At 52.4% G+C, this 123,746-nt stretch overlaps 6 protein-coding genes and 2 long non-coding RNA genes across 27 annotated transcripts in view; 7 read left to right on the top strand and 1 right to left on the bottom strand.

Moving 5' to 3' along the window:
* The first annotated feature begins 12,141 nt into the window (after window positions 1-12,141).
* LOC139361965 (uncharacterized) lies at window positions 12,142-15,875 on the top strand. The gene is made up of 3 exons (XR_011620049.1): window positions 12,142-12,399; window positions 13,859-13,951; window positions 15,463-15,875. It is a non-coding gene; the product is annotated as an uncharacterized lncRNA (long non-coding RNA).
* Window positions 15,876-20,262: 4,387 nt separating this feature from the next.
* Window positions 20,263-42,277, top strand: LOC105480418 (inositol hexakisphosphate kinase 2). Of its 7 annotated transcripts, none has more exons than XM_011739256.3 (7): window positions 20,318-20,418; window positions 22,035-22,244; window positions 34,477-34,798; window positions 36,721-36,946; window positions 38,429-38,604; window positions 40,557-40,732; window positions 41,512-42,277. In XM_011739256.3, the coding sequence occupies exons 3-7, from the start codon at window positions 34,597-34,599 to the stop codon at window positions 42,010-42,012; spliced, it is 1,281 nt and encodes a 426-aa protein (XP_011737558.1). In that variant the 5' UTR covers window positions 20,318-20,418; window positions 22,035-22,244; window positions 34,477-34,596; the 3' UTR covers window positions 42,013-42,277. The 7 variants fall into 7 exon arrangements, with proteins under 7 accessions (XP_011737561.1, XP_011737556.1, XP_011737562.1 ...); XM_011739257.3 differs by having other exon boundaries at window positions 34,474-34,798; XM_011739254.3 differs by lacking the exon at window positions 22,035-22,244 and having other exon boundaries at window positions 20,264-20,418; window positions 34,474-34,798.
* Window positions 42,278-44,377: 2,100 nt separating this feature from the next.
* LOC105480414 (NCK interacting protein with SH3 domain) lies at window positions 44,378-56,740 on the top strand. 4 transcript variants are annotated; one of them, XM_011739242.3, is made up of 13 exons: window positions 44,378-44,660; window positions 47,264-47,373; window positions 47,717-47,921; window positions 48,134-48,224; window positions 48,485-48,978; window positions 50,038-50,208; window positions 50,380-50,466; window positions 50,554-50,692; window positions 50,809-50,889; window positions 51,083-51,211; window positions 51,297-51,389; window positions 51,530-51,702; window positions 55,832-56,740. In XM_011739242.3, exons 1-13 carry the CDS (start codon window positions 44,490-44,492, stop codon window positions 56,033-56,035), a joined length of 2,148 nt encoding a protein of 715 aa, XP_011737544.1. In that variant the 5' UTR covers window positions 44,378-44,489; the 3' UTR covers window positions 56,036-56,740. The 4 variants fall into 4 exon arrangements, with proteins under 4 accessions (XP_011737544.1, XP_011737543.1, XP_011737545.1 ...); XM_011739241.2 differs by having other exon boundaries at window positions 48,113-48,224; XM_011739243.3 differs by having other exon boundaries at window positions 44,524-44,660; window positions 47,237-47,373; window positions 48,113-48,224.
* A 4,675-nt stretch (window positions 56,741-61,415) lies between these two features.
* On the bottom strand, window positions 61,416-66,266 carry LOC139361963 (uncharacterized). Of its 3 annotated transcripts, none has more exons than XR_011620047.1 (3): window positions 66,016-66,266; window positions 65,233-65,397; window positions 61,416-64,591 (listed from the first exon to the last, which is right to left on the bottom strand). It is a non-coding gene; the product is annotated as an uncharacterized lncRNA (long non-coding RNA). The 3 variants fall into 3 exon arrangements; XR_011620048.1 differs by having other exon boundaries at window positions 61,416-64,116; window positions 65,770-66,260; XR_011620046.1 differs by having other exon boundaries at window positions 61,416-64,116; window positions 66,016-66,255.
* A 250-nt stretch (window positions 66,267-66,516) lies between these two features.
* Window positions 66,517-93,097, top strand: LOC105480415 (cadherin EGF LAG seven-pass G-type receptor 3). 4 transcript variants are annotated; one of them, XM_011739246.3, is made up of 36 exons: window positions 67,386-71,148; window positions 72,713-73,363; window positions 73,687-73,912; window positions 74,200-74,315; window positions 74,657-74,745; window positions 74,850-75,007; window positions 75,594-75,757; window positions 76,038-76,163; window positions 76,253-76,422; window positions 76,856-77,041; window positions 77,489-77,605; window positions 77,988-78,159; window positions 78,318-78,459; window positions 78,557-78,677; window positions 78,961-79,144; window positions 79,455-79,556; window positions 79,774-79,788; window positions 80,839-80,933; window positions 81,126-81,335; window positions 81,593-81,788; window positions 82,057-82,212; window positions 82,664-82,829; window positions 83,338-83,505; window positions 83,729-83,855; window positions 83,948-84,154; window positions 84,389-84,563; window positions 84,770-84,882; window positions 85,292-85,371; window positions 85,903-86,026; window positions 86,499-86,615; window positions 86,698-86,846; window positions 87,114-87,223; window positions 87,577-87,735; window positions 88,059-88,259; window positions 89,010-89,895; window positions 91,343-93,097. In XM_011739246.3, the coding sequence occupies exons 1-36, from the start codon at window positions 67,401-67,403 to the stop codon at window positions 91,368-91,370; spliced, it is 9,954 nt and encodes a 3,317-aa protein (XP_011737548.2). In that variant the 5' UTR covers window positions 67,386-67,400; the 3' UTR covers window positions 91,371-93,097. The 4 variants fall into 4 exon arrangements, with proteins under 4 accessions (XP_011737550.2, XP_011737548.2, XP_011737547.2 ...); XM_011739245.3 differs by having other exon boundaries at window positions 85,900-86,026; XM_011739248.2 differs by lacking the exon at window positions 79,774-79,788 and having other exon boundaries at window positions 66,517-71,148.
* A 126-nt stretch (window positions 93,098-93,223) lies between these two features.
* Window positions 93,224-103,763, top strand: LOC105480416 (solute carrier family 26 member 6). 6 transcript variants are annotated; one of them, XM_024792463.2, is made up of 21 exons: window positions 93,224-94,189; window positions 95,898-96,056; window positions 96,147-96,286; window positions 96,453-96,563; window positions 97,139-97,290; window positions 97,489-97,653; window positions 97,732-97,770; window positions 98,227-98,309; window positions 98,393-98,540; window positions 98,813-98,926; window positions 99,011-99,088; window positions 99,363-99,458; window positions 99,542-99,648; window positions 99,810-99,879; window positions 100,803-100,895; window positions 100,976-101,083; window positions 101,483-101,575; window positions 102,449-102,628; window positions 102,819-102,873; window positions 103,136-103,272; window positions 103,487-103,763. In XM_024792463.2, the coding sequence occupies exons 1-21, from the start codon at window positions 94,167-94,169 to the stop codon at window positions 103,499-103,501; spliced, it is 2,166 nt and encodes a 721-aa protein (XP_024648231.2). In that variant the 5' UTR covers window positions 93,224-94,166; the 3' UTR covers window positions 103,502-103,763. The 6 variants fall into 6 exon arrangements, with proteins under 6 accessions (XP_024648231.2, XP_011737552.2, XP_011737551.2 ...); XM_011739250.3 differs by having other exon boundaries at window positions 97,732-97,884; window positions 102,452-102,628; XM_011739249.3 differs by having other exon boundaries at window positions 97,732-97,884.
* Window positions 103,764-109,258: 5,495 nt separating this feature from the next.
* LOC105480417 (transmembrane protein 89) lies at window positions 109,259-110,205 on the top strand. The gene is made up of 2 exons (XM_011739253.3): window positions 109,259-109,594; window positions 110,015-110,205. The coding sequence occupies exons 1-2, from the start codon at window positions 109,301-109,303 to the stop codon at window positions 110,198-110,200; spliced, it is 480 nt and encodes a 159-aa protein (XP_011737555.2). The 5' UTR covers window positions 109,259-109,300; the 3' UTR covers window positions 110,201-110,205.
* Window positions 110,206-121,384: 11,179 nt separating this feature from the next.
* Window positions 121,385-123,746, top strand: part of LOC105480413 (ubiquinol-cytochrome c reductase core protein 1) — a 10,844-nt gene continuing 8,482 nt past the window's right edge. Inside the window, exons 1-2 of the mRNA XM_011739240.2 lie at window positions 121,385-121,529; window positions 121,792-121,932. Coding sequence (XP_011737542.1) covers window positions 121,461-121,529; window positions 121,792-121,932 — 210 coding nt within the window. The 5' untranslated portion in view covers window positions 121,385-121,460. The remainder of the gene's footprint in view (window positions 121,530-121,791; window positions 121,933-123,746) is intronic.

Below are 123,746 nucleotides of genomic sequence, written 5' to 3'. Positions count from 1 at the left end.
CCAAAAGTGCTGGGTTTACAAGCGTGAGCCACCGCGCCCGGCCATCTTAGTGCTTTTATTTCTATAAGTGAGAGTCCCAAGATTGGAATTATAGGACCCTGAAGTATATGCATTTTTATTTTACTGGAGTTTGCCAAATTGCTTTCCAAAAAGGCTGTAGCCAATCTTACCTCTATCAACAGTGTTTGGAAGCATCCTTTTTCTCACATTCCTGAAAGCAAGAGTTGGTGCAGCTTTTTATTTTTTATTTTATTTTATTTTATTTTTTCGAGACAGAGTCTTGCTCTGTCACCCAGGCTGGAGGGCAGTGGTGCGATCTCGGCTCATTATAACCTCCACCTCCCGGGTTCAAGCAATTCTCCTGCCTCAGCCTCCCAAGTAGCTGGGACTACAGGCATACACCACCACACTCGGCTAATTTTCGTAGTTTTAGTAGAGACGGGGTTTCACCATGTTGGCCAGGCTTGTCATGAACTCCTGACCTCAGGCAATCCACCTGCCTCAGCCTCCCAAAGTGCTGGGATTACAGGCGTAAGCCACTGCGCCCAGCCTGGTGCAGCTGTTTTTGATTTTTGCTAGTCTGTTGGTAATAAAACGACTTATATATTATGTCATATATATGTGTGTGTACATATATGTATATATGTACATATGTACATACGTATGTACATATATAGAGAGAGAGAGAGAAAGAGAGAGAGAAAGACAGTCTTGCTCTGTCACCCAGGCTGGAGTGGAGTGGTGTGATCTTGGCTCACTGCAACCTCTGCCTCCTGGGTTCAAGCAATTCTTGTGCCTCAGTCCAGTAGCCGAGATTTCAGGCATGTGCCACCACACCACCTGTTTTTGTTTTTGTTTTTTCTTTTGAGGTGGAGTCATGCACTGTCACCCAGGCTGGAGTGCAGTGGTGCGATCTCCACTCAGTGAAACCTCCATCTCCTGGATTCAAGCAATTCTCCTGCTGCGGCCTCCCAAGTAGCTGGTATTACAGGTGCCTGCCACCACGCCTGGCTAATTTTTTGTATTTTTAGTAGAGACAGTGTTTCACTATGTTGACCAGGCTGGTCTTGAACTCCTGACCTTATGATCCACCCAAAGTACTGGCATAAGCCACTGTGCCTGGCCAATTTTTGTATTTTTTACACTGTTCCCCCGCCCCCCTTTATGTGAAGAATGGGGTCTCGCTATATTGCCCAGGCAAGTCTTGAACTCCTGGGCTCAAGCTATCCCCCTGCCTCTGCCTCCCTAAGAGTTGGGATTACAGGTGTGAGCCACCATGCCCGGCTGTAATTTTTAGTAAAGCCAGGGTTTTGCCATGTTGGCCAGGCTGCAGTCAAACTCCAGGCCTAGTGATCCACCCACCTTGGCCTCCCAAAATGCTGAGATTATAGGCATTAGCCACCATGCCTGGCAACTGTTATTCTTTTGTTTTTTGAGATAGAGTCTTGCTCTGTCACCCAGGCTAGAGTGCAGTGGTGTGATCTTGGCTCATTGCAACCTCCTCTCCCAAGTTTAAGCAATTCTCCTGCCTCAGCCTCCTGAGTAGCTGGGATTAAAGGAGTGTGCTACCACACCTGGCTAATTTTTGTATTTTTAGTAGAGACAGGGTTTCACCACATCGGCCAGGCTGGTCTCAAACCCCTGACCTCAAGTGATCTGCCCACCTCAGCCTCTTAAAGTGCTGGGATTACAGACGTGAGCCACTGTGCCTGGCCTATTACTCTTTTTTTTTTTTTTTTGAGATGGAATCTTGCTCTGTTGCCCAGACTGGAATGCAGTGGCACAATCTGGGCTCACTGTAGCTGAGACTTACAGGTGCCTACCACCACACCTGGCTAATTTTTTTTTCTTTTTTCTTTTTTCTTTTTTTTTTTTTTTTTTGTAGTTTTAGTAGAGACAGGGTTTCACCATGTTATCCAGGATGGTCTTGATCTCCTGACCTTGTGATACACTTGCCTCGGCCTCCCAAAGTGCTGGGATTACAGGCGTGAGCCACCGTGCCCGGCCTTTTTTTTTTTTTTTTTTTTTTTTTTGGAGATGGAGTTTCGCTCTTGTTGTTCAGGCTGAAGTGCAATGGCACGATCTTGGGTCACCACAACTGGGTTCAAGCAATTCTCCTGCCTCAGCCTCCTGCGTAGCTGGGATTACAGGCATGCACCACCGTGCCCGGCTAATTTTGTATTTTTAGTAGAAACGGGGTTTCTCCATTTTGGTCAGGCTGGTCTCAAAGTCCCGACCTCAGGTGATCTGGCCGCCTCAGCCTCCCGAAGTGCTGGGATTACAGGCGTGAGCACCACACCCGGCCCTGTTACTCATTTTTTTTTTTTTTTTTTTTTTTTTTTAGACGGTCTCACTCTGTCGCCCAGGCAGGAGTGCAGTGGTGCAATCTCGGCTCACTGCAACATCCACCTCCTGGGTGTCAGTCCTCTGAGCCCCAACCTGCACATATACATCCAGATGGCCTGAGGCAACCAAAAAAAGTACAAAATAATTGAAACAGCCAGCTCCTGTCTTTTTTTTTTTTTGAGACAGAGTCTCGCTCTGTCACCCAGGCTGGAGTGCCGTGGCAGGACCTCAGCTCACTGCAAGCTCAGCCTCCTGGGTTCATGCCATTCTCCTGCCTCAGCCTCCCGAGTATCTGGGACTACAGGCGCCCGCCACCACACCCAGCTAATTTTTTGCATTTTTAGTAGAGACAGGGTTTCACCATGTTAGCAAGGATGGTCTCGATCTCCTGACCTCGTGATCCGTCCACCTTGGCCTCCCAAAGTGCTGGGATTACAGGTGTGAGCCACTGCGCCTGGCCTCCAGCTCCTGTCTTAACTGATTAACCAACCTTAAGATATTCCATTATGACTTGTTCCTGCCCTGCCCCAACTGATTGATCAACCTCGTGACATTCTTCTTCTGGACAATGAGTCTTATGATCTCCCCACCATGCACCTTGTGACCCCTGCCCCTGCCTGCAAGAGAAAAACCCCCTTTAACTGTAACTTTCCACTGCTTACCCCAGTCCTATAAAACTGCCCCATCCCTAACTCCTTTTGCTGACTCCTTTCTCAGACTCAGCCCACTTGCACCCAAGTGAATAAATAGCCTTGTTGCTCACACAAAGCCTGTTGGTGGTCTCTTCACATGGACACGTGTGACATTTTGGTGCCATGACTCAGATCAGGGGACCTTCCTTGGGAGATCAATCCCCTGTCCTTCTGCTCTTTGCTCCATGAGAAGGATCCACCTATGACCTCCAGTCCTCAGACCAACCAGCCCAAGGAACATCTCACCAATTTTAAATCGGGTAAGTGGCCTCTTTTTACCCTCTTCTCCAACCTCTCTCACTATTCCTCAACTTCTTTCTCCTTTCAATTTCTGCACCACCCTTCAATCTCTCCCTTCCCTCAATTTCAGTTCCTTTTCTTTTCTGGTAGAGACAGAGGAGATGTGTTTTATCTGTGAACCCAAAACTCCGGCGCTGGTCAAGGATTTGGGAAGACAGTCTTCCCTGGGTGTCTAATCACCATGGGGATGCCTGCCTGATTATTCAGCCACATTTCAGAGGTGTCTGATCACCGTGGGGATGCCAGCCTTGATCCTTCACCATAGTGGCAAGTACCACCTCCTCTGGGTGGCAAGTACCACCCGTCACCCCCCACCCCAAGTGTCTCTACCCTCTCTTTTCTCTAGGCTTGCCTCCTTAACTATGGTCAACCTTCCACCCTCCATTCCTCCTTCTTCCCCCTTAGCCTGTGTTCTCAAGAACTTAAAACCTCTTCAACTCTCGCCTGACCTAAAACCTAAGTGTCTTATTTTCTTCTGCAACACGACTTGGCCCCAATACAAACTTGATAATGGCTCTAAATGGCCAAAAAAATGGCACTTTTGATTTCTCCATCCTACAAGATCTAGATACTTTTTGTCAAAAAATGGGCAAATGCTCTGAGGTACCTTACATTCAGGCATTTTTTTTTTTTTTTTTTTTTTTGGAGACGGAGTCTCGCTCTGTCGCCCAGGCTGGAGTGCAGTGGCCGGATCTCAGCTCACTGCAAGCTCTGCCTCCCGGGTTTACGCCATTCTCCTGCCTCAGCCTCCCGAGTAGCTGGGACTACAGGCGCCCGCCACCTCGCCCGGCTAGTTTTTTTGTATTTTTTAGTAGAGACGGGGTTTCACCGTGTTAGCCAGGATGGTCTCGATCTCCTGACCTCGTGACCCGCCCATCTCGGCCTCCCAAAGTGCTGGGATTACAGGCTTGAGCCACCGCGCCCGGCTAGGCATTTTTCACACTTCGTTCCCTCCCTAGTTTCTGCTCCCAATGTGACTTGTCCCAAATCTTCCTTCTTTCTCTCCTGTCTGTTCCTTCAGTCTCCACCCCAAGCTCTTGAGTCCTTTCAATCTTCCTTTTCTACCAACCCATCTGACCTCTCCCCTCCTCCCCAAACTGCTCCTCTTCAGGTCTCTCTTCGCCAGGCTGAATCAGGCTCCAACTCTTCCTAAGCCTCCACTCCTCCACCCTACAACCTTTCTATCACCTCCCCTCCTCATACTTGGTCTGGCTTACAGTTTCGTTCTGTGACTAGCTCTTCCACACCTGCCCAACAATTTCCTCTTAGAGAGGAGGCTGGAGCTGAAGGTATAGTCAGGTTACATGTGCCTTTTTCTCTATGAGACCTTTCCCAAATCAGCCAGCATCTAGGCTCTTTCTCATCAGATCCCACTAAATATATACAGGAATTCTGATATCTAACTCTGTCCTACAATTTAACCTGGAGTGACTTAAATGTCATCCTAACTTCTATCCTCTCCCCAGATGGACGGGAAAGAGTTTTTTCTCTAGCCCAGTCTCATGCTGACAACTACCGGCTTCATGAGCCAGACCTCCAAGAAGGCATTAGAGCAGTTCCCCGAGAGAATCTCCAATGAAGCTATCAGGCAGATTCCCCAGGTATAGCTAGGCAAGATTCCATGGTTTCCTGCCTAGTTGAAGGGCTTAAAAAGGCAGCATACAAAGCTGTTAATATGATAAACTTAAAAAAAACTACCCAAGGTAAAGACAAAAACCCAGCCCAGTTCATGGCTCATTTGGCAGCAACCCTGAGATGCTTTACAGCCCTAGATCCTGAAGGGTCAGAAGGCTGTCTCATTCTCAATATTTTATCACACAGTCAGCTCCTGACATTAAAAAAAAAAAAAGCTTCAAAAATTGGAATCCAACCCTCAAACCCCACAACAGGAATTAACCAACCTTGCCTTCAAGGTGTACAGTAATAGAGAGGAGGCAGCCAGACAGCAACACATTTCTGAGGTACAATTACTTGCCTCTGCTGTGAGACAAAATCCAGCTGCACCTCCAGCACATAAGAACTTCGAAACACCTAAGCTACAGTGGTCAGGCATTCCTACAGGACCTCCTCCATCAGGATCTTGCTTCAAATGCCAGAAATCTGGCCACTGGGCCAAGGAGTGCCCACAGCCTGGGATTACTCCCAAGCTGTGTCCCATCTGTGCAGGGACCCACTGGAAATCAGACTGCCCAGCTTGCCTGGCAGCCACTCCTAGAGCCACTAAAGCTCTGGCCCAAGGCTCTCTGACTGACTCCTTCCCAGATCTGCTTGACTTCGTGGCTGAAAACTGACACTGCCCAATCGCTTCAGAAACCCCCTGGACAATCACGGATGCTGAGCTTTGGGTAATTCTCACAGTGGAGGGTAAGTCCATCCCCTGTTTAATTGATATGGGGGCTACCCACTCCACATTACCTTCTTTTCAAGGGCCTGTTTCCCTTGCCCCCATAACTGTTGTGGGTATTGACGGCCAAGCTTCAAAACCCCTTAAAACTCCACCACTGTGGTGCCAACTTGAACAACATTCTTTTATGCACTCCTTTTTAGTTATTCCCACCTAGCCAGTACCCTTATTATGTCAAGACATTCTAACTAAATTATCTACTTCTCTGACTATTCCTGGGCTATAGCCACACCTCATTGCTGCCCTTTTCCCCAGTTCAAAGCCTCCTTCACATTCTCCCGTTGTGTCTCCCTACCTTAATCCACAAGTATAAGATACCTCTACTCCTACCTTGATGACCAATCACACACTCCTTATCATCCCATTAAAACCTAATCACTTGGCCTGGTGCAGTGGCTCACACCTGTAATCCCAGCACTTTGGGAGGCTGAGGCAGGCGGATCATGAGGTCAGGAGATCGAGAGCATCCTGGCTAACACGGTGAAACCCCATCTCTACTAAAAATACAAAAACTTAGCTGGGCGTGGTGGCAGGCACTTGTAGTCCCAGCTACTCAGGAGGCTGAGGCAGGAGAATGGCATGAACCCAGGAGGCGGAGCTTGCAGTGAGCCAAGATCCTGCCACTGTACTCCAGCCTGGGTGACAGAGTGAGACTCCATCTCAAAAAAAAAAAAAGGAAAAAAAAAAAAAAAACAACCTAATCGCTCTTACCCCACTCAACACCAATATCCCATCTCACAGCAGGCTTTAAAAAGGTTAAAGCGGCCGGGTGCGGTGGCTCACGCCTGTAATCCCAGCACTTTGGGAGGCCGAGGTGGGCGGATCACGAGGTCAGGAGATCGAGACCATCCTGGCTAACACAGTGAAACGCCGTCTCTACTAAAAAAAAAAAAAAAAAAAAAATTAGCCGGGCGTGGTGGCGGGCGCCTGTAGTCCCAGCTACTCGGGAGGCTGAGGCAGGAGAATGGCGGGAACCCGAGAGGCAGAGCTTACAGTGAGCTGAGATCCGGCCACTGCACTCCAGCCTGGGCGACAGAGCCAGACTCCGTCTCAAAAAAAAAAAGGTTAAAGCCTGTTATCACTTGCCTGCTACAGCATAGGCTTCCAAAGCCTATACACTCTCCTTACAATTTCCCCATTTTACCTGTCCAAAAACCAGACAAGTCTTACAGGTTAGTTCAGGATCTGCACCTTATCACCCAAATTGTTTTGCCTATCCACCCTGTGGTGCCCAACCCATACACTCTTTTGTCCTCGATACTTTACTCCACAACCCACCATTCCATTCTTGATCTTAAAAATGCTTTTTCAGTATTCCCCTGCACCCCTCATCCCAGGCCCTCTTTGCTTTTACCTGGACTGACCCTGACACCCATCAGCCTCAGCAACTTACCTGGGCTGTACTGCCGCAAGGCTTCAGGGACAGCCCCCATTACTTCAGTCAAGCCTAAATTTCTTCCTCACTCATTACCTATCTCGGCATAATTCTTCATAAAAACACATGTGTGGCTGGGCACGGTGGCTCAAGCCTGTAATCCCAGCACTTTGGGAGGCCGAGACGGGCAGATCACGAGGTCAGGAGATCGAAACCATCCTGGCTAACATGGTGAAACCCCGTCTCTACTAAAAAATACAAAAAACTAGCCGGGCGAGGTGGTGGGCGCCTGTAGTCCCAGCTACTCGGGAGGCTGAGGCAGGAGAATGGCGTAAACCCGGGAGGCGGAGCTTGCAGTGAGCTGAGATCCGGCCACTGCACTCCAGCCTGGGCGGCAGAGCGGGACTCCGTCTCAAAAAAAAAAAAAACAACCAAAAAAAAAACCACACATGCTCTCCCTGCTGATTGTGTCTGGCTAATCTCCCAAACCCCAACCCCTTCTAGAAAACAACAACTCCTTTCCTTTCTGGGCATGGTTGGATAGTTTCACCTTTGGACACCTGGTTTTGCTGTTCTAGCCAAACCATTATATAAACTCACAAAGAAAAACCTAGCTGACCCCATAGATCCTAAATCCTTTCCCCACTCCCCTTCCCATTACTTAAAGACAGTGCTAGAGACTGCTCCCACACTAGCTCTCCCTGACTCATCCCAACCCTTTTCATTACACACAGCCAAAGTGCAGGGCTGTACAGTCAAAATTCTTACACAAGGACTGGGACCATGCCCTGCAGCCTTTTTGTCCAAACAACTTGACCTTACTGTTTTAGGCTGGCCATCATGCCTCTGTGCAGTGGCTGCTGCCACCCTAATAGTTCTACAGGCCCTCAAAATCACAAACTATGCTCAACTCACTCTCTACAGTTCTCATAACTTCCAGAATCTATTTTATTCCTCACACCTGATGCATATACTTTCTGCTCCTCAGCTCCTTCAGCTATACTCACTCTTTGTTGAGTCTCCCACAATTACCATTGTTCCTGGCCCAGACTTCAATCTGGCCTCCTACATTATTCCAGATACCACCCCTGATCCCCGTGACTGTATCTCTCTGATCCACCTGACATTCACTCCATTTCCCCATATTTCCTTCTTTCCTGTTCCTCACCCTGATCATACTTGGTTTATTGATGGCAGTTCCACCAGGCCTAATCACCACTCACCAGCAAAGGCAGGCTATGCTATAGTATCTTCCACATCTATCATTGAGGCTACTGCTCTGCCCCCCTCCACTACCTCTCAGCAAGCCAAACTCATTGCCTTAATTCGGGCACTCATTCTTACAAAAGGACTACGTGTCAATATTTTTTTTTTTTTTTTTTTTTTGAGACGGAGTCTCGCTCTGTCGCCCAGGCTGGAGTGCAGTGGCGCGATCTCGGCTCACTGCAAGCTCCGCCTCCTGGGTTCACGCCATTCTCCTGCCTCAGCCTCCCGAGTAGCTGGGACTACAGGCGCCCACGACCGCGCCCGGCTAATTTTTTGTATTTTTAGTAGAGACGGGGTTTCACCGTGGTCTCGATCTCCTGACCTTGTGATCCGCCCGCCTCGGCCTCCCAAAGTGCTGGGATTACAGGCGTGAGCCACCGCGCCCAGCCACGTGTCAATATTTTTACTGACTCTAAATATGCCCTCCATAGTCTGCACTAACATGCTGTTATATGAGCTGAAAGAGGTTTCCTTACTATGCAAGGGTCCTCCATCATTAATGCCTCTTTAATAAAAACTCTTCTCAAGGCCGCTTTACTTCCACAGAGTCATTCACTGCAAGGGCCATCAAAAGGCATCAGATCCCATCGCTCAAGGCAACAATTATGCTGATAAGACAGCTAAACAAGCAGCTAGCATTCTAACTTCTGTCCTTCATAGTCAGTTTTTCTCCTTCTCATTGGTCACTCCCGCCTACTCTCCCACTAAAACTTTCACCTAACAATCTCTTCCCACACAAGGCAAATGGTTCTTAGACCAAGAAAAATATCTCCTTCCAGCCTCACAGGCCGATTCTCTTCTCTCGTCATTTCATAACCTCTTCCATGTAGGTTACAAGCCGCTAGCCCACCTCTAGAGTCTCGCTCTGTCGCCCAGGCTGGAGTGCAGTGGGGTGATCTCGGCTCACTGCAAGCTCTGCCTCCTGGGTTCATGCCATTCTCCTGCCTCAGCCTCCCCAGTAGCTGGGACCACAGGTGCCCGCCACCATGCCCAACTAATTTTTTGTGTGTTTTTAGTAGAGACAGGGTTTCACCATGTTAGCCAGGATGTTCCCTGACCTTGTGATCCACCCACCTCAGCCTCCCAAAGTGCGGGATTACAGGCATGAGCCACTGCACCTGGCTGTAGCCCGCCTCTTAAAACCTCTCATTTCATTTCTATTGTGGAAATCTATCCTCAAAAAAAAATCACTTCTCAGTGTTCCATCTTCTGTTCTACTACTCCTCAGGGATTGTTCAGGCCTCTCCCTTCCCTACACATCAAGCTCGGGAATTTGCCCCTGCATTTCCCTGCCCAGGACTGGCAAATTGACTTTACTCACATGCCCCAAGTCGAAAAACTAAAATACCTCTTGGTCTGGGTAGACACTTCCACTGGATGGGTAGAGGCCTTTCCCACAGGGTCTGAAAAGGCCACCGCGGTCATTTCTTCCCTTCTGTCAGACATGATTCCTCAGTTTGGCCTTTCCATCTCTATACAGTCCGATAATGGACTGGCCTTTATTAGTCAAATCACCCAAGCAGTTTCTCAGACTCTTGATATTCAGCAAAACCTTCATACCCCTTAGCATCCTCAATGTTCGGGAAAGGTAGAATGGACTAATTATATATATATAATTATATACATATATATATATGGGTTTTTTTTTTTTTTTTTTTTTTTTGAGACAGAGTCTTGCTCTGTCACCCAGGCTGGAGTGCAGTGGCCCGATCTCGGTGCAACTGCAAGCTCTGCCTCCTGGGTTCATGCCATTCTCCTGCCTCAGCCTCCCTAGTAGCTGTGACTACAAGCACTTGCCACCATGCCTGGTTAATTTTTTCTATTTTTTTTTTAGTACAGATGGGGTTTCACCATGTTAGCCAGGATGCTCTCGATCTCCTGACCTTGTGATCTGCCCACCTCAGCCTCCCAAAGTGGCGTGAGCCACTGCGCCTGGCCAAACTAATGGTATTTTAAAGACACATCTCACTAAGCTTATCCTCCAACTTAAAAAGGACTGGGCTGTACTTTTACCTCTTGCCCTTCTCAGAATTAGAGCCTGTTCTCGAGATGCTACTGGGTACAGTCCATTTAAACTGTTATATGGATGTATGGATGTACTTTCTTGCTCAGCCCCAGCCTCGTCCCACACACCAGCCCTCTAGACGACTATCTTCCAGTCCTCAAGCAGTCTAGACAGGAAATTCACCAGGCTGCTTCTCTTGCCTACTCCAGATTCCCCGCCATATAAAGACACCCTAGCTAGACGATCAGTTCTTTTTTTTTTTTTTTTTGAGACGGAGTCTCGCTCTGTCGCCCAGGCTGGAGTGCAGTGGCGCGATCTCGGCTCACTGCAAGCTCCGCCTCCTGGGTTTATGCCATTCTCCTACCTCAGCCTCCCGAGTAGCTGGGACTACAGGCGCCCACAACCGCGCCCGGCTAATTTTTTGTATTTTTAGTAGAGACGGGGTTTCACCGTGGTCTCGATCTCCTGACCTTGTGATCCGCCCGCCTCGGCCTCCCAAAGTGCTGGGATTACAGGCGTGAGCCACCGCGCCCGGCACGATCAGTTCTTATTAAAATTCTGACCCCTCAAACTCTACAACCTTGATGGACTGGACCCTACTTAGCCATCTGTAGTACCCCAACTGCCGTCCGCCTGCAGGACCCTCCTCATTGGGTTCACCATTCCAGAATAAAGCTGTGTCCATCGGACAGCCAGCCTGATCGCTCTTCTTCCTCCTGGAAGTCGCAAGTACTCTCCCCTACTTCCCTTAAACTCATTCACATTTCTGAAAAACAGTAATAACTTTTATGAGCCTAATACATCCCTTCATTCTATCAAGTCTATTCATCCTTACCCTACTTTTTGCAACAGGGCTCTACGTAGTCACCCCCACTACTTGGACTGTGCCCCAAAAACCTGTCATCCCTACTATATTCTGTCTAGTCATACTCCTATTCTCCATTCTCAACTACTCACAAATGCCCTGCCCTTGTTTACACTGCCGGTTTACTCTTTTCCTCCAAACCATCATAACTGATATCTCCTGGTTTTATCTCAAACCACCTTAAGTCTCTCTTGAAGTAAATAAAAGATCTTCGGTGGCGGCCGGCCGCGGTGGCTCAAGCCTGTAATCCCAGCACTTTGGGAGGCCGAGACGGGCGGATCACGAGGTCAGGAGATCGAGACCATCCTGGCTAACACAGTGAAACCCCGTCTCTACTAAAAATACAAAAACTTAGCCGGGCGAGGTGGCAGGCGCCTGTAGTCCCAGCTACTCGGGAGGCTGAGGCAGGAGAATGGCAGAAACCCGGGAGGCGGAGCTTGCAGTGAGCTGAGATCCGGCCACTGCACTCCAGCCTGGGTGACAGAGCGAGACTCCGTCTCAAAAAAAAAAAAAAAAAAAAAAATCTTCGGTGGCAAGGTACACTCCACTACTTTCACCCTGATGAAGTCCTATTCTCTCCATAGTTTTGTCATTGCTACACTGCTTACTTTGATGTCCATTCCTTGCCTTCTGATGAGTTTCAACATCTTTTCATGTTGTGAGGTTCTGTCCATTGCCTCTTAATACCCTTTTCTCCTTCTTTGCTAACAAATCTTGATTTTGTCCAGGAGGGTAAGTGTCCAGTCCCAAGTAATGGACAAATCCTGACCTGTTCTCTGACTTCTCAGCCTCCTTGTGAGCCTGAGAAGTCTGAGTCATTGGTCAGTGAACAATAAATGGAAGTCTGCTGGGGCTTCTGGGAAAGCATTTGCTTACCTCATAAAGGGGATAGATGTGGCTGGGGCCAGCCTACCTCCTACTTTGAATACTGATATGATGTTTGGAAAGGATGCAGCTATCTTTCAAAGCAAGGGCCATAAGCCTGAGGACAGAATCCAACACGTCAAGGATGATGGTGGAAGGATCCAAATAGCCTGAGTTATATGCAACAGAAACAAATGGTGTGTCCACCAAAAGACATGTAAAAGAACATTCGGCCAGGCACTGTGGCTCACGCCTGTAATCCCACCACTTTGGGAGACTGAGGTGGGTGTATCACCTGAGGTCGGAGTTCAAGACCAGCCTAACCAACATGGTGAAACCCTGTCTTTACATAAAATACAAAAGTTAGCCCAGTGTGGTGGTGCACACCTGTAGTCCCAGCTACTCAAGAAGCTGAGGCAGGAGAATCAGTTGAACTTGGGAGGAGGAGGTTGTAGTGAGCTGAGATCATGCCACTGCACTCCAGTCTGGGTGACAGAGCGAGACTCTGTCTCAAAAACAAAAACAAAAACAATATTTTATATTTTTGTTCTTAGTTAAATATTTGTAAATTAAATATTTTTCTCATTTTTATTCATTTCTAGGGGCCAATTTGTAGCAAATCCTATTATTTTTCATGTGTTTTTCTTGTATTTATCACCTTAACATTTTATCTTATTAATTGCAATAATTTTCAAGAAAGTCCTTTGGATTTTCTAGATTTGCAATCATGGCATTAACTAAAGAGATAGTTTGGCCGGGCGAGGTGGCTCAAGCCTGTAATCCCAGCACTTTGGGAGGCCGAGACGTGCGGATCACGAGGTCAGGAGATCGAGACCATCCTGGCTAACACGGTGAAACCCCGTCTCTACTAAAAAATACAAAAAAAACTAGCCGGGCGTGGTGGCGGGTGCCTGTAGTCCCAGCTACTCGGGAGGCTGAGGCCGGAGAATGGCGTAAACCTGGGAGGCGGAGCTTGCAGTGAGCTGAGATCTGGCCACTGCACTCCAGCCTGGGTGGCAGAGCGAGACTCCGTCTCAAAAAAAAAAAAAAAAAAAATGTTTTGCATATCTGGTGTACCTGAACTTATTATTATATCGTTTATGTATAGTTTATGTCTGTTTCTTTTTTCTTTTTTCTTTTTTTTGGAGACAGAGTCTTGCTCTGTCACCTAGGAGTGCAGTGGCATGATCTCAGCTCACTGCAACCTCCGCCTCCTGGGTTCAAGCGATTCTCGTGCCTCAGCCTCCCAAGTAGCTAGGACTATAGGCATGCACCACCACGCTCGGCTAATTTTTTTATTTTTGGTAGAGATGGGGTTTCGCCATGTTGGCCAGGCTGGTCTTTAACTCTTTGTCTCAAGTGATCTGCCCGCCTTGGCCTCTCAAAGTGCTGAGATTACAGATGTGAGCCACAGTGCCCGGCCATGTCTGTTTCATAAATTGTCTCTTTCTGTGTTAGATAGTGGCCCTGTTTATTTTGCTCAATGCCTGTCACCTTAACTCCTACCTTTTCTCATGTGTACTCCTGTTCTCCTCTAGTTTGTGCTGGCCTGATCTCTCTGCCCACTCCTTTATTTTTCAGCCTTTTCTATTCATGTGGTCTCAAATATCCTACAAATAGCATGTGGCTGGGTTTTGTTTCTCTAGTCCAGTCTCTGTGTCTTTAAAGGGAGTTCAGGATTTATTTACTGTGATAAAGATGTTTAGTTTTGCTCATTCCATAAATTCTTTTTTTTTTTAAGATATAGGATCTCACTATGTTGCCCAGGCTGGACTTCAAGTCCTGGGCTCAAGCAGTTCTCCTGCCTCAGCCTCCAGAGTAGCTGGGATTAAAGGTGAGAGCCATAGTGCCCAGTCCCATAATTTAGATTTATTATTATTATTACTATTATTATTATTATGTTTTTGAGATGGAGTCTCACTCTGTCGCCCAGGATGGAGTGCAGTGGCGCTATCTCGGCTCACTGCAAGCTCCGCCTCCCGGGTTCAAGCTATTCTCCTGCCTCAACCTCCTGAGTACCTGGGATTACAGGTGCCCGCCACCACGCCCAGCAAATTTTTTTGTATTTTTTTAGTAGAGAAGGGGTTTCACCATGTTAGCCAGGATGGTCTCGATCTCCTGACCTCATAATCTGCCCACCTCAGCCTCCCAAAGTGTTGGGCTTACAGGCGTGAGCCACTGTACCCGGCCTAGGTTATTTTTTACATTGCAGTTTTATATTTTTATTCAGTTGACCTATATGAAACTACTGTTTTTGTAGGTTAAAACAGTTGAGTATTAGCAGTTTCATAGGGTCAACCTAATATTTTCCTCTTTCTCTTGCTCTCTTTGATTAAACTGTCATTCATTTAATGTTTCCCCCTGGTAATTTGGACATTCTACTATTTTTTCCTCATTCCATTTATGGTTATTGTTTCTCTCCAGGCATGACAACTGTCCTTTAGCTGGGCCTAGGTGGGCCGATAGTGCACCTGTGTTATGGGGAAGAGTTTGAGGCCAGCTGGCCCTTCTTCCTTGATATGTAATTTGTTTTATCTATCTAGAACCTTGTATAATGGTCTCTTTCTCCTTGGAGTTTAAGAATTTTACTGTAGTCTTTCTCTTTCATCCTTCTTGGGAATGTGATCAGTTCCTCCCGTCTACACACAGCGTTTTTTTTTTGAAAGGGAGTCTCGCTCTGTCACCCAGGCTGTAGTGCAGTGGTGTGATCTTTGCTCACTGCAACCTCTGCCTCCCAGGTTCAAGCGATTCTCCTGTCTCAGCTTCCAGAATAGCTGGGACTACAGGTGCGCACCACCACGCCAGGCTAATTTTTGTATTTTTTTTTTTTTTTTTTTTTTTTTGAGACAGAGTCTGGCTCTGTCGCCCAGGCTGGAGTGCAGTGGCCGGATCTCAGCTCACTGCAAGCTCCGCCTCCCGGGTTTACGCCATTCTCCTGCCTCAGCCTCCGGAGTAGCTGGGACCACAGGCGCCCGCCACCTCGCCCGGCTAGTTTTTTGTATTTTTTAGTAGAGACAGGGTTTCACCGTGTTAGCCAGGATGGTCTCGATCTCCTGACCTTGTGATCTGCCCGTCTCAGCCTCCCAAAGTGCTGGGATTACAGGCTTGAGCCACCGTGCCCGGCTTAATTTTTTAGTGGAGACAGGGTTTCACCATGTTGGCCGGGCTGGTCTCAAACTCCTAACCTCAAGCAATCTACCCGTCTCAGGGTCCCAAAGTGCTGGGATGACAAGTGTGAGCCACCGCGCCTGGCTAACACTGCGTTTTCTTCATGTCATGAAAGTTTTCTTCTGTAATTTGACTAGCCGATGCCTCCATTTCAGCTGTCCCTTTTTCTCCTTTTAGGACTCCTGCTGTCTGCACATCAGAATTCCTGGACTTGCCCCCAAGATCTGTGGTCTATTCCTTCATCCTTTTCTGCTCTGTGCATCTTTCCCTTAAGTTCTGAGCTACTTCTTCCATTAGACCCAAGTGGCTTTTTCATATTCCTTCAGAACGTCAAACTTCTTCTTTCCTTGGGGTCTTTGTACTTTCTGTGCTTTTCTGCCAGAAATGGCTTCCTCTAGATCTTTCCATGCTCAGTCAGTGCCTTTGGGCTGATCTTAGCTCAGATGTCCCCTTCTCTACCTCTCCTGCTGCTTTAGATGTAAACACCATACTCTGCACTTTTGCTTGGTTCCTTTTCTCCATTGTAGTCACTCTGCCTAAAATTATGTTATTTGTTCTTTTACTGTCTGTTGCCTCTCATCCACCTCTGGACAAATAAATCATTTTAATTCTTACTGTGTTTATTCATGCTGCATCCCTGGTGTCTAATCTAAGTCAGACCTTGATAAGCACTTGCAAAAGGAATGGAAGAGTGAATAAATGCTCAGGCTGCTCCAAAGAGACTCTGCCTTGCCCAGCCTTATACCCCACACAGAGGAGCACTGGAATGGGAGATGGGGTGGGGAGAGGGTAGAGCACTGGTCTATATGTTAAGGACCTGAATGTGTAACTGCCCAACGGGTTCACCTTGCCCACTGACTTGACAGAGCCAATTTATCAAGACAGGGGACTTGCAATGGAGAAAGAGTAATTCACGCACAGCGGGCTGTATGGGAGATCAGAGTTTTATTATTACTCAAATCAGTCTCTGGAGCATTCAGGGATCAGAGTTTTTCAAGATAATTTGGCCGGTAGGGGCTCAGGAAGTGAGGAGTGCTGATTGGTCAGGTTGGAGATAGAATCACAGGGGTGTCAAAGTGAGGTTTTCTTGCTGTCTTCTGTACCTGGCTGGGATGGCAGATTACTGGTCTGGGAGGTGTCAGCTGCATCGAGTGCAGGGTCTGAAAACATCTCAGACATTGATCTTAGGTTTTACAATAGTGTTGTTATCCCCAGGAGCAGTCTGGGGAGGTTGAGACTCTTGCAGCCAAAAGCTGCATGACCCCACTAAACTGTAGTTTCTAATCTTGTAGCTAATTTGTTAGTCCTACAAAGGCAGACTGGTCCCCAGGCAAGAAGGGGGTCTTTTGGGAAAGGGCTATTATCAATTTTGTTTCAGAGTCAAATCATAAACTAAATTCCTTCCCAAGGTTAGTTCATCCTATGCCCAGGAATGAACAAGGACAATTTAAAGGTTAGAAGCAAGATGGAGTCAGTTAGGTTTGATCTCTTTCAGTGTCATAATTTCCTCAGTTGTAATTTTTGCAAAGTCAGTTTCAAATGATTGGTGCCTTTTGAGCCTTTATTCAGCAGCCACTGTAGGTCCTGAAGTCACAGGCAGGGAACAGGAACAGGAACTGGGCCAGGCTTCCCAGCGATTCTGCTGGTGTGAGGGGCCTTCTGGGCCTGACCTTAACCTGCGGGATTCTCACCTTGCCCCAACCTCTAGCTGCCCCATTTTATTTTTCTCCACAGTACTCACCACTTAACACCGTGTGGTACTCAATTTATTCAGTCAGTCAACTGGTATATCTAGAGCTTAATTGGTATTTGAATTTCTCAGGATACATCCATGAATGTCCCCATCAGCATCATCTACCCAAAATGAAATCACTTCCTGCGTCTGTGTCTCACTTCACAGACCTCTCTTTCTTGTGGGAGAAGCGAGGCAATGCCATATAAGGATAATAAGCATTTACTTTTAAAGTGCGTGAAGCTGAGTGCAGTGGCTCACACTTGTAATCCCAGCACTTTAGGAGGCTGAAGCAGAGGGATTGCTTGAGCTCAGTAGGTGGAGACCAGCCTGGGCAATATAGCAAGGCCTTGTCTCTACTAAAAATTTAAAAAATAGAGGACCAGTCTCGCTGGCTCCTGCCTGTAGTCCCAGCACTTTGGGAAGCTGAGGCAGGCGGATCACTGGAGGTCAGGATTTTGAAACCAGCCTGGCCAACATGGCAAAGAAGCCTCATCTCTACTAAAAATACAACAATAGGCCAGGTGCGGTGGCTCATGCCTGTAATCCCAGCACTTTGGGAGGCCAAAGCGGGTGGATCACCTGAGGTCAGGAGTTTGAGACCAGCCTGACCAACATGGAGAAATCCCGTCTCTACTAAAAATACAAACTTAGCTGGGCGTGGTGGCGCATGCCTGTAATCCCACCTTCTCGGAAGGTTGAGGCAAGAGAATCACTTGAACCCAGGAGGCGGAGGTTGCAGTGAGCCAAGATTGCGCCACTGTACTCCAGCCTAGGCGACAGAGAGACTCCATCTCAGAAAAAAAAAAAAAAAATTCCCCAGTTGTAGTGGTGCATGCCTATAAACCCAGCTACTCGGGAGGCTGAGGCAGGAGAATCACTTGATCCCAGGAGGTGGAGGTTGCAGTGAGTTGAGACACACCACTGCACTCCAGCCTGGGTGACAAAGTGAAACTGTGTCTCAAAAAAAATAAAAAAATAGCCAGGCATGGTGTCATAGTCCTAGCTACTTGGGATTCTGGGAGTTTGAGGTTGCAGTGAGCCGTGATAGAACCACTGCGCTCCAGCCTGGGTGACAGGGCTAGACCCTGTCTCCAAAAAATAAAAAAAGTGTATGAGAAGGTGGTAACTGCTAATAAGCGGCCAGGCACAGTGCCTCACGCCTGTTATCCCAGTACTTTGGGAGGTCAAGGAGTATGGATCACTTGAGGCCAGGAGTTTGAAACCAGCCTGGCCTGGATAACATGGTGAAACCCTGTCTCTATTGAAAAATAGAAAAATTAGCCGGGTGTGGAGGTGCACGCCTGTAATCCCAGCTACTTGGGAGGCTGAGGCATGAGAATCGCTTGAACCCTAGAAGCAGAGGTTGCAATGCCATAGCACTGCAGCCTGGGTGACAGCAAGATTCTGTCTCAAAAAATAAAAAATTCTGAGAAGGTGGTAACTGCTATGGAAACATATAGAGCCAGGATAAGGGGATAAAGGTGATCATGAGTGCTGGGGGCAGAGTGGGGCAGGTTACAGTCTGAAATGAGGGGCTCTGAGAGCTGGGGTGCAGCCCTTTGGAAATCTGTGCAATCCAGGCATGGAAACAACCATAGCTCATACACTGTGGAGGAGAGTGCATGGGGTGTGATGTGTGAGGAACACTGGGAGATTTAGCAGCAAGGCTGAAAGCTGGCCGGGAAGATACAGTCAGAGGGGTAATAGGGAATCAGGAGGGTCCTGCTGTCTCTCTTTTTCCTTGGAGAGGAGGTACTCCACGGTTCTGAGCAGGGATTGGGAGGGTCTGACTCATGTATTCACAGGCTGATGTGTGCAGAACAGACTGAAGGCATCAGGGGCGGCAACAGGAGCCCAGGAGGCAGCTGTGACATTGCCCTCGAGAGAAATGGTGGCAGTTTGGACTCAGTGGAGTATGGACATGGCAGGAAGTGATTTCATTTTGGGTAGATGATGCTGATGGGGACAACAGAACTTTCTGGTGCACTGGATATAGCTGGGAAAGAGAGTAGTCAAGGGGTACTTTGAGGTGTTTGGCTTGAACAATAAGAAGGGTTGAGGTGCTATCACTCTATTTGGGGGAAGTGGGGTGAAGTAGGTTTGGCGGATGAGCCAGCGTTAGGGTGGCACAAGTTGCGTTTGAGATGCCAATGACTGGAAGTCAGAGTGCAGACGTTTAGTTGACAGTGGGACTAGTGAATCTGCCACTCAGGAAGGGTCTGGACTGGACAAACACTTTTAGGAGTGATTGACATGGTGGCATTCGAAGTCATGAGCCTGGATAAGATTTTGGAAGAGTGAGCGTAGACAGAAAACACACAGATGAGAAACTGGTGAGATTGGAGGAAACCAGGTGGACATGGAGCCCTGGAAACCACATGCTAGGGTGAGAGGAGCTGCTCACAGGAAGTCTCTCCTGTCCACTGTTACAAGGTCAGGCATATTTATTTATTTTCCCTTTTTGTTCACTGCTGTATGTCCAATACAGAGTGTAAGTGCTTAATAAATACTTGTTGAATTAAGGAGTGTATGAGTGAATTTACACCTTTGCAAACACCCAGTACACAGGGCTGCAACATTGGCCTTCTTTACAGAAAGAGCAGAGATCAGGTATGAGGCTCTGCCCACTCTCAGTGGCACTAACCCTCTCCTTTGCCTTTCACAGCTACACTGACATTCAGTCAGGTGAGAGCCCTTCTGTCCAACACAGGCCCAAGACAAATGAGCCTCAGACAAGCCCTGTGGTGTGGAGCTTGGTGGGAGCTGGCTTGGGCACTGGGTCATCCACCAGTCCCCAGAAAACTCTATGGCCACTTCTCTGTCTACCCTTCCATATCTAATAATCTGTCTGTCTGTATATATAACCATTTCTTTGTCCACCGTCTACAGTCACTCTTTTGTCCCTCTTTCCGTCTATTCACATCCAGTCTTCTGTCCATCTGCTAGAGTCACCAACTTCCCAGTTTGTAGTGGACTGTCTCTGTGTTAGCATTGAAATTCCTGCATCCTGCGAAATCGCTCAGTACTGAACAAACCAGGACTGTTGGTCAATCCATCTGTTTCCCAGGTATCCTGATGTCCATCGGCCAGCAGCTAGTCTGTCCACCCAACCGCACATCACACCTCCTGACCATCCTCCCCGACGGAGGACAATGCTCCGCCCTCTCTGGCCCCGCCCCCAGTCACCACCTTTTCCGGAAGCTGCTGCAGCGAATCCTGGCACCCTAGCAACAGCGCCTTTCAGGCTGTCCAGTCCGCGTGCGCAGCTCCTAGGACGAGCCAATAGCGAGGGGCACCGGGAGCGAGGTGCAGGGGGCGGGGCTCGGCCTGGCTGCAGCCATTTTGGTGCGAGAGAAACAATAGGTCGGAAGCGCCGAGGAACCCGGCTGAGGCAGCAGGTAACGCTCGCGTCTTATGGCCCTAGTGCCCCAGGAACTTTGAGGGCGATTTTTTTGGGCTACTGGGAGATGGGATCTCTGATCATTGGAGTCTCCCAGCTTATTTGGGAAGGACTTCTTCCGTGGTCTTTGTGGGGGAAATCTCCCGGGGTCTTTGTGGATTCGATTTCCCTGGGTAATTTGGGAGGAGCCTTTTTCTTCTGATCATTGAGGGAGAGATTTCCCTGATTTTGGGAGTGCAGAATCTTCCCCGGTCATTGGAGAGGTCTCCCGGGTTGGTGGGGGGACAGGATCTTTCCTGGTCATTGAGGAGATCTCCCCCGGTCTTGGGAAACGCAAGATCTACGGTGTCATTGAGGGGTCTCCCCAGGTCATTGGCGGCCACGATCTCCCCAGGTATTTGGCGGGTTGGGGGGTCTTCTTCCCAGATCTTTGGATAGGGAGTCAGCCCAGCGCCGCAGGTAGTGTTACCTGGGGTCGGCAGATGTGCAGCCATTTTGAATGTTGAATGCCATTTGGGCCCGTCAGATGGTGTTCGATGAGGGAATCTACACACTTAACCTCACTGTAGAAAAAAGGCCTTTAAATGGATAAGAGGACACCTTTATAGTGGTATTTCCACTCTTTACTTTTGATTAGAGACCGCTTTTGTCTTTTGCATCCTAATGCCTTATTTCATTTTAGGATTGTATTCGGTTTCGTATATCAAGAAAGCTACACTAGCAGAAAAATGGGTGAAAATAAAATGTAGAAACCAGTAAAATCTAGTGCTCTTAAATACCAGAGGAAATAGAACTAGTCACTGGTTGGAATTAAGCATTTCCGTAGCAGAATGTACATAGAACAAAAAATCATCTTGAATAGTTTTAAGAAAAAGTACTGGAACTTTGGAACGTGGTAACAAAAATGTTGTAGATCATCAGTTCTATGATATTTTTAATAAAGGATCATGATTACAGTAATTTTGTTGAATTCTAGTGTTTAAAATGTTTGCTGTATTTGCAATTGTAGCCAGGTAATATTTTAAGTGAACTAAGATGCTTATTTATGTAGGTTGTTGCTGTGGGGTTTGTATAATTGCATCCTGTAACTTGGGTGTTAAGTATTTAAAGAGAAGCTTCAGGGTGTTGTTTTAACTTTAGCCACTATCAGAGTTAGAAAGGGCCAAATGAATACTTTATCATATTTGACATAATAGACAAGTTGATGGCTTTTGAGAAAAGTTAAACTATTAACTGTCATTAAAAATTTTTTTTTATATTTTCTGTGGTCTTGTCTGACATTGTCATTTCGATAGATTTACCTTCTTTGTGACTTTAGAATTCACAGGCATTGTTAGAAATCAAATGGAGAATCACTTGAGCCCAGCAGTTCAAGATCAGCCTGGGCAACATAGCAACACCCTGTCTCTACAAAAAAAAAAAAAAAAAAAGAGAGAGAAAGAAATCAAATGGATAAGAACAAGGACTAGAGTTGATACAGTTGTAGAAACTAGTTTTTTTGTTTGTTTGGTTTGTTTTTTATGCAGGGCCTGGGTAGGGAGGGAGCAAGGCAGGGACCTGGGAGATCTAGAAATCAGTGTAACAGATATAATAGACTTCTTTTGTGCTTCAAAGCTTCCTAGGTGACAGACAGGTACACTGTATGCTAGCCCTGTATCTGTCTGAGCAGTGGAATGTGCCGGGAAAGAAGGAGCAACCACTGACTGAACCTTTGCCAGTCTCCCTTCCAAGAGGGATGCCAGAGCCTTCTGTATGCTCCTGAGATGTCACTGGTATCTAGGCAACAGGGATGAGCCTGAACCTCTCTGAGGCCAGCTTGCTGAGGTGAAAATTTTCCATTGTTTGGCTCATAAAGAGGATGCATTGGGGAAGAATTTTCCCTTTAAGTGAAGTTATTTCACCTAGTGAGATAATCTTGTTAAGTAACAAATTGAACACACTCTTGTACATTAGAAAGTAAGCAATTGATTATTCTCATGTTATTACATTTTAAAGCATGTATTTGTATTTTTAAATAAATTATGTTTTTGCCCATTTGTGCACCATATAATAAAAGTAATAAGAAGTAGTTGTGTTTTACAGTATATTATGGTGGCAAGGAAATGTCCTTTTCTCCAAAAATTGAATTTAGAGCCCACCTCAGGATTTGGAGAAGTCTATTTGCCGAGATGATGCACAGTTGATTTGGGTCTGTCACACATCACCAGCTTCAGTAGTTACTAATTGCTGGCCAATCTTGTTTCATCTACACTGTGCCCATCCCCATCATTGCCCTACTTTTTTTTTTTTTTTTGATACACAGTCTCGCTCTGTCACCAAGGTTGGAGTGCAATGGTGCGATCTTGGCTCACTGCAAGCTCCGCCTCCTAGGTTCACGCCATTCTCCACGCTCAGCCTCCTCGCCTGGCCTGCCCTACCTTTTTTTTTTTTTTTTTTTTGAGACGGAGTCTCGCTCTGTCGCCCAGGCTGGAGTGCAGTGGCGCGATCTCGGCTCACTGCAAGCTCCGCCTCCCGGGTTCATGCCATTCTCCTGCCTCAGCCTCCCGAGTAGCTTGGACTACAGGCGCCCACAACCGCGCCCGGCTAATTTTTTGTATTTTTAGTAGAGACGGGGTTTCACCGTGGTCTCGATCTCCTGACCTTGTGATCCGCCCGCCTCGGCCTCCCAAAGTGCTGGGATTACAGGCGTGAGCCACCGCGCCCGGCTGCCTGCCCTACCTTTTAAAGAAAGGGCCAGGGCCAGGCTTGGTGGCACACGCCTGTAATCCCAGCACTTTGGGAGGCCAAGGTGGTTGGATCACGAGGTCAGGAGTTCAAGACCAGCCTGGCCAACCTGGTGAAACCCCATCTCTACTAAAAATACAAAAACTAGCTGGGCACCGTGGCACGTGCCTGGAATCCAAGCTACTCAGGAGGCTGAGGCAAGAGAATCGCTTGAACCCAGTGGGTAGAGATTGCAGTGAGCCAAAATCGCGCCACTGCACTCCAGCCTGGGTGACAGAGTGAGACGCCATCTCAAAAAAACAAAAAGGAAAAATAAAGAGCCGAGGGTGGTGGCTCACGCCAGTGATACCAACCCTTTGGGAGGCCGAGGTGGGCGAATCACTTGAGATCGGGAGTTTGAGACCAGTCTGACAAACATGGTGAAACCCCGTCTGTACTAAAAATACAAAAATCAGCTGGGTGTGGTGACGGGAGCCTCTGTCTCAAAAAAATAAAACTAAACAAATTTCTGGGATGTACTCCCTTTGAAATTCAGGGTTTTTTTTTTTTTGTATGAGGCGGATTCTCGCTGTGTCACCCAGGCCTGAGTGCAGTGGTGCGATCTCGGCTCACTGCAACCTCCGCCTCCCGGGTTCAAGCTATTCTCATGCCTCAGCCTCCCGAGTAGCTGGGATTACAGGTGCGTGGCACCACACCTGGCTAATTAATGTTGTTTGCTTTCTCTGTGTATCCACGTATCTTACTTGAGACACTCCTATGTGTTTTCGAAATTGGAGTGTCTAATCCCAAACCTAAGGAAGAGTAAAACTTCTTTTAATGGAATGAAACGTGTTAACAAGAAGCAGAACATCTGGCTCTAGTGTTGTTGCTTTTGCATTTAGTTTGTGAGAATGTGCCCATTTGGAACCTGGGCTACATCTCCTAAGTCTGGGTTTGTGGAAGGCTGCCACGTTGCTTGGTCTGGCCCTGGGGTGCTATGGCCCAAATTCCCCAGGCCATATTACTCTACCTTAACCCCACCTGTTAGAAGAGCCCACCTGTTATGGCTCCTTGCCTTGAACCTTGTCTTGCTCTTTTAGTTTGGGCTGCTTTGGGGCCAACAGGCCTTCCTAACTAAAGCTGCACACTCAAATGAGATGACCCATGGGCTGTGTGAGCTTGTCTCAGCTTTCATGGGGATTGCAAAAATCTCACGTCCCCCTTCAGTGTTTGTTTTATAAGAATAGGTTATTTTTGCTTTGCAAGTGTAAAACTAACATTGGATATGACTTTTTGGTATAACTACTCACCTGCCCATTCAGATTTTTATATGCCCTAGTGTCTGAGATTTATATATTATTATTATTATTATTATTATTATTATTTTTTGAGACGGAGTCTGGCTCTGTTGCCCAGGCTGGAGTGCAGTGGCTGGATCTCAGCTCACTGCAAGCTCCGCCTCCTGGGTTTCTGCCATTCTCCTGCCTCAGCCTCCCGAGTAGCTGGGACTACAGGTGCCCACCTCCGGCTATCATGCCACTGCACTCTAGCCTGGGCGACAGAGCAAGACTCTGTCTCAAAAAAACACAAAAAAACTTTTTTTGTAAAGACAGGGTCTCACTTTTTTTAACCCAGGCTGGTCTTGAACTCCTGGCATTAAGCAATCCTCCTGCTTCAGCAGGAAAAAAGCATCCAGAAAAAATCCTCAGCGTCCAAAAGGGCTGGGATTACAGGTGTGAGCCACTGCATTTGGCAAAGATCCCTTTTCTACACAAATTTGATGGTATTGTTGAGGCTGCAGCCACATTTGTTTGGGGAGTAACCTAACTGCAAGCCTGCCCACTTTCATTCTGATGCCTATTTGTTTGGATGTGCTTTATACTTGCTGTCTGTGGACTGTGCCGTGGTTCCTTCCTCCTCATCAGCAGGGAGTGGTGGTAAGCAGTTTACCTGCTTTTATGGGGTACCCTAAGGAGGTGTGCAGACTTGGTATCTGCTTAGCTCTGGTGCTGAAGAGTCGTCATATTTTTTGAGAACTTGCCTAGTTACTCAAGGAAGAAAGGAGGGCTGATTGTAGTATACTTGACCAAGGAATGTATATTTTTATGAGCTTGAACAACCTGACAAGAAAAACAATAACAAATAACTTGTTAAACCAACTTTTTGCACGTTGCTGAGATTATGATCTTCTTAAATTAGTTAATTCTTATTGAAGATTTTCAATTTTTCATCTACTATGAATAGAAGTTTTACTTGTAAGGCAGTAAAAGGTGTCATTCCTTGAACAGTATCTGTTCTTCCAGGCAAGTGCCACTGGAGGAGAGAGAGCCCAGTTGATTACAGACCCACTACTGAAGGGCTGGGGTTTTTCTTGCTTTGTGTTTGTATCTGAGCATGAGGATAAAAGTGTCAGTCTCTTCCTCAGGCTTTTGGGCCACCTCTGCCCTTTGTAGATTCTCTGCTGGGCATTTGGAACTAACACAGCAACTTCTAGGGTCTCACGTTGAAGACTTTATGGGTTAGTCAGAATGCTGCATTTACACTGGGAAGGCCAGAGGAGGACTGTAAATCCAGGAGACAAGGTCCTGGGGGATTTGGGAGGGTCAAACTTACAGGAGTGCCAGTTGGCAGCTGACGGGTTTAGATTTTGGGGCTTAAAAACTAATGGGATGTGTGATCTGGTTCAGTAGCTCATGCCTGTAATCCCAGCACTTCAGGAGGCTGAGGTAGGCGGATCATTGGATCCCAGGAATTCGAGACTAGCCTGGGCAACGTGGCGAAACCTTGTCTCTACTAAAAATAACAAAAAATTAGTTCGACATGTAGCATGTGCCTGTAGTCCCAGCTACTTGGGAGGCTGAGATGGGAGAATCACTTGAACCCAGGGAGGCAAGGCTACAGTGAGCTGTGATTACACCAACTGCACTTCAGCCTGGGAGACGTGAGTGAGACCCTGTCTTAAAAAAACAAAAACAAAACTAATGAACATGAGCAGCAGGACGACGGCAGGTGAGTCCTGGGAAAGTAAGGGACAGGACCCCTAGGATGATTTATCTCACACTCAAAGACTGTTTTTACTTTGGAAAATAACTTAAGCTCCTTGTAATGAGCGAGAGAAAAGTAAGATGTTAAAACTGGAAGTACCTTGTTGGCCTTCACTGCTGGTCCTGAAATGCAATCTTATTTTATTTTTACTTTTTTTAGAGACAGGGTCTCACTCTGTCACCCAGTCTAGAGTGCAGTGGCAGTCTCATAGCTCACGATAACCTCGACCTTCTGGGCTAAGGTGATCCTCCTGCCTCAGCCTTCTGCGTAGCTAGGACTACAGGCACGTGCCACCAAGCCTGGCTAATTTTTAAAACATTTTTTTAAAGACGGAGTCTCACTGTGTTGCCCAGGCTGGTCTCAAACTTCTGAGCTCAAGCAATCCTCTTACCTCAGCTTCCCAAACTGCTGAGATTATAGGTGTGAGCCTCCACGCCTGGCCTCAAATGTGATCTTGATTGACTGAATCCACTGCCGTCCTTACAAACTGGGTGATTCTGAAGAGATCAGTGTGACCTTTGCTTTGGAACTATGAATGCAGTTGAACTTGATTTTCCTAACAAAAATTTTAAAATATTTGCTGCATCTTATTTTGGAGAGCTAGCTCAGGACTTCTGAAGGATAATTGGCAAGTGTCTCTTTATTAGGACATAGTGCTGTGACTGGTGCAGTCTTTATTTATATATATATATATATATATATATATATATATATATATATTTTTTTTTTTTTTTTTTTTTTTTTTTTTTTGAGATAGAGTCTCGCTCTGTTGCTCTGGCTGGAGTGCAGTGGCGTGATCTCGGCTCACTGCAAGCTCCGCCTCCTAGGTTCAAGCGATTCTCCTGCCTCAGCCTCCCTAGTAGCTGGGACTACAGGCGCCCGCCCCCACGCCGGGCTAATTTTTTGCATTTTTAGTAGAGACGGGGTTTCACCATGTTAGCGAGGACGGTCTCGATCTCCTGACCTCGTGATCCGCCCCCCTCGGCCTCCCAAAGTGCTGGGATTACATTGAGCCACCGCACCTGGCCTGACTGGTGCAGTCTTAAAGAATTTTCCCAAGATCATATCTCATTCCTTTCTGGGCTGGTCTGGATGAACACTGCACTTAGGCCAAGTGGGTTGGGTGATACAAGCTGCCAGATTGCTGCCACAAACCTAGAATAGTTTGCAGACCCTTGTGAGGAGTATTTGTCTAAGTGAGATGTTGAAAGGACCTAGAGGAAATTGTCAGAGTTCCCTTGGTCGCAGGAACTGGTGCTGCATAGGGCACACTTTCGTCCCTGCTCCAGCAAAAGCAGCACTCAGGTGCTTGCCTGGGCAGGTCTGGGATGCCCTGCCCCTGTGGCTGCCCATTGGGACTGAATCACTTTTGGCATCCTTTATTTCAGAGGATGAATTCATGTGTCATTTGGGTTTGGCAGTGAGCTAAGAGCTAAACGGGGTAAACATTGCCCACTGGCAGGAAACGTATAATCTTGTCTGAAGCTAATGGACCGTTACTTTTTTGTTTGTTTGTTTGAGACAGTGTCTCGCTCTGTCACCTGGGCTGGAGTGTGGTGCAGCCTTGAGCTTTCTGGCTCAAGTGATCCCTCTACCTCTGCCTCCCAAGTAGCTGGGACAACAGGCATGTACCACCACACCTGACTAGTTATTTTTTGTAGAGACAAGGTCTCACTATGTTGCCAGGGTTGTTCTCAAACTCCTGGGCTCAAACAGTCCTCCTGCCTTGGCCTCCAAGTGCTAGGATTACAGGTGTGAGCCACCACACTGGCCCTATGGGACCATTGCTTATTGGCATATGAGAGAACTGTGACTTGAGGTAGCAAAAATCCCTCAGAGATTGAGACCTGTGAGCAATTTTGGCTTTAGTCTGAGAGAGTTGCTTCTCTGTGTTCCTGTTGAGTTACATTTCTTACAATGTGGTGGGAGATGGGAGACTGAGAATTGTCCTTGAAAAAGGGGTAACTGGCTTTTACAAGAGAACTGAAAATTCCTGGTATGTGTATAGAATCCATTTAGCTATTTCTAAGAAAATTTGGCCAGATGACTCATGCGTTGTATTCTAGCACTTGGAGAGGCTAAGGCAGAAGGATCACTTGAGACCAGGAGTTTGAGGCCAGCCTGGGCAACACAGCAAGCCCCCATCTCTTAAAATAAAGTTTGATATATTGCTAAAGGGGACATATGAGACCTTAGAATCAAGCATTGTTTTATCTAGAAGGTTTTAAAAATTGCTAAAATTCTTTATAATTCTAGCAGGTTATTCAGATAAACATATTTCTTTTTTATTATGTTTTTGTTTGTTTGTTTGTTTTGTTTTTTTTGTTTTTTTTTTGAGACAGGGTCTTGCTCTGTCACCCAGGCTGGAGTACAGTGGCGTGATCACGGCTCACTGCAGCCTTGACCTTCCAGGCTCCAGTGACCCTTCCACCTCAGCCTCCCAAGTAGCTGAGACCACAGGTACGTGCCATTGCACCTGGCTATTTTTTTAATATTTGGTAGAGACAAGGTGTCCCCATCTTGCCCAGGCTGGTGATAAACATATTTCTAGGTAGGCTGAAAGTTCCTTCTTCCTGTTCCCCTTACTTTGGAGTCCTCTAATCTGTCATTCCAGAAACCTGGTCAGATGAGGCAAAGAGATAGGGCAGCATAGTCGTGCTGGTGGTTCTAGAAAGGAGAAGCAGCTGAGAGACTACTGTGTCCCTTATGGAAAGGCTGAGATTTGTCCAGATTTTTGGAACAGAATCTGCTGTTTTGGGGGAAGAAGCTACATTGTTGTATGACTTTCATGAAATCACTCCAGTTAAAATCCGTGGTTTCTTCTTTATTAAAACCAGAATGAGGCTGGGTACGGTGGCTCACACCTGTAATCCCAGCACTTTGGGAGCCTGAGGGTGGATCATCTGAGGCTGGGAGTTTGAGACCAGCCTGTCCAACATGGAGAAACCCTGTCTCTACTAAAAATACATATAAAAATTAGCCAGGCGTGGTGGCGCATGCGTGTAATCCCAGCTACTTGGGATGCTGAGGCAGGAGAATCACTTGAACCTGGGAGGCGGAGGTTGTGGTGAGCCGAGATCAGGCCATTGCACTCCAGCCTGGGCAACAAGAGCGAAACTCCGTCTCAAAAGATAACATAACATAACATAACATAACATAACATAACATAACATAACATAACATAACATAACACAACACCAGAATGAAATGCTATTGAGGGCTCTGACCTTCTAGCACCTTGTGTGCAGCTTAAGAACAGTGTGTACTGTGGTTGTTATTCTCACTTGGAGTGAAGCTCTGAGTACGAAGGGTGGGCTGGATCAGTGTTTGTTTCTAGATGGATTTAAAACCATCAAGAGCCAGGCAGCCATCTGTGTTTTCCTGTTTCAATCTTGAATCCTCCTCTTCCCCCAGTATTTTCTCTCTCAGTTATAAAGGTAATGTGTGCTCAGAGTTGGAGGATATTATAAGAAGTTTAAAACATTCAGAAAACTGAAAAGCGGGCAATCATGATCTTACCACCTAGTATAGGGCAGGTTTTGTGGTGTCTGAAGCTTATATAAAATAATATAAATATATATAACATAAATATATAATTTGTAATTATACATGTAATTATAAATGCCATCTTTAAACAAAATAATGTACAAATATGAAAACAAAATTAGGTAAGAAAGTGAATGTTTGTTTAGATTGAAAAAAAATCACAAAAAGTCACACATTTAAAAATGCAGAAGAAAGTTCTACAGTACTTACCTCCCTACATTTTGGGGCAGCATTTTGACCACCGCTTGCTTGCCTTTTTATTTTTTTGGGGACAGGGTCTCATTTTGTCACCAGGCTCACTGCAGGCTCAGTCTCCCAGGTGCAAGCTATTCTCTTGCTTCAGCCCCCCAAGTAGCTGGGACTGTGGGCCCGTGCCACCACGCCCAACTAGTTTTTGTATTTTTAGTAGAGATGGGGTTTTACCATGTTGCTCAGGCTGGTATTGAACTCTTGAGCTTAAGCGATCTGCCTCCCAAAGTGCTACGATTACAAGCCTGAGCCACCGCACCTGGCCTGACCACCTCTTTCTATAATAGCAATATTATAGCTTTCTGTAGAGAGAACAGAAGGGTCACCATAGTATTCCTCAAGGGTAGTTGATCCCAACTTTTATTTGTTTGTTTGTTTGACATGGAGTCTCACTCAGTCATGCACGCTGAAGCTCAGTGGTATGATCAGAGATCACTGCAGCCTCAAACTCCTGGGCTCAAGAGATCCTCCTGCCTCAGCCTCCTGAGTAGCTAGGGTTACAGATGTGCACCACCACAACTTGCTAATTTTTTTGTAGAGATAGGGTCTTGCTGTATTGCCAAGACTAGTCTTGAACTTCTGGCCTCAAGTGATCCTACTGCCTTGGCCTTTTTTTTTTTTTTTTGAGACGGAGTTTCACTCTTGTTGCCCAGGCTGGAGTGCAATGGCGTGGTCTCGGCTCACTGCAACCTCCACCTCCCAGGTTCAAGTGATTCTCCTGCCTCAGCCTCCTGAGTAGCTTGGAATACAGGCGCCCGCCACCACGCACAGCTAATTTTTTGTATTTTTAGTAGAGACGGGGTTTCGCCATGTTGGGCAGACTGGTCTTGAGCTCCTGACCTCAGGTGATCCGCCTGCCTCAGCCTTCCAAAGTGCTGGGATTATAGGCATGAGCCACTGCGCCTGTCCTCCTTGTATTTTTTTAATTTTTTGTTTATTTTATTATTCTTTGTTTTTTTTTGTTTTTTTTTTTTGTAGAGAGGGGTTTTTGCCATGTTGCCTTGGCTGGTCTCGAACTCCTGGGCTCAATCAGTCCACCTGCCTCAGCCTCTCAAAGTGTTGGGATAACAGGCGTGAGCCACCACGCTTGGCCAAGCTGTAGTATATCCTTGAAGAATTCTTTTAGAGAAGGCTTGTGAATATCAAGCCTTTATTTATTTATTTATTTATTTTATTAATAGACAGGGTCCTGCTCTGTCACCCAGGCTGGAGTGCAGTGGCATGATCATACCTCACAGAATTCTGGAACTCCTGCACTCCAGTGATCCTCCCACCTCAGTCTCCCCACCATGCCTGACTAATTAAAAAATTATTTAGAGACTGGCTCTCACTATGCAGCTTGCCCAGTCTGGTCTCGATCTTTTGACCTCGTGATCCGCCTGCCTCGGCCTCCCAAAGTGCTGGGATTACAGGTGTGAGCCACCGTGTCCGGCCCCATCTTCCTTCTTGTAACTTAAAAGTTTATCATAAGTGAGGCCGGGTGCGGTGGCTCACGCCTGTAATCCCAGTACTTTGGGAGGCTGCAGCAGGCAGATTACTTGAGGCTAGTAGTTTGAGACCATCTTGACCAACATGCTGAACCCAGTCTCTACTAAAAAATGCAAGTTAGGCCGGGCGAAGTGGCTCACGCCTGTAATCCCAGCACTTTGGGAGGCTGAGGTGGGCAGATCACGAGGTCAGGAGATCGAGACCTGGCTAACACGGTGAAACCCCGTCTCTACTAAAAAAAATACAAAACATTAGCCGGGCGTGGTGGCAGACGCCTGTAGACCCAGCTACTCGGGAGGCTGAGGCAGGAGAACCGCTTGAACCTGGGAGGCAGAGGTTGCCGTGAGGTGAGATAATGCACTCTAGCTTGGGCAACAGAGCAAGACTCTGTCCCAGAAAAAAAAGAAAAGTGTATCATAAACGGCCCGGTTCGGTGGCACATGCCTGTAATCCCAGCACTTTGGTTAGGCCAAGGCAGGAGGATCACTTGAGCTCAAGAGTTTAGGACCAGCCTGAGCAACGTGGCAAAACCCCATCTCTACACAGAAATACAAAAATTAGCTGGATGTGGTGGTGTGTTCCTGTAGTTGTCCCAGCTACTTGGGAAGCTGAGGTGGGAGGATCACTTGAGCCTTGGTGGACAAGGCTGTGGTGAGCTGAGATTACACCACTTGTACTGCAGCCTTAACAATGGAGACCCTGTCTCAAAAAAAAAAAAAAAAAAAGTATATCATAAGCATTTTCTCCTGGTTAAAAAATATAAAATTGATAAGAAAGCTCTTTGTGGTATCCTAATAGTCCGTCACACAATTGTATGAAAAAAATATTTTTTGGCCGGGCGCGGTGGCTCAAGCCTGTAATCCCAGCACTTTGGGAGGCCGAGGCGGGCGGATCACGAGGTCAGGAGATCGAGACCATCCTGGCTAACACGGTGAAACCCCGTCTCTACTAAAAAAATACAAAAAAAAACTAGCCGGGCGAGGTGGCGGGCGCCTGTAGTCCCAGCTATTCGGGAGGCTGAGGCAGGAGAATGGCGTAAACCCGGGAGGCGGAGCTTGCAGTGAGCTGAGATCCGGCCACTGCACTCCAGCCCGGGCGACGAGACTCCGTCTCAAAAAAAAAAAAAAAAATATATATATATATATATATATATATTTTATATATATATATATTTATATATTTATTTATATATATATATTTATATATTATATAAATATAATATATAATAATATAAAGACCATCCTGGCTAACACAGTGAAACCCTGTCTCTACTAAAAATACAAAAAAAATTAGCCGGGCATGGTGGCGGGCACCTGTAGTCCCAGCTACTCAGGAGACTGAGGCAGGAGAATGGTGTGAACCCGGGAGGCAGACCTTGCAGTGAGCCGAGATCTCACCACTGCACTCCAGCCTGGGTGACAGAGCAAGAGTCCATCTCAAAAGAAAAAGAAAGGAGAAATTAAGCTGGGCAGTGCCAGAGATCATGTGCCCTAGAGGCAGCTGTGTGGGATTCACTTGGGAGAAGTGGCTTATTGTCTCTGACCCTGGGTGAGTTTCCTAACCATCTCTAATCAGCTTCATTGTTTGCAATAGGGAGAGTAGTGTCTACCTCAAAGAAAGTGTCATGAGGACCAAATGACATAAGAAATTCCTGTCATGAGCCTGATACATAATAGGCGCTTTCCCCATATTAGAGGTCAGAGGGCACATCTCCTCCAGATCCATCCTCACTCCTCTCTCAGTTGGAGTCATGGGAACTGAAGGAGTTCCCAGTAAAATCTCTGTACAGATACTGAAATGTAACTCAAGCCCTATAAAGAATGCTAGTAGAGACTGCATAACTTGTAAATTAGACAAAACAGAGAACGAGTGTGACATGACCTGAACCGGTTAACAAGGTGCATACAGAGGTGTGCTTTGTTGATGCGGCATCCAGTGCGTGTCTGAGTGAGTGGATGCGAGCCCTGATTGCCCCAAAAGCATAACTTTGGTTTAAAGGTGTGTACCAGCTTTTGGTGATCAGGATAGAACTGATAAAAATAGTGACCTAGAACACTGTGTATCTTTTTAAATGGAGTTAACCAGCTTTGATCAGTTGTTTTAAGTTGTTAATCATTAAAACTGGACCCAAGCTCCATTGCTAATAAGGTTAATGGGGCTTGTCTTTGGCCTTGGGCAGGAACAGTGTGCATAGACAAACTGGACAAGTAAATAATGAGTCTTACCAGATAATGAGTAAGCAGGTTTTCCCTGTATTTAAATGCATTTTATAAAAATATAATTAATGGGGCTGGGTGCGGTCGCTCACGCCTGTAATCCCAGCACTTTGGGAGACCGAGTCAGGCAGATCATGAGGTCAAGAGATCGAGATCATGCCAGCCAATGTGGTGAAACCGCGTCTCTACTAAAAATACAAAAACTAGCTGGGCATGGTGGTGCATGCTTGTGATCCCACCTACTCAGGAGACTGAGGCAGGAGAATGGCTTGAACCCGAGAGGCGGAGGTTGCAGTGAGCCGAGATTGTGCCACTGCACTCCCGCCTGACGACAGAGTAAGACTCCATCTCAAAAAAAAAAATTTATATACGTGTGTGTGTGTGTGTGTGTGTGTGTGTATAAAATTAAATGGGAGACTTGGGCATCATCCACTTAAAGCTTGACACTCTTATTAGAAAATGGTAAGATTTAATCCAAATATTAGGCATGAAATTGTGATTTCACCTCACCCTGGCATCAGTTTTGCCTGTGATAGTGGCTTTCTAACACCGTAGTGGGACCTCTGCCTTTTTAGGGCCCCTGGAACCCATTCCCTGCCTGTCTGCATCTAACCCCGCCCCATGAGCTCATAGTGTTTTTGTTTTTCTGCCGGAGAAGGAGGGGCCAAGGTGGGTGGCATGGGCGGAGTCCCGCAAGAGCTCAGACTGTTTGTCTTTGTCTTTATGCTGGAGGAGCAGGGTGAGCAGCTCTAAGGCATTTCCCACGCTACTTCGAACCCCCATGTCATCATTGTGTTTGCTTCTAGCAGAGCATCCTGGCCAGAACAAGCCAAGGAGCCACAACGAGAGGGACACACAGACAACAGACGGAAGACGTACTGGCCGCTGGACTCCGCTGCCTCTATCTCCCCGCCATCTGCGCCCGGAGGATGAGCCCAGCCTTCAGGGCCATGGATGTGGAGCCCCGCGCCAAAGGCGTCCTGCTGGAGCCCTTTGTCCACCAGGTCGGGGGGCACTCATGTGTGCTCCGCTTCAATGAGACAACCCTGTGCAAGCCCCTGGTCCCAAGGGAACATCAGTTCTACGAGACCCTCCCTGCTGAGATGCGCAAATTCACTCCCCAGTACAAAGGTAAGTCCCAGCTGCTGGAGGGGTTGCCACACTGGTGAGGAGATGTGAGGGATCGTGGCCATGGAAGGCCCTGGCAGCCATCCCTGGAACCCTCACTCCCTCCCACTCTGTGCTTTCCCTCCCTCTCCTCCTTCTCCTCCTCCTGGCCCTCAGCCCAGCATCTCACACCCTCAGTTTTCAAGCCCTGGTAAGATTGCTCAATTCTGTTTTGTTTTGTGGATTTGAGTTTGATTTTGGTAGAAGTGTAGTTGTGTTTTATGTTCAGGTGTCTCTTGATCACAGTAACCCATAGTCCCCCATTGAGGGGACAGTGGGGGAAGACTTTGGGAGGATTTTAACCCAGAATACTTGCCGCCTGCTTTTTGTCCTCCAGGAAACCAGAAGCCCGGGTGATTAGGTAGGCCGGGGGAGCAGGGTTGAGTCAGATGGAATGCAGGAGTGGGAGGCCTGTGCTGATTAGCCCAAGCCCTTTGCTGTTACAGAATGTCCCCAAAATTGCTATGTGAAAGCAACCCTTCGATTCACATATGATAATTTCTAATTTCTTTTTATAATGTATTTTATAGGGGATATCAGCAGCCACCAGCATGGTGGGGTCTTTGTTGGGGAGTGGGGGAGACTTTTGTAAATCTAGGAAGAATCCATTAAATAAATTAATTTTAAATGTGCATTACCTGGTTACATAAAGGATTCTAGAACAACTTAGGTTCTTTTGGGACTCTTGAAACATTGTCTTTAAGGACAGAACGTACTGGGTACCTTTCTCTGTACTCTGAATATGCATGTGTATTGCGGTGGGGATGGGGGAGTTGGGGGCCCTCACTTGGTCCTTCTCTGTTGTTTTTTTCCAGGACAAAGCCAAAGGCCCCTTGTTAGCTGTCCGTCCCTGTCCCATTTTTTCCCCTGGTCCTTTCCCCTGTGGCCACAGGGAAGTGTGGCCTGAATCCCCTACCCCGGCTCCTCTGCACCCAGAGCTGGGAGCCACCTCAGAAGTGTCGTCTCTCTCTGAGCACGCATTCCCCTGCAGCAGTCGGGCGGGCAGCAAGGACTGAGCAGATTGAGTGATGCTGGGGCAGAGAGGCCTGGGAGGAAAGGTGTTCAGCCAGTCGTTTGTAAGGCGCTCGTCGGCACCTGCTGAAACGCCCCCACCTGACAGCCCCATCCTCAAAGACTGTCTAATTACTCATGGCAGGTTCTAGAGACTTAAGGGGGAACGCTGCTTTCAAGGCCACCACATGTCTGTGCTCCCCAACCAACTCTATCTGCCTTGTGTTCATTTTGTTATTTTGTGACGTGAGACTGCAAAGACCAATAAAAACATATTTTAAAAGAACAAAAGGCCTGGGTGCCTACCCGTGTGGGGGCACTGTGGGAAGCCTTTGCTAGGGTGTCTTGTGCTGTGTGGTTTGTTTTGTTTGCCCCTTTATTTTGTTTTGCTTACCCAATCTTCCCTTATTCTTGGATGCTTCTTAACCCTCAGGCAAACCTATGTTCCCCCTGTATTCAGGCTCTGCTTTAAAGCAAGCCATGAGGCTATTGGAGTTTCTGTTTAGGGCATTAAAAATTCCCGCAAACTATAAAGAGCAATGTTTTCAGTCTTTTAGGATTAGAAGAATTACATAAAAATTAATAAACATTTTCAATGATGGAAAAATGTGTCTTGTAATTCTTTGGTTCTTGCCTCGTTGAGTACATAAGAGAAGAAGACTCTCGGCCATGTTTGCTCCCTAATTGCTTGTCTTGTATGGTGTCATCTTTTCTAGCTGTTTTGATATTTGTTAAGTTTGCAGATGAGTTTGGGGCCTCTGGCAACATAGAGACTAAGGAACTGGGTAAGAAAAAAACAAATGTTACAATCATGTTACTTACAGTGCTTCTTCCTGTGGAATTAAAAGTACTTTCTGCTCCTCACCCCCTTCCAGGTGTGGTATCTGTGCGCTTTGAAGAAGATGAAGACAGGAACTTGTGTCTAATAGCATATCCATTAAAAGGGGACCATGGAATTGTGGACATTGTAGATAATTCAGACTGTGAACCAAAAAGTAAGCTCCTAAGGTGGACAACAAACAAAAAACATCATGTCTTAGAAACAGAAAAGACCCCTAAGGACTGGGTGCGTCAGCACCGTAAAGAGGAGAAAATGAAGAGGTGAGTGTAGACAGAGGACAACTCTGGGCTATGTGGGAGGGGAAGTGTTGGCGGTTTTGGTTATAGCCCAGTTCCCTGGAGCTAAGGACTCAAGTGGATTTAGTAGGTACCTGTCATTCAGTGGCCAATTCCTACATGGCGTGCTCAGCCTCTTTCTTTAGTTGACTCTGGTTAGATCCTGCCAGTTTGGGTATGACTGCTCTGTGCCAGGCTGTGTTCTGGAGATGTAGCAGTGACCAAGAGAGGAGCTATCCTTTTACCTCAGGTTGTTCACCAGTGGTGGGGGACAAAAGGGGCAATTGGGCATCCCTGAAACTCAGTGATCTCCTTAAGCAGGGCCATCCTACTCCTGCACCTTGGCAAAGCTTGTGAAAATATAAATAGTATATATATAAAGTAAAGCACATGTAATGTAGCTAAGTAGGTTGACTTAGTCTCATGGAATTTCAGTTCCTATTTTCCCAGTTGCCAGCTTTTGGAGTCAGGGAGGGGAACCTGGTTGTACTGGAGGCTAGGTGGTACCACTGCCTAGAAGAGGGCAGTGAAGGCTCTCCACATACGGGGCTGGGGAGCAGGGGTTGATCATGGATCTTAAGTTCTTTTTGCTGTAGAAAGTAGTGGATGGCTGGTCCCTTATGTTATTTTCTAAAATCAACTTTCTTGAGGTACACATGTGGTAAAATGTACCCATTTGAAGTGTTCAAAGAGTTTTGGCAAACGTGTACACGGTAAGCTACCACCACATCAAGAAGTCACTTTTCATTACTCTAGAACGTTTCTGGCCGGGTGCAGTGGCTCATGCCTGTAATCCCAGCACTTCGGGACGCCAAGGTGGGCGGATCACCTGAGGTCAGGAGTTCGAGACCAGCCTGACCAATATGATAAAACCCCGTCTCTACTAAAAATACAAAAATTAGCCAGGTGTGGTAGCATGCATCTGTAGTCCCAGCTACTTGGGAGGCTGAGACAGGAAAATCGCTAGAACCCGGAGGCGTAGGTTGCAATGAGCCGAGATCGCGCCATTGCACTCCAGCCTGGGCAATAAGAGCGAAACTCCATCTCAAAAAAAAGAAAAAAAAAAAAGAAAGATTCTTTGTACTTTAACCCTGGATTATTTATTTATTTATTTATTTATTTATTTATTTATTTTAACTTTTTTTATTTTGGAGTCTTGCTTGCTCTGTTGCCCAGGTTGGAGTGTAGTGGCATGATCTTCTTGGCTCACTGCAACCTCTGCCTCCCGGGTTCAAGTGATTCTCCTGCCTCAGCCTCCCGAGCACACCACCATGCCCGGCTAATTTTTGTATTTTTAGTAGAGACAGGGTTTCACCCTGTTGGCCAGGCTGGTCTCCAACTCCTGACCTCAAGTGATCTGCCCATCTCGGCCTCCCAAAGTGCTGGGATTACCCGCGTGAGCCACCGCACCCGGCCTTCTGAATTCTGATAAGACATACTGACTTATTGGTCTTTATCTCTTTATAGCCATAAGTTAGAAGAAGAATTTGAGTGGCTAAAGAAATCTGAAGTCTTGTACTACACTGTAGAGAAGAAGGGGAATATAAGTTCCCAGCTTAAACACTATAACCCTTGGAGCATGAAATGTCACCAGCAACAGTTACAGAGAATGAAGGAGAATGCAAAGCATCGGAACCAGTACAGTATCCTTTGTTCATGGGCATCTCTGCATTTGAGGGTAAGAGGAGAGGAAATGAGGAAGTCCGTTGGAGCTTGGAGAGAGAGGTTGGGTTTTTATAGTCATGGCTGAGTTTCTCCTACCTGGGTTATTCCAGGACACCCTGTATGATAATTATGGGCAAATAATCACTTTCCTCAGGGCAGCCACTGGCCTAGGAGTGCAGATGATGAGGAGTGGGGTATAATAATGGGTCTCTGGGGGGAGAGGGATGCCTCATGAAGGGGCCAGCTTGCATCAGGTGGGCTTTAGCCTAGGTAACCTAGAGGAAGAGGGCAAGGGGCTGCCCCCTGTTTTCAGACTCTTCAGAAGTCTCAAAACATTGTTCACCTGCCAAGGGCTGGGGTGTTTGGGTGAGGAGACTGACCTCTCAGTCCTGGTTCACCAGACTGCCACTGGGGCACGAGCTGTGCATGAGGAAATCTTTCTTTTTCTTTTCTTTTCTCTTTCTTTTTCCTTATCTTTGCTTTCTTTTTTCTTTTCTCCCTCTCTTTCTCTCTCTCTTCTTTTTTTTTTTTTTTTTTTTTTTTGAGACAAGAGTCTTGCTCTGTCCCCCACGCTGGAGTGCAGTGGTGTGATCTCAGCTCACTGCAACCTCCGTCTTCCAGGTTCAAGCGATTCTCATGCCTCAGCCTCCCGAGTAGTTGGGATTACAGGCATCTGCTGCCACGCCTGGCTCATTTTTCTATTTTTAGTAGAGACGGGGTTTCGCCATGTTGGCCAGGCTGGTCTCAACTCCTGACCTCAGGTGATCCACCTGCTTTGGCCTCCCAAAGTGCTGGGATAATAGGCATGAAGCACCACTCCCAGCCCTCTTCCTCCCAGACCCTCTCCTCCCCTTTGTAGAGATGAGGTCTCACTATATTGCCCAGGCTGGTCTCAAACTCCTGGACTCAAGTGATCCCCCTGCCTCAGCCTCCCAAAATGTTGGGATAACAGGCATGAGCCACCATGCCTAGCGTTTATCTATTTTTTGGTCTCTTAAAAAATGTAAAAACCGGCCGGGCGTGGTGGCTCAAGCCTGTAATCCCAGCACTTTGGGAGGCCAAGATGGGCGGATCACGAGGTCAGGAGTTTGAGACCATCCTGGCTAACACGGTGAAACCCCGTCTCTACTAAAAAATACAAAAAACTAGCTGGGCGAGGTGGCGGGCGCCTGTAGTCCCGGCTACTCGGGAGGCTGAGGCAGGAGAATGGCGTAAAAACCCGGGAGGCAGAGCTTGCAGTGAGCTGAGATCCGGCCACTGCACTCCAGCCTGGGCGACACAGCGAGACTCCGTCTCAAAAAAAAAAAAAAAAAAAAGTAAAAACCACTTCTAGCTTATAGGCCATAAACAGCAAGCACTGGGCCATAGTTAACCAGTTTCTGCTCTAGGGAGTACTGATGCCTTGAATGGGAAATGATGAGACAATGGTCTGTGCACTAGAGACACTCCATTATTTCTGGTCATTGTTTCTAGACCTTTTTTTAGTGCACACAGCTGGGAAGCAGACGTTTAAAGAGAAAACTATTTTCATGAGTTTGTACTTATATTTCCAGTTCACATTTAAGGCTACAGGATTTACTGAAGTTTCTTGATGTTCTACTTGTAATTGAGGACTTTGTTTTTGGACCCTAGTCCTACACTTAGCTAAGAGTTCAGGAAATGGTGTGTGTATCTCCCAGGCTAGAAGAGCCCAGGCCTCTGTTGAGTCCAGGTGCAGGCTGCTTTCATGCCAGTTCCCTGACAAGAAGTAAAGGTGTCTCTCAGCTTTCTAGTCAGCTCTGGACTCGCTGTGTGGGTGATGGCAGGACTAATGGACTATCCTGTGGGTTCAGGCTTCTCTGGGTCACTGCATCTAGGCACTGTACCTTGAGAGTATCAAGGACCCATGCAGTAGCACTTCCTTTTGAGGGTATTATTCTTAACTACTCAGAATTTATCTTACTGGAAAACCTGACTTCCCGCTATGAGGTGCCTTGTGTCCTTGACCTCAAGATGGGCACACGACAACACGGTGATGATGCTTCAGAGGAGAAGGCAGCCAACCAGATCCGAAAATGTCAGCAGAGCACATCTGCAGTCATTGGTGTGCGTGTGTGTGGCATGCAGGTGAGGGGGATGCTAGGGCTGGCTAGGGCATCCAGTGGCTGTCACTTCCTCACCCTGGCATAGTCCTGTTTGCTCAAAAGATTCCAGGCCAGGTGCAGTGGCTCACACCTGTAATCCCAGCACTTTGGGAGGTCAAGGTGGGTGGATCACCTGAGGTCAGGAGTTTGAGACCAGCCCAGGCAACATGGCGAAACCCTATCTCTACTAAAAATACAAAAATTGGCTGGGTGTGGTGGTGCACAACTGTAATGCCAGCTACTTGGGAGACTGAGGCATGAAAACAGCTTGAACCCAGGAGGCAGAGGTTGCAGTGAGCTGAAATCACACCATTGCACTCAAGCCTGGGTGACAGCGAGACTCTGTCTCAAAATAAAAAGATTCCAGATTTGACCCCACACGAGTCTGTTGCTTTTTGGTTGAAAGAGAAAGCATGCATGCCTGCATGATTCTCTCTCAGATTGGTCTGGTTAGCTGAGTCCAGAATCTGGATAGTAGTAGGGAGGAAGGCAAGAGGGTTAGGTCATCTCCAGTGACCCAGATGTTGAGTTGGGGTGCTGGGGCACAATGACCAAACTCAGGTTGGATGACTGCATCCCAGGTGTGGGCTGATGAGAGAGTATAGTGGATAGTGGCTCATGTGCGACTCGTGTACTTTATCTGATTTGGGCTTTCACATGCCGCCACCACCACACCACCCTTCCCTCCCACCCCCGGCCCCACCCAGAGTCCAGGGTTTGAGATGGCCCTCAGCCCCTGACTTGCTGGTCTCTCTCCTACAGGTGTACCAAGCAGGCAGTGGGCAGCTCATGTTCATGAACAAGTACCATGGACGGAAGCTGTCGGTGCAGGGCTTCAAGGAGGCACTTTTCCAGTTCTTCCACAATGGGCGGTACCTGCGCCGTGAACTCCTGGGCCCTGTGCTCAAGAAGCTGACTGAGCTCAAGGCAGTGTTGGAGCGACAGGAGTCCTACCGCTTCTACTCAAGCTCTCTGCTGGTCATCTATGATGGCAAGGAGCGGCCCGAAGTGGTCCTGGACTCAGATGCTGAGGATTTGGAGGACCTGTCAGAGGAATCAGCTGATGAGTCTGCTGGTGCCTATGCCTACAAACCCATTGGCGCCAGCTCTGTAGATGTGCGCATGATTGACTTTGCACACACCACCTGCAGGCTGTATGGTGAGGACACTGTGGTACATGAGGGCCAGGATGCTGGCTATATCTTCGGGCTCCAGAGCCTGATAGACATTGTTACAGAGATAAGTGAGGAGAGTGGGGAGTGAGCTTGCTAGCTGCTCCAGTACTTGAGAGAGACTCTGTGTCCCAGGCACAGCTGCGCTGTGTCAGGGAGGAGGCCGGTATGGCCAGGTGGTGGCTCCTGCAGCCTGGAGCTGATGTGCAGTGGCCTCTGTGAGCCCCAGCCTGAGCCAGCCCTAGCTGCGCTTGGAGTCTTTATTTATTTTAACTATTTCTTCAACATTCCACATTTGATGATGATACCTCTTTCTTCCATGAGTGTCTATGTTCTAATACAAATCTTTTATTGTATACCGTGCTACTGTCATTCTTTCCAAGGGTAGGCAATCCCCCTCCCAAGCCTCACCACATGCTGTGACCACCTCCCTGGCTCAGTAAGTATTCTGGCTGCCCCATGAATCGTAAAGTCAGCACAGCCTCTTGGCATGGTGTACAGTCTCCAACCCAGCCCCTGCAGGTTACCCAGAAAGGATCCCTGAGTTACGTACCTTCTGGGGTCTGTGCTGGCTGAGTGTCTCAGCACCTCTATCCAAAAACCACATGACACTTGACACAGGTCTTCTCATGGGCCCTATGCAGTTTAAGCCAGTTAGATAGCAGGTGCTCCAAACCTTGGGTCCAGCTTTTAATCCTTCCTATGCCACTGGCAGCAGCTAATTGGCTGGCTATTGTGATAGATGTCCTGGAGCCAATACTAGGGTCTCTAGCCTCTAGGGTCTGGTCCATTGGCAGCCATGGACTGTGTTATAAAGGGGCCCAGGTGATGGAGGGTACGATAAAAAGGCGTATTTGGGTAGGTAGGGTGGTACTCTTGGCCTCACCACTTGTCACCACTCCTGCCCAGCCCTAGTCCCCATTGCAATTTCACCAGTCTCATTCTTCAAGCAGTCCCAGACAGCACAGACCCTGAGATTCTACTCTGCCCCAGGAGGGCTTCTGGGAGGAGGAACCAAGAGAGGTCTTGAACTGCAGAGCCAGACCTGGTGCAGAGGAGGCAGGGTGTGGATGTCAGTTTCCAGCAGTTCTACCCCTCACCTGAACCTCGCACCAGGCCTATGCACTTTAGGTCTAAAAATAGGCAACTGGGTCAGACAGATTACGGGATAATGCCCGTAATCCCAACACTGGAAGGCCAAGGTGGGAGGACTGCTTCAGTCCGGGAATTTGAGACTAGCCAGAGCAACATAGCAAGACCTTGTCTCTACTGAAAAAAAAAGAAATTAGCTGAGTGTGGTGGTGCATGCCTGTAGTCCCAGAGACAAGAGGCTTGAGCCGGAAGATCAAGGCGGCAGTGAGCTTGATCATCCCACTGCACTCCAGCCTGGACAACAGAGCAAGACCCTGTCTCAAAAAATAAATACAAATAAAAATAGAAAACTTGCACACACTGGCCTGTACTCGCCCCCTGCTTCCTGGGCTCCGGCTTCCTGTGGAGTGTAGCTGGACCATTCTCAGCCACCGTCTCTCCAGGACCCTGAGGGCCTCTTCCCTGGGTCTTACAGGCACTCTTATTGCAAGGATTTCAAATACCTGGAGATCTGGGCTAACAGGAAAACTGGGTGGATCAAATAGGCTCTTAAGGCCACCGTGGTACCCCACTCCCTCTTTCAGCCCTCCTGTATGCTCTCAGAAAGGGGCATTGCAAATCTTAAGTCCTATAAAGACAATAAAACACAGCACGATGATAGCGATTGATAGGGGTGGGAGCTTGACGGACTATAGGAGAGGGAAGGGAAGAGTGTCCCAGGTAGAGGGAACCGAATATGCAAAGGCCCAATATAGAGAAAAGCAGCCATGGCTGATGAGAGAGGAGGAGCAGGTGTGAGGAGCAAAGATGCGAGGGCTTTAGACAGGGAATAGCACTGCCTGGTTTCTGTTTTTAATGGCCCCCTTCTCCCCACACTTGCTCCCCACTGGCCACCACTGGCACTCGGTTAAGAGAGGTGGTGAGGCCTAGACACACCGACAGCCGGGCCCCGCGGGGGCTTCCAAGTTTCGGATCAGCAAGATCGTCCTTTCGAGGTAAAGTCGCCGTCCTTGCAGTTAGTAGATGGGACCCCACTCCCCCAGGGCGGCGGGGGCGCACCCGCTACGAGCAGAGCGCGCTTTCACCGTGAGATAGGACGGGACGCAGCGTTCGGACTGAAGCACGGAAAGGGAGCAGAGGGCTGGACGGGTGAAGCTGAGGCCGGATGAGGAGTGAGGGTGCAGGGTCCGGGGATGAGGCGCCTGGAGCCAGGAGGGACCAGAACCAGAGTAGACAGCCAGCTGTCGACCCCCGCCCTGCCGCACCTCTTGGGGCCGCGCGGGGGCGCTGCTCTCCGATTCGTGGAACGATACAGCCCGGGGCGGGGCTTCGGCGGGCGGGCGGGCGCGCGCGCGCGCGCCTGCGTGGTGTGTCACGGGGCGGGGCGAGCGCGGTGCGGCGCGGCGCGGCGCTCCCGGCCTGGCGTTGTGGCTCCGCAGCACCTGCCACCTTCCCTGCACCTGCCCGCCCGGCCCCATGTACCGCGCGCTGTACGCCTTCCGCTCGGCGGAGCCCAATGCGCTGGCGTTCGCCGCCGGCGAGACCTTCCTGGTGCTGGAGCGAAGCAGCGCGCACTGGTGGCTGGCAGCGCGGGCGCGCAGTGGTGAGACGGGCTACGTGCCTCCAGCCTACCTGCGCCGCCTGCAGGTGAGTGCGCCCCTCCCCGCCCGGCCTCTGCGCCCCTGCGGCAGGACCCCTTCACAGCCCCGCGGAACCGACCCAGGAACCCCACCCATTCCGGGACCCGAGGCCAGGACCTCTATCAGAGAGGGAGTTTGAGAACCTGACCCTGAGACCCCCGGACCCACGGGGACTGAGACCCTTGCCAAGAGTCTGCATCACCCACAAAAGACCAGGCCCTTGACAGCCCAATCCTGATCGACCAAAAGCCTAACCCTGGAACTGAGATTCGTCAGGACCTCAGACCCTTCAGTATCGAGTCAGCTATCCGAATGGCGACCCTGAGCCCTACCGAATCCTGGCCAATTATTCAAATCCCTGAGACCCCAGACCCTTAATATGCCCCTTCTCTGGATTCCTAGGACCCCACAACCAACCTCCCTCCCTCCCTTTCTTCTCCCCCCACTCCCTCCCGCACCTTGCCCCCCGTTGGAGCCACCACTGAGACCTGGACCACCTTGGACACCACCTATTTCCCCAACCATCCTCCAGGTCCTCAACCCCCTAACTTGGATCCTAGAGCTATAGACTTCTCCATCCCCTATGTGACACCCAAGCTTTGGTAGTGTCTTTCACTAGCCTGTGCTCAGCCACCCTCTAAGCTCTTAAGTCTCTCCCAGCCTTATTTGAACCAAGGACCCATGCCCCTGCTGACACTGTCTGGCACTGCTCCCTCCACTCCCCAACCCTGACTTCTCAAACTGTCTTCCTTTGAAAGTGAGGGGCTCCATCCCTTCTTGTCCCCAGCCTGGAGTGAGGACTGCTCCCATTGTGACAAAGTGAGTTCTTATAGCTTCCCCTGGTCTGACCGTGGCCCCATTTCCTTCCAGTGGAAGCTGCAGTCCCAGTTCCTGTTTCCCTAAGAGTAGCCCTGCTGCGGGGGTTGGGGTGTGGTATCTCCAGCTGGTCTGTTCTGACCACGGGGGAAGAAGGGCCCAGAGCTGCCGGGCCTGTGCCAGACACCCCCGCCCCGTCCTAGTCGCTATCCTTTAGGAAACATCCTGTCCCAGCCCAGTTCAGGACAGAAATAACGGGATAAATTTGGAAGTGTCATCTGGTCTTACCAGGGAGGATGGGCCCTGGGGACCTAGGGGCTTCCTCATAGACCCTTGGCGTGATCCCATGTAGGAGTGCCAGGGTGGGAGTGGGGGCTGTGGACACCATGGCTGCTGTGTGTCAGACCCAGTAAGTGTGTCAGACCCAACCTTTTTGGGAATGGGGTCTCATTGAAGGCCTCTGAGGAAAGTCCTGTCTCTTCCCCTACTGGGCATAGCTCAAGGACCTGTGAGTCCCCTGTCCCCAGCCAGGACCAGTGGGGCAAGGTATTTGGGGAGGGCAGAGAGGCTACCATCTTCTCTGTCAGTCTCTCAGTTTCTTTCTGCGTGTCTCTGTCTGGATTGCTGTGACTCTGTGCCTCTCTGCCTGTGTCGTTCCGACTCCACCTATGTGTGTGTTTTTGTTTCTTCCTCCAGCTCCCCCCACACTCTGGCTCTGGCTCTCAGTTTCTTTCTGCGTTGTTTTCCTCTGCCTCTCAGTTCCTCTCTGAGCTCCTCTCTTTCCCCATTCCTTTCTTTCTCTCTCTCTCTCTCTTTCTCTCTCTGTGTGTGTCTCTTTCTCTTTCTGTCCCCTGTCTCCTCTCCCTGCACTCTGGCACACCTCATACCACCTGGAGGGTTTTGCTGACCTCTGTGCCCGCCTGTCTGTCCCCAACAGGGAAGCTTCTCAAACCCATGGTGGAGTGAATTCATCTCAGCTCTGGGGCTCCTGTGTAGCCTGATGGACTACGTGTGCCAAGGCCAGGGGAGGGCTGGGGGTAGCTGGTTTGATAGCTGCTACCCCATACCCCCCATGCCAGATAGGCAGAGTAGACTGGACCCCTGGGATGTTGGGGATGGCAATAAGAGCCTGGAACAGGTGCTAGGCCCCTCTCTCATGTTTATCTTTTGCCGAAAACACAGAACTGCTTCCCGGGGCGGGTCTGGAAGCTTACTGAGACACCCTGTGGGGATGAGGGCCAGCAGCAGGGTTGGGGAGGGTAAGTCCCTTTGACCCATTCTCAGCACCCAGGGCTTACAGAGGACTCTTACAAGGACAGGGCTGTTCTGGGGTGTGACCTTGGTTTTGTGGAAGATCAGCAAGATGCAGAGTGATGTATTAAGGATTCCAGATATTGGAGGCTTCCTGTTTGGCATCTCAACCTGGGCTCTGAGCCAAGACCAGGGATCGACTAGGTATGCGCTCTTGGCTGCAAGCTGGGAGTCCCTGGGCTATGTTTTTGCTTTAGACCTCTGATTTTCAGAAACATCTTAGCCAAGAGCCTTGCTGTGGGGTAAAATCCTGATCGGGACCTAATATGTAATGTGGCAGCATGGGGGTCACCTGTGCCTCAGCTCCCTGAGTGATGCGGTTTGAGAACCCAGTTCCATATTCTGGTTCAACTTTCTGTGCTATGTCTAGCATTCAAGGCTTTAGCTGTATTGGTTCTTTGCCCTGGGTTCTCTCTTGGGCTGGGTCTGGGCTGAGCACCTCCATTTGGCCTTCAGGTCTAACTGCTGTCCCCTGCCCCCCAGGGCCTGGAGCAGGATGTCCTCCAGGCCATTGACCGGGCCATCGAGGCTGTACACAACACAGCCATGCGGGATGGTGGCAAGTACAGCCTGGAACAGCGTGGAGTCCTCCAGTGAGTGTTGAGGGGAGTGGAGTGGGACCTCCCAGTGAGCATGGTGGGGTCGAGTTCTTCAGTGAGTGTCATGGGGCAGGTGGGAAATGCAAGGGTTGGCAGGGGTAGTGGGGGAGTGGCACCTCCCAGTGAGCATGGTGGGGTTGGGTCCTTCAGTGAGCACCAGGAGTGTGCAGAGTGCAGGACTAAGGATAGTATAGGGTACTGCAGGCTGGGGTGGAGCATGGAGGAGATGGGGGTGTCTGAGGGGCCTGGGCTGTGGGGTCCCAGCATCCCACAGGGCATATGAGAACTTTGAGGTGTGAGATGCAACCCCCCAATAGCCTCCCTGTCCCTCCATCAGGAAGCTGATCCACCACCGGAAAGAGACCCTGTCACGCAGAGGCCCCTCAGCCTCCAGTGTTGCAGTTATGACCCCATCAACCAGTGACCACCACTTGGATGCTGCTGTGGCCAGGCAGCCCAATGGGGTGTGTCGAGCTGGGTTTGAGCGACAGCACAGCCTACCCAGTTCTGAGCATCTTGCGGCAGATGGAGGCCTCTACCAGGTGTGTGGTGAGGGCATCCTGGAGAAGGAAGGTGGGTGGGGCTTAAGGCTTCATCCAGAGGCTCAAGGGGTCCACTCAGGAGTGACGCAGCCCAGAGCCATAGTCCCGCCCACACCCAGGGCTCAGGGCCCGAGCCTGGCTGCCGCCCTAGATGTCAGTCTGTCCTCCCAGATCCTACTTCCATCTTCCAGATCCCACTTCCATCTTCCCAGATCCCACCACAGCCTCGCCGAGCAGCACCTGCTACACCTCCCCCACCAGTGAAGCGCCGAGAGCGAGAGGCCCTGATGGCCTCTGGGAGTGGTAAGAAGGGTTAGGGGGATTCAGGTGGAGGCAACCTATGCTTGGAATGGTTGTTCTGCCTGTGTCAGGGAGATGGAGGCTCTAAGCTTGGGAGGAGGGCAGGACTCCCATGTTGGGGCAATTAGGGGCTCTGGGCTTTGTGAGGAGACAGTGCCTAGCAGAGAAACTAGGCCCTGTATTAGGGGACAGGGGATCTGGGCTGTGAAGGGTATGGTTTTCCAGGGGGCTGCCCTGGCACAGCTTCTACTCACTGCTTGCAGGTGGCCACAACACCAGGCCCTCCGGGGGTAACTCTGTATCCAGCGGCTCCTCAGTGAGCAGCACCTCCCTGGACACGCTCTATACCGGCTCCAGCCCATCTGAGCCGGGTTCCAGCTGCTCACCCACACCCCCACCTGTGCCCCGCCGAGGCACCCACACCACTGTGTCCCAAGCCCAGCCCCCTCCCTCCAAGGCATCAGCACCTGAACCCCCTGCAGAAGAAGAACTGGCAGCTGGTACAACCTCAGCCTCTGATGACCTAGAAGCCCTGGGTACACTGAGCCTGGGGACCACAGAGGAGAAGGCAGCAGCTGAGGCGGCTGTGCCCAGGACCATTGGGGCCGAGCTGATGGAGCTGGTGCGGAGAAACACTGGCCTGAGCCATGAATTATGCCGGGTGGCCATTGGCGTCATAGTGGGCCACATCCAGGCCTCCGTGCCGGCCAGCTCACCTGTCATGGAGCAGGTCCTCCTCTCACTCGTAGAGGGCAAGGTGAGGGTGGGCGGCACAGCAGGGCCACCCTGCTACCCACCCTGTTCTCACCGTCACACACTGTCCAGCCTGTACATTACAGGTATTTCTCAAGCTCTGGCTCTGAGCTCTTATTGTGCCGAGCACTGGGGACATTGAGCTGATTTCTGAAGCAGAAAGAAAGGACAAGCATTCCAGGCAGATGCGCAGTCTGGACAAGGGCCACAAGGCAAGACTGAGCCTGGCTTGTGGGAGGAAGTAGAACAAGGCCTGCAGGGCTGGAACACAGGGAGTGAGGGAGTGGGTGCTGTAGGAGGAGGTGAGACCTGGGGCAGGTGACAGATGAGACCAGATGCAGGTGACCGCAAGTTCTGTCTGGCTGCAGGGAAGGAATGGACACTGGGCATGGGTGAGGGTAGTGCCTTGCTGACCTTGGCAGTAAGACACATGGGTGCTGGGAGAGCTGTGATGGAGTCCTAGCTGCTGACTTGGACGAGAGGGAGTGAGGTGTATGGGCATCATGGGATGGGTGGGATCCTTGGCACTCACGAGCAGGATGGGGGCAGTGAGCCCAACATACATGACTGGGGTCAGACAAAGCAAAGGTCCCTCTTTAGGGCTCCGTGATTCCTCTTACACTTCTAGTTTGGGTGTTGGGAAGTGGGCCAATGGGCTTGGCTATGCTGGGCACAACAGCCAGTTCCTGGTCAGCAGGGTTCAAGGAAAATGTGGCAAGTTGGTAGATGACAGGCCTGTGCCGTTTTGTGTGGAATGGGAGAGTGAGGTCTCAGAGTCACATTCTGGCAGTGACAAGAGTTCATGGCCCTCCTAGTTGGGGGTGTTTATCCAGGTCTGGGGTGAGAGGCGAGCTGTTGAAAACCCCCCTACAGATGAGTCTTCTGTTGACTCCTGTCCTGGGAGGTCATCAAGACCAGAGTGAGCCCCCTGTCCAGTGTGGGCCAGGAGGGACTTGAGTTCATGGAGTATAGGTCCACAGGTGGACTCTCTAGGCCTTAGAGGCTTCCCGGAGATGGTGAGGGCAGGAAGTGTGCTGAGTCATGCCTTGCCCTCTCCCCTTAGGACCTCAGCATGGCCCTGCCCTCAGGGCAGATCTGCCATGACCAGCAGAGGCTGGAAGTGATCTTTGCAGATCTGGCTCGACGGAAGGACGATGCCCAGCAGCGCAGCTGGGCACTGTATGAGGACGAGGGTGTCATCCGCTGCTACCTGGAGGAGCTGCTGCATATTCTGGTAAGGGTAGGGGCCCACACACACACCCCACATGGGGAACAGTGGTCCCTGCCCTGTAGCATCCCTCACAGTACTAGGAGTCTCCCCTACACATATGTGCTCAGCCCTCTCTTGTGTGGCCGCACAGCTCTGCTCATGCTGGCTGACGCTCTCACTTTCTCATTTCTCTAGACTGATGCAGACCCTGAAGTTTGCAAGAAAATGTGCAAGAGAAACGAGTTCGAGTCTGTCCTGGCCTTGGTGGCCTATTACCAAATGGTATGTGCAGGATGGAGGGGAGGGGTAATGGAGAGACCTAGGTAGTGGGGGAGTTTCAGGCACTGAGCATGCAGGGTTCCCTGCCAGGAACACCGAGCATCACTGCGGCTGCTGCTCCTCAAGTGCTTTGGCGCCATGTGCAGCCTGGACGCAGCCATCATCTCCACCCTTGTGTCATCTGTGCTGCCTGTGGAGCTGGCGAGGGACATGCAGACAGACACACAGGGTGAGGCTAGAGGGCGGAGTGGGAGGGAACTTCCTGCCATCTGGAGGGTGTTCCTGCCATCTGCTGGGATTTCCTGCCATCTTTGGGGCCTCTGACTGCCTCCCTTTTCCCCCCAGACCACCAGAAACTCTGTTACTCTGCCCTCATCCTGGCCATGGTCTTCTCCATGGGAGAGGCAGTGCCCTATGCACACTATGGTAAGAATGCAGTTGCCGACCAGCTGATCACAGGTCCTAAGCCAGGGCCCATTGCCCAAAGGCCTGGGACCTGCTGACTACACAGCCTAGCAGGGATAGGCTATCCCCAAGGCTCACAGAAAGCCAGGAAGGGTGGGTGGTGCGGGGGTCGGGGGAGAATGGGGCTGCAGACTTCCGTGCACCTCTCTCGCAGAGCACCTGGGCACGCCTTTCGCCCAGTTCCTACTGAGCATCGTCGAGGACGGGCTGCCCTTGGACACCACAGAGCAGCTGCCAGACCTCTGTGTGAACCTGCTTCTGGCTCTCAACCTGCACCTGCCAGGTGGGGTGGGGCCTGGCTGGGCGGTGGCTGAGCACATGGGTGCTCTCAGGCTCAGCACCCTGTCTATACCCATGTCCTTCCTTAGCCCCTGACCAGAATGTCATCATGGCTGCCCTGAGCAAACACGCCAATGTCAAGATCTTCTCCGAGAAGCTGTTGTTGCTCCTGAACAGAGGGGGTGAGGGCCCGGGAATCTGCGCGGGTACCACTTCGATGCCCTGTGACTCCATGACCCCTGCCATGACTCCCGTAACCCCCTGGGGTGACTCTGGGACCCCCACAAGGTCCACCCTGACCGCTGTGACCCCTGCCTCCTAGATGACCCTGTGCGCATCTTCAGACATGAGCCACAGCCGCCACACTCTGTCCTCAAGTTTCTGCAGGATGTGTTTGGTAGCCCGGCCACAGCTGCCATCTTCTACCACACAGACATGATGGCTCTCATTGACATCACTGTGCGGCACATCGCAGACCTGTCACCGGGAGACAAGGTGCCTAGAGATGGCTGCAGCTGGGAGGGTCACTGTGTGGAAACTGAAACAAAATGGTGGGGGTCATGACATTGAGTGGACATGAGGGGGCACGGTCACTGCTGGAGCCAGGTAAGCGAAGGAGGCCACGATAGGTGCACCAAGACCCAAAGGAGCCAGCCATGAGGTGATCTGGAGGTGATGTGACTGGAGGAGGCTGGAGAGGAGGGAGTGGTGGGAGATGAGGCATGGAGGATGGAGTTTACACAAAGCCTCGGAGGCTGCTGCGGGAGGTCGTGATCTCAGGAACGGGGAATGTGATGTAATTAACATCCCACATGGAATCTGAACTGCGTGCCAGCAGAGTGGAAGCCAGCCAGCGGGGAAGCAGCCGCAGTGGTCCAGGTGGCATGGATGGGGTGGGGACGGGATAGGCCATGGCAGTGGCAGTGGTAAGAAGAGGCCAGCTGTAGAGTGTTTAGTAAGTGGATCTGGCAGGGCTTGCCACTTGACTTATCTTGAGCAGCTAGATGGATGAAGTGCTGATTTTTGAAGTTGGGGAGGCTGGGAGAACTTCTTGGGGGAAAATAGAGAGTTGTGTTTTGAATGTGTCAAGAGTGAGGAAATACCTACTAGACACCGAGGTACCGAGGGCATCAGGGAGGTAATGGGGAATGAGTTGAGACTAGAGAGACATTTTTGAGTTGTCTATGCAGAGATATGATGGGAAGCCTGTGACAGTGTGATTGCCTCAGAAATGAGATAGATAGGTCAGCAGGAAGCTTGGGCTGCAGCCCTGGGCACAACTGAAACAACTAGGGAGAAACCCAGGAAGAGAACCAAGAAAGCAGGAGCCCAAAGCCACATGTTTAGAGGAAGATGATCAGCCATCTCTACACCGTTAGGAGCCTGAGCGAGACTGGGGTTGGCCATTGGATTCACCACACAGAGGTTAGTGGTGCCTGACAAGCAGTGTCAGTGGGGTGCAAGGAGGAGAGTCAGAATGAAAGTTTGAGAGAACTTGAAGTTATTGGGGAGTAGAAATGAGGGGAGGGTTGGAAGCAGTAAATGGAGACAACTCTTGTGAATTTTCTGTGAAGGGGAAGAGAAAAATAGGAGGGAGGTTGCTGGAGGGAGATGGCATGGGGATAGGGAGAGTGTTTTTTTTGTTGTTTTGTTTTGTTTTGCTTTTTTTTTTTGAGACGGAGTCTCACTGTCACCCAGGCTGGAATGCAGTGGCCGGATCTTATCTCACTGCAAGCTCCACCTCCCGGGTTTACGCCATTCTCCTGCCTCAGCCTCCCGAGTAGCTGGGACTATAGGCGCCCGCCACCACGCCCGGCTAGTTTTTCTGGTATTTTTTTAGTAGAGACGGGGTTTCACTGTGTTAGCCAGGATGGTCTCGATCTCCTGACCTCGTGATCCGCCCGTCTCAGCCTCCCAAAGTGCTGGGATTACAGGCTTGAGCCACCACGCCCGGCCTGAGAGTGTTTTTTTTGTTTGTTTGTTTGTTTGTTTGTTTGTTGATATGGGGTCTCCCTCTGTTGCCAAGGCTGGGGTGTAGTGGCGTAATCCTGGCTCATTGTAACCTCCACCTCCTGGGTTCAAGTGATTCTTCTGCCTCAGCCTCCCAAGTTACTGGGATTACAGGCACCCACTACCACACCCAGCTAATTTTTATATTTTAGTAGAGACGGGGTTTCGCCATGTTGGCTAGACTGGTCTTGAACTCCTGACCTCATGCAATCCACCAGCCTCAGCCTCCGAAAGTGTTGGGATTACAGGTGTGAGCCACCGCGCCTGGCCAGGGAGAGTGTTTTGAAAATGGGGGATGTTGGCCAGGTGCAGTGGCTCATGCCTATAATCCCAGCACTTTGGGAGGCTGAGGTGGGTGGATCACTTGAGGTCAGGAATTGGAGACCAGCCTGGCCAACATGGTCTCTACTAAAAATACAAAATACGAAAAATACAAAAATTAGCTGGGCGTGGTGGTGGGAGCCTGTAATCCCAGCTACTTGGGAGGCTGAGGCAGGAGAATTGCTTGAACCCGGAAGGCGGAGGTTGCTGTGAGCCAAGATGACACCACTGCACTCCAGCCTGGGCGACAGATGGGGATGTTGGCTAGGTGCAGTGGATCACGCCTATAATCCCAGCACTTTGGGAGGCCAAAGCAGGAAGACCACTTGAGTCCATGAGTTCAAGATCAGCCTGGGCAACATAATGAGACCTCTGTATAGCCTGATGGACCACAGTAAAAAATAAAATTAGCTGGGCATGGTGGTATGCACTTGTAATTCCAACTACTTTGGAGGCTGAAGTGGGAAGATTATTTGAGCCCAAGAGGTCAAGGCTGCAGTGAGCCATTATTGTGTCATTGCACTCCAGCCTGGGCAACAGAGCCAGACCTTGTCTCTTTAAAAAACAAAGACAAAAATGGTAGGGATGATGGTGCATGTTCTGAGCCAGAGGGAATGGTCCAGCAAGCACAGAGAGATAGATGGCATGTTGGAGATTGTGAGCCACCACAGGAGTCAAGTGGATGGGGCAGGAGAGGGAGTCCAGGTCCAGGCCCACACCAGGAGCTAGGGCCGCTCATTCTTTTAGGGATAGGTGAGATGTGGGTACTGAGGTGAAAGACAGGTTTCTGCAAGATTTCTTCTGTATTCTCTATGAAGCACAAAGCCAGCTGACCAGGTAAGTAGGTTTCGAAGACAGAGAGGGTGGGTATTATTGCTACTCTAGGGGAGAGTGACACAGCAGAGAAAAGCAGCGGGAGGCCTAGGCAGTGCTGCGTGTCCATTTGAGGTTTGTGGTGGTGAATGACATTCAGGCCTGCACATGGCTCTGCATTTGTCTATAGCTTAGACACTGGCATTTGATGTGCAGGCACCTCGGTATGACTCCCAGGGCTGGGACTTAGCAGAGTGTGCTGCCTAAAGGAGGTTTTGGTATTATTCCTCTAAGTAAAGAGAGAGATGAGGGATGTTGAGGGAAGCAGACATAGTGCTAGGTCAGGTTAATGGATTGGGGGTCTCTGTAAGAACAAGCTGTCAAGTCATAAGGGCTGGCTGGGCACAGTGGTTCATGCCTGTAATCCCAGCACTTTGGGAGGCCGAGGTGGGCGGATCACTTGAGGTCTAGAGTTTGAGGCCAGCCTGGCCAACATGGCGAAACCCCGTCTCTTCTAAAAAAAAATACAAAAATTAGCTGAGCAGTTTGGCGCATGCCTGTAATCCCAGCTATTTGGGAGGCTGAGGCAGGAGAATTGCTTGAACCCAGGAGGCAGAGGTTGCAGTGAGCCGAGATTGTACCACTGCACTCCAGCCTGGGTGATAGCATGAGACCCTGTATCAAAAAAAAAACAAATAATATATATATATATATTTACACACACACACACACATATATAATAAGGGCTGTTGGAACTGGTTCAGCCAGAGGTGCTGGGAGTATAGATTGGAGGAGAGGCTGTTAGAGATGAATTCGGGGCATATGTAGGAGGTAGGATGGCCAGGTCTTAGACATGGCTTGAATATGAGATATGTGGGAGACAAGAAGAAAGAGGACATCATATTTCAGGCCTGTGCTTTTGAATCGACACAGTGTTCTTTCTAAAGGTAAGAACATGAGAAATCCTTCAACTCTAGGAGGATGGGAAAGATCATGAGTTTGATGGTGGATATGTGGATTTGAGGTCTGTGAGATGTGCAGGAGATGACAAGTGGGCAGTTGAATATTCTCGTCTGGAGCTCACAGGGGAGTTCTAGATGAGAGGTATGAGAGTGGGTTACTATTTGAAGCTGGGAATGTGCACAAGATCTTCCAGGACAAGAGAGGATAGGGTGAGAAGCAGAGGGCCTGTGACTGACAGACAGAGGCACCTTGAGGGACCAGCTTCAAAGGATGGGCAGGACTTCCCTGGGCAGGCCCCATACCTGGGGCTGTCTGTGGCTGGGGTGATTCTTTTATTCACTTACTCAAAAACTATTGAAGACCAATTCTGCGCCAGGTATATTGTGGGTGCTGGGGATGCAGCCCTGATATTTAGGTCCACAGCCCTGGGGTCTGTGGGACAGTGGGGTCCTGTTCCTGACCAGTGGTGGTTGCAGTACTTCCCTGGGGTCCCTGAGCTGGCCTGCTCTTCCCACAGCTGCGCATGGAGTACCTCTCCCTGATGCATGCTGTAGTCCGCACCACACCCTACCTGCAGCACCGCCACCGGCTACCCGACCTGCAGGCCATACTGCGACGCATCCTGAATGAGGAGGAGACCTCACCTCAGTGCCAGATGGACCGCATGATTGTCCGAGAGATGTGCAAGGAATTCCCGGTGCTGGGGGAGGCTCCCAGCTAGCACTTTGCTGTCCTCCCTTCCCTGCAGCTCCAGTCAGTGTGCAGGGGACTCAGGGGCTTGGCCCTAAGAATGTTTTGCACTGACAGTGGGAGGGGATAAGGTGGCAGAAGGAACCTGAGCAGGACCCCCCACCTGAAGTAGAACTTACGAGAGGGGCCAAGTGTAGGATTGGGGACCATGGTCTGGGAGCTGTTCTGGGGCAGGGGGAATATGCAAGCTAAAACTCCTCTATACCCCGGTAGGCTTCCTTTTCAGCATGCCCCCCTCTTCACCCCACACCCACGTGTACACTCAGAGTCCTGCTGCTGCTCCAGGCTGGACCAGACCCCCGTCCCCACCCCTCCTGGTCTGTATCCTGGGCCTCAGCAAGCCATGCCCCTGGGGTGAGGGGAGGCATCTCCCACCAGCTCTATTCTTTGCCTTAGCTTTGCAGTGAGTGCTGCTCATGTGCTCCCCTCTACACCCACGTGGGGGTCGCTGCCCTTCACTCCTACCCCCAGAGGCCTTGGCCAAGCTGCTGCTTTGAAAGCGGGATCTTGGAGACAGGCCATCTATCCCAGAGCCTTATGGAACAGGATGATGGCACTGAGAAAGCCAATGACCGAATCTCTTTTCTCTGTGAAAATGTAGAGTGAAAAGCCATGTGTATTTTCCTATGTGCTGTAGCTCTCCTTTGGAAATAAATCACAGGCATCTGGAAACAGGCTTCCCTGTATGATCTTGGGAGACAGTGGGAGAGGATGGGCATAAGTACTGGGGCCTCAGGACCCCATCACTGCAGCTTGCACTGACGTCTCCAGCCTGAGGAGGTGATGGACCCTGACAGGCCTGGCCTTCAAGGCCCTTTGAGCCCAGTTCCAGCCTCTCTTCCCTGAGCTCCCACTTCTCCTGGACCCCAGCCACAGCCAGGTGCCCCCCAGTGGCCCATTTGCAGGTGTCTGCATCTCCAGGCTTCACTTACACACTTAACATCTTTCTTTTTCTCTTTTTTTTTTTTTTTTTTTTTTTGAGACAGGGTCTCACTCTGTTACCCAGGCTCACTGTAGCCTTGACCTCCCAGGCTCAAGTGATCCTCCTGCCTCAGCCTCCTGAGTAGCTGAAACTACAGTAGTCACCATGCCCAGCTAATTTAAAGGTTTTTTTTGTAGAGACAGGGTCCCACTGTGTTGCTCAGGCTGGTCTCGATCACCTCAGTTCTGGTGATCCTCCTGCCTTGGCCTCCCAAAGTACTGGGATTATAAGCATGACCCATTGCACCAGTCCACTTACATCTTTCACTTACATCTTTTGCTTTGCTTTGAATACCGGTACTGTCCCCCTGTTGAAACCCTATTGTCCTTCATAATTATTCTCAAATGAAGCAGGCCCCTACCTACTCCCAGCCCTGGCCTCTGTGAATGCTTGGGCCTGTCCAGCCCTATTTCCTTCCCCCATTTGTCCTTGTTTCCCCAAGATCACCTTATCTTACAACCTCAGCAGAGATTTGGTAATCATGGTAGGGCAGAAAGAGGGTCTTAACAAGCATGGGGTTAGGTCTCCATTACGTTTTAGAGGAACTCGGGGCCAAAATTTGGCAAAAACTTCATTCTTGTGGGCTCCCGAGTTAGCAAAGTTCTCGCCATAAGTCTGGGAGCAGAGTCAGAAACCCACAGGCAGACAACAGTCAGAAGTGTTTTTGTTTCTGTTTTCTAGATTGAGTCTCACTATCTTTTCAAGGCCGATGTCCAACTCCCGGGCTTAAGCAGTCCTCCCACTTCACCGTCCCGAGTAGCTGGGACTACAGGCACACACCACTGTGCTCCACACAGAAGTGGTTTTCATCAGTTCCCTTTATTTTTTACCCAAACTCCTCATTCATCAGATGGTTCCACACATCAGGAATCACTGACACTGCTTATTCTTTCTCATTGGGGTGCTGAAAACAGAGGGCAGTTATCCTTCCAAAAAGAAGGTAAAGCAGCACAGGGAGGCAAGGGCTAAGGATGGGACTCCCTAGCAAGAGGCTATCAGAAGTTGAGGCAGGAACATTCCATAGGAAACCCATGGGAGCAAAGTATGGGGGCCTGGTGGGGGACGCCCTGCTCACCGCTGACTCTGTCAGAAGGTCAGGTGCACAGGCTCACACGGACCTGAGGAGGGGTTGACAGTGTTTGGCCCCCAGTAAAGCTCTGTGGGACACAACCTGGTTACTGACTTTTTTTTTTTTTCTTTTTGAGACAGAGTTTTGCTCTTGTGCCCCAGGCTGGAACGCAATGGCGTGATCTTGGCTCACTGCAACCTCTGCCTCCCGGGTTCAAGCGATGATTCCCCTGCCTCAGCCTCCCAAGTAGCTAGGATTACACAGGTGCCCACCATCACATCCAACTAATTTTTGTATTTTTAGTAGAGATGGGGTTTCACCATGTTGGTCAGACTGGTCTCGAACTCCTGATCTCAGACGATCCACCACCTGTCTCAGCCTCCCAAAGTGCTGGGATTACAGGCCCAGCCCCTCTTTTTTTTTTTTTTTTTTTTTTTTTGTTGTTGTTGTTGTTGTTGAGACAGAGTCTCGCTCTGTGGCTCAGGCTGGAGTGCAGTGGCATGATCTTGGCTCACTGCAACCCTTGCCTCCTGGGTTCAAGCAATTCTTCCTGCCTCAGCCTCCCCAGTAGCTGAGATTACAGGTGCCCGCCACCCCACCCGGCTAATTCCTGCATTTTTAGTAGAGATGGAATTTCGCCATGTTGGCCAGGCTGGTCTTGAACTCCTGACCTCAAGTGACCCATCTGCCTCCGTCTCCCAAAGTGCTGGGATTACAGGCATCAGCCACCATGCCCGACCTGGTTACTACTGTTAACCCTGGAGACATTTGGCCTCCCTTTTCATTTCCAGAGTTGATGACACTGACTTCCAGTCACAACTCCTTTCTCACCGGGGTTCGGAAGGCAGGGAAGTATTCTCATGAGATGGTGTATTTCAGTAGAAAGCACAGGTCCTCAGGAAGCTGAGACAGGGACATTGGACAGCCTCTGTGGCTTGCCGTGTTTCCTGTCATGATGCACACACAAACCTTGTGGGAACGGTAGGACTGTACTGTGCCATCGGTCCCAGTGCTGGCACCTAGGTCAAACAAGTTATGGCCCCATGGCAGAAGCCTCTACTCACTTCTGCAGGAGTGCCCAAGGTGGGCCCTGGCACCTGTTTGTAAGAGAAGCAGAAGCCCCAGCTGATGAAGTTACATAAATGCTGACTCCTGGTAGCAAGCATGCTCTGAGGGACTCCAGGACCTCCTCAGCAAAAACCCTTGTGGTGGCCTCACAACACAAAATTACAACCAAAGGCAGATTATGATTAGCCAGAGAAGTCCTCTTGGGGAGGGAACTGTCTTTGATAGAACACATCTATGGCTGCATGGAAGGTTGGTAGATGTGATATGTGGCTAGGCAGTAGGAAGGGCAATGAGAGAGAGCATTAAGCCACCCCAAGAAAGGGGAGTGTTTGGGTAGAGTTGAGACGAACTCAAATTTTGGGGGACAGTGAGGGGGTTTGGGCTGACTTCTGGGTCAGAAATGTCTGAAGCTGCAGCTAGGAATGGGCGTGTAAGTGTGCGGGTGGCTCACGCCTGTAATCACAGCATTTTGCGAGGCCATGGTGGGAAAATCGCTTGAGCCCAGGAGTTTGAGACCAACCTGGACAGCATAGGAAGACCCCATCCCTACAAAAAATACAAAAATTAGCTGGGCATGGTGGCCCGCACCTGTAGTCCCAGCTACTCGGGAGGCTGAGGTGGAAGAATCACTTATGCTCAGGAGCAATCGCACCACTGCACTCCAGCCTGGGTGAGAGTGAGACCCCCCCAAAAAAAAAAAAAAAAGTGCTGGCACCGTGTCTCTGGCGCATGTGCTGAGCCATAAGCTGCACAAGCATAATGCCAACCCCAGGATGAGGGGTCAAGTAATTCTCCTGCCTCAGCCTCCTGAGTAGCTGGGATTACAGGCACGCACCACCACACCCAGCTAATTTTTGTATTTTTAATAGAGACAAGGTTTCTCCATGTTGGCCAGGCTGGTCTCAAACTCCTGACCTTGGGTGATCCACCCGCCTCGGCCTCTCAAAGTGCTGGGATTACAGGTGTAAGCCACCGCACCCAGTGTATCCATCCACTGTTGATGGCCTTTCAGTTGTTTCCAATTTTTGTCTATTGCAAATACTGCTGCCAGACGCACTGTTGTACATGTCTTCACGTTGCTCATATGCATTATTTTTGGAGGGTATATTCCCAAATAAAGAGTGGAATTTTAGGGTCACAGGCAGATACTGCCAAATAGGTTTCCAAAGTAGTTGTACCCAATGTATGCTCCTTCAGTAGTGTCAGAGAGTTCAAGCTTTCCCTGTCTTTCCCAAAACTTGGTATCGTCAAGTCATTTTTATTTTAGCTATTCTGGTAGAATAGCTCCCCCCGCCTCCACCTCCCCTGCATTTTTTTTGGAGGTAAAGTCTTGTTCTGTTGCCCAGGTTGGAGTACAGTGGTGCAATCTCAGCTTACTGCATCCTCCATCTCCTGGGTTCAAGTGATTCTCTTGCCTCAGCCTCCCGAGTAGCTGGGACCACAGGTGTGGGCCAACATGCCCAGCTAATTTTTGTGCTTTGAGTAAAGACAGGGTTTCGCCATGTTGGTCAGGCTGGTCTCAAACTCCTGGCCTTAAGTGATCTGTCCATCTTAGCCTCCCAAGGTGCTGGGATTACAGGCGTGAGTCACCTCACCTGACCAGTATTTATTTTTTTCAATTTACATTTCCCTAATGACTAAAGAGGTTGAGTACCTTTTCATTATTATTTGAATGTTCTCTTTTATGAAGTAACTATTCGAATCTCTTGCCCCATTTATCTGTTTGTGTATATTTTATTGATTTGTAGTATGTATTCAGGATATAAGTCCATGAATGTTCTATCTTACAATATCTTCTCCTAATTTTAATGTCTTTTGATAAAAGAAGGTTCTTAATCGTTATATAATCCAATTTATCAATACTTTATTAGTTTTATTATTTCCTTTAGTACATTTTATGTCCTGTTAGACAATCCTGTCCTGTTAAAAAATCTTGGCCGGGCACGGTGGCTCAAGCCTGTAATCCTAGCACTTTGGGAGGCCGAGATGGGCGGTTCATGAGGTCAGGAGATCGAGACCATCCTGGCTAACACGGTGAAACCTCGTCTCTACTAAAAATACAAAAAACTAGCTGGGCGAGGTGGTGGGCGCCTGTAGTCCCAGCTACTTGGGAGGCTGAGGCAGGAGAATGGCGTAAACCTGGGAGGCGGAGCTTGCAGTGAGCCGAGATTGCACCACTGCACTCCAGCCTGGGCGACAGAGCGAGACTCCGTCTCAAAAAAAAAAAAAAAAATCTTGACTGGCTGTGGTGGCTCATGCCTGTAATCCCAGCACTTTGGGAGGCCAAAGCAGGAGGATCACTTGAGCCCAGGAGTTCCAAGAGACCCTGTCCCTACAAAAAATTAAAGAAGTTAGCTGGGTGTGGTGGAGCATACCTATAGTCTCAGCTACTCAGAGGCCAAGGCAGAAGGGTCCCTTGAGCCTCAGAAGTCAAGGCAGCAGGGAGCTATTATCGCGCCACTGTACTCCAGGCTGGGCCACAAAGTGAGACCCCCATCTCTAAAAAAATTGTTTTTAATTTTTGCTTTCACACTTGTGAATAGCCGCTGCACTCCAGCCCCTACCTCTGTAAAAAAAAAAAAAGTTTGCTTAAAGTTATCTTTAAGATCTTCTCTTGGCCAGACGAGTGGCTCACGCCTGTAATCCCAACACTTTGGGAGGTCGAGGCGGGTGGATTACAGGGTCAGGAGATCGAGACCATCCTGGCCAACATGGTGAAACCCCATCTATACTAAAAATACAAAAATTAGCTGGGCGTGGTGGTGCATGCCTGTAATCGCAGCTACTCAGGAGGCTGAGGGAGGAGAATTGCTTGAACCAGGGAGTCGGAGGTTGCAGTGAACCAAGATTGCACCACTGTATTCCAGCAGCCTGGTGACAGAGTGAAACTCTGTCTCAAAAACAAAAAACAAACAAACAAACCCACACGCACACACACAAAACCAAGGTCTTCTCTTATACTGTTTTCTAGAAGCTGTATATTATCTTTCTTTTTCTGTCCAGATGTCAAATTTATATGGGATTGATTATGCAAGCAGTGTGAAATAGGGATCTCATTTAATTTTTTCTATATGGATATCCAACTGACCCAGCATCATTTATTGAAAAGCCTATTCTTTCAGTTAATAGGGTTGCTCCTGGGGGGTGGGCTGGGGGAAATGCTTTCTTCATGTTGGCTCTGAAGAGCCACCCTTGTCAAAATTCAAGTTTCCACACATCTTCAGGCTCGTCTCTGAATTTCGTTCCATTAGTCTTCCTATCCTCGTACCAGTACCACACAATCTTGGTTTCTTTTTGTTTTTTATTTTCATTATGTTTTTAGAGACAGTGTCTCTCGCTCTGTTGCCCAGGCTGGAGTGCAGCAGGTGATCATAGCTCACTACAGCCTCAACCTCCCCAGGGCTCACATGATCCTCCCACTTCAGCCTCCCCAAGTAGCTGGGACTACAGGCATGTGCCACCACACCTGGCTAATTTTTGTATTTTTTGTAGAGATGGGGCTTTGCTATGTTGCTCAGGCTGCCAAATCTAGATTGTCAATTTACACACACACAAAATCTAGTGGGATTTTTAACTGAAGTTGCATCGAATCCATATACCAATTTGGGAGAACTGGCACCTTTATAATACTGACTTTTCCAATCTTGGAAGAATTTTTCACTTTATGTCTTTCTCATTTTTTTAACTTCTTTTTTTTTTCCAGATAGGGTCTGGCTGTGTTGCCCAGGCTGGAGTGCAATGGCATGATCTTGGCTCACTGCAACCTCTGCCTCCCAGGTTCAGGCACTTCTCCTGCCTCAGCCTCCAGAGTAGCTGGGATTACAGGTGCACAACAGCATGCCCAGCTAATTTTTTTTGCGTTTTTAGTAGAGATGAGGTTTCACCATGTTGGCCAGACTGATCTTGAACTTCTGACCTCAAGGGATCCACCCGCCTTGGCCCTCCAAAGTGCTGAGATTTCAGGCATGAGCCACCATGCCAGGCCTATGTCTTTATTTCCCTCAATAATGTTTTATAATTTTTTTGTATGTGTGTATGTAGTCTTTGCACATCTTTCATTAGGTTTATTCCTCAGCATTTGATATTACTTGATGCTATTGTAAACATCATTGTTTTTAAGAAATTTCTTTTCTTTTGTTTGTTTGTTTTTCTCGTTCACTGCAACCTCTGCCTCCCAGGTTCAAATGATTCTCCTGGCTCAACCTCCTGAGTAGCTGGGACTACAGGTGCCCACCACCACGCCCAGCTAAATTTCTGTATTTTTAGTAGAGACAGGGTTTCACCATGTTGGCCAAGCTGGTCTCAAACTCCTGACTTCAGGTGATCTTCCCGCCTCGGCCACCCAAAGTGCTGGGATTACAGGCATAAGCCAACACGCCCAGCCAAGAAATTTATTTTCTAATTGTTGCTGACATATAGAAATTACATCTGATTTTTATATATTGATCTTGTGTCCAACAACTTTGCCGAACTCATTCTAACAACTTACGTATAGGTTCTTTTGAAATTTTTACATATACAATCCTACTGCTTGGGAATAAGTTTTTTTCCCTTCCAATCTTCATAACTTTTTATTATTTTTCTTGCCCTACTGCACTGGATAGGCCCTCCAATATAATACTGAGGCTTGTGGTCATGAATATAAAATGAGACCAATTATCATGGTTGTTTGTTTTCCTCCAGCAATGTTCTGCTGCGCTAGAGACAAAGAATACATAGTCTATTTTAACTGGGGTTAGATTTTAGCCCAGCAAGTTTGTCTAAGAAGAACAGGGCAGGGAGTTGCCATGGCACTGGACTCTATAAGGCTAATGACACAGGTCAATAGCTGAGATGATGTACAATGGATTGGAGATCTCAGTGAGGTCAAAGAACTGCTGAATAATTGAGCTGGACAGGTTGGCCAGGTCTTCCCCTGGAAAGGTACACCTGGCTGGGAGTAGACAAACACAGGGTGGGGTGGAAAAGGCAGGAGAAGGAAAGACGCTGAGAAGTGTTAGCAGGCAGTATCTGCCACACCCTTACCCTCTGGTCTTCTGATCTCGCCATCTGCCCCCCAAGAGCCTCAAATCCAGGTCTCTAGGTCCTGGGTGGACCTCTAGTTGGGAGCTGATAAGAGAATGAGGGTAGGCTGGGCACAGTGGCTCATGCCTGTAATCCCAGCACTTTGGGAGGCCAAGGCGGGCAGATCACTAGATGTCAGGAGTTTGATACCAGCCTGGCCAACATGGTGAAACCTCGTCTCTACTAAAAATACAAAAATTAGCTGGGCGTGGTAGTGGGTGCGTGAAATCCCAGCTACTTGGGAGGCTGAGGCAGAAGAATCGCATAAACCTGGGAGGTGGAGGTTGCAGTGAGCCGAGATCACACCACTTCACTCCAGTATGGGTAACAGAGTGAAACTCCATCTCAAAAAAAAAAAAAAAAAAAAATAGAATGAGGTTAAAACACATAAGGGTCTTATTAGGAGGCAAGGGCAAGATTTGGAGGTGGAGAGAAGAACTATCACCAACATTTGGTTTTTGTTTTTTTACCGGGAGTGCATTAGGAACTGCCACTGGGGCTGGGGCATAGAGGTGAGTGCAGATGGAAGGAGTGGGCCTCCACAGAACAGCCACGAAGGGAGGATGACAGTGGGGACACACAGCAGGGAGCAACATGGAGAGCAATCCGCAATCAATCTCACTGCTCAGGAGTGAGGAGCTTTGCTCTCCAAAAGGAGTGTTAGCTGGGGCCAGCGCCAGCCCTATAGGTGAGAGGGCAGGGCTTGATTTCCCTCAGCCATAGTCCCTTTATGCCTCTGCACATTTGCCCACACAGTCTCCAAGACCTAGGATGCCCACCCCCCATCCCTATCCCTCCCTGCCCTTCCTTTGCAGATGCAGATGTCCCCTTGGTCATTCAAGGCATTGCTCGGGCATCTTATGCAAGAAGGCTTCCCAGGTCTCGAAGATGACTCAGACGCCTCCTCTGGGACCTTAGCACCCTTCCCTAGCAGAGCCCCTGCCTGTCTCCCTCTGTGGCGTCAGGTTTTGTGCCCTCTACTCACTAGATTGTGGACCCAGAAAGCGCTGGTGCTGTCAAAACCACTTCTGGGTTGCCAGGCACGGTTGCTCACACCTATAATCCCAGCACTTCGGGAGGCCAAGACGGGCGGATTGCTTGAGCCCAGGAGTTCAAGACCGGGAGTTCAATACATGGTGAGACCCCGTCTCTGCAAAAAATGCAAAAATTAGCCAAGTGTGGTGACACGTACCTGTAGTCCCAGCTACTCGGGAGGCTGAGGGGGTAGAATCGCGTGAACCTGGGGAGTTCGAGGCTACGGTAAGCTGTGATCACCACTGCACTCCGAAAGAGTAAGACCTTGTCTCTAAATAAATAAATACATAAAACCACTCTGGGGGACTCGCCTCTCCAGCCCCTGCACCGATTGGCTCCCATTCAAAGGAGTTCAGCCCTAAGCGCCTCTGCAGATCCTCCACCCCCACCCACAAACCCGTGGGAACCCCGGCCGTGTATCCGGCCCAGAGCTCTGATCCTCGGGAGGTCCTCAGATCCGTAGACGGGAGAGGGCATAACTGGAGACCTGCTGCCTGTCCTTGGTAGCCATAAGGGGCGCTCGGGAGGTGGTATCCGCAGGAGCCCCGCCTCCCGGAAGCGGAGAAGTCAAGGGGCGAGAGAATGCGCCCACTGATTGGTTGATGGTGATGTCATAGGTATCGTTCGGGGCGGGCCAGAGGCCTTGGTCGGGAGTTCCTCGCCTGTTAGAACCAGGATCCACCCCATCGCGGGAGCCGCACCCTGTGGAGCGTTCTAGGGTCCCGGCCCTGACCTCTTCCTGGGTGTCGGGATGCCCGCGTCCTCTGCACCCGGCGCTGCATCTCGTTATCGATTCTGCCTTTGGAGGCCGGTCCGTATAGTGTACCTCCCGGACTATCTCTCACGTTTAGCCGACAACCCCTGGAGCCCCCTCGCCCATGCGACGAGTCCTCCGTGAGGGGCGGAGCCTCCCATTGTGCCAATAGAAACAATGACTCTCTGATTGGAGTGCTTCGCTTTCACCCCTCGCCTCCGCTCCTCTTGTGACGTCTGTTGCGCCAGGTCCACCCATTGGCCTGGCGAGACCGGCGCGTGCCAGGAGTTACGCAGGGAGAGCTGGAATGCACCGAGGGTGGGGGGAGGACTGAGTTTCTGTGTCAGTCCCTTCAAGGGGTTAAGGGATGCGGTCGTGGCAGACGAGGGGCGGGCATCCGAAGAAGCGGGGCCCGCAGCCATGGGGCAACGCCGGGCTCCACGTGGCATCCCAGAGCACTCGGAACCCTCAGCCTCGGAGGGTGTGCAGCCTCCAGTGGAAGGGCCCCGAGCCCGGGAGACTGCTGGGGACAGGCAAGGCAGGGAAGAATTCGTCCTCTGCTCCCGCCTCGGGAGGGTCATCTCCGGTTCCTGCTCCGCAGGGGCGCTCCAAACAAGCAGGTGGTCGCGACATGTTTCACAAAACTAGCTGATCGGATAGTTAAAGCTATTGTTCGGGGTGCTGGTATCCCAGATCCCTGTCCAGCCATCGTCCCCTCTACCCCAAGATTTCACACAGTACCCGCTCCCAGAACCATGAGAACGCTCATGGGCACCAAAATTTCGGACCAAAATCCGGGACACGGTTCAGAACTAGTGGTCAGGAAGGGAGACGAGAGATCTGGAAGGGGAGAAAAAGGCTGAGAGACAGAGCTAGAACAGCGCCCTAGAAGGAGGGAGGTGGGTGAGGGCGGCGGCCGAAAGTGGGGAGGGCGGATCTAACGGCGGCGAACCCCCGTGCTCTGTTCAGCACCATGAGCAGCGCTCACGTCCTCAATAAAGATGGCGTCAAGAGCTTCCGTCCTCAGAGCTGCCATGCGCGATGGGTTGTACCACCGTGTTTCGGGCGCCGGGGCAGAGGTGGAGTGAACCATCGGGGCGGCCGGGAGCCATGTTGGAGCGGCGGGAGGCGGCAGCAGCGTCGGGGATGCTGTGGTGGGGGCGGAAAAAGCTGGGGCCGCACGCCGGAGGGGCTCCGGCCGTGGAGTAGATGGTGCCCAGAGGGCGGCGGGGGCGCGGAGAGACAGGCGGAGGGGCGGGGGCCCAGGGCGGCGGCAGGGGCCCGGGAGGGGGCCCGAGCGGCGGGGCCAGACCAAGGACCGGACTGGGGCGGGGGGCGGTGGAGGCCGTGCAGGGAGGCGGGGGATGATGGCGAGACGGCCGCCGTGGAGGGGTCTCGGGGGACGGTCGACCCCCATACTTCTGCTCCTTCTCCTCTCTTTGTTCCCCCTCAGCCAGGAGGAGCTGGGGGGCGGTGGGCACCAGGGCTGGGACCCCGGGTTAGCTGCCACTACGGGGCTAAGGCCGCATATCGGTGGCGGAGCCTTAGCTCTTTGTCCCGAGTCTCCCGGGGTCCGGGAGGATGGGGGGCCTGGACTGGGGGTCAGGGAGCCTGTCTTCGTGGGGCTCCGAGGGGAAAGGCAAAGCTCCCGGAACAGTCGAGGTCCCCCTGAGCAGCCGAACGAGGAGTTGAGGATTGAACACGGCGTCCAGCCATTGGGCAGCCGCGAACGAGAGACAGGACAGGGACCAGGGTCTATGTTACACTGGCGCCCAGAGATCTCCTCTTGCGGGCGGACAGGACCTTTGCAAAGAGGTAGTCTGTCACCAGGGGCTCTGTCCCCAGGGGTCCCGGGCTCGGGGAACAGCTCACCCCTCCCTTCAGACTTTTTGGTTCGGCACCACGGTCCCAAGCCGGTGTCCTCCCAGCGGAACGCTGGGACAGGCGCCCGCAAAAGAGTGGGCACCGCGCGCTGCTGTGGGGAATTATGGGCAATAGGGAGCAAGAGTCAGGGCGAGAGAGCCACGACATCCGGAGCAGAAAGGACAGCCCCCCGGCGGAACTGTCTTCCAGGGGCCTCGGGATCTGGCCCCGAGCTGGATTCAGCACCGCGCACGGCGAGGACAGCTCCTGCACCAGGTTCAGCACCCCGCGAGTCTCGGACAGCTCCCAAGCCGGCGCCCGAGCGCATGCGCTCCCGGGGTCTCTTCCGCCGCCGCTTCCTCCCTCAGCGCCCCGGGCCGCGCCCCCCGGGAATCCCGGCCCGTCCTGAAGCCAGGAAAATAACCTCGGCGAACCGGGCACGCTTTCGTCGCGCCGCAAACCGCCACCCGCAGTTTCCGCAGTACAACTACCAGACGCTGGTGCCGGAGAATGAAGCAGCAGGCACCGCTGTGCTACGCGTGGTTGCACAGGACCCGGACGCCGGCGAGGCCGGGCGCCTAGTCTACTCGCTGGCGGCGCTCATGAATAGCCGCTCTCTGGAGCTGTTCAGCATCGACCCGCAGAGCGGCCTCATCCGTACGGCGGCAGCTCTGGACCGCGAGAGCATGGAGCGTCATTACCTGCGTGTGACCGCGCAGGACCACGGCTCGCCGCGCCTCTCGGCCACCACGATGGTGGCCGTGACAGTAGCTGACCGCAACGACCACTCGCCGGTTTTTGAGCAAGCGCAGTACCGGGAGACGCTTCGCGAGAATGTGGAGGAGGGCTACCCTATCCTGCAGTTGCGTGCCACTGACGGCGACGCGCCCCCCAACGCCAACCTGCGCTACCGCTTCGTGGGGCCGCCAGCTGCGCGCGCTGCAGCTGCCGCCGCCTTCGAGATTGATCCACGCTCCGGCCTCATCAGCACCAGCGGCCGCGTGGACCGCGAGCACATGGAAAGCTATGAGCTGGTGGTGGAAGCCAGCGACCAGGGCCAGGAGCCCGGGCCGCGCTCGGCCACTGTGCGCGTACACATAACTGTGCTGGACGAGAACGACAACGCTCCCCAGTTCAGCGAGAAGCGCTACGTGGCGCAGGTTCGCGAGGATGTGCGCCCCCACACGGTGGTGCTGCGCGTCACGGCCACCGACCGGGACAAGGACGCCAACGGATTGGTGCACTACAACATCATCAGTGGCAATAGCCGTGGCCACTTTGCCATCGACAGCCTCACTGGCGAGATCCAGGTGGTGGCACCTCTGGACTTCGAGGCAGAGAGAGAGTATGCCTTGCGCATCAGGGCGCAGGATGCTGGCCGGCCACCGCTGTCCAACAACACGGGCCTGGCCAGCATCCAAGTGGTGGACATCAATGACCACATTCCTATTTTTGTCAGCACGCCCTTCCAAGTCTCTGTCTTGGAAAATGCTCCCTTGGGTCACTCAGTCATCCACATTCAGGCAGTCGATGCAGACCATGGGGAGAATGCCAGATTGGAGTACTCCCTAACTGGTGTGGCATCTGATACTCCCTTCGTGATAAACAGCGCCACTGGCTGGGTCTCTGTGAGTGGTCCCCTGGACCGTGAGTCTGTGGAGCATTACTTCTTTGGTGTGGAGGCTCGAGACCATGGCTCACCCCCACTCTCTGCCTCAGCCAGTGTCACAGTGACTGTGCTGGATGTTAATGACAATCGGCCTGAGTTCACAATGAAGGAGTACCACCTACGACTGAATGAGGATGCAGCTGTGGGCACCAGTGTGGTCAGCGTGACCGCAGTAGACCGTGATGCCAACAGTGCCATCAGCTACCAGATCACAGGTGGCAACACCCGGAATCGCTTTGCCATCAGCACCCAGGGGGGTGTGGGTCTGGTGACTCTGGCTCTGCCACTGGACTACAAACAGGAACGCTACTTCAAGCTGGTACTAACTGCATCTGACCGGGCCCTTCATGATCACTGCTATGTGCACATCAACATCACAGATGCCAACACTCATCGGCCGGTTTTTCAAAGTGCCCACTACTCAGTGAGTGTGAATGAAGATCGGCCAGTGGGCAGCACCATAGTGGTCATCAGTGCCTCTGATGATGATGTGGGTGAGAACGCTCGTATCACCTATCTCCTGGAGGACAACCTGCCCCAGTTCCGCATTGATGCAGACTCAGGGGCCATTACACTACAGGCCCCATTAGACTATGAGGACCAGGTGACCTACACCTTGGCTATCACAGCTCGAGACAATGGTATCCCACAGAAGGCGGACACTACTTATGTGGAGGTGATGGTCAATGATGTGAATGACAATGCTCCACAATTTGTGGCCTCCCACTATACGGGGTTGGTCTCTGAGGATGCCCCACCTTTCACCAGTGTCCTGCAGATCTCAGCCACCGACCGGGATGCTCATGCCAATGGCCGGGTCCAGTACACTTTCCAGAATGGTGAAGACGGGGATGGAGATTTTACCATTGAGCCCACCTCTGGAATCGTTCGTACAGTGAGGCGGCTGGACCGGGAGGCAGTGTCAGTGTATGAGTTGACTGCCTATGCAGTGGACAGAGGTGTACCCCCACTCCGGACTCCAGTCAGTATCCAGGTGACGGTGCAGGATGTGAACGACAATGCACCTGTCTTCCCAGCTGAGGAGTTTGAGGTGCGGGTGAAAGAGAACAGCATTGTGGGCTCAGTGGTGGCCCAGATCACTGCAGTGGACCCTGATGAAGGCCCCAATGCCCATATAATGTACCAGATCGTGGAGGGGAACATCCCTGAGCTGTTCCAAATGGACATCTTCTCTGGAGAACTGACGGCACTCACTGACCTAGACTATGAGGCTCGCCAAGAATATGTGATTGTGGTGCAGGCCACATCTGCTCCTTTGGTCAGCCGGGCCACTGTGCACGTCCGCCTGATTGACCAGAATGACAACAGCCCTGTGCTCAACAACTTCCAGATTCTCTTCAACAACTATGTATCCAACCGTTCAGACACCTTCCCTTCGGGCATTATTGGGCGCATCCCAGCTTATGACCCCGATGTCTCTGACCACCTCTTCTACTCCTTTGAGCGTGGCAACGAGCTGCAGCTGCTGGTGGTCAACCAGACCAGTGGAGAGCTGCGACTCAGCCGAAAGCTAGACAATAACCGCCCACTGGTGGCCTCCATGTTGGTGACTGTCACAGGTGAGGGGCAGGGGGCAGGCAAGTGACCCAGTGACCCCAACCTGTTAGGTCTCAGGGACTCCACAGGGCACCTCATACCAAACAGGGATTTCTAAGCCTTCCAAGAACCCCTTAAGGGTAGGGTTCTTGCACCCTACAAGATCTGCCATAGACCTCACAAGGTTAGGTTCTCTGCTTAGGTTCCTGGATAATCTCCACAGAATCCCAATGATTCCAAGGCATCTAGCAGACCCCATAAAGCCTGTAAAGAACTGTCTGCTACCTAGGGATAGCTCCCCTCCTGACAAAAGTTCAGTGGTCCTGGGGTAATCCTCTGGAGGTCCCAGGCAAAGCCAGTATGGGCCAGTCAGTCCAGGCTATGCCCGTGTTCAGACAAAGGGTTACTTTGGGTCCAGTCTGATGCCTACCCCATCTGTGCAGGAAATGACCAATAATTGAGTGGTCAGGAACAGCAGCTTACTATGGAAGCTTCAGGTGGAGAGTGGCTTCATAGGGGCTGAGACCCTGACCTTTGGGAAAATGTCCAGAGGTCTACCTGCCTCTTTCCTGCTCCATCTGCTCCAATCATTCACAAACCCCTCCATAATAGGAGAGTGCAGGTGGGGAGGCTCTTGAAGTCCTGCTTACTGGAGGCTGCAGAGGTTGTGAAATAGGCTTTACTGGTGCTCATTCCTCAGTTCTGGAGCAGGGACTCCTGGAACTGCCTGAAAAGGCACAACCTTCATTTATCCCTCAACTCACTCAACAGTCTGTCCTCATTGACCACCCAGTATGTGCTAGGGTGTGGGGACAAGATGAACAAGGCAGCTAAGCACCTCACCTTCATTTCTGGGGTGGTCACTGAAACCACAGGACCCAGATCTGGAGTAGCGAGCAGGCTGCTAACTCAAGAATGCTTGTGTGTGTGTGTGTGTGTGTGTGTGTGTGTGTGTGTGTGTGTGTGTGTGTGTGTTCAAGACCCTCCTGGAGCTTGATAACCCAGGATTCTGGAGGATGGCATTGAGTCTTCACTGGGCCAGGACCCCTTCTAGTGCTATGGAAGAGCAATTTGCTGACCAAAAATAGGAGATAGGTGATTCCTGATCTGGAACCCTTGTTTTCTGTAGCGGATGTTTTGCTGGTTCTGCTATGCTGGGGGAGGGGAGAAGGGGAAGGTGAATGGGAATGAATGGCCAGTAGCCCTAGCTCCTCTCCATGTCCTGAGTTGGGGTAGCCCGCTGACCATGATAACTTGGGGAAGTGTGAGTTACTGAGTACTCAGGGTACTTGAGTGCTGTTGGGGGAGTGACTTGCTAACCCATGGGCACTGTGTGGGGTTGGTTGATCCCTGGCCCGGACCCCTCCTTGTATTGCGGGTTGGGGGAGGAAGCAGCGGCTTTTTGACACCTTGATGCTGGGGGAGCTGGTGGTCACTAGCCCCAGACTCCCTTGTGTCCTGGTGGGGTCAGCCTACTGACTTAGAGGTTCTGGGGGCCTAGGCTATCACTGGCCCTAGCCCTCTTTTGTCCCAGGGAGGGGCGGCCACTGGCCCCAGGATGACCACTGCCCCTGCCCCCACCTGCAGATGGCCTGCACAGCGTGACAGCGCAGTGTGTGCTGCGCGTGGTCATCATCACGGAGGAGTTGCTGGCCAACAGCCTGACCGTGCGCCTTGAGAACATGTGGCAGGAGCGCTTCCTGTCACCGCTACTGGGCCGCTTCCTCGAGGGCGTGGCTGAGGTGCTCGCTACGCCCGCTGAGGACGTCTTCATCTTCAACATCCAGAACGACACAGACGTAGGGGGCACCGTGCTCAATGTGAGTTTCTCGGCGCTGGCTCCACGTGGGGCCGGGGCGGGCGCTGCGGGGCCCTGGTTCAGCTCCGAGGAGCTCCAGGAGCAGTTGTATGTGCGCCGGGCGGCGCTGGCGGCCCGCTCCCTGCTCGACGTACTGCCCTTCGACGACAACGTGTGCCTGCGAGAGCCCTGTGAGAACTACATGAAATGCGTGTCCGTGCTCCGCTTTGACTCGTCCGCGCCCTTCCTGGCCTCGGCCTCCACGCTGTTCCGACCCATCCAACCCATCGCTGGCCTGCGCTGCCGCTGCCCGCCCGGATTCACGGGAGACTTTTGCGAGACCGAGCTCGACCTCTGCTACTCCAACCCATGTCGCAACGGCGGAGCCTGCGCGCGGCGCGAGGGAGGCTACACATGCGTCTGCCGCCCGCGCTTCACAGGTGAGCAGGGCGCCTGGCCAAGGCTGGGGGCGGGACCGCAATGCGAGTGAGTACTGGGCGTGACTTCTGAGGCCAGAGGCTGGTGTGGACGCCGTTAGGCCAGAAGCCGTAGAGCGTGGCCGGGAGAGGCAGTCGCCGAGGCGGCGATGAGACTGGGGAGGGGGCGGCGCCGCGGGGCGGGGCCAGACGGAAGGGGCGTGTCCACCGAAGAGCTCGACCTTTTGGGGGTCTTGGCACCCGGCCTCTGGGCGCGCGGTCTTTGAAGGGGCCAGAGCAGGGGCGGGCGTGGGCGTGACCGCCTCTGACCGCGGCTTGGCCCCCAGGAGAGGACTGCGAGCTGGACACCGAGGCCGGCAGCTGCGTGCCGGGCGTCTGCCGCAACGGGGGCACCTGCACCGACGCGCCCAACGGCGGCTTTCGCTGCCAATGCCCGGCAGGCGGCGCCTTCGAGGGCCCGCGCTGCGAGGTGGCTGCGCGCTCCTTCCCGCCCAGTTCGTTCGTCATGTTTCGCGGCTTGCGGCAGCGCTTCCACCTCACGCTGTCCCTCTCGTAGGTGCCCGCCCCATGTCTGAGCGCCTCCACGCCGCCCCCACCTACCTGCCCTGACTCAGATTCCTGACTGCCCTGTCCTGGCATTCCCACGAGACACCGCCCCTCCCCTGACGCCCCGCCCGGGGTCTCCTGACCTCGCTGCACCCGCGTCCCCTCGGTCGGTCCCGCCGTCCCTCTCGCTTCCTCTCTCGCCCCAGCCCCTTCTCCTCGCAGGGATGGTGGGTGTGAAATGGTACCCTGCTCCTGACGCCCCCACCCCCGAAACCCCCTCCCACCCCGCCCAGGTTCGCCACGGTGCAGCAGAGCGGGCTACTCTTCTACAACGGGCGCCTGAACGAGAAGCACGACTTCCTGGCCCTGGAACTCGTGGCTGGCCAAGTGCGGCTCACATATTCCACGGGTGGGTGCCCCGGATGTGACGGCGAGAGGGTGCATGTGTGCTGGAGGACGCAGGGCCCAAGTCCCCTCAGGTTTGCCTCACTGTGCATCTGAGCACACACTCCACGCCATACAAGCAGTGAAGACCTAGCTCCTTGTCCTTCCCTGTGGGAAGGTCCCTCCCTCCAAGAAGTCTGTTTCTCCTGTCTGTTCAAAGGCACTCTGGGCCAGCCATTGTAGTCACCAGTGGGGGACTGATCTGATGCATCCAGGGTGGCCCTGGGAGTGGCTGTGCTTATATAACTAGGGTGAGATGGGGCGACTCCACTGCTCCTGATGATTCTACATGTGTCTCCCCTCCAGGTGAATCCAACACAGTGGTCAGCCCCACAGTTCCCGGGGGCTTGAGTGATGGGCAATGGCATACAGTGCATCTGAAATACTACAACAAGGTGGGGACCATCCCTGGCATCGGGTATGAGGGGAGTTGGGATGCTGACTTCTGCTCCTCGGGGGTTACTAGGGGCACTGTTGACTGGTGTGCCTGGGTCTTTAGCCCCGGACAGATGCCCTAGGGGGTGCACAGGGCCCCTCCAAGGATAAGGTGGCTGTGCTGAGCGTGGATGATTGTGATGTGGCCGTGGCTCTGCAGTTTGGTGCTGAAATTGGCAACTACTCATGCGCGGCTGCTGGTGTGCAAACAAGCTCCAAGAAGTGAGGCCCCCGCCCCTGGTCCCCTTGTCCCCTGCCTACCAAAGCCCACTCCAACCCTTCACATCCCATTCCTCATCCCATCCTGCCAAACTCTCCCATCTTTCCCCCAAACCACCAAGATTTCCTTCTCCTTTCAAAGACCCTGAAAGCCTGCTCACTCTAGCCCCCAATCCTGCATTCCACCCCAGACTTCCACCTCCCACATACAGTCCCCAGGCAGTCCTCCAAAGCCTCCACCTCCCCACCCCAGTCTCACTAATGCCCCACATCCCCTCCGAGTCCCTTAATCTCATGTCCAGTCCCCAGACTCCTCACATCTCCATCCCCTCCCCAGCCAGCCAGATGCCTCCTTTTTCATCATAGCCCTAACCGCAGTTCGCCTACTTTTCCCCAGACCATCGGCCCATCATGAGCTCCCCTTTGCACCCCAACTGAAGTAAGACCCTAACTCCTTCCCCAGCTTGGCCTTATTTTCCTCCCTCAATCACCCTACCCTCTGGGTCCTACCCCCTGCTTCCTGTGGCCCCCTAGGAGCAACTCTGCTTTGGCCCCAGTCCTACCAATGACCCAAACCCCTGATCCCCAGGTCCCTGGACCTGACGGGCCCTCTTCTTCTGGGGGGTGTCCCCAACCTCCCCGAGAACTTCCCCGTGTCCCATAAGGACTTCATCGGCTGTATGCGGGACCTGCACATTGATGGCCGCCGAATGGACATGGCGGCTTTTGTCGCAAATAATGGCACCATGGCAGGTAGGCCTGAAGCTTCCACCAGCCCAGCCCATAGCCCTGTCCCCATCATAGGGAGGGAGCAGAGGACTCCATGGGGTGACTCCACATCTGACTTCAACCCAGTCTCTTTGGGTAGCAAGCACCATGCTACAGCCCAGACTTTAGGGCCTGACTCTTACCAACCCCACCCATCGAAAGAAAATGGGGCTGAGATCTTGGTCTCTTTCAGCCCCTCTGGACACTAAAGTCCTATCCAGCACTTGTGCCCCCAACCCTTGTTCTCATGTCTTTCCTCTCCCAGGCTGCCAAGCCAAGCTACACTTTTGTGACTCAGGCCCCTGCAAGAACAGTGGCTTCTGCTCGGAGCGCTGGGGTGGCTTCAGCTGCGACTGCCCTGTGGGCTTTGGCGGCAAAGACTGTCGGCTCAGTAAGTGGGCAGCATGGGGTGGGGGTGCCTGCAGAGTTAGATCTGCTCCTGGAGCAGGGGCTGTAACCCTGTTTCTCTTATCCACTCAGCTATGGCCCATCCCCACCATTTCCGTGGCAACGGCACACTGAGCTGGAACTTTGGAAGTGACATGGCTGTGTCTGTGCCATGGTACCTGGGGCTGGCATTCCGGACACGGGCAACACAGGGGGTCCTGATGCAAGTGCAGGCTGGGCCACACAGCACGCTCCTTTGCCAGGTGTGTCCACTCTGCTCACCCTCCCTATACTCTCAGTTCTCAGTCTCTTAGGCCACCACTGACATTCTTGTATGTTCAGGTTGGTCACACAGCATACTTTTCTGCCAGATGTCCCAGCCACACTTGACCCTGCTCTGGACCCTAGCCCTTGATTCTCTTTCCGTCATTATATCCTCTGTAGGTGCAGGGCTCCAGCATAGCTCTCTCTTATGCGAGCTGCACCAACCCACCCACAACACCTGGTCCTATCCTCTGCCCCCTGACACTATATCAGCAACATGATGTCCCTGGCACAGTGCCCTGTGTGCCAGGTATAACCTTGACCCCACTGTTCTGACCTCTGATATTCCTGACCTCTGAGCCCTCTGATCTCACCTCCAAGTCCCAGCCCACTTAGGGCTCTAACCCCAGGGCTATGCATCTCTGCCCACAGCTAGATCGGGGGTTACTGTCTGTGACAGTGACCAGGGGCTCGGGCCGTGCTTCCCATCTCCTTCTGGACCAGGTGACTGTCAGTGATGGCCGGTGGCATGATCTACGGCTGGAATTGCAGGAGGAACCAGGTGGCCGGCGGGGCCACCATGTCCTCATGGTCTCACTGGACTTTAGCCTCTTCCAGGTCTGGCCTCTGACCCCAGGGTAGCCTGTTCTCAGCCTTCCAACCAGATCCACCTTTTTTGACCCCACCTCTAGTTCAGCTCCTCTCAGTTCCCTCCACTGCACCAAGTCTGATGTTCTCCCCTCAGTTCCCCACCATATATCCTTGCACTGAGCCCACCCCACCAGCCAGATTGGTCCACTCTCAGGCCATCCTTGTGCCAGATTTGGGGCCTGGTCTTGGGGAACCTCTGTAGCCAGCACTTTGCCTGATTCCTAGAAGCCCCTTCTAGTCTCTGCCCCAGTCTCTACCCACCCCTGGTCAAAAGCAAGCAATATTAAGGTCTGCTGTGGGTCCAGGAGGGAGGGGGCAGTCTAGAAGGGCTAGAAGGCAGCCAAGATTGACTCTGGGCTATGATGGGTTCATCAGGCCCCTCTCCCACAGTGCTGACTGCCCCCCTTCCTCCAGGACACCATGGCGGTGGGGAGCGAGTTGCAGGGCCTGAAGGTAAAGCAGCTCCACGTCGGAGGCCTGCCCCCCGGCAGTGCGGAGGAGGCTCCTCAGGGTCTGGTCGGCTGCATCCAGGTGGGGGTCAGCATGGGAATGTGATATGGGGCATTAGGGTCAGGGGTCAGGGGTCAGAGGTCAGAGGCTCCTTGGGACCTGAAAGGCAGCATTCAAGTGGGGGTTGGCGCAAGGGGGTGAATGACCCAGCTTTGAGAGCTAGGTCAAGCCTTTCTGTGGCATTGGAGGTGGGAGTCTAGCTTGGATTATCAAGGACCTTTAGGAATCTGTGTCAGAAACAGCACAATTAGAGTCCCACAGGGGTACCAAATTGGGGATATTTTTGAGGCCTGGGTTTTTTTGAGGGTCTCAGAAGACTGCATGTCAGGGTGGCTGGCTCTGCAGTACTTGAGGCTGAGGTGCCTTAACATAGTCTCACCCCTTGCTGGCTGTGTGTCCATAGGGGGTGTGGCTCGGCTCCACACCCTCTGGCTCCCCAGCCCTGCTACCCCCCAGCCACCAAGTGAATGCGGAGCCTGGCTGTGTCATGACCAACGCCTGTGCCTCTGGGCCCTGCCCACCTCACGCCGACTGCCGGGACCTCTGGCAGACCTTTTCTTGCATCTGCCGGCCAGGTGGGCCTTAAGAGGGTTGGGGGAAGGGTGACCTGGGCAGGTGTTAGGGGCCCATGATGAAGACTGGGGAACCTGAAGGAGGCAGGGACTCGGGATGGGTGCCTGCTTCCTTCCATGCTCTGTGACCAGGGTCCTGAGCTTTCTGACCCAATCTGCAGGTTACTACGGCCCAGGTTGTGTGGATGCCTGCCTCCTGAACCCCTGTCAGAACCAGGGATCATGCCGGCACCTCCCAGGAGCTCCCCACGGCTATACCTGTGACTGTGTGGGTGGCTATTTCGGGCACCACTGTGAGCACAGGTAAGAGGCTGGGGCTGAGGCGATGAGGAGACCTGGCAGGGACAGGGAGGGTCACTGGGATACCATGGAGGCATCTTACCTGGCTATGCACCCCCAGGATGGACCAGCAGTGCCCACGGGGCTGGTGGGGGAGCCCAACCTGTGGCCCCTGCAACTGTGATGTTCACAAAGGTTTTGATCCCAACTGCAACAAGACAAATGGGCAGTGTCACTGCAAGGTGCGCCTGGCCCCTGACCTTTTAACCCTTCCTTGGACACAATCTGTAATTCCTGTCCAGCTTGCTGACCTCCGCCACCTGACTTGGGCCCTAACCTCTTGCCTGTGTCCTGTGACCTAGTTGCTGTCTCTCATCCTTTACCCATGACCCCTCCCTTGCCTTCACGCATGGCCCAGGTGTCTTCTGGCCCATGAGCGCTGTTCTGTTGACCCTTTGTCCTTGATTCCACTCATTCCCCAAGCCCTGATCTCTGACTTCAGGCCCCTGGCCCATCCTCAAACAGGAGTTCCACTACCGACCGCGGGGCAGTGACTCTTGCCTCCCATGTGACTGCTACCCTGTGGGCTCCACCTCGCGCTCATGTGCACCCCACAGCGGGCAGTGCCCCTGTCGCCCAGGAGCCCTTGGCCGCCAGTGCAACAGCTGTGACAGCCCCTTCGCAGAGGTGACAGCCAGCGGCTGCCGGGGTGAGCAGGCTCCACCCAGCGGTACCCATAGAGGGCTGGCTCCAGTGTGCCACCATCACGTATCAGTGGCACACTTGGCTCCTTGGGGACTCTGGAAGCTTCTCCTGAGGGAGACCACTTACACCCAGGGAACCCTACCTTTGCCCTAAGTACTTTGCTGACCTGTCACAGAATCTGACAGGTCAGCTCCTGAGAAGCCAGCAGGAGTGGTGGGCAGTGGGCCGTGGGGTGGGTGGTGGAGGGGCAGTGGGCGTGGCTGTCACCTGCCCTGGTCCCTGACTGCCTGGCTCAGCACCTCTTCTCTCTCTAGTGCTCTATGATGCCTGCCCCAAGTCCCTGAGATCTGGTGTGTGGTGGCCCCAGACAAAGTTTGGTGTCCTGGCCACAGTGCCGTGTCCCCGGGGGGCCCTGGGTGAGTATGTGGGGGAGAGGACATCACTGAGGGTGGGGGTGGGCCTGTCCTCTGACTGCCAGAGCCATCTCCTTTCCTGAGTTGGGTGGCTTTGTTCCTGCAAAGAGGTGGAAGTGGGGTGGGAGTCCATGTGGGCCCCTCACTACCCACTAGGGGCTCTGGGCCCTTCCCTACACCCTCATTGAGCCTCCATCTGTTTCTCTTGGCTTCTGGGCAGGATTGCGGGGTGCAGGTAAGGGGTACGTGTTTGCTCAGGTGCGCTGCCCCCTCCCACTGCCAGAGCTTTTGCAGACACCTCCTGCTGTCTGAGGTCCCTGCAGACCCTTCCCTGCTGCCTGAAGTCCCTGCAGGCCCCTTCTGGCTATCTGAGTACCCCAGGGTCCCTTCTCTGATGCCTGAGATCCTCAGAGACCCCTCCCTATTGCCTGAGGACCCTGCTGACCCCTCCTCAGTTCCTGGGGTCCCCATAGGACTTTCCCCACTGCCTGAGGTCACGAAAGATCCCTCCTCAGTCTGAGGACCCTATAGCTCCTTCCTGCTGCTTGGGGGGCCCTCCCCACTGCCTGAGGTCCCCTCAGAACACCCCCTGCTGCTTGAGGTCTCTGCAGTGGCTGGACAGAGATTGCCTGGGTATGCATGCTCATGTGTGTGTCTCTGTGCCCGTGCACGTGTCTGTGAACCTGTTGCAGGGAGGGGATTCTGTGATTAAGTTGGGCTCTCTGTTGTTGGTAGCTACAAACTTTTTTAAGATCCAAGTCAATTCTCATTCAACCTCCATCCCAACCCCAGAGACAAGGGAGAGAAATGACAGCAAAGTAACCACTGGGGCAGTTAAAACTTATGTGAGAATCCTCCCACCTGACTTTGGTCACTGGATGTTCCTAGAAGCCTTCTTCTGTGTTGGCATGTCTTGTGTGTGTGCAAGAGAGCATTGTGTGTCTGTGTGCTGGTCTGGTCCATACGTGTGTGTGTAATTGGTGAGCATTGGTGTGTGTCTGTGTGAACCGGCATGTCTATGAGCCTGTCCTGGCCCACATGGGTGAGTGTGTGCAGCCCCACTCTTGTGCTTTGTGTGGTTGCTGGTTGAGAATGGTCTACAGCCCTCTCAGGAATTGCCTGACAAGCAGCTGGTGCCTACCCGGGCTTGGGCCACTACCTCCAGGGGTGCAGCTGTAGATGCTCATGACTCTGACTATCCCCTAGGATAGGAGAGGGTGCTGCGGTTATCTCCTCAGCAAAGGTATCCAGGCCCCAGGCCTGATCAGGGGTTGCCTGCCTCCAGGTGCTGCTGTGCGGCTGTGTGATGAGGCCCAGGGTTGGCTGGAGCCTGACCTCTTCAACTGTACCTCCCCTGCCTTTCGAGAGCTCAGTCTGCTGGTGAGACTGCCCAGAACTTTTCCTGCAACCTAAGACCTTCCTTGGCCTGTGGTGGGCCCCAGATACCACACCCTAGCCCTTGACCTCCTCAGCCTTTCCTGGTTGCCCTTTAATCTGGCAAGGCTTTCTCCCTGTGAGGCTTTGGAGGAAGGCCTAAGGGACCACAGAGCAACCATCTCCTTGTCCTGGCAGCTGGATGGCCTAGAGCTGAACAAGACGGCACTGGACACCATGGAGGCCAAGAAGCTGGCTCAGCGGCTACGGGAGGTGACCAGCCACACTGACCACTATTTTAGCCAAGATGTTCGAGTCACTGCCCGCCTGCTGGCCCACTTGCTGGCCTTCGAGAGCCATCAGCAGGGCTTCGGGCTGACAGCCACACAGGATGCCCACTTCAATGAGGTGGGGCTGTGCCCTGTGTTCTCATTGCCTTAGCCCCCCAGCTCCCAGCCTCCTGCCCCTGGATCCCCAGCTCAGGCCCTTGCTGTCCTCTTGGGAAGTGAAGGGCCTGGGCTCTCCCTCTGCCCTTGTCCTCTCCAGCCCCACCCCCTTGCTTGTTGGGGCCCCTCTGAGCACCTGTCCAGACCTCTCATGCCTGCCCCATCCCCTCATACCTCCTCACCACCTGGCTGAGCCCAATTCTATCTCCATCCTCCCAGAATCTGCTGTGGGCCGGCTCTGCACTGCTTGCTCCAGAGACAGGGGACTTGTGGGCAGCACTGGGGCAGCGGGCCCCTGGGGGCTCCCCAGGCAGCGCAGGGCTGGTGAGGCACCTGGAGGAGTATGCAGCCACGCTCGCAAGGAATATGGAACTCACATACCTGAATCCCATGGGGCTGGTGACGCCTAATATCAGTGCGTTGTGGGTGGGGTGGGGCGGGGCACGGCAGGGGGCCATGAAAGGGCAGGTACCTGAAGGTCTGAGGGGCTGTGGCTATCGATGCCAATGTTAATGGCAGGAGACTCAGCCACCACCCTCAGTGTTTTGTAGGGACAGGCTCTGAGCTGGTAGCAAGGAAAACGGATTGTGGGACTCAGGTGTGGGATGCGAGTAAAAGGGAGTAGAACCCTTGGCAGGGGAAAGAGGTCCATGATGGGTCTCCCCTTTCTTTCTCCCGGGTAGTGCTCAGCATTGACCGCATGGAGCACCCCAGTTCTCCCAGGGGTGCCCGTCGCTACCCCCGCTACCATAGCAACCTCTTTCGGGGCCAGGATGCCTGGGATCCTCACACCCATGTGCTGCTGCCTTCCCAGTCCCCACGGCCATCCCCATCTGAAGGTGAGAGCCCCTGGGGGACCCCTGGGCCAAGTCCTGTCTCTCTGTCCCCCCAGCCAGATACCATGTTGCCCTCCTCCCAGTTTTCCCCTTTCCAGACCTCCCCAATGTCAGACCCTCCCACATCTCCCCTCCACCCTCCACCCTCCACCCTCCCACATCTCCCCTCCACCCTCCCACATCTCCCCTCCACCCTCCACCCTCCACCCTCCACCCTCCCACATCTCCCCTCCACCCTCCACCTTGCCACACCTTCACTTTGTCAGACCCTCTCCCTCATCACAGATGATCCCTCCCAGGCCTTGACTGTTCCTTTCTGGGTTCCTGTTCCCTGCATTCTCCAATTCTGCTCCCGTAGGGAAGAGACCCCCATATTTGATCAGGTTCAGAGCTGGGTTGGTGGGTGCTTTGGGTCAGAGGTCACTGACAGAAGCTCCTCCTCCTCTCCTGGCAGTTCTGCCCACAAGCAGCAGCATGGAAAACTCCACCACCTCAAGTGTGGTCCCCCCACCAGCCCCGCCAGAGCCAGAGCCCGGGATCTCCATTATCATTCTCCTTGTTTACCGCACCTTGGGGGGACTGCTGCCTGCCCAGTTCCAGGCGGAACGCCGAGGTGCCAGGTACTCAGGCCCCTCACCCCTGAGCTTCCTGCGAACTTCTCAGCCCGGCAGCCCCTTTTTTGGTGGGTAGATGCATAGGTTCACAACACACAGAGAAGAGCACAGCTCCAGGGAGCCCCGTCCTTGCTGGGTTCTGTGTGAATCTTATTCTCTGGAGTTGTGCAGAGTGGCAGAGCCCCTGGCTGACAGACACAGAGCCACACACAGGAGGGATCCATGAGCCAGGTACAGAGAGACCAAAGGGCTGACAGAGATAGACAAGGACAGGCTGACTGATGGTGGTCAGATGGGGGTAGGAGGGAGGACAATCAGAGGCAAACAGTTGCAGGTCCCCTGGAACTGCTCAGCTCCTCAGCAGAGGCTGGAAGGATTCTTAGAAACAACTTCCACTCTGGGGACATCCCAGACCCTGGGTCAGCTCTGGCGAGTGGCATGAAGATGGGGTGAGGCAAGCAGGCTGAGTGTGGGGAGGTCAGCAGTGTGCAAGTCCAGATGGGTGTCTCCCCAGGCTTCCCCAGAACCCCGTTATGAACTCCCCGGTGGTCAGCGTGGCTGTGTTCCATGGACGCAACTTCCTAAGGGGAGTCCTGGAGTCCCCCATCAGCCTAGAGTTTCGCCTGCTACAGACAGCGAATCGGAGCAAGGCGATCTGTGTGCAGTGGGACCCACCTGGCCTGTGAGGACCCCCATTCTGGAAACCCTTGGTCCCCTGTTAGCCCTTGGGAGGCCAACTAATAGTCCCAGTCTACCCCTGGGGCCCCCACTAGTGCTGTCATGCAACCCGAACCATGAGGAATGCTGTACCCCAACTCCAGACATCCTCAGCCCTTCCTATGATCTCTCACAAACCCCTGCCTGACAGTGGGTCACAGTTGTGTCTAACTGCCCTGTGGCTGCAGGGCGGAGCAGCATGGTGTGTGGACAGCACGTGACTGCGAGCTAGTGCACAGGAATGGGTCCCATGCACGGTGTCGCTGCAGCCGGACAGGGACCTTTGGGGTCCTCATGGATGCCTCTCCCCGTGAGGTGAGGCTGTGTTCAGTGTCCCAAGGAAGTGGGGGGTCAAAGGGACACGGGGATTCTGCCCAACAGCCCATCAACCATCCCTGTCTCTGTAGAGGCTGGAGGGCGACCTGGAGCTGCTGGCTGTGTTCACCCACGTGGTCGTGGCTGTGTCTGTAGCTGCGCTGGTGCTGACTGCAGCCGTCCTGCTGAGCCTGCGCAGCCTCAAGTCCAATGTGCGTGGGATCCATGCCAATGTGGCAGCCGCCCTGGGGATGGCAGAGCTCCTCTTCCTGCTGGGGATTCACAGGACCCACAATCAGGTGCAGGATCAGGGCCAGGGAACTTGTGTCCCAATGACCCTACTGGCCCAGAAGGCCTGGGGCCAAAACTCAGGGTCAGAGGTCAGGGATGCTCAGGTTGGGGCCAGGGTTTTTGGCAGGGTGCTGGGGTAAGATATTGTGGTTTAGGGGTGAGAGGTGCGAAGCAAATGCCTGGGGTAGGGGTCAGAGGTGGGTGAGGCAGGAGAGGTCCTGACACACGCCCCCTACCCTCAGCTGGTGTGCACTGCAGTCGCCATCCTCCTGCACTACTTCTTCCTCAGCACCTTTGCGTGGCTCTTCGTGCAGGGGCTGCACCTCTATCGCATGCAGGTTGAGCCACGCAATGTGGACCGTGGCGCCATGCGCTTCTACCATGCCCTGGGCTGGGGCGTCCCTGCTGTGCTGCTGGGTGAGGGCTGTGACCCCCAATCTCCATCCATCACATGGCCTGACCCCTGACCCTGTCCCCATTCCTGCTCATGACCCCCAACCTCAAACCCCAAGCCATCTATTCATGGGGAGGCTGCTCTGTCCTCACCCCTGCTTTCTCCCATACATGGGCTGGTCAGCAGTGCTGGAACACACGCCCTCAGTTCTACCCTTTCTCTTCCCAAGGCCTTGCTGTGGGCCTGGACCCTGAGGGCTATGGGAACCCTGACTTCTGCTGGATCTCAGTCCACGAGCCCCTCATCTGGAGCTTTGCTGGCCCTATTGTCCTGGTCATAGTGGTGAGTGCCCTGGACTTATTGCCCCTTCTGTACTACCCTCCCTCATGGGGGCGTGGAGCTGCAGTGAAGTCAGCTGAGGGCAGCCAGATGGCATTCTGCAGGCTTCTTGGGCTCGGCCTTCATTTTTTCTGTCCTCTGGTCAGTGACCACCCCCATTCAACTGGCATGGAGATGGGGGCGGGGGGTCAGAGATTCAGTCGCCTGTCCATGCCTCTGCATCTCTCTATCTCTCAGTCCCTCTCTGGTTCTCCATTTCTTTTTCTGTAATGCTCAGCTCCTTTGCTGTGTGTGTATATGTGTGAATTTCTCACTGGTTCTGCCTCTCTCTGTGAATCTTAGTCTCTCTCACTCATTGCCTCTCTCTCTCTCTCTGCCCTGCCCGGCCCCACATGTCCGGCTGTGGGTCCAGATGAACGGGACCATGTTTCTCCTCGCTGCCCGCACATCCTGCTCCACAGGGCAGAGGGAGGCCAAGAAGACCTCCGTGCTGTGAGTTGGCTGGCCGGAGGAAGGGGGGTTCTCAGGATGACAAGTCCTCCTGGGTGGGGTCTGGGGCCCCCAGATCTTCCCTGGTGCAGGTTGGGCTCCAAGTTCTGGATGAAGGAATGAAGTCACACCTGCCCTGACCTGCGGTCCCTCTCTGGCGCCCTCACTATACTGTGGGCCCACATGTGCTTCTGCCCTGCCGTCTCTCCTTGTCTTCTGGGTCCCCCCAGAGTCTCCCATGGCCTGGGTGGCTCACTTGGCCCCCTGCCCTGTGTGTTCCCACTTGTCTTCCATGCCCTCCCTTGTGGCTCCCATACCTCTGTGTTTTTCCCACGTGTCCTCATGGCCCTTTGACTGCTCTCCTGCTTCTTTGTGGGACCTCTCATCTCCCCCAGTGTCCTCCAGAGACCTCCATGTTCCCGTGTGACTTTTTTTCACGTTCCGTGTGTGGCCCGTGTGTCCTCCTGTGTTCCCTGCATGAGCCCTACATGAGCCTTGCATGTCCTCCTTTGTCTTCCCATGTGCCCACAGCAGGACCCTTCGCAGCTCCTTCCTGCTCCTTCTGCTGGTCAGTGCCTCCTGGCTCTTTGGGCTCCTGGCAGTCAACCACAGCATCCTGGCCTTCCACTACCTCCATGCAGCACTCTGCGGCCTCCAGGTGACTCTGGTGCCCCTCCCTCGCCCCAGAACCAGGTGGGCCTTCAGTAGGCTGGGGCCATCCCTAGGCAGATGCTGACCCCAGGCCTGGAGCTGACTCGTACTGGATAACTGTTGCCAGGCTGGGTACTACCCCAGACCAGACACTGGCCCTAGCTGCTGCCCCCAGACCTGGAGCTGACTCTAACCTAGGTACTGATCCCAGACTGAGTGCTGATCCTGGACTGACCTTCACCAACACCGAGGCTCCCGGCCCCTTGCTGATCCACACCAACCTGACCGACTCCAGCCACTCCTGCTGCTCCAACCTCTCCCCTGCTGACCTTCCCCGACTCCCTTACTGAGTCCCGCATGGGCTCCTCACTGACCCACGCTAGCCTGCAGTGACTGACCCCCATTGCTGACCCACAGTGACTTATACTGGTCCCTGATTGACCCCTGCCGACCCTGCTTTGACCCTCGCTGACCCACAGGGCCTGGCGGCGCTGCTGCTCTTCTGTGTGCTGAATGCAGACGCTCGGGCTGCCTGGACGCCAGCCTGTCTGGGCAGGAAGGCAGCACCCGAGGAGGCAAGGCCAGCACCTGGGACGGTGAGTCGGGATGGGGGCCCTGAGAAGCCAGGGTTTGAGGCTGCTTCAGGGTTGGCTCACATTCTGTCCCCACCACCCCCAGGGACCTGGGGCTTACAACAACACGGCTCTCTTTGAAGAGAGTGGCCTCATCCGCATCACTCTGGGTGCCTCCACCGTCTCCTCTGTGAGCAGCGCCCGCTCTGGCCGGACCCAGGACCAGGACAGCCAGCGGGGCCGCAGCTACCTCAGGTGAGGGGAAGGGCCTCCTTGTGAGGGCACACTCAGCTTAGTCCAGCCCCACCTTACCAGGGCTTGGCATGACCAGGTCCTAGGGTGGGTGGCTCTACCCATCTCGGCCATCTGGGGCCCTGCTTCTGCCTCTGCCCTAAATGCTTCCCACCACACACCCAGGGATGCCATTCCACCCGCAGCTGGCTGTGCACTCAAAGACACTCCAGCCTCCAAGGAACCCCATCACATCCCTCTTTCATGGCGGGGGGGCTCCTGCATTTCCAGGGACAATGTCCTGGTTCGACATGGCTCAGCTGCTGACCACACTGACCACAGCCTCCAGGCTCATGCTGGCCCCACTGACCTGGACGTGGCCATGTTCCATCGAGATGCTGGTGGAGTTGGGGCCTGGGGCAGGGAGGAGGGAGGCAGAGGATCTCTCCCCATCCCCTTTTCTTCTGCCCCATACTGGGAGCAGTGGCTGACTGGGGTGGGACGATCTCCCCCAAGGTCCCTGCCTCAGGAGGCACCTACGTCTCCAGCCCTGGTTCTCCCAATCCACTCCTGATTCGTCCTTCCCTCTGCTAAGTCCCAGCCCTTCTGCTTCTACCTCCACTCCAAGCTCTGCCCAGGTTCCCATCCCCAACCCTAACCCCCTTGCCGTACCCACCTCTAGACCCTCAACTCCAACTTCCCTTATCTCCAAGTCCCTTACCTCTGAAAGTCCTTCTGACTTTCCCAACTCCAGGCGCAGACTCCGACTCCGACAGTGACCTGTCCTTGGAGGAGGAGAGGAGTCTCTCCATTCCATCTTCAGAAAGCGAGGACAATGGCCGGACGCGGGGGCGCTTCCAACGGCCACTCCGCCGGGCAGCCCAGAGTGAGAGGCTCCTCACCCACCCCAAAGGTGCCAGGCGCCCTCTGACCCCTTGGGTGACCAAGGGATGCCCCATTTGTTATCCCTCCAGCTCCCCATCTTTCCTGCGGTTGGGGTTCAGCCTGGTCTTTCTGACCCCTCAGCCATCAGGTTCCCCGACTTCTAGTCTCTGTCTACCTCCAGTTAAGGGGAGGGGGTTCACCAGTCACCCCTACCCATTGATCTCTAGGAGATACCCTCCTGTTCCCACCTCTGCTCAAGGAGAACAGCCAGGGTTTCAAGGGTCTAGGGTCAGGGGTCATGAGTCACCGGGATCAACCCAGAAGCTCCTATAACCTGCCCTGGCTCCACAGATGTGGATGGCAATGACCTCCTGTCCTACTGGCCAGCCCTGGGGGAGTGCGAGGCAGCCCCCTGTGCTCTGCAGACTTGGGGCTCTGAAAGGCGCCTGGGGCTGGACACCAACAAGGATGCAGCTAACAACAACCAGCCAGACCCGGCCCTGACCAGTGGGGATGAGACTTCTCTGGGCCGGGCCCAGCGCCAGAGGAAAGGTACAGTCCCTGAGCCCTGGCCCGCACTACAGGAATGCTGGGGGCTGCTCATGCCCTGAGCCAAGGGACTGCAGCTTCCTCATCCCAAACTGAGAGCTCTTCTTATTCTGACCTGGGGGGCTTCTGCTTCTCTAGCCTGTTTCATGGTCCTCAGGGACTGCTCCTATCCTGACCTGGGAATTCTCTGTCCCCCTCTACCCTGGCTGGCACTACAGGGGGACCACAGGGGACCACTCCTGCGCCAGCCCGTCTGTTTTCAGAGACCCTAGGAGTTGCTTCCCCCTGGCCTCCCACCCAGATTCCAGAGCTCCTGCTCTGATCTGGAAGATTTCTGCCCCTCACTCTGCTCTTACGGGAACTCGGAGAAAAGAGGTTTCTGCCCTCACCCTTGCATCACAGGGACCCTGGGGACTGCTCCTGCCCAACCCAGGGGCTTCCTGCATTTCAGCCAGGCTTGCATTGTCAGGATCTGAGGGCTGCCCCTTTTCTGACCTCAGGGAGTTTGCCCCATCCCCTGCACCATGGGACCTGCCCGCCTTCCCCCACGCCTTGGGACCACAACTGGAAGATGACTGCCCTTCCACTCTGACCCCTGTCCTGCTGCCTCTCTGGGACCACCAGGGTTGCCTCTGCTGCTCCCAACCCTGTGTTGGAAGGATCCCAAGGGCTGCCACACCCCTAGACTCAGGAATTCCTGCCTGCCCTCCCCCTCCCACACACACCCTGCCCCCCATTTTCTTCCTCTCATAGGCATCCTGAAGAACCGGTTGCAATACCCACTGGTGCCACAGACCCGAGGCGCCCCTGAGCTGTCCTGGTGCCGTGCAGCCACCTTGGGCCACCGTGCTGTGCCAGCTGCCTCTTATGGTCGCATCTATGCTGGCAGGGGCACAGGCAGTCTTTCACAGCCAGCCAGCCGCTACTCTTCTAGAGAACAGCTGGACCTGCTCCTCCGGCGGCAACTGAGCCGTGAGCGACTAGAGGAGGCCCCTGACCCTGTTCCACATCCCCTGAGCCGGCCAGGGTCCCAGGAATGCATGGACGCTGCACCGGGCCGACTGGAGCCCAGAGATCGGGGCAGCACCCTGCCACGGAGGCAGCCACCCCGGGACTACCCTGGCGCCATGGCTGGCCGCTTCGGGTCACGGGATGCGCTGGACTTAGGGGCACCTCGAGAGTGGCTGAGCACACTGCCCCCACCCCGCTGCACCCGGGACCTTGATCCACAGCCCCCACCTCTGTCCCTGTCTCCCCAGCGGCAACTCTCAAGGGACCCCCTCTTGCCATCCCGGCCACTGGACTCTCTGTCTAGGAGCTCGAACTCTCGGGAGCAGCTGGACCAGATGCCTAGCCGGCACCCCTCACGTGAAGCCCTTGGGCCACCCCCACAGCTGCTCAGAGCTAGGGAGGACCCAGTCAGTGGCCCCAGCCATGGCCCCTCCACAGAGCAGTTGGACATTCTTTCCTCCATCCTTGCCTCTTTCAACTCCTCGGCCCTCTCCTCCGTGCAATCTTCAAGCACACCCTCGGGCCCTCATACCACTGCCACACCTTCTGCCACAGCCTCTGTGCTTGGGCCCTCCACGCCACGTTCCGCCACATCTCATAGCATCTCGGAGCTGTCGCCAGACTCAGAGTAAGTATGGTCCAGCCACCTGCTTGCACCCTCATCAGCTTAGGGCAACCTCCTGTGTGCCCTGCCCTGTGTTCTGCCACAGAAGGGGATGAGGGCTGGCAGACAGGTATGGGCTACCCCAGGCCGGGCACAGCCAGAAGGCCACAGGCTGGGGACAGGAATCTGGCAAGAAATGGGGGTTGTGACTAGCAGTGACTTGCTGGCTGTGTGACTGGGGCCAGCCAGCCTTCCCAGCACCTCCCAGGCTAAGGAGAAATAGGTGCCTTCCAATGTGTTGAGCTAGTGGAGGGGAGGACAGGAGCTGAGGCCTAGAAGTGGGAGATGACCTGGAATATGCAAGGGGCAGGGAGGAGAGCAGGAGGCCTTGCTTGGGAAGCTTCGCCTAGGGGGTCGTATAGGACAAGGAGAGGCTGGAAGTGGTGCCAGGATATACCAGGCTGAAGAGCTTGCTTTGTTGAGGATAAATCATTCATTCATCGATGTATTCAGTCAATATTGAGTTCCTCCTGTCTGTGGACACTTTGGGGTGGGGCTCACAGGAACTGAGTTGGAACCTGGTTCATCTCGGGTGCCTGTGAAGCATCTGTGGGGAAGGGGGTGGCAGACAGGCCCAGGAAGTAGTAGACCCAGGAAGTAGCTGGATACACAGGAGTCTGAGAGGGACTGGTGGGAGTGGGGAGGCACCAGGAGCTGCCAAGTCTTATAAGCCAAGAAGAGAGTTGAGTTTCAAGGAGGAGAAACAGCTGGGTCAGGCTCTGGGGGTTTGTGGGGTAAGAGATGGCTTGGGGAGGAAGGGAGCCCTGGGGTGGGGCAGGGAACCAACAGAATTGACCAGGACCCAGGGCAGAGAGAGGACAAAGGAGAAAGGAGCAGGGTTTTGGGGGTCCTGGGGCCTGGGCACTGAGGGCTGCTGCGGGGTAGGGACCAGAGGGAGCTAACCCACTGCCTGGGTCCCCCGCAGTCTAACTTTGGGGTCTGGCTGTTTGGGAGGTAGACTAGGGACTGAGCAGGGGTTCAGGCTCTGGTGTCACAGAGGTTTGAGTTTGAGCTGTCTTACCTCACTAGCTGCGTGACCCTAGGCAGAGGCAAGTCTTTCTGGGCCTCAGTTTCCTCATCTGTAAAGGAGTCTGTAGTAATAAACTCTTTGAGATGTGGAAATCTATGAGATAATATCTGTCAAGTGCTCAGCATAGCATCTGTACACAGTAGGTGCTCTTGAAGCACTCAGATAAAAGACCTGGGCAGCCAAGGAGCCTTGCTGAGTCTAGGGGCACGGAATGAAGGACTCTGAGAACCCCAGAGTGGGCATGAAGGGGCTGGGGGCTAAGAGGCAAGAGCAATGGTGGAGGCAAGGGGAAGAGCCAGGCCAAATGTGGTGGGGGAATCCAGAGCCGCCTGACTTGGAGCCCTCTGGGCATCAATCTCTGATTTCCTCATGTGCCTCCAGAGTTCCCAGAAGTGAGGGTCACTCCTGAGGGGACGACGGCGTGGACGAGGAACAGCTGAGGGTGACAGAGGATAACAGGAGAGACTCCAGGAGTGGGGGCGGATCCCAAGGCAGCCTCCTGCTCCCCAGTGGCGGGTGCCCCAGCTCTCCCTGGCGTGGCAGGGTTGAGGCTCCATGCGCATCTGTGAGCATGCGTGTGACAAGTGCAGAGAGGGGGGACTGGAGGGAGACTTTTATACGTTTTGTACCTTTGTAACCAGAGAGATGCTTATGTTATTTTTCAGCTTTTCTGTCTCCTGGGGGGTTTGAGGCTGGGCTGGGAGGGGGAGGGAGATAGAGGGAGACATGCAGTTTGACCCCATTTGGGTCCTGAGCAAACCCTATGCTCATCTCTCTCTTCTTCCTAGGGTGGACTCAGATGGGTGGGACATATGCCTTCCTCCCCCTATTCCACCCCCAAGTTGATCTGAGTATCATCAGGGGCCCAAAGCACAGAATTGTCCTTTGCTTTTTCTTGAATGCCCCAAAGGCCAAACTTCTGGGGCTGGGGGTTGGTCTTGGAAACAGGGGTCGTCTGACCTCCTCAAGGGGGCTCACTCATGCCGCCCCTCCCGGTGGATGTGTGTGTTTATTATGTGGAGTCCCTGCCACTTACTGCCTTATGACCTAGGACTGATGCTGTGGGGTGCTGGTGGAGCAGCTGATGTCGTGTTTACAGAGCAAGGCTTCCCTGTCTCCCACGGGGAGGGGCTCGGGCCTCTAGTCAGACATTCCTGCAGAGGGTCGGTGGAGGGGTCATTCACCTGCCCCTGCAGCGAACAAAAGTTGTCTGTGGTGCCATTTGATTCCCTGACACTGCCCCCTGCTTGAATCGATTCTGAAGGTTAAGGTGGGAAGGTGAGCAAAGGGAGCAGAAACAAGGGAATTCAAGACCCAGAATGTAGGTGCCACTGCCTCCTATGTTTACAGGATCCTCCGTGGCCCTAGGCACCCGGGCTGCAGGAAGTGACTCCATTCCACTCCTCCTTTATTCCTTTAAAAAGGGAAAAGTGACTGTTACGACCCTGTTCACAAAACTCTTACTTTTGCTATTTTGTCTGCTGTCCAGAACTGGAGACTTTAAAATTTTGTTACTGTTTACAAGTCCAGATTCAAAAAATGTTTTTACTTTGTTTACAACTCAAAACTTTGAGCTTTTACACTTTGTTTACAGTAGAGAATTTTTTTCCCCTTTGTTTACAAGTGAAAGGTAGGGAAAGTAGGAGAGGGACTTGGGGGACCCACCTGTGAGGACCCTGACCTGGCCATCTTGAGGGGTTTTCTAACCCCCAGCTTTCCCAGGCCAAAGGTCAGCCTTGAGTCCCCAGACCTAGAAGACCTTGAGAGTAGGCGTCCTCTAACCACTGGGGAGAGTGGCTGTGCAGGGTTGGGGGGTGGTCTGTGCAGACACCTCCTCACCCACCACCCCATGCATACTCTTGGGAAGCAGTTTCCTGGGAGATTAGAAATTCTACTTCCCTGACTGGAGCTAAATCCCACCAGCCAGGACCCAAACTCTTACCCAGAAGGACCCCAGCTCTTGAAGGGCTGAATGGCCTGCTGGGGGTGGGAGGGTGAGTTTGCTATGTCCTAGGTTTCCTCGATGCCCCTCTCTGGGGGGTTCCCCTCCTCCAGCCCAGCGGCCCTCTGTCCTGTCTGTGTAAATTGTTCCGTGAAGCCGCGCTCTGTTTTGGGAATAAACTTCTATAGAAAACAGTTGTTGCCTTTTCCTGTTGGGGGCTGGGGAGGTAGGATGGCAGCTGTGAATGATTCAAGCCAGACTGACCTTTGAGAGGAATCTGAGCCCCTCCCAAGAATATCCAGCTATTTTTAGCCCATTTCATGGCAGATCTCTTTCACCTTGAAATCTGGCTCCTCACCTTGTGATTGGGGCCTGATGTTGGAGCACAGGTGCTGAGAATAAGGTGCTAAGGGAAACCTCCCCCCTAGTCAAGGCAGCGGCACCAGGATTTCCTAATTCTTCAGGGTCTGCAGCCCTGGTCCGGCATTTTTTGCCCTCACTTGGGTGAAACCAACCTGAGGAACTGCTCTTGCAGTTCCCGCCTTGCCCACCAACAGCACCGACCCCCACAATTCTCCTCGGCGGCCCGCGCAGGAACCTTCTGGGAGCGATGTCCGGGCTGTGCTTAGTGCAGCGGAGGGGATCCTCCAACCATTTCTGGCCTGGGTGGCCAGAGTTAAAGGGGAGGACTTGGGGATCGTCGGCTCCGGATCTCAAAGACATGCCTAGTCTCAGAAAGCCTGAGGGTGGCGCTCTCAGCTGGAGGCATGAGAAGCCCCACAGACCTGGATCTCCTACAAGTTAAGGCTGGGGTCCACCGGCCACACCCCTAGGCCTCCCGGCCAGTGGAGTCTCCCTTTCCCACTCCGTGAGTACCTTCCGCCGAGCCAGTACCTGGGATCAGCTCCAACCTACTCAAGGCCTCGGGGCGCGACTACGGCCAGCCCAGCGCGGGTGCTTAGTTCCAGTTCTGCAGTCCCATCCAGCTCGGGGCAGAGGGCCGGGCGAACAGCGAGAGGCCTCATAAGCCAGGTCGCCAGGGTGGAAGTGGTTAAATCCTTCTTCTCCAGGCTCTCCCCGCCCGGCGCGCGCCACTTAGGTCCCGCCCCGGCGCGCTGATTGGCCCAAGCCTCCCCGTCCTGCCCCGGGATTAGCTCCCGGGAGCGCGCCGCTGGCCTCACTCGGTCCCGGCGACGCCTTCCGGAGCGTAGAGGCCTCTATCCTGAGCAGCAGGAGCAGCCCGCGCCGGACAACGTGCGAGCCATGGGGCTGGCGGATGCGTCGGGGTGAGTTCAGAGCACAGCCCCGGTGGCCCCGCGCAAGCGCCTCGCTGGAGCAGGCATTCTCCGCTTGCGACGCCTCGGTTTACCTCTGCCGATTTTATGCAGGCGGCTGCCCCTCTGCAGCAAGGGGTAGGGGCGGGAGCCGGCGCGACCCCAGTCCCTTGGGCTGTGCGGAAAGCCGCTGGTGTGCCGCCCGAGGGCCATCCCGGGCCACAGGGAGGCAGCTGCGTATGGAGGAGCCCGGCCAGGAGATGTGCCGGCCGGGGTACGTGGGGGCCGGGTCCTTGGCTGCGGCCCGTGGACTAGCTGCTTTCAGCTGGGTCCCGAGTCCACCCAGTTCCACTGACCCCGGAGTGAGCGCTCCAGCCTTTCTGGCCCCAGTTGCCCTCCTACAGGGAGAGGCCAATGATCAAGGCTCCGCCCTCCAGGCGCGGGTCCCACGTTGTGGGGGGAGGAAGCCCTTTAAGAAAACCTGAATGACTCACGTAGGAAGGGAGAGGGGGCTCTAAGATCTCCTTGAGATAGCGGTCCCAAGAGTTTCTGAGGATCTTCCTTGCACCCACTCCACACTCCCAACAGTACAGCCAGGTTAGAGGCCCTTCCCAGGTGAGTTCCTGTCCCTCAAATGGGATCCTCTCCCCAGGTCAGGGCTTTTCCTAGATCAGAACTTTCCTGACTGGTGAAATCTTCCCCAACAGGCTAGAGTTTTCTCCCAGGTAAGATCCCTCTGTGAGATCTATTCACAGGTGACAGCTTTTCCCCATTCCACGTGGGAGCCTCACCCCAGGTCAGAACTTCCCCTAAGAGAGAGTACCCCGGAGGTGAGAACCCTCTCCCTCTAGGTCTTCTCCTTCTATGTGGGATCTTTCTCTGACTTCAAGTAGGTGCCTCTGGGCAGAGGGAAGATTCCCCCTATGTCAGAACTTGCCTGGCTGGTAAAGATTCTCTGGTAGGTCAGAGATCCCTCTAGGTGAGATTCCCCTTGAAAGCTTCTATTCCCAGGAGAGCTCTTTCCCCCACTTCAAGTGGGTACTTCCCTTTCCAGGTGGGAGCCTCTCCCTCTAGGTGAGAGATTCCCACTGGAAAGAGCTCCTTCTCAGGTGAGAGCCAATCCGTGGCTTCCCCAGACCAGGCCTGAGCAGTGTACAACCTGGACCCTGGGGCTGGAGGCCCGGGGGCAAGCTTGGCCCCAACACTTTCCTTCCCTTAGAGGGGAGGGTCTCATCTGAGGCCTGAGGCTTGGGAAAGGAGTTGCTTGAGGAGCTGGAGCCCTGGTCCCTGGTTTGCTGGACCCCTTCCCTGAGTGTGCTCTCAGCCAGCAGTGGGCTCCCGGGGCAGCTGGAGGAGGACCTGGGGACTGGACAGGGATTGGCTAGGGGAGAGGGATTGCGGTGGGAGGGAGCAGCCTGGGACATGGACTGTTAGAGCGTTCAGCACTGGGCAGCCACATCTCGGCTGGAGGTATAGATAGTGCTCATCCTGCAGTCCCTACTTGGGGGACTTTGTCCTAGAAAGAGGCTTTCTCACCAGCCAAAGTTCAGGTCTGAGTTTGGGCATATGGCCCACAGATGCCAGCTTGGGGCTGGAATACTGTACCTTGATCTTAGGGCCCGGAAAAATCAGGTAGGTAACTCTCTGGTCCTAGGTGGAGGTGTAGGGGAGGTTGGGCCAGAGGTGCCCTCACTGTCTCTCTCTGGTCTTGCCACCCCAGACCGAGGGACACGCAGGCACTGCTGTCTGCAACACAAGCAGTGGAGCTGCGGAGGCGAGACTACCACATGGAACGGCCGCTGCTGAACCAGGAGCATTTGGAGGAGCTGGGGCACTGGGGCTCAGCACCTAGGACCCGCCAGTGGCGGACCTGGTTGCAGTAAGGCCAAGATTGGGGCTTGGGGGTGCTGGCAGGGCCCAGGTAGCCCCTGTTCCTGACGCTCACCTACCCCTCATATCATGTCCCCAGGTGCTCCCATGCTCGGGCCCGTGCCCTTCTGCTCCAACACCTCCCGGTTTTGGTCTGGTTACCCCGGTATCCTGTGCGTGACTGGCTCCTAGGTGACCTTTTATCTGGCATGAGTGTGGCCATCATGCAGCTTCCACAGGGTGAGCCGCCTTCAGTGCGTTGGCCTGGAAACCCTGTGGTCTGTGATGCCCAAAACTGGGGCCATGACCTCTACCTTGGAACTATGGCACCTAACCCAGGGCTGGGATTCCCCTATCGTTTCAAGATCTGCTCTCCAGGCCCGCACTGCTACCATTCTACTCCTAGGCTTGGCCTATGCCCTCCTGGCTGGATTGCCCCCCGTGTTCGGCCTCTATAGCTCCTTCTACCCCGTCTTCATCTACTTCCTGTTTGGCACTTCCCGGCACATCTCCGTGGGTAAGTGGAGGCAGGCCTAGCCTTCCAGGAGGATGCCCACATCCGTCATGGAGGGCAGGGTGAGGGGGAGCTGAGCAGGGCAGGAGTGGCTGGGGAAGAGGGCAGCATTGGTGCTGCATCCCTGGGCTAGCCCATGAGTCATACCCAGGCGGGACTAGACCCCTGACTGTAGGACCACAGAGGCAGGGGACCTCAAAGCCCTGGCTCCAGGAAGATGTGAGTGGGCGAGGCAGCCCAAAGGGCCTGGAACTTGGCGGAGGCCTGAGCAGCCTAAAGCAAGCCCTGACCTCTTCCCTACTCCGCAGAGCCTCTGTGTCCCTGGACCAGTAGACACAGGTGGGACAGGGTAGATGAGGCAGGGCCAGCATTTCTAGCCACGCTTAAGGGCCCGTGAGCTCAGGGTTCACTCCTGGCCTGGCCAAACCTGAACCACCAGCACTGTCCCTGTTCATGCAGCCATAATCTGAGGACATTTGTCCAGAACTGGAAGTCTCCTGGCCTGTCTCTTAGGACCAGGGCTCCAGCGCAGGACAGTGTGCTCTCCCCTTCAGACCTGCCCCGTGCTGTCCTTACAGGGACCTTTGCTGTCATGTCTGTGATGGTGGGCAGTGTGACAGAATCCCTGGCCCCGCAGACCTTGAACGACTCCACTATCAATGAGACAACCAGAGACGCTGAGCGGGTGCGGGTGGCTTCCACACTCAGTGTCCTGGTCGGCCTCTTCCAGGTTTGAAACAGTCAGGAGTGTGTGTCCCCCGCACCACTTCTGCTCCTGCCACTGCCCCGTCTGCATTCCCCTGAGTGCTGACCATCGTCGTCCTCCTCTTGCCATCCACTCATCCCACTCCCATCCCACTTGCCCTGCGTTCCTCATCAGCTACCCCAGGACCCCTGCCTGTCCTGACTGCCCCTGGCCACCCCACAGGTGGGGCTGGGCCTGATCCACTTCGGCTTCCTGGTCACCTACCTGTCAGAGCCTCTTGTCCGAGGCTATACCACAGCTGCAGCTGTGCAGGTCTTCGTCTCACAGCTCAAGTATGTGTTTGGCCTCCATCTGAGCAGCCACTCTGGGCCACTGTCCCTCATCTATGTGAGTGAGGGCAGGGGGAGGGAGGGGTAGGTGTGCCCCATGGCCTTGAGCGCTGGCTGTGACCTGGCCTCTCCTCAGACAGTGCTGGAGGTCTGCCGGAAGCTGCCCCAGAGCAAGGTCAGCACGGTGGTCACTGCAGCTGTGGCTGGGGTTGTGCTCCTGGTGGTGAAGCTGTTGAATGACAAGCTGCGGCGGCAGCTGCCCATGCCGATACCCGGGGAGCTGCTCATGGTTCGAGGGCCAGAAAGTGGGGGGTAGGGGAGAAGGGCAGGACAGGCTGGGTCCCTGCCACGTGGGCAGCCTCAAACCTGTATTTGAAGGCCAGCTGGAGGGGGACTGGGGGGATTCTTGGGTATTGTGGGGGGCACAGCAGAAAGCCCCTGTGTTGGTTTCTTCCTGCCCCTGACAGCCTCTCCCCATAGTCGAAATGGTGTTGACCATCTCTCACCCTATGTGACTTTTTCCCACCTCTGAAGGTTTTGCCCAGTGTCTCCCTCCTCACCCCACAGTGGTTTACATGTCCCCTGACCATGATGCCAGCACCTGCCTCCCTGACTCTGTCCTCTCCCACAGCTCATCGGGGCCACAGGCATCTCCTATGGCATGGGTCTGAAGCACATATTTGGGGTAGATGTCGTGGGCAACATCTCTGCAGGGTGAGCTCTGGCGTCCGTCAGGTCAGGGAGGCTTGGGCAGCCAGGCCAGGACCTTGCTTTGGCCTCACAGATGCCTCTCACAGGCTGGTGCCCCCAGTGGCCCCCAACACCCAGCTGTTCTCAAAGCTCGTGGGCAGCGCCTTCACCATCGCTGTGGTTGGGTTCGCCATTGCCATCTCGCTGGGGAAGATCTTCGCCCTGAGGCATGGCTACCGGGTGGACAGCAACCAGGTCTGGGTGATGCAGGATGTGTAGGAGGCATCCAAGTGTATGGAAGCGCCAGCAACAGGTGGGGGAGGAACAGGTGGGACATGGGGAGACAGCAGATGTGCTGAGGCCACGTGGGGGACTGAGGATGGGAGAGTAGGACGTGTGGGACAGCATCCAGTCTCCGGGGGCCGCTTGGTGGGGATGGAGATTGGGGATACACAGGCCTAGACACAGTGGGACAGTGACAAGCCACTTCGAGGAAGTCTCCTTACACCCACACTGCCCCCCATCAGGAGCTGGTGGCCCTGGGCCTCAGTAACCTCATTGGAGGCGTCTTCCAGTGCTTCCCCGTGAGTTGCTCTATGTCTCGGAGCCTGGTACAGGAGAGCACCGGGGGCAACTCGCAGGTGGGTTTTGGGTGTGGGCATGGGTGTGGACATGCCTTGCCTGGGGAAGGGGGTCTCGCCCCTCCTCATCCCCTCCCCCAACAGGTTGCTGGAGCCATCTCTTCCCTTTTCATCCTCCTCATCATTGTCAAACTTGGGGAACTCTTCCGTGACCTGCCCAAGGTAAGCCCCCACCCAGCCAGGCTTCAGGTCTTGGCCAGGTCAGGACTCAGATCAGCCAGTCTAGGTTCAGGTGAGGGGTGGGGACACAAGGTTAGGTCCTGTTTTTCAAGGCTGAGATCTTCAAGGTGAGATTTGGAGACAAGGGTCGGGCTGGGTGGGGGTTTGTGTCGGGTTCTGCCTGAGTGCTTGGGCTTAATCTGGCCATGCCTCGATGGGGAGGGTAGACAGCATCGGGTGCCCTCAATGGCCCCTGGCGGCACTGTTCCCACCCCAGGCGGTCCTGGCGGCCATCATCATTGTGAACTTGAAGGGCATGCTGCGGCAGCTCAGCGACGTGTGCTCCTTCTGGAAAGCCAATCGGGCAGATCTGGTGAGTGCCCTGGGAGCCCGGGGCAGGGACTGGGCAGCCCCATGGCTCCTTGCCACCCGCCGACCGCTGCCCTCTGTTCTCAGCTCATCTGGCTGGTGACCTTCGCAGCCACCATCCTGCTGAACCTGGACCTTGGCCTGATGGTTTCGGTCGTCTTCTCCCTACTGCTTGTGGTGGTCCGGACACAGATGTGAGTCCCCCATGTTGGTCCCCTCATTCCAGCTAGTGAGGGAGTGCCACAGGGCTCCCTGCAGCTTTCCCCACATCTCTGGGGGACTTTAGGCTCCTTTGGACCCCTCTGTTATCCCCTTTTTCTGCCCCCTCTTCTTGCATTCTTTCTCTCCTCCACAGGCCCCACTACTCTATCCTGGGGCAGGTGCCAGACACGGATATTTACAGAGATGTGGCAGAGTACTCAGAGGTGAGTGGCAGGGGCTGAGCGGAATGACGTGGATGGGGAGATGGAGGAAGAATGAGACTTTGTGGATTCGTTCCACACTTGGCCAGGGCACTGGGGGCTGAGGACACTTTGGTTTGGTCTTTGGGATTTCAAGGGAGGAGTTTGGTTCTACGACCCCCTCTAGAGGTATGAAGGCACAGAGGGAGAGTGGACAGAGATGGGTCTGGGGCTGGGGAGGGGTCTGTCATGGAGTCAACAGCACAAGCTCCACCTGCAGAGCAGCCCTGGGTTAGAGAGCCGGAGTGGCAGCTCCCTGGGGCACCAGGATGGAAGGGAGGCATTTCCTGATCTGATCAGAGGGGTTATTAAGTCCTCAGTCATCCATTTATCTCCTGAGAGGTCTTGGGCCAAGTGCTAGGAACATAGGTGGGGGGCTCTGGAATAAAACAAGGCTGCTCCTTGCAACATGGGCGCAGTGCGATTAGGCAGTGTGGGGAGGAACTAAGGGGTCTGAGACATGGGAGAGGATGAGGGGGGCAGCCCAGCCCTTACCATGCAGGCCTGGAGCCCAGCAGAGACCTGGGCTGTGACCTGAATGGGGTGGGAGGTGGGGAAGGTCTGGTTGGTGTGACAGCCTAGGAGGACCTCTGGGTGCAGAAAACAGATCACAAGGCAGGGGTTGGAAACCCAGGAGAAAGGTTAAGAGCCTGTGAAGGCTGCCTGGGTGGTGGCAGGAGAGGTGGGGAGGGAAAGGCATGGTGCGGGAATGGGGATGACACCACGGGGCTTGTGGCCCAAGCCCCTGGGAGGGCCTGGACTGCAGCCTGGGGAGCAGAGGGCTGGGCGGTGGCAGGCACTGGGCACACTAGGAAAGGAAAGGCAGGAGAACGGATGCAGCCCGGAGAGAGGAGATTCAGCCACCACCAGTTCTGCCTCATCCCCAGGCCAAGGAAGTCCCGGGAGTGAAGGTCTTCCGCTCCTCGGCCACCGTGTACTTTGCCAACGCTGACTTCTACAGTGATGCGCTGAAGCAGAGGGTGAGGTGGGGTCCCCAGGATGGGTGTCAGGCCCCAGCTCCCCGAGAGCTCACCAACCCTTCTCTGACGTTTGCCTCCAGTGCGGTGTGGATGTCGACTTCCTCATCTCCCAGAAGAAGAAACTGCTCAAGAAGCGGGAGCAGCTGAAGCTGAAGCAACTGCAGAAAGAGAAGAAGCTTCAGAAACAGGCAGGGCCCGTTTTGTCTGGTGACCCCCGTCTGCTGCCCCCTGCTCCCTGCCCCAGCCTTTCTCCTGGCCTCCCGACTCCTCCCTCATCCTCACTCCTTATCCCTTCCCCTTTGCTCTCATGCTCCCAGGGGCCGTGCCTCACTACCCTAGCAGGTCCAGGCTTTAGGTCACATTTTGTTTCTCTCCCATCATCTGAACCAGTGACAGTGTGAACCATCACAGTCCTCTTCTCTTTCATGGCTGTTCCAGGAGCTTCAGCCTGGTTGCTGCAGGTCCCACAGCTTCTGGTCCTGGCCCACCTACCTGCCCAACACCAGGGGGCATCACCAGGCCTACATGACATGGCTGTCATGGCAGCCAGGATAGCTGTTTCCCATTCCCTGTCTTCCCTGGTGTAGGCTGCCTCCTCCAAGGGCGCTTCAGTTTCCATTAACGTCAACACCAGCCTTGAAGACATGAGGAGCAACGACGTTGAGGACTGCAAGGTGATGGTGAGGCTGGAGGTGGGAGAGGAGGGGACAGCTGTGAGCCGCAGAGACACAGGATCCACACGTCTCATGAGGAGTGCCATGGACCCAGCAGCTGTGGGCCAATGGCAGGAGTTGTTGGGGCTGGATCAGATATTCTGCAGGGAAATTCATGATATGCCACAGAATCTAGGCTTAGATTCTCAGGCCTAGATGAAGACCTTGAATTTGTAGATGCCACAAGACTCCCCCCTGAGTCTGCTTATGGGTAGAGGAAAAGGATTGGGTGTATGGGAGAAAATCAAGGGGTCAAAGGCAGGCGTGGTGGTGCGCACCTGCAGTCCCAGCTCTTTGGGATGCTAAGGCGGGAAAAGCATTTGAGCCCAGAAGCTCGGGGCTGCAGTGCGCTCTAATGGTGCCTGTGAATAACCACTATGTTCAGTCTGGACAATGAAGCGAGACCCCATCTCTGAAAAAATATATAGGGGTCAAAGAGGATGCCAAACTTAATTAGAGACTCAGACAGGGTAGGGTGCTGAGGTGTCTGCGTGTGTTTCATGTGGATGCCTGTGTCTATTCTGGCCTGCTCCTGGGCCCCTCCCCACTCAGCCCTGGCTGATGAGAATGGGACAGGGTCTCCCAGCACCGTGCTTTCTCATGTCCCTGTGCAGCCTCGGCCCAGGAGGTAGCAGAGCATGTCTGGGTGTGCCCTCCTGAGTGTCCCCATACATCTGTCCTTCCTGTCTTTGCATACCTATGTGACTCCCCCATGTTTGTGTCCTTATGTGTCCCATGCATGCTCCCCATCTGACCTTGCGTGTTCCCGCATGTCTGTGTGTGGCCGGTCCTGCCTTCACCCTCTCATGGGTGGCCCTGGCAGCATGTCTGGCTCCCCAGCAGGTGAGCCCAGGAGATAAGATGGAAGATGCAACAGCCAATGGTCAAGAAGACTCCAAGGCCCCAGATGGGTCCACACTGAAGGCCCTGGGCCTGCCTCAGCCAGACTTCCACAGCCTCATCCTGGACCTGGGTGCCCTCTCCTTCGTGGACACTGTGTGCCTCAAGAGCCTGAAGAATGTAAGGATGGGGGCAGGCCAAGGCCCCTCGAGCTTCCCCACTGACCCTGTAATTTGCCCTGAGAGCACTCCGAGACTCTGACTCCCCAAACCCTCAAAGCTCCCCATCTAAACTCCCTCCCCAAGCCTGCCCGAGCCCCCCTCTACGTCCCTGAGCCTTCCTCTGAGGCTGGCCCCCTTTTCCGCTACAGATTTTCCACGACTTCCGGGATATCGAGGTAGAGGTGTACATGGCGGCCTGCCACAGTGAGTAGGGTGGGAACAGCAGGAGGGACCTGGGAAGAGGGTAGGATGCTTTTGGCCAAGGGGTTTTCCAAGTAGCACAAGGAAAAAAGTCTTTCTCTGGAACTGGAGGTCAGAGGTGTCCTGGGAGACAGGAGTCCAGGGTTACAAGTGATGTGGATTCAGCTGGAGCCTCAGGTGGTGAGGTCAGGGCATTCTGTTTTCTCCTGGGAGTTGAGTTCCTGGAGGTTCTGAGAGTCAGGGGAGGCCTACTTCTTGCCCACAGGCCCTGTGGTCAGCCAGCTTGAGGCCGGGCACTTCTTCGATGCATCCATCACCAAGAAGCATCTCTTTGCTTCTGTCCATGATGCTGTCACCTTTGCCCTCCAACACCCGAGGCCTGTCCCCGACAGCCCTGTTTCGGTGAGCCTACCTCTGGCCTGCTGAGCTCTTTTTTGTTAATCTATTGCTTCTCCCCACCCTGGGTCCAGCTCCAGGGAGTCTTTCCTGGTGGCCATGGTTCTGTCCCCAGTGGGCCCAGTGCTTTCCCCGCTGTCTTTGGATAAAGCTGTTCCTAGGGGTGGGGGTTGGTCTGTGTCCTTTGGAAACTGGAGCCTTCCCTCCTCTGCCCACTCAGGTCACCAGACTCTGAACATGCTGCATCCTGCCCGAGACTGCACCTCTGGAGGTTGTGACAGGGCACCCTTGAGAAGCCCCTCAACCCTAAGCCGCCTCCAGGTGCTACCCGGGAGTCCCCTCCATGTACATACACACAACTCAGGGAAGGAGGTCCTGGGACTCCAAGTTCAGTGCTCCAGGTCTGGGACAGGGCCTGCAGTCAGGCTGGCAGTGGCTGGTTACGGGGAGGGAACTGGTGCATATTTAGCCTCAGGAATAAAGATTTGTCTGCTCAACTCCAGGCTCTGCTGTGGCTTGGTGGGGCCCCGGTGGTGGGTGGTCCACAGCTGTGGCTGCTGACCCTTCCTGTGCCCTGAAGGTGAGACGGGGCAGAAAGTGTAGGAAAGACGCGGGAGGTCAGGGTACAGAGTGGGGGAGTTGTGGAGGCATCCCCTGTTTAGGTATCTCCCCAGCCATGCATAGCCCTCACTCCCTGTCTCCTCAGCTGTGGAACCAGAGCTGCTTCTCAGGAATAATTCACTCTCGGGAATGCCCGATAAGCACAGGGCAGTGTGGATGCCAACGGGCAGTCCCTGGAGGATACAGAGTGAACACCTAAGAGCAGCTGTTTCCCCACACTGCTACCCTATGCCTAAGAATAAGCATGACCGGGCTGGGCACGGTTGTTCACACCTGTAATCCCAGCGCTTTGGGAGGCAGAGGCGGGTGGATCACTTGACGTCAGGAGTTTGAGAACATCCTGGCCAACATGGTGAAACCCTGCCTCTACTAAAAATACAAAAGTTAGTCGGGCATGGTGGTGCATACCTGTAATCCCAGCTACTCGGGAAGCTGAGGCACGAGAATCACTTGAACTTGGGAGGCAGAGGTTGCAGCGAGCAGAGATCATGCCACTGCATGGGTGACAGATAGATCACCTGGGCATGGTAGAACACTGTCAGCCAAGGAGTGTGTGTTGATTTCTGCCATTAAATGCCGACATCTGGGCATGTGACCCAGCAGGCAGTAGGGCGTTGGGCCAGCTGACACAGTGATGGCAGGGGAGGGACCAGGTCCTAGGATCTGTCTGGTCCTCAGTGTACTGTTCATTTGTAGAGCGTGAGTGGTCACAGTTCTTGTTTCATGGGTTGCTCAGTGAATATTAAATGAGTAGATGCCGAGCCTATAATCCCAGCACTTTGGGAGGCCCGAGGCAGGTGAAACCCCATCTTTACTAAAAATACAAAAATGAGCTGGGCATGGTACCAGGTGCCTGTAATCCCAGCTACTGGGAAGGCTGAGGTGGGAGGATCGATTGAACCCAAGAGGTGGAGGTTGCAGTGAGCTGAAATCGTGCTGGAGGGAGCTGCACTCCAGCTTGTGTGACAGAGCAAGACCCTATCTCAAAAATAAATAAATAAATGAGGAAATGCTGGGAAATGCTTAGAACAATGCTGGGCTCAGGTCCTCTGCTCCAAACATGTGAGCGCTGCTGTTCATCAGGTCCGAGCAGGTGCCAGGCCCTGTGCTGGGGTCTGGGCACCATCCTGAGCATGGACAGAGGCCACCCTGCCCTTCAAATCACAGAGACACCCTTGCCTGGCTCTGTTTTATCATGGCCTGTGTTGCTGCCTGGCACCATCATCCCCACCACCCCCATTCATGGCCTAGAAGCTCAGCCCCAGGAAATAAGAGCTTTTATTTATTCTGTCACACCACATCCTAGCATCAGAAATGGTGCCTGGCAGCTGCTCTGTAAATATTGTTTGAATGAAGCTTATATGTTGGAGAGGGCAGTAGATCTCAAACAGGAAATTTCAGGTATTTAGAAATGCTTTGAAGAAAATAAAGCAGGGTCATGTGATAGAGGTCATATGTTACCCAAGATGCTTATGGGAGGGGGACTCAGCAGGTGACCCTGGAACTGAAACTTCAGCCATAAGAAGGTGACTTTTTAGACGTGGGGAGCTGTGGTCCTGACACTGGGAACAGTGGGGGTATTGAGGGAGGCAGGGGCAGCATGAGCTGAGGTGAGAGGGTGAGGGGACCTCACAGTCCAGGGGAAGCCTTCGGGCTTTGTTCTGACAGTGGGGGAGCCGCCTGTGGATTTGGATCCCACATCTTCGAGCACTCACCCAACTGCGATGTGGACTGTGGGGCTGAGGCTGGGTGTGGGGGACCTGCAAGTTTGGTCAGCCTAGAGAGGTGATGCCCCTGGTGGAAAGCAAAAGGTTTTAGGGGCCATGTCGATTTTTTTTTTTTTTTTTTTTTTTAATCGGCTCTTGCTCTGTCCCCCGGACTGGAGTGCAGTGCTGTGATCACCACTGTCTACAGCATTGACCTCCTGGGTTCAAGCGATTTTCCTGCCTCAGCCTCCTAAGTAGCTGGGACTACAGGCACACGCCACCACACCCAGCTAGTTTCCCCCCTCCCCCAAAAAAAGATGGAGTCTCACATGGTGAAACATGGAGTCTCACTGTGTCGCCCAGGCCAGAGTGCAATGGTACGATCTTGCCTCCCGGGTTCAAGTGATTCTCCTATCTCAGCCTCCTGAGTAGCTGGGATTACAGGCATCCACCATCATGCCCAGCTCATTTTTGTAGAGACGAAGTTTCACCATGTTGGCCAGGCTGGTCTTGAACTCTTGACCTCAAGTGATCCTCTTGCCTCGGCCTCCCAAAGTGTTGGGATTACAGGCGTGAGCCACCGCACCCAGCCCCAGCTAGTTTTTGTTTGTTGGCTTGTTTTTTGAGACGGAGTCTCGCTCTGTCGCCCAGGCCAGAGTGCAGTGGCATGATCTCGGCTCACTGCAACCTCCGCCTCCTGGGTTTAAGCAGTTCTCCTACCTCAGCCTCCCGAGTAGCTGGGACTACAGGGGTGTGCCAGCATGCCCAGCTAATTTTTTTTTTTTTTTTGTATTTTTAGTAGAGACAGGGTTTCACCATTTAGCCAGATGGTCTCAATCTCCTGACATCGTGATCCACCCGCCTTGGCCTCCTGAAGTGCTGGGATTACAGGCTTGAGCCACTGCACCCGGGCTTTTATTTATTTATTTATTTTTGAGATGGAGTTTTGCTATTGTTGCCCAGGCTGGAGTGCAATGGCGCAATCTCGGCTCACCGCAACCTCCACCTTCCAGGTTCAAGTGATTCCCCTGCCTCAACCTCCTGAGTAACTGGGATTACAGGCATGTACCACCACACCTGGCTATTTTAGTAGAGACAGGGTTTCTCCATGTTGGTCAGTCTGGTCTCAAGCTCTTGACCTCAGGTGATCCGGCTGCCTTGGTCTCCCAAAGTGCTGGGATTACAGGCCTGAGCCATGGCGCCCAGCCTAGTTTTTAAAAAACAGTTTGTAAGGTCGGGTGTGGTGGCTCACACCTGTAATCCCAGCACTTTGGAAGGCCAAAGTGGGTGGATCACCTGAGGTCAGGAGTTCGAGACCAGCCTGGCCAACATGGTGAAACCCTGTCTCTACTAAAAATACAAAAATTGGGGCTGGGTGCAGTAGCTCAAGCCTGTAATCCCAGCGCTTTAGAAGGCCAAGGTGGGTGGATCACGAGGTCAGGAGATTGAGACCATCCTAGCTAACACGGTGAAACCCCATCTTTACTAAAAATACAAAAAATTAGCCAGGTGTGGTGATGCACGCCTGTAATCCTAGCTGCTCAGGAGGCTGAGGCAGGAGAATCGTTTGAACCAGGGAGGCAGAGGTTTCGGTGAGCTGAGATTGCGCCACTGCACTCCAGCCTGGGTGAGAGAGCAAGAGTCTGTCCCCCCCAAAAAAAAAAAAAAAAAAAAAAATCCGTAGATGGGTTGTTACTATGTTTCCTAGACTGGGCTCAAATTCCTGGGCTCAAGAGATCCTCAGCCTCAGCCTCCCAAAGTGTGATTATAGGCGTGAGCCACTGCAGGTGTTTGGATTTTAGGGATTGGCTGATAGGTGAGGAGAAGGCCAGGGTGAAAGTGTTACTGAGCAAAACGACTCACTGCTTGAAATGCTAGAAACCAGTACTGTGACACTGGGTTTTGGGCTGAAGCAATCCTCCCTCCTTGGCCTCCCAAGTAGCTGGGACTACAGGTGCATACCACCATGTTGAACTAATTTCTTTTTTAAAAAAATATAGTGACGGAGTCTCACTATGTTGCCCACCGTGGTCTCACTCCTGGGCTGAAAAGATCCTTCCACCTCAGCTTCCCAGAGTACTGAGATTACAGTTGTGGGCCGGACACCAGATTCGGGTTCAAGTGATTTTCCTACCTCAGCCTTCCCAGTGGCTAGGATTACAGCAGTGGCGTGATCTTGGCTCACTGCAACCTCCGCCTCCCGGGTTAAAAAATTCTTGTGCCTCAGCCTCCTAAGTAGCTGGGATTACATGTGCCCGCCACCACACCCGGCTAATTTTTGTATTTTTAGTAGAGACAGGGTTTCACCATGTTGTCCAGGCTGGTCTCAAACTCCTGACCTCAACTGATCCACCCACTTCAGCCTCCCAAAGTGCTGAATTACAGGCGTGAGCCACCGTGCCCAGCCAAGAAAAGCTTTTTATTGCAAGTCAACTAGCAAGGAAGCAGGAGTCCAGCTTCAATGTGTCTCCCTGTGCTGGCTTTAAGGCAGTAATTTTATTAGAAAAGGTTTAGGGGATGGATACTGGGATTAGTAGGTGGGTGATTGGTAGAAGGAAGCAGGAGTTCTGGAAAGTTCTCAGGCATGTGCAATTAACTCTTCATGCCTCCTCATGGGTCTCCTGTGCAAATTCTGGAGGAGTTATATGAAACATGGTGGAAATTCAGGCTGTGATGTCAGCAAGCTCTTTCTGTGCACACTCCAGTCGGGAATATTGGGTCCATCTGATTTCAGTTTTGTTATCTTACAAGCAGAGGGAATTTCAGCATTTCAGCAAGTTGTTTCTTTCCTTATCTACCATCCTGTAAACTCAAGGATTTCTAGGGGCCAGGCATGGTGGCTCACAGCTGTAATCCCAGCACTTTGGGAGGCTGAAGTGGCAGGATCACTTGAGGCTAAGAGTTTGAAACCAGCCTGGGCAACATAGTAAGACCCCTATCTCTACAAAGTAAATGTTAAAAATAAGTAAATAAATAAATTAGCCAGGCATGGTGGTGCACACCTGTAGTTTCAGCTACTCAGGAGGCTGAGGCAGAAGGATCACCTGAGCCCAGGAGGTCAAGACTGCAGTGCGCTATCTCTTAAAAAAAAAAAAAAAATTCTGTTAGTTACTGGTTTCTTTAACTGTTCGGGGCTTAGTTTCTTTTTTTATCTTTTTTGAGACAAAATCTCACTCTGTCGCCCAGGCTGGAGTGTAGTGGTGCAACCACAGCTCATTGCAGCCTCGACCTCCCAGGCTCAGGTGATCCTCCCACTTCAGCCTCCTGGGTAGCTGGGACAACAGGCATGTGCCACTATACCCAGCTAATTATTTGTATTTTTTATGGAGAGGGGTTTCGCCATGATGCCCAGGCTGGTCTCAAACTTCTGGGCTCAAGCCATCCACCTGCCTCAACCTCCCAAAGTGCTGGGATTCCAGGTGTGTGCCACTATACCCAGCCTAGGGCCCAGCTTCAAAAGGAGGTGCTCCCTCAGTTTGGGGCCAGCCAGGCCCACTGGGAGAATAGGACCCAGAACCCAGGTCTGCCATTCTCCTCAAGCCCTGGACTCCAGCCCCCTTACCACAGCCAGTTTCTGGCCAGGCTGCTCATGAAAGGCCATGGGTCTCGCTGGAACCTGCTGCCTCAGAGCCAGGCCTGTTCTTGGGGGAGGGGCGTTTGCCGGTCGCCAGGCGACCAGGTTCCGGCCCCTGGCACTAGCGGCGGCCATGCTGCACGTGCTGGCCTCGCTGCCCTTGCTGCTTCTGCTGGCGATGCCTGCTCCAAACCACGCCTGGTCGCGACCCCTCTGGTACCAGGTGGGGCTGGACTTGCAGCCCTGGGGGTGTCAGCCAAAGAGCATGGAGGGCTGTAGGGGTGGCCTGAGCTGTCCTGGTTACTGGCTGGGCCCTGGAGCAAGCCGCATCTACCCTGTGGCTGGGGTCATGATCACCACCACCATGCTGATGATCTGCCGCAAGATACTGCAGGGGCGGCGGTGCTCACAGGCCACCAAGGGTGAGGTGAGCGCAGCTCTTTCTCCCCCACAGCCCCTGCCTCCATGTACGCCCAGTGAGCCGTCTTCCACCCAACCCTGCCCCATGGGTCCACACTGGCCTGTGGGCCTCCCACACTCCCACCCCCAGCTCACAGCCCATTGTCCCTGTGTCCACACACCTTCGTGGAACCCATGTCCACCACCCACAGCCAGCACCCTGCCCCCAGCTCTCCCCTTTAGAACCCTTGCTCTCATCCAGCCCCTGAGGGCCCCGTGACCACTGTAGCCCAAACAGACCCTCGGTGATTCTGTCACCCTGAGTCTCCCATCCCATCTGGGCACTGCCCCACACCCTACTCCCTGCTCCCCAGCTTCATCACTGCCCCTCATCGCACCTACCTCTCTGCCCTCCATTTTCACTCCTGCCTCTTGGTCTTGTTCTCAGCATCCGCAGGTGACCACTGAGCCCTGCGGACCCTGGAAACGGCGGGCCCCAATCTCAGACCACACCCTGCTCCGTGGGGTCCTGCACATGCTGGATGCCCTCCTGGTCCACATCGAAGGCCACCTACATCATCTAGCCACCCAGCGGCAAATCCAAATAAAGGGGACTTCCGCCCAGAGTGGGTGACCAAACATGTGCCTCTCTCTGCCTGACAGCCTGGGGTCCTGGGCCAGGTCTGCTCTCTCCAGGCCTGTCTGGACCCTGTGTCCCTTTTCTACTTTTAAAGCCAGCTGACTTGGTGTCCAGGACGGGTGAGCAGGTGGGGCACAGGCTGGCTCACACTGCTCCATTGCCCCCACCAACTGACTTTTCCTCCCTAAGGATCCCTCCTGGAGACACAACTGCTCCTCTGGGCTGGGTGTGGTGGCTCACACCTGTAATCCCAGCGCTTTGAGAGGCCAAGATGGCAGGATCACTTGAGCTCAAGAGTTTGAGACCAGCCTGGGCAATATGGCAAGACCGCATCCCTACAAAAAATACAAACAAAAAAGTTAGCTGGGCATGGTGATGTATGCCTGTAGTACCAACTACTCAGGAAGCTGAGGTGGGAGGATGACTTGAGCCTGGCAGGCAGTGGTTGCAGTGAGCCAAGATTGTGCCACTGCATTCCAGCCTGGGTGACAGAGCGAGAACTTGTCTCAAACAAAAACTGCTCCTCTGGCCTGACCAGTACCTGGGGACTCCCAGTGTGATGGGAGAGGACTTACCATTGGGACAGACTTGGGTGGCTCAGGAAGGGCTGCCCAGAGGAGCCTGGCTGAGCCCTGAGGGGAAATGGCTATAAAGAAGGGAACTTCAGGTGGAGGTCTGGTTCTGAGCAAAGGCCACGTGCTGTCTTTGGTACTCTCTGCACATGGACAAGGTGGGCAGTGCCCATGATAAAGGGCCTCAAGTGCCAAGTGAGGGTCCTGGGCCTCTCCAGTGCACAGGGGGAGCCGAGGAGGGACCTGGTCAGCTGAGAAGAGCAGTGGTGAAGTTGGAACCAGACACTGAGGATCTCTGATGGGGGACTGAGAGCTCCAAGCCCCCAGTCACTGTAGAGTCACACACCCTTTGGCTTCACCCATCCTTGTCACCACCTCATGGAGGTGACTTTAGTCCTGCCATCAATCAGCAGCTGGCTCTGGTTTCTTCTTCCCAGGCCCTGCAAGGCCCTCCCTTGAGGGGCCACTGCTCTGCCTCCAATAACAGCCCCTCCCCAGATCCTTGGCTCCAGCAACCCCAACCTGGGGTCAGGCAGGCCGCCCTAGCTGCCTTTGTTTCTATGGCAGTCTCAAACGTGCTCTAGTACCTCAGTGGCCCTTGCTCCAAGGCCCCTGGAGAAGCTCCATGAAGGGACCCTCACTTTACTCCCTTTCTCTTTCTTTTTTCCCTTTTTAAAAATTGTTTCTTTTTGTGTTTTGTTTTGTTTTGAGACGGAGTCTCACTCTGTCGCCCAGGCTGGAGTGCAGTGGCACGATCTCAGCTCACTGCAAGCTCCATCTCCCAGGTTCACGCTATTCTCCTGCCTCAGCCTCCCAAGTAGCTGGGGCTACAGGTGCCCGCCACCAGGCCCAGCTAATTTTTTTGTATTTTTAGTGGAGACAGGGTTTCACTGTGTTAGCCAGGATGGTCTCGATCTCCTGACCTCGTGATCTGCCCGCCTCAGCCTCCCAAAGTGCTGGGATTACAGGTATGAGCCACCGCGCACGGCCTCTTTTTGTTTTTTTGACCAACTCAAGCAATCCTGCCTCGGCCTCCCAAGTAGCTGAGACTACAGGCATACATCACCATACCCAGCTAATTAAAAACATATATATTTGTAGAGATGGGGTCTCACTATCTTGCCCAGGCTGGTCTTGACTCCTGGCTTCAGCTGATCCTCCTGCCTCAGCCTCTCAAAGTGCTGGGATTACAGGCATGAGCCACAGTGCCTGTTCCAGGTTCCTGTTTTCGAAAAAGAGAACAACGTTATGAATTCAAAAATGAAAGTGAATTAAAATAATGAGAAAAGAAATGATGAAACTTTTTTTTCGGAAACTTTTTTTTTTTTGAAAACTTTTTAAATTGACAAATACTACAATACTAAATCCAGAAAAATAACATAATTTGTGACAACTTCCTGACATATTTCTATAATACTTTGGTCCCCTACATGGTTTGGCTTCTTACTCTGAAGGCCTCCACATACGACAAGGATTTTGTGATTTTGGGGGGATATTTTCCATACAGAGAAAAGATAGTTCAGTCTTCCTCCTAACATGGTTGAAATTTGTGTTTTAATTATTGGTAGTTTAGGAAAGTTAAAATTCCTAACCTGTTGATGATGACATATAAATGTTCTGGATTGTTGTAAAATTTGAGAAACTGTCATCAGCCATCTGTCATATAGGAACTGTGAAATTTGGAAGGATTTACCACAGATGAGGTTCTGGCTCCACGCATTTCAAACCTTGTTTTCCTTCCATGGCTCACAGTTTTCCCAGCACTGGGTGCCGTGGGGCATGTCCTTAAGGCAATAGGACTTTGCACTTCTGTCCTTACCCAGCAGGATTTTCCTACAAGCCACATTCCTAGTTTATTCTAGAACAAGACCAATAAACTAACTTTACACAAGGGTGGAGCAAACCACATAAATATATCCCTCTAAACCTGGTGTAGAAAGTGAAAAAAAAAGTTCCTCTTCAAAGTTTCCCTTGTTAAAGAATAAATTATGTGTTAAAATAATAGTTTAGTTTAAAGACTAACTTCCTTTAAGCCTCCTCACTTTGTTAAGCCCTATCCTATGTAGCTGTTAGATATAAAGAAATAAGTACATTCTATGTCCTTGTACTTTAACCAAGGTATTTGTGCTGGACACACTCACAGGCACATTCCAACTTGCAGCCTATGTGCCTGCCTTATTTCGAAATGTTATTACTTTTGGCCGGGTGCAGTGGCTCACACCTGTAATCCCAGCACTTTGGAAAGCTGAGGCGGGCAGATCATGAGGTCAGGAGATCGAGACCATCCTGGTTAACACAGTGAAACCCCACCTCTACCAAAAATGCAAAAAAGATTAGCTGGGCATGGTGGCGGGCGCCTGTAGTCCCAGCTAGTTCAATGGTGAGAACCCATGGCGGAGCTTGCAGTGAGTTGAGATTGCGCCACTGCACTCCAGCCTGGGCGACAGAGTGAGATGCCATCTCAAAAAAAAAACAGAAAGAAAGAAATTTTATTACTTTTCTAAGTCCTTCTAAGTCTTTTTGTTTTTTTTTTTGTTTTTTTTGTTTTTTTTTGAGACGGAGTCTCGCTCTGTCACCCAGGCTGGAGTGCAGTGGCCAGATCTCAGCTCACTGCAAGTTCTGCCTCCTGGGTTCATGCCATTCTCCAGCCTCAGCCTCCCGAGTAGCTGGGACTACAGGCGCCCGCCACCTTGCCCAGCTAGTTTTTTGTATTTCTTAGTAGAGACGGGGTTTCACCGTGTTAGCCAGGATGGTCTCGATCTCCTGATCTCGTGATCCGCCCGTCTCGGCCTCCCAAAGTGCTGGGATTACAGGCTTGAGCCACCGCGCCCGGCTAAGTCTTTTTGTAAGCAACTTCCTCTTTTCCTTTGTTCTCCCTTGCCTTTACCTATTTAAGAAAGTTTTAAATTATTAGCCAGTCAAGTTTAGCTTAGATTGTGCAGTCCAGCTCCAGCCAATGGAGACAGGACACAGTAGCAAGGACAAGCTGCATAAAGAATAAAAATTGCTTCCCTCCTTTGTTCAAGTGTGCTCTCACCATTGTTTCATCTGAAAGGAGCACCCTTTCTGCAGAAAGTAAATTTGCCTTGCTGAGAAAACTTTTTGTCTCAATGTTAATTTTTCCTTGCAGTACTGAAGAACAGCATTCTGTTTCTGAATAAACATTTTACTTATAACACCCGGTGTTTCCCTGTGGTAGATTCAGAGGTGTGCCACATGAAGGCCAGCTGCTGCCAGCCACTGGGGAGACAGCCAGCAGACAGGTCCACTCTGGCTGTGCAGAGCCCCTATAGCCAGACTTCTTCCTTGCCCAACCCTTTCCCTCCTTCCCTCAGGTGCTCATCTCAAGGGACTCTTATAAATATCTTGTACACTGATCTTCCTCTTGGAGTCGGATTCCTAGAGAACCCAACCTGGGACCATCCTCAACCCACCTTCCCCTTGGCTGGACCCCGAAAATGCCACAGCCTCTCTGATGTCCTCCAAGTAAGGGGAAGTAGGCTGGAGTCAAAAGAGAGACAGGGTCTCACTATGTTGCCCATACTGGTCTCAAACTCCTGGACTCAAGTGACTCTCCCACCTTGGCCTCCCAAAGTTCTGAGATTATAGGCATGAGCCACTGCACCTGGCTGAAAAAGAGACTGACAGGAAGTATCCCTCAGGAAGCCCAGACATTGGAATTATTAATCAAAAACAATAAATCAACTGTCTTAGTATGTTCAATGAACTAAGGGAAGCCATGGACAAGAACTAAAGGAAATTAGGAAAATTATGTCTGAACATAAAGAATATTAACAAAGAGAAAAAATTTAGAGGGACCAAACAAATTCTGAACCTGAAAAGTATAGTAACTGAAATGAAAATTTCATTAGAGGAATTCAGCAGCAGATTGGAGCAGGCAGAATAAAGGATCAGTGAACTTGAAGCTAAGATAATTAAGGCTGGACGCCATGGCTCACATCTGTAATCCTAGCACTTTGGGAAGCAGAGGTGGGCAGATCACCAGGAGTTTGAAACCAGCCTGGCCAACATGGTAAAACCCCATCTCTACTAAAAACATAAAAATTAGCTGGGCGTGGTGATGCACTCCTGTAGTCTCAGCTACTCCGGAGGCTGAGGCAGGAGAATCTTTTGAACCTGGGAGTTGGAGACTGCAGTGAGCCAAGATGGAGCCACTGCACTCCAGCCTGGGTGACAGAGCAAGACTCCGTCTCAAAAAAAAAAAAAAAGGTAATCAAAATGTTATAATAGTATACTTCAAAAATCAAACACCAAAAAAAAAAAAAAAAAAAAAAAAGGCAGTAATAGAGGAATGGAGGAACAAGAAAATAAATATAAGACATACAGAAAACAAATAGTTAAACAGCAGAAGCAAATGATTTGTCAGTAACCTCATTAAATGTAAATAGATTAAACTCTCCTATTAATAAATGGATTTTCAGATTGGTTTAAAAAGGTTAATCTATATGTTGCCTATCAGAGACTCACTTCAGATATAAGAACATAAAAACACTGGAAGTAAAAGGATGGAAAAAATATTTTATGGCCAGGCATGATGGCTTATGCCTGTAATCCCAACACTTTGGGGGCTGAGGCAGGTGGATTGCTTAAGGAGTTTGAGACTAGCCTGGGCAACAAGGCAAAACCCTATTTCTACAAAAAACACAAAAAATTAGCTGGGCATGGTGGTGTGCACCTTTAGTCCCCGCTACCCAGGAGGCTGAAGTGGGAGGATCACCTGATCTCAGGAAGGTCAAAGCTGGAGTGAGTCATGATCACACCACCGCACTCTAGCCTGGGGCGACAGAGTGAAACTCTGTCTCAAGAAAAAAAAAGAAAAAAAAGAAAAAAAAATATTTCATGCAAATAATAACCAGAAGAGAGCCAGGGTGGCTTTATTATTGTCAGGTATAGTAGCCTCTAAATCAAAAAGGTTACAAGAGACAAAGAAGGGCATTATCTATTGATAAAAATTTCTTTTTTTTTTTTTTGAGAGGGAGTCTCGCTCTGTTGCCCAGGCAGGAGTGCAGTGGCACGATCATGGCTCACTGCAACCTCTGCCTCCTGGGTTCACACCATTCTCCAGCCTCAGCCTCCCAAGTAGCTGGGACTACAGGTGTCCACCACCATGCCCAGCTTTTTTTTTTTGTATTTTTAGTAGAGATGGGGTTTCATTGTGTTAGCCAGGATGGTCTCTATCTCCTGACCTCGTAATCTGCCTGCCTTGGCCTCCCAAAGTGCTGGGATTACAGGCATGAGCCACTGCGCCCGGCCTTTTTCTTTTCTTTTTTTTTTTTAAGATAGAGTTTCGCTCTTGTTGCCCAGGCTGGAGTGCAATGGCATGATCTTGGCTCACCGCAACCTCCACCTCCTGGGTTCAAGCAATTCTCCTGCCTCAGCCTCCTGAGTAGCTGGGATTACAGGCACACACCACCATGCCCTGCTAATTTTGTATTTTTAGTAGAGATGGGGTTTATCCATGTTGGTCAGGCTGGTCTTGAACTCTTGACCTGAGGTGATCCACCCAACTAATAAAAGTTTCAAAACAAGGCAATATGACAATTAGAAACATTCATGTGCCTAACAGAGCCCCAAAAACAATGAAACAAAAACAGAATCGAAAGTAGTCAGCTCTACAATTATAGTACATATTTCAACCACCCACTTTCATTAATGAATAGAAGAGGCAGGCCATGGTGGCACACGCCTGTAATCCCAGGACTTGGGAGGCCAAGGCGGGCAGATCACAAGGTCAGGAGATAGAGACCATCCTGGCTAACACAATGAAACCCCATCTCTCAGGAGTTCAAGACCAGCCTGGTCAAGATGGTGAAACCTTGTTTCTACTAAAAATACAAAAATTATCCAGGCATGGTGACAGGCCCCTATAATCTCAGTTACTCAGGAGACTGAGGCATGAGAATCGCTTGAACCGGGAGGTGGAGGTTGCAGTGAGCCGAGATCATGCCACTGCACTCCAACCTGGGCAACAAGAGCAAAACTCCATCTCAAAAAAAAAAAAAAAAAAAAAGCTGTGTGCAGTGGCTCATGTAATCCCAGGACTCTGTGAGACTGAGGCAGGGGAATCACTGGAGCCCAGGAGAGTTCAAGACCAAGCTGGGAAACGTGGCAAAATCCTGTCTCTATTTTAAAAAAGTAAAAGTAAATTTAAAAAATAAAAAGAAAAATCTAGAGGAATAAATAGGTGAATGTATCAAATAAATATTGAGTAAGAAGGGTAAGGTGAGTACCAGAGCCCTCCCAACAGAACACAGCCTGCAGGGACCTGGTACAGGTTTGAGAATCTCTGGGATGATAGAGGGAACATTAGAGATGGATTGGAAAACAGGGCCTGGTCAAGAAATGGTGTTACAAAATTTAGTTTGCCGTTTAGGGGGAAAGAGGATATTTTGACCTTACCTCACTCCATATACCAAGTAAATTCCAGAAAATCAATGAGTCACCAAACACTGTGGCAAAATTATTGCAATGATCACTGCTTGCACTTAACATTTTAGTAATATTTCCTGTTTTGACCAACCCCTTGAAACACGTCATTCCCAACCAGCATCACACTTCCTGGTTGTCTCCTACTTCAATGGCCTTACCTTCTTAGCCCAGCGTAGCAGTGAGTATAGGGAGGGAGGCTAGGTGACTGGGTTTAGAAATATTTCATATGGGAGGCTGAGGTGGGAGGATCACCTGAGCCCAGGAATTCAAGACCAGACTAGGAAATATAGTGAGACCCCGTCTCTAAAAAAATTTTTTTTTAAATTAGCTGGGTGTGATGGTGCATGCCTATAGTTCCAGCTACTCAGGAGGCTGGAGTGGGAGGATGGCTTGAGCTGGGAGGTTGAGGCTGCAGTGAGCCATGATCACACCACTGCGTTCCAGCCTGAGTAACAGAGAGCCTCTCCAAAAAAAAAGAGAGAGAGAGAAGGAAGGGAGGAAGGGAGGAAGGAAGTAAGGAAGGAAGGAAGGAAGTAAAATCCTGTCTCTACAAAAAATATACAAGTTAGCTGGGTATGATAGTGAGCACCTGCGGTCCCAGCTACTCAGGAGCCTGAGGTAAAAGGATCACTTGGCTCACGCCTGTAATCCCAGCACTTTGGGAGGCCGAGGCGGGCGGATCACGAGGTCAGGAGATCGAGACAATCCTGGCTAACACGGTGAAACCCCATCTCTACTAAAAATACAAAAAATTAGACGGGCGTGGTGGTGCGCGACTGTAGTCCCAGCTACTCAGAGGCTGAGGCAGGAGAATGGCGTGAACCCGGGAGGCGGAGCTTGCAGTGAGCCGAGATTGCGCCACTGCACTCCAGCCTGGGTGACAGAGCGAGACTCCGTCTCAAAAAAAAAAAAAAAAAAAAAAGGATCACTTGAGCCGGGGCATGGTGGCGTGTGGCATCCCAGCTACTTGGGAGGCTGAGGCAGGAGAATTGCTTGAATCCAGGAAGCGGAGGTTGCAGTGAGCCAAGATTGTGCTACTGCACTTCAGCCTGGGTGACAGAGCGAGACTCCGTCAAAAATTAGCCATATTGGCATGTGCCTGCAGTTCCAGCTACTTGGGAGGCCGAGGCAGGAGAATTGCTTGGCTTGAACTTGGGAAGTGGAGGTTGGAGTGAGCAGAGATCATGCCACTGCACTCCAGCCTGGATGACACAATGAGACGCTGTCTCAAAAAAGAAAGAAAAATAATAGAGATCCTAAGACTGAAAGAATGAACTCTTTGTAGCAATAAGATACCAAAGTGTAAACAAGACCTAAGGCCATGCCAGGCAAGAGTTAAGCCATTCACCAAAGAATAAACTATGTTCTAACTGCTGCAAGGTATTTCTTTTTTTCCAGCAGCTAAACAAGCACTGGCCTTGAGATGAGCAATACGGAAACAATTGCAGTTCATCCATCACCAGACACTGACCCCATTCCCTGTTCCACAAGCCGTTAACTATAGCTTTGATTGGACAAGAGACTGATTTTAGTGATTTTTTTCCTGATAAGAGACCACTGAGCAGGGACTGGCTTTAGTTGGTTTATGGAACCTGTGCAGTGAGTGCTTTTGTATCCTTGCTTCATATTTTGACATAGGGAGCTAATTGTATTTCTTTTGGTGGTGGTGGTGGTGGTGGTAGTGGTGGTGGTGGTGGTGGTGTTTGAGACGGAGTCTCCCTCTGTAGCCCAGGCTGGAGTGCAGTGGTGCGATCTCGGCTTACTGCAACCTCCGCCTCCCGGGTTCAAGTGATTCTCCTGCCTCAGCTTCCCAAGTATCTGGGATTATAGGCACATGCCACCATGCCTGGCTGATTTTTTGTATTTTTAGTAGAGATGGGTTTTCACCGTGTTAGCCAGGATGGTCTCAATCTTCTGACATTGTGATCCACCCACCTCGGCCTCCTAAAGTGTTGGGATTACAGGTGTGAGACACCGTGTCCAGCTGAACATGTATGTTTAGCCAAGCCATTCGACATACAGCTCCTGCCCAAATCCCTCCTCTTTTGAGAGGTCTGTCTCTGGTTTTGACCAGAGGCCCACTTCCCAGACTGCAGGTCGCAACCTTTTATAAGAAATGAAGTCAGCCTGGTACGGTGGCTCACGACTGTAATCCCAGAACTTTGGGAGGCTGAGACAGGAGGATCACTTGAGCCCAGGAGTTCAAGATCATCCTGGACAACATAGTGAGACCCCTGTCTCTACAAAAAATTTAAAAAATTAGCTGGGTGTAGTGTGCGAGCCTGTGGTCATCATGGTGCCTGGCATGATTTTTATAAAGATAGTTTTATTTTAAGTATAAGAGTAGTTTTTGGGTAAGGCATGGTGGCTCACCCCTGTAATCCTAGCATGTTGAGAGGCTGAGGCGGGTGGATTGCCTGAGGCTAGGAGTTCAATACCAGCCTGGCCAACATGGTAGAAAATGCAATGATCCTAGCCCTTGCCTCTTCCTATACTTAAGATACTCTCCGACAGGATTAATGATTACACTTCTGTGACCTATAAACAGATGTACTCTCACACCCAAACCTTGATGAGACTTTGCTCTAATGTAACTTCTGAGCACATATGTAATTTCTGAGCACATGGAAAGCCGCCACCACCAGTGTATAAGCTGTGTCGGAAACGCTGCTTTGGAGCAATCTGGCAGAAACTCCCTGAAAGGCTTTCCTGGGTTGTAATTCACAGTAAGACTTCTGAATAGAACTAACTTTAAATATTTAAAAGCTTGATTTTTTTTTTTTCATTAGTTGACATAACAAAGCATACCTTAGAATTTTTTTTTTTGAGACGTAGTTTCGCTCTTGTTGCCCAGGCTGGAAATGGCGCGATCTTGGCTCACGGCAAACAACCTCAGCCTCCCGGATTCAAGTGATTCTCCTGCCTCAGCCTCCCGAGTAGCTAGGATTATAAGCATGCGCCACCACGCCCAGCTAATTTTGTGTTTTTAGTAGAGATGGGGTTTCTCCATGTTGGTCAGGCTGGTCTTAAACTCCTGACAGGTGATCCGCCCGACTCGGCCTCCCAAAGTGCTGGGATTACAGGCCTGACCCACCGCGCCCAGCTAGAATTCTTTTTCCTCTTACAGGAAAGGAAAAGTTTCACTATGTTGGCCAGGCTGGTCTCCAACTCCTGGCCTCAAGTGATCCACGTGCCTCGGCCTCCCAGTGTTGGGATTACAGGCGTGAGCCACCGCGCCCGGTCTCTACTTAATTCTTTTAAAGAGAAAACTGGCAGGGCGCAAACCTGGCCAACATGGAGAAACCTTGTCTCTTTTTTTTTTTTTTTTTTTGAGACAGAGTCTCGCTTAGTCGCCCAGGCTGGAGTGCAGTGGCGCGATCTCGGCTCACTGCAAGCTCCGCCTCCCGGGTTCACGCCATTCTCCTGCCTCAGCCTCCCGAGTAGCTGGGACTACAGGCGCCCGCCACCTCGCCCGGCTAATTTTTTGCATTTTTAGTAGAGACGGGGTTTCACAGTGTTAGCCAGGATGGTCTCGATCTCCTGACCTTGTGATCCACCCGCCTCGGCCTCCCAAAGTGCTGGGATTACAGGCGTGAGCCACCGCGCACGGCCGAAACCTTGTCTCTTAAAGATACAATTAGCCGGGCGTAATCCCAGCTACTCGGGAGGCTGAGGCAGAATTGCTTGAACCCGGGAGGCGGAGGCTGCAGTGGGCTGAGATCGCGCCACTGCACTCCAGCCTGGGCGACAGAGCGAGACCGTCTCAGAAAATAAAAAATAAATAAATAAAGAGAAAAAAAACTGACTTTCAGCACCGCCTTGTGGTCCCAGGTAAGTTTCCACTCTGGTACTTCAGCCCTGGGCTCGAACCTGCGGACACGCTGCGGCTGCAACGCCCCACCCGCCAGACCTCTACTCGGAGTACGCAGCGCGGCTGGTGAGAAACATTGTGCACTCTGACTTCCACGCGTGGAACGGGGAGATGGACCGCACGGCGGGCAAACCTGCTCGGGCTGATGGACGGCAGGCGGACTGTGTGCGCAGGCACGGGCGGCGGCACTGATAGAGCCAGCCAGCCAGCCAGCCAAAGCCAGGCCAGCACAACTGACGGTCCCGGATCCCGCCAGGAGGCGGCCGAGCGCCAACTTTACGATACTGCGCCTGCGCCGCGACCGCCAACGCGCCTACTCTACGCTTGCGCGGTGCAACTTAGAGCCGACTAGAGCTGGAAGATGGCGGCGTCCGTGGTCTGCCGGGCTGCTACCTCCGGGGCACAAGTGCTATTGCGCGCCCGCCGCTCGGTAAGGTGGTGGCGAGAGCGCGGGGCTTCAGGGGACAGGGCTTCGGGAAGCGGACGGGTGTGGGCTGTTAGCAGTGGCAGGTCGAGGTGGGGAGGACGCGGGGTCAGGGCCGTGGGAAGGTCATGGAGGAGGGCGGGGAAAGGTACCTCGCCAATGGCCTAGGGGCGGGGGCGGGGAGGGGGACTGGGATCCTCCTGAGTACCTGGGAGGTGGTGAGCGATTCCCCAACAGAGTCCTCACTCGCAGCTGTTCCCTTCCACAGCCGACCCTGCTGCGGACGCCAGCCTTGCGGAGTACGGCAACCTTCGCTCAGGCGCTCCAGTTCGTGCCGGAGACGCAGGTTAGCCTGCTGGACAACGGCCTGCGTGTGGCCTCCGAGCAGTCCTCTCAGCCCACTTGCACGGTGAGCTGGGGACGCCACTGGGGAGAGGGCCTCCAGATTAGGCCTGCCATCTTTTCTCAGGTTGGGGTGTGACCTTGGGCTCGGGTCTTCCCGTTTATGGTTTGGATTCGGACTCAGGATCACTCACCCCAAGAATGGCCCCATTCCCGACCCTAGCCACGCCTTGGCTTCACGGGACAATCTTCACTATAAGTCAACATTGTTTAGCATATAATGCCCGTCAAGTAGGCGGCCAAATTCTTTTCCAGCCTTTTGTTAAGGAGCCCATGTAAGAGAAGTGATCACGTCTCCTCTTACAATGCGGAAAATGGGATTCAGACACCTTAGGTGACTTGCAGGCGTCCAGGTCTGTCACCCTCATTATGCCCAAGCTCATAATCTCCAGGCTAGACCACAAATGCATTTTAGGAAGAAATTAATTTTAACAGTACAATGAAATGTGTGATTTTCCAAAAAATACAAATTCTCAAAATTGACTCAAGGATAGAAATCTTGACTCACAAATAGATATATGAATAGGTGAGAAGATTCCCAAGAAATAATTATCTCCTCCTCCCTTCAGTCCCCATCCCCCAGCTCCAGGGCCAGATGTTTTTATTGACACATCCTTTTAGTTTTCCAGAAACAATGTCCTGCGATTTAAATTATTACTAAGCATAGGATAAGGTGGCCTGCAACTTCCTTGTTATATGGCACCTGTTGTAGTAAAGAATGCTATATTACATGAACTTCAAAATGTCCTAGATTGTAAGGAGCCGTCTGTGTTCCAGTGCAGAGAATCTTAAGAGTCTTGCCAATTTTGATAAAAGGGTACTGTAGATTGTAAAATGCCTCTTGCATTCCAAGATGTTAGATGTGAAATACATGTTCATCTAAGATTGTGTGACTTATGATATATGCATTGACATCTCTTAGGAAAGCAAATATTACTTTATGTTCTCACTTATCAGTGGGAGCTAAGAAATATGTACATACAGATGTAGAAAGTGGAATGGTGGACAGTGAAGACTTGGAAAGATGAAAGGGTGGATAATGATTGCAGTGAGCCAAGATCGTGCCACTGTACTCCAGCCTGAGTGACAGAGTGAGAGTCCATCTTAAAAAAAAAAAAAAGAAATTACTTAATGGGTACAAGGTGTGTTATTCTGGTGATGGATAACGTAAAAGCCCTGATTTGACTACTTGTGCTTTTTTTTTTTTTTTTTTTTGGAGACAGAGTTTCGCTCTTGTTACACAGGCTGGTGTGCAATGGTGCAGTCTCAGCTCACTGCAACCTCCATCTCCCGGGTTCAAGTGATTCTCCTGCCTCAACCTCCTGAGTAACTGGGATTACAGGCATGTGCCACCGTGCCCGGCTAATTTTTTGTATTTTTAGTAGAGATGGGGTTTCTCCACGTTGGTCAGGCTGGTCTTGAGCTCCCTTGACTACTTGTGCATTCTGTGCATGTAACGACATCGCACTTGTGTGCGGGGCACAGTGGCTAACACAGGTAATTCCAGGGCTTTGAGAGGCCAAAGCAGGAGGATCAATTGAGCCCAGGAATACGAGGTTGCAGTGAGCCATGATTACTCTGGCCTGGGTGACAGAGCAAGGCCCTCTGTCTTTAAAAAAAAAAAAAAAAAATGGAGTTTTGTGTATGGATAGAAACTTTTAAAAATTGCGCTTGTACCCCATAAATTTATACAATTAAAAAAAAGTCTTGGCGCAGTGGCTCATGCCTGTAGTTCTAGCACTTTGGGAGACCGAGGCAGGCGGATCATGAGGTCAAGAGATTAAGACCATCCTGGCCAACGTGGTGAAACCCCACCTCTAC

Source organism: Macaca nemestrina, chromosome 2 (assembly GCF_043159975.1).
Source record: "Macaca nemestrina isolate mMacNem1 chromosome 2, mMacNem.hap1, whole genome shotgun sequence".
Classification (NCBI taxonomy): Eukaryota; Metazoa; Chordata; class Mammalia; order Primates; family Cercopithecidae; genus Macaca; species Macaca nemestrina.
The sequence above is the reverse complement of the archived record's forward strand: the minus strand, read 5'-3'. Positions and strand labels throughout refer to the sequence as shown.

What these genes read in the sequence shown, in the direction of transcription:
- LOC105480418 (XM_011739254.3), top strand. Translation starts at nt 34,597, where the DNA reads ATGAGCCCAGCCTTCAGGGCCATGGATGTGGAGCCCCGCGCCAAAGGC. An exon ending in ATTCACTCCCCAGTACAAAG is followed by an intron (nt 34,799 to 36,720) that starts GTAAGTCCCAGC and finishes ACCCCCTTCCAG; the next exon opens with GTGTGGTATCTGTGCGCTTT. An exon ending in AAAGAGGAGAAAATGAAGAG is followed by an intron (nt 36,947 to 38,428) that starts GTGAGTGTAGAC and finishes ATCTCTTTATAG; the next exon opens with CCATAAGTTAGAAGAAGAAT.
- LOC105480414 (XM_011739241.2), top strand. Translation starts at nt 44,490, where the DNA reads ATGTACCGCGCGCTGTACGCCTTCCGCTCGGCGGAGCCCAATGCGCTG. An exon ending in CCTGATGGCCTCTGGGAGTG is followed by an intron (nt 48,225 to 48,484) that starts GTAAGAAGGGTT and finishes CACTGCTTGCAG; the next exon opens with GTGGCCACAACACCAGGCCC. An exon ending in TCTCAACCTGCACCTGCCAG is followed by an intron (nt 51,212 to 51,296) that starts GTGGGGTGGGGC and finishes GTCCTTCCTTAG; the next exon opens with CCCCTGACCAGAATGTCATC.
- LOC105480415 (XM_011739245.3), top strand. Translation starts at nt 67,401, where the DNA reads ATGATGGCGAGACGGCCGCCGTGGAGGGGTCTCGGGGGACGGTCGACC. An exon ending in AAATAATGGCACCATGGCAG is followed by an intron (nt 75,758 to 76,037) that starts GTAGGCCTGAAG and finishes TTCCTCTCCCAG; the next exon opens with GCTGCCAAGCCAAGCTACAC. An exon ending in CTATTGTCCTGGTCATAGTG is followed by an intron (nt 84,883 to 85,291) that starts GTGAGTGCCCTG and finishes CTGTGGGTCCAG; the next exon opens with ATGAACGGGACCATGTTTCT.
- LOC105480416 (XM_011739249.3), top strand. Translation starts at nt 94,167, where the DNA reads ATGGGGCTGGCGGATGCGTCGGG. An exon ending in GGCCACTGTCCCTCATCTAT is followed by an intron (nt 97,654 to 97,731) that starts GTGAGTGAGGGC and finishes GCCTCTCCTCAG; the next exon opens with ACAGTGCTGGAGGTCTGCCG. An exon ending in GTGGGCAACATCTCTGCAGG is followed by an intron (nt 98,310 to 98,392) that starts GTGAGCTCTGGC and finishes TGCCTCTCACAG; the next exon opens with GCTGGTGCCCCCAGTGGCCC.
- LOC105480417 (XM_011739253.3), top strand. Translation starts at nt 109,301, where the DNA reads ATGCTGCACGTGCTGGCCTCGCTGCCCTTGCTGCTTCTGCTGGCGATG. An exon ending in CACAGGCCACCAAGGGTGAG is followed by an intron (nt 109,595 to 110,014) that starts GTGAGCGCAGCT and finishes TCTTGTTCTCAG; the next exon opens with CATCCGCAGGTGACCACTGA.